This window comes from Mytilus edulis, chromosome 10 (assembly GCF_963676685.1).
Source record: "Mytilus edulis chromosome 10, xbMytEdul2.2, whole genome shotgun sequence".
NCBI lineage: Eukaryota > Metazoa > Mollusca > Bivalvia > Mytilida > Mytilidae > Mytilus > Mytilus edulis.
The window spans coordinates 81746344-81890522 of NC_092353.1; the positions used below are offsets into that span (position 1 = coordinate 81746344).

The 144179-nt window shown below is 31.7% G+C and overlaps 2 protein-coding genes across 2 annotated transcripts; both read left to right on the plus strand.

The window, feature by feature from the left end:
* The first annotated feature begins 1895 nt into the window (after nt 1-1895).
* LOC139493041 (uncharacterized) lies at nt 1896-90297 on the plus strand. The gene is made up of 4 exons (XM_071281181.1): nt 1896-1983; nt 86716-86790; nt 87645-87719; nt 88388-90297. The coding sequence occupies exons 1-4, from the start codon at nt 1896-1898 to the stop codon at nt 88996-88998; spliced, it is 849 nt and encodes a 282-aa protein (XP_071137282.1). The 3' UTR covers nt 88999-90297.
* Nucleotides 90298-140481: 50184 nt separating this feature from the next.
* LOC139493042 (involucrin-like) lies at nt 140482-140937 on the plus strand. The gene has a single exon (XM_071281182.1). The coding sequence runs from the start codon at nt 140482-140484 to the stop codon at nt 140935-140937; it is 456 nt and encodes a 151-aa protein (XP_071137283.1).
* Nucleotides 140938-144179: the final 3242 nt, after the last annotated feature.

A 144179-nucleotide genomic window follows, 5' to 3' on the forward strand; every position in this document is an offset into this window, starting at 1 on the left:
TTTTCTTTAATGATAGCATGATTATCAATCCCCTTTTTGTTTCTTTTAGAAATTCAATACTCTTGTGAAATAGAAAACGTGGACTTACATATACAGATAATAAATTGCATTCAGAGCATAATGTTGAAAGTGTGTTAAATCTGTTTGAAACAGTGGTTACATTGGCATTCTCTTCTTTGCCATTTTTTCATGCTGTACAAAATTTCAGTTTGTGGCCATACATGTTACATTTTACATTTATAACATTTGATTTTCTTTCCAAATCTACACGAGGAGGTTTTATTGTTAAGTTCACCACAATTAGCACATACATCAGACTGACCTTTATGTCATGGTTTTTCTGTTGCCTTAACATTCGACCAGAGACATGTCTCTGAACAATCTGATGTGCCTCTTCCATGTGTTCTTGTAATTCCCATGCCCACTGATTCTGAGGTATTGCCTTAACTTGGGATATTATTTATTGTTTTAATGTATCTGGATGTTAGTCTGGAGTTGAAATGAATATAGACACCTTTATTCTGGCAGAAACTGTCAATCATATAGTAATTACATCTCATACTGTCGTATAAAAACCAATCCAAAATGTTGACACAGTTTTTGTAGGATTACATTTGCCCTGTACACATTTACATCATTTCCTGGGGGAGTCCTGAGACTATGATGTTACAATCCTTATTGCTACACGAATGAGGTGTCCATATCAGACTTTTATGGTCGTCTACATCTTTTGGGGTTTTTTCCAGCACTTACATCATTTCGACCAACTTGAAGAATAATATTCTCATATGTTCTTAAGTTCATTTTCATAATTTCACTAGTGATCTTATAAATGTTGGCACATCTGAATGTTCAAAAATCTGTCTTAGATAGGCCAGAAGTTCAGATTTCTTTTAGAATGGATGAACCGATAATTATGTTTTTATCACTGGATTTAGATTGTTCAAAATTTCGGGTTTTGGTAGATTTTAGGTGTTGAATTTGGTTTTCAGGCTGGGATTTATTTTTGGTGATAGTTTGGTATGGTTCCTTATGAAGTTTCAATTTTGAGAGCCTAGGAGCTGGAATTAGCACTGTTTGTATTTACACATCACGTGTGTTGACAAATGTTGATGTTTGATAATCAATAGATATAGCTAAACTTTCAGTTTGTATGGAATCATCAATGCATTTTTTCACCAATTTTGATTCAAGACCATTAATAATCTGAATTATGTCCTCCCTACTTTTCCCATCATATTTGAAATCAGTTTTTGATTTGGAAAGTTCAGTTATTGAGTTTAATGAGAGGTTAAGTTTTTGAGCTTGATCATTAATTCTCTTCGGACATTTGTCAGTTCTCTTTGGAAAATTCAATGGAACTTTTTAACATTTCTTCTATAAATTCAACTGGTGTGGATGATCTTGGTTGGGATGAAGTGATTTCTTTTTCAGGGGATTCACAGGTTCCAAAAAAGTGTCAATCCAAGTATAAACAATACAACCTTGAATATTAATTAGATAATTAACCAGTACTTACATCTAATGCCACTATTACTGAGTTACTGACAGTTTTGTATATATTTCCATACTGAAAATGACTTTTTATAAAGTTAAGATCGTTATCGAAAATTCTCTGTACATCTTGTAACATATGTTGTGCGACTATGCTATGTTACACTGTGCTTCTTTGGAGATAATTGTAAAATGTCTGGCACATTTTCAGCTGATAAATCCAGTGAAATACTTTCATTTTCTGAATTTTGTTCACTTGACTTACTATTTCCATTAAAAAGTATAGTTGCTTTGAAAAAATGAAACAGTGATTTCACAGCAGTAAAACTGTTTAGTAAAGACATGGTGTTTAGACATAATCCACTTATCAGGAGCACTCAGAAACACATCCAGAATAGAACATGACGGTGAACGAACCTATATTACGTAGGGTTGTAATGAATACATGGTGTGGTCCTTCACTTAATGATACAAACAAGAATGAATCAAGTCAGTTCATAAGGACACATATTTATTCTTCCTACTCACTTGTTTTTCCATGCAAAACCCGAAAAAAGATTTCTTTTTCTTTTTAAAACCTGACATTTTAAATGAAGTCACAAAATTACCCTTCACAATGTAATATATAGTTTTATGTGAAGTAGGAGCAAATAATGTGTCGTTGCGTTTATAACGTCAATTAATGGAAAAAAACTCGACTTAAAAGCGTAAATCTATTAAACCGACTGTAATCGTACTCGAAATAAAAATTGTTTTTAACTTGATTACTTATTGCATAAAAAACAATTAAATCCAGTCAATTGATGAGGGCAATAACCTTGTGGTTGTTACTTGGGAAATGATTGAGGAAATTACGTCATTCATTACCCTGTTCATTATACATCTTATAGTTTTACATTTAAATTTGGTATTAACATAGGTTCAAGCGACTTTGTACTTTAACAATGAGTGCATTTCAAAACATAATACATGTTAACACAGAACCAAATACGTATCAAAGTTTATTTGTTGTTAGATTTTAATTAATAGCATCTGATAGTTGGTTTAGGCCACTATTTTCTACGTAAGCAAATGCCTGTACCAAGTCAGGACTATGACAGTTTTTTAATGTGTTTGAGCTTTTGATTTTGCCATTTGATTAGAGACTTTCCGTTTTGAATTTTTCTCGGAGTTTGGTATTTTTGTTTCTTTACTTTGATTAGTTTAACCGTTCTGTGATTCATGACTCCAAAATATTGATATAAAATTTTCTGATTAGTGCCTTGGTTTACATTTTTTGTCGTTGTTAACAGAGGAACTTATTTTAATAGATAGTTCTTTGCTTCTCTCTATTTAATATTTCCCATCATCAATTATATACTTTCTTTTGAATTTAGACTTTGAAATGTTTCAATTAATTGGGATAAAGTTTTTAAATACCATTTTAACATTGTGTGCACCACAAATAACCGAAACTTTACAAATGCGGGTTAAATGTTTACCCATTCACTTCCAATTCACTTCCAAACCTCATAATATCATTAGAAATCTGTTTGATATTGTTGTTTTATAAAGGTTATAAGAAGTTCAGATACAAAAAAGGCTTATTAAGAAATATCTTATCTTGTATATGGCTTCCGATCTGGATTGCTGCTCTTAGTAATATTGAAACTGACTGTTATAGTTCGTAATACCAAAAACAATTGCTTTTTTATGAATAATTTAAAAGAAAAACAGAAAAAAAACTGTAGCTATATTTACCAATATGAAACAGTGTTGAGTGTGCGTTATAATTATCTTAGTCATTGTTGAACGATTAGATAGAATGGTATCCCATGGTTTCCTGAAATCGGCCGTTAATGATACTTTGAGTTACCGCTATTGTGACCATTCTTTGAAATAGCATATAATTGTCAACTTTCCTAAAATAACTCCGTTAAATTCAAAATAAAGACAGGGTGATGTGGTGCATGTAAAATTACCAATGACATACCATCTATAGTCCAAAAACGAAAGATAAAAAGAAAGATTGTCGTACTATTTCCACAATTTGTAAGCTTAAACAATCCACATACAACAACATGTAAAACATTACGATATTGAAAACCAACTACCGTATCAGTATTACACACTTAAACCAAACAATCCAATGTAAAAGACAATAACAAACGACAGACGACGTGACTAAGTTGAATACTTGTGTTTAATTCTTTGTTCTTTTGATCAATAAAAACTGTTAATACAAACCAATATGTTTCAACCAACCATCGAAAACCACCAGATTACAATTATATAGCTTTGAATGATACATGCATATAGTGGCGGGATTAAACATTTTGTAAGAGTTCAATTTTCTACTAACCTTGGCCAGCAACAACACTACAATAAGCACAAACTGTACATATGATTTTGAAAGGGATTACCCATACTCATTCTGGGGGTTTATATACCTTCAGTTGATATAAACATTTTCAGAACAACCAAAAACATTATACTTTGGACTTTTTCCACGAAACGTTGTTCTATTTTGTTTTTTCGGCTACTTAAAAAAATGAAGTCAATTTAATTAAGTATAAACGAATGTAGTTATACAACGATAAAATACTGATTTCATCCAGTGCGAAACTAATGAGGTCAGACGATCTGTTGTAAATTCGACCATGTGTATTTAAATTCAATTTTGTTTATGCAGTAAGCCTGTTTGAAGACCACATTTTCTTTAAAGTTTGAACAGCAGACATTGAATATGTTATATTTTACGATTTTAAGATCCATTATTTCAAAAAAGTTATTTTTGAAAGTTTTTAATTTCGTGTCAATTGATTTGGTTTAACATGTAACGTACGTGACACTTTAAAGAAATAAAAAATAGGGACGTTAAGATTTATGTTATTCAATTGATCATATATCTTATGATGATTGTGTCAGTAGTGATGTTACCCTGTATCAGTGCTAGACACGAAACTTTTCTGAGAATGTAATAATTCGTTTCATCATTGAAATCAAACCTTGCTAATGCGGAATACCATTATCGAGTTAGTGCTATACATTTGTACAATTTTGAATAGTAGAACATATTTAAGAATTATGAAATTTTTGCACTTTATTGTATTCATTTCCAAGGCTAATTTGAGAATAACAGTTAAGTACGCCCAACATGTGAACCTATAGGTAATCACTATAAATTATAACTTCATTATGCAATCTATTTTGTAAGTTAATCTTTTCGAAACATGTACAAAAGTTAATGTTCTACCTTTTCAGCTTTTGACTTTAAAATATTGTAAAATAAATGTATTACTTAGAGACAAGGTATGGTAAGGGGTGTGTTTGGCCCCTTCCTGAATAAGTTTATATATAGATCATTGATAGCCTTTGTATAGAAACTATTTAAAACTAAGATTTTTTTGTGTTCCGGTCAAAGGAAGGTTGACTAGCAACGGCTTTTTTAAATAGCCAAATTATCACTAATGCATCGCTTTCTCGTTCCAAAAAAAGAATAATTCAAAATAGTGTGGTTTGTTTAACAATAACCTGAAGTTGCAAATGAATAGTCTCTTCAATTTCAGTTTTATAAATGCTTAGCAACAACCAAGCAACAAACATTTTCACTAGCAAGGGTTTGAAAATTTGTAATTTCTACCATATGAGGTATAAATATAGCCAGCATGTTTGAAGATGTAGCTACCGTAAATGATTTTTCCTTCATTTTATGATGCCCATGTCATCATTGTTTTTAAGAAGTTCATATTGACCATAGCAACCCAAAAATTGCTTAGCAACAGCCAAAAAAGATTAAATTAAATTTAACTACAAAATACCTTTGTTCTTTTACTGTACAAATTAAAGTAAAATCAGCTAAGTATGGTTTATACATGCAAGACTAACTAGCAGCAAGAAATGAAAGTAAGTCCATTTTACATATTCTTCTCCCGTCAAGTTAAAAGCCAAAATTGGTACTTTCGACGTAACGATACAATCTGCAATATATCATGCTAATAAAAAAAAAATGAGCAACCAAAATAGTGCCTTAAGTGGGATATTGGCATTATTATTTTATTTTGATGAAGAATATTAACTCGTATTATGTTACCCAAAACAGAACAAAACAGTATTTGATAAAAGACAGCTACCAAAGAATTGGTCAGATTATTTGACAAAATGCATCAATAAAAATTATATTCTCAAAGAGGGGCAAAAAATACGAGAGGGACAGTCAAACTCATAGATTGAAAATAAACTGGTAACGTCATGACTAAAAAATAAAAAGACAAACAGACAAATTATAGTACACAAGACACAAGATAGAAAACTATAGACTAAGCAACACAAACCCCCACCAAAAACTGGGGGTGATCTGAAGTGCTCCGGAAGTGTGAGCAGATCATACTCAAAGGGGCAAATAATAATAGACTAAGAATGAACAGTCTTACGTTAACAAGTTAGGTAAAATAAAAAAAATAAAAGCTTTATATAATAAGTGGCACAATTATAATTCATAAATAAAAGTCAAAGTTATGAATATAGCATTTTATATTTACATAATGATTACATTAACAAAAAAACAAGTAGGTTAAAAATGCTATTGGAAATTCAGTATCCGATTAATACGGTTTAATAAAATTGAGAATGGAAATGGGGAATGTGTCAAAGAGACAACAACCCGACCAAATAAAAAACAACAGCAGAGGGTCACCAACAGGTCTTCAATGTAGCGAGAAATTCCCGCACCCGGAGGCGTCCTTCAGCTGGCCCCTAAACAAATATATACTAGTCCAGTGATAATGAACGCCATACTAATTTCCAAATTGTACACAAGAAACTAAAATTAAAATAATACAAGACTAACAAAGGCCAGAGGCTCCTGACTTGGGACAGGCGCATAAATGCGGCGGGGTTAAACATGTTTGTGAGATCTCAACCCTCCCCCTATACCTCTAACCAATGTAGAAAAGTAAACGCATAACAATACGCACATTAAAATTCAGTTCAAGAGAAGTCCGAGTCTGATGTCAGAAGATGTAACCAAAGAAAATAAACAAAATGACAATAATACATAAATAACAACAGACTACTAGCAGTTAACTGACATGCCAGCTCCAGACTTCAATTAAACTGACTGAAAGATTATGATTTCATCATATGAACATCAGGCACAATCCTTCCCGTTAGGGAAGTATTTATAGCAAATACGCATTGCTGGTGCAATGCCATTGTTTGTCAGTTTAAGTATCCTACAGTGTAACTATTCTAACACTTAATTAAAGCAATATTTGAAAGAAAGTAATACTGAACGCAAAGTTCAAAGTTTTTGTCGAGGTCAGGGTTCAGAAGTAAAATAGACACTTACGAAGATGTGTAGACGAAGAAGGCACCCTTCATGAACATTTTCAATTTTCTCTGAAAATTCATTATTTCTACGATAGGTTTCCTGAATTCAACACGTTGATCGTCAGTGTATAGTACCATTTGCAATTCCCCAGCATATCCTTATTTCATTATTTAAATATGATGCTTATCTTTATTGAAACATATACATACAAGTATGCACTTGGTAAGACATATTTCATGAAACACCAAAATATTTGAATTTGATTAGAAACGTACACATACTTCATTAACACATTAATGTTGCGGCTAATAAGTATTAGTGAAAATGGACATAGTAACAGAACACAGTTTGAAACACAACCGTATAAGCACTAGAAAAAAAATTAAAAGGTGCTGTATACGTTTAACCAAATGTTCGAAGCCGAGCATTTGAGCGCTACTTCACAGAGTCTTACCCAGGCATATTTTTTCTTACTCAGAGACGACAAGCCTTTGCTATGACAGATAAATAGAACCACTTATTTGGGCCGTTTAAACTGGGTTGAAATATTCTTTCGAACAATACAAACAAAAAACAAACTAGATAGTGACGATGCCACAATTTTTGCTCTGTCATATGCATGAGTATAGTTACACATACTTTAATTAAGGATTTGACAAACAGTGATGTTGAAGTACAACTCACTGGAAATTGTTGCGCTGTAAGCAAGACACATGTATGCTCCCGACTTATCATAAGACATTATAAATGTAAAATTATGTTGACCTATTTTTTTTTAAATTTTTATTCTTAATGTATTCACCTGCAGGACTGAATGTTCAGTCAAAATGTTTAAACTTTCAAGGTGTAGTAGTCATCAAGTTCAACTTCCTATATCCAGTGATCACCAAGTTCAACTTTCTGGTATTGAATAAATATTTGAAGTTCTAAAAATCTTATTTATTGCGTTAGAGACATTATAATGTCAATTAAATTTATCAATTGTACCAAAAAATATTAACTAGGTTCAAATATGTCATTTTGAGAATATTTGAAAAAGAAATCACGTAGCAATGCACACATCCCATATGTGTATAATAACTTATTAGATAGTAAGGTTGTCGCTAAAAAAATGTAGGAGGTTAACCGACAAAAACATGTCCAAGTACATGGCATTCAAAAAAATAAAAAAGCCTGTCGAAATTCCCACCTTTATTATGTATAAACACATCTTACAAAATATTAAAACTGTAGCTCAAAAAAATGTAGGAGGAGAAAGCCAGACATATATATCCGGACGGACAAACAAATGGATGGTCGGACTGATCTAAATTAATATTCCCACTCGAAATTTTGTCACGGGGGAGGGGTATGGGGGCATATTAATATGAAATTGAAATCAGAGGCACATTTTAACTGAACATGTACATTGAACAGGTTAGAAGAACCAGTGAACTCTGGGATAAGGTATAGATTTGGCATTAATGATTGTCACTTAGACAGAACTTTAGACAAAATAGCTATAAATGTTTGAAATTGCAAAAAAAAAATACATTAAACATGTTTCTTTACGCATACTTTATTAATCTGTTTCCAATGGGCCTTATCCAATTTGTATTTATGCAAGTAGAATATGTTGAAACTAAATTTGTTGTAGTATGTTTTAATTAGAAATCAAAACAAGAGCTGAGTAAATGAAATGCTACTTTTATTTTGTAATTACAGCTTGTCAAAAGATTGTTCACATATATAAGAAAAATGTATCTATACATAAATAGGGTGTCAATACATAAATTACTGTATGATGTTCCTGTATATCTTAAGTATTATGAACTTACTTTCAGTATCTGCTATCAATGTTAAGTTATATATAATACTTTGGTTTTTGACAAATTTTCGTGCATAGCGCATTAGTGTAGTTTTGTAAACATATCTTCGTCTTCCTATAAATATTTTCTTTAAATTTTTTCCACTTTGCACGCCACGTAAAGTAACGACAATGACATGCCTGATGGAATTTTTTAACGACCTTGACTGGCACACCATCCCGTGCAGGGTCGGCCTATTGATAATGTAAAACGACTGAATAAATATAAACAAAACATATTTTTCTGTAGACGGTGAAATAGAAAATTTTCAAGTGCAAAATATGTTAATTTTTAGGAAAAAAACATCTTACTTCAGAATTATAAAAAGATTTTAATATATCTAGACCTGATAATTAAATTCATTTTAATGTTTTTTTGAATATTTGAAAATTTTGACGAATGGAAATATATTCACCATATTTCAAGAGACACCCCTCTGCATTTGTCTGCATGGACAGGTTTAGACTGTTTTGAATTAATAAATAACACGTACAAAATATGACATGTCCATGACTGGATACGACGTGAAAGCTAGTCGTAAGTGATAGTCTGATCAATTGTGGACCCCGGAATAATTGTGTAACCAGCGCCGTTTCGTTTGACGTATCATAATGACTTCAATCCGAAATTGTAAGCAATCGGATTATTTTTTGAATTTTAGACATGAGCGCCAACGTAGACCACCATAATATGTTATTAAATGAAAGATATATAAGAGTACAGTTGATGGTCGTAAACTTCATGATGGTCTACGTTGGCGCTGATGTAAATTTGTCTCCAAACATAGATTTTTAACTCTTTTTGTCGTTCATAGCTTTTTAAGGTCTGAGTTTGCACACATTTGAGCACCTAAAACCTTAAAATAAGGTTCCACTGTTGCAATTACTGCTCGGTTAAAGCACACAAATGACTTCCAATATATTGACATAACTGTCTCACACATCCTTGTCTACACCCTTACTACGGTACCATTTCTAAGAAATAAGAAATGAGGATTTAGATTTATGTTACTGAAAATAACAGACACCTGACTGTTTCTAAGTTCTGTCTTTCTATTAGTTTATCATATTTAAGTATCATGGACAAGATATAAGTTAGTATAGAAAACATATCAACAATGATTGCTGTTGATATTTCTAGAGATTTCATACCAATAATATTTACCCATTGGTACAAGAAGTATATGAATTTGATAAGTCCTTGTATAAAGACAAAATTCGTAGTTAATATAGTTTTGCTCTAAATTTATTACAAAATGAAAGATAAGTTGCTGCAGATTTTGAAGCTCATGATCAACCACATTGAATATTCCATAGAGATGAAAGTTTACTTTAAGACATGAAGTTCAAACAAATCAGGTTTGCAGTAAACTTTCTTTTGTAACAGACATTTCAAAATTATTTCGAAATAACCCAATAGAATACGACATCAAACTAAATGATATCTTATGAAAGAGTCAAACAATAAATCTCTTAATTTTTTTGGAGTGACATTAGCCTGCAAGTAAAACAGAAAGATATAAAAATGTACCTAGAAAACAAAGGTAATGTACATTTTGTATTAACGTTGATCATGAGTAGCATTTTTTCTAGCTTGCAAAATTAAGTCAACATTAAGAGATCTGTTGTTTTAAAAATGATAATATAAAACCTCTTTAAACGAATTCTCGACCACTTTTCAAGCTAAAATAGGTTTCAAATCCTGAGTCTGAATCTTTGACAGCAGTTGATGACTTTGTAAAGCGTACTTGCAAAAATGAGATAAAAGTTCATCGAAAGTTACACTATAATATCTGTTTGTTTTCTTGTTTTTTTTTTTGTTTTTTTTTTGTTTTTTTTTGTATGCTTATACTTGTAAGTATTGACTATTATTAATTGCTATATATTTTGTTTTTGCTTGACCCATATATGTGTAATTTTCAAATAAACGTATTTATGTATACTGATCGAGTTAAACAGACATTATAAAACTAAAACCATATTGTTTTTATTCAAGCTCTAAAATGGTATCTACATTTGAAGAAGTTGTTAATTACTGAATGAGAAAGACAAACTATTTTTAAACCATTATTTATTTAAGTAGTTTAATCAAAACATTGCGCGATATGAAATAAGTGTTTCGTTATAGTGTTTAGAAGATCCGAAATAAAATATACAAACACTGATATCGACCCTGCATGTTAGTATCATATTTATAATAATTTGTAATCATACAGTAGAGCTCTTTGAATACCAGAATTTGGAAAATTTTATTGAAGACCTTTAATATGTAATTTTTGCATAAACCATTGATTTTCTTTTTTTAAGTCAATGTGTTTGCATTAATGAAATTATATATCTTATGCACATCTACAATTCAAAAATGTTATTTTGAAGGTACCTGTACAACGATCAAATTACAAAAGAAAATCTTTCATTGTTTCACGGTTCCATGATTTTATAAAACTAATGTTGCCTCATGTATTGCTAGTTTGCTGTCGCAATGATTTAGTTTTGTTCTATTGAGTTTTTTTTCTTTGAAAAGTTTCTACCTAGATTTATAAATTTGGTATTACATGTAAAGTGTACCATTTTCAAGAATTTAAAAATCTAGACGTTGCGATCTATTTTATTGATTTGTTAGAATAACTTTCGGTAATATGGGTTGTTTCAATGGTAAGGTTATTCTGTATCCGTTATCTAATAAGGATAAGATATTTAAGTACTGCAGATCTTCTTGAAATATGTACCACACCTTGCTTTTAGGAATAGAATTATTGATCTGAGGCTACACATTTGCACTATTTTATAAGTAGTACATTTTTTTCATTACAATAAAGATTTGATTCTCTGACAACATTGTTAAATTATTGATCGTCCTGTGTTACTGGTTGGCTTTTGCAATGATTTTAATGATCTTTTTCAATAACAGTTGCAATTTTCTCCAAAAGATCTATAAATTTGTCATGTTTGTGTCAATTTTATTTGGTATTGCATATACTAGTTATCAAAGTCACCAGTATTATAGTCTAATACGCCAGACGCGCGTTTCGTCTACAAAAAACTCATCAGTGACGCTCAGATCAAAACAGTTATAAAGCCAAACAAGTACAAAGTTAAAGAGCATTGAAGACCCGAAATTCCAAAAAAGTTGTGCTAAATACGGCTACGGTAATCTATTCCTGGGATAAGAAAATCCTTAGTTTTTTTCGAAAAATTTAAAGTTTTGTCAACATGAAATTTATTAAAATGACCATATAATTGATATTCATGTCAACGCTGAAGTGCTGACAACTGGGCTGGTGATACCATCGGGGACGAAACGTCCATCATCAGTGGCATATCAAGTGTACAACTAAAAAAAATGTAAATATGAACATTCATTTTTTTGTTATTGGAGTACTGATATAACTTAAAGGGATTTTGGCAGTGGAGAGGTTGCTCGGTATTCTTTTAGGACAAGCTAGTTTACATAAGCAGTGATGACGAAATTCTTAACAAATACGGAATATTATTATTATCGGTTTGATGCTATCCATTTGTGCATTTTATTAGCATGACATATTTTCAGACCAGAAAATCTTTGAATTTTGGACTACTTTAAATTGAATTGCTTGTATTTAGTCCAAAAATAAAAACAAAGATCAATAAAGCAACAGAATATTTATAGTTATTTATAATTTTCTTTTTGCACTTTTTCTAAACATAAGTAAATTTTGATTTAACTTTTTACTGTATTTAATATTAAAATTTTAAATATTCAATAAGACATTTATTAGTAATGTCATTCACACTCTGACTTTTAAAATGCCCATTTAATTAGGTGTGTGAATTTCTTCTTAATGAAAATGTGAGGTAATGTGGTATATAGGGTAGAAAAATCAAAACTTTGAACCGATTCAAAATCACCAATATAAGCATGCAATTTATCAAGTACTTCCAAAGAGTTCTTGACACTCCAAAAGTAATTAATTCCGCTATTTTCGAAGGCCTTATTTGAACAATTTATTATCAGATTTTTAATTGTACAGAGTGTGCTGGTAAGAAGAATAGACAATTTAGTAGTGGAACAATGGCTTGAAGACGAAATAAATTTATATTTGTAAGGTGTTTTGTGTAGCTTCGGAAGCCAGCACATAGTTGGGACTTTCATTGTATTTGGCTCTGCTTGTAAAGAAACTCTGCTTGTAAAGAAACTATTTCGACTAATATAACTTATGCAGCGAAAGTTGCATTCATTAAATAATAAGATAAAGGGACATTCAAGACAGTGAATTAAATTCTGATGTATGAGGCTAGATATCTGTATAATTATGTAATAAGGACTCCAAATCATTAAATTGACAGGAGTTGGATATAACCAAAACTAAACACCAACATTATTTAAACCTTAACTATGCACCTCCTCATCTCTTAATCTTTACAATAAGAATTTTGTTTTTTACTTTTTATATTGGTTCCGATTAGAAAATAAATAGATTTCAATTAGTTAAGAAGATTTCGAATGAAAACTTGCCTTCTCGCAATTATCAGAGAAATACTTCTTGATAAATGTTCGAAGAAACAGAAACCACTCACTTGTATGTCAATAAGTAAACTCACAAAAATACTAACTCCGAGGTAAATTCAAAAACGGAAGGTCCCTAATCAAATGGAAAATGAAAGGCTAAAACACATCAAACGAATGGACAACAATTGTCATATTCCTGACTTTGTACAGGCATTTTCTAATATAGAAAATGGTGGATTAAACATAGCTTTCAAGCTAGCTTAAGTTCTCACGTGTATGACAGTCGCATAAAAATCTATTATATATTGATAAAAGGGCATATATTCAAAGCCTATTGGCAAAGTTCAAGGACACGAATAAAAAAACTATCATTGAACAATAACAAAATGACGAGATGTATCAATACAGAGCCACGTCAAAAACAGACTAAACAGTAAAAGCGATGTTTGAAAGACAAATGAGTGAATAATAATATAACACGTTATTTAGACGATAAACACTGTCAGTACCAAGAATCTATTCTTTAAAACCATCGTGTATAATTTGTGAAGTTCATACAGAATGTTTTTCAACAAGCTCATGGTGCCTTCCTATGAACTTTTTTAGAAAAGAGGACGAGACGTTCATTGATATACCCCTAGTTCATCAACTTTCTGCTCTGACACTGGTGACATTTTACAAAGTCTGAGTAGTTGCTGCATGCACTTGAATACCGAATTCGTTGGGAAATGTATATGCGATATGCACGTGAAGTTGGTATATTGCTACAAAGGTGGGGGAAATTGATAATTTCAAAATTTAAATCGTCTCATCTGTCATAGTTTCTGGCACTGAGATGACCGTGTATGTCATATTCGAGGTATACGTCTACAAATGAGGCGGAAGAAGCCGTGTCTGTGGTTTCTTTAATTTCTAGTTTGGGGGATATATTAATGGAACCCAATCAGAAAAGCTAGGATTGTTAATGGAAAGAACATCATCAATATATCTGAAAATGAAAGTAAATGAGGTGCTTTTTTATTCTCTTGTTTTTGACATTTGTCTTAAAGAACTACGATTCATATGAAAATAAAAAGAGGTCGACAAGGAGAGGCACACAGTTTGTTCCCATAGGAATGCCGACAACTTGTTGAAAAATTCTACCTCCAAATTCAACAAATATGTTGTCAATTAGAAACTCCAGCATACGGATCACTTGTTCCTCTGTGTAGCATAATTTACCTTTTTGTTCACTTTTTAATATATACGCCGTTTGGTATTCCAAAGTAATAAATTTATTTGACCCTTAACAATGACCAAAACCGACATCGATTAGCAAGACATAAAAGGTCATGAAATGGAAATGTACTATAGTTGGTAAAAAAAAAACAGAAATGCAAAATACCATCACTGCATTAATGATTTTTTTGGGTTCATTTGAAAAAAAAATCTTAACGGAATTGAAAAAAATGACCGATTGTCTTTGCCAATATCCTTTTTGACATGCTTTTGTTTTAATTCAAACTAGCCAAAACATATTGCCATTTTTATTTTGACATGATTAAATATGGGTATCCCTCCTTGTTGTCAGAAGATCCCACATAAAGTCTACCAACACAAGTTTCGCGATAGCTGTTGTGAAATATGGCCAATAAGACATGTAAGATAATTATCTAAGTTCATATATGCATAAGTACTATTTATTGTATCACAAACTTCTGTGAGTATGTATGCAATGTATTAACAATTTTCAAGCATTTCTACATCTGCCCAGTTGACTTATATTTTGACTTCAAGATGTTTGTATTTCTGAATAAGGAAAATAATAGGAGAAATAAATTTCAAAAAATTTCCACATTGGCTGGCAATCTTTTTCGGGAATTAACGGCTCTTCAATACTTGTAAGTAAACAGATATATGAAATAAAGATTTGTCGCCATATGTTGTTGGTTTACTGTTTTAGTATATCACAAATATCTTTTTATACATTTGTTCGGGTAAAATAAGATTTTATGATTGTAATTAGTAACGGCATTTGTCTTTTTTTTGAAACCATTTCACAGCAATAATATAATATCATTACATTCGGTATTTCCTTAACGGTTTACCATTTTTAAGATATCAGAACGTTTAGATATTTGTAAATGAATTGATCAGGTAACTACACTTTTTTCATATTACCGACTTATTGAGGAGTTCATATATTTTCGACAGGTTACCTACTCTGTGGTAGGACATCCTGGTACCAAGTCAAGTTAGAGCAACAGTAATCAGTAAAATCAAGCTTTCAATTGCAACAATTTTTTGGTTGAAATTAACTGCTTCATATTTTCTTTACACGACAAAATCATCGGAAAACTGTATATTTCCCCCCAAATTACACCGATTATGTGTTTGATTTTACTTATTTTGGTAGCTCCTACTTGACAGGGTACCAGGATGTCTTACAACAGAAAAGGTAACCTGTCGAAAAATTATATAATCTGGAGTAAAACGTCGGTAATATAAAAATAGTATATTGAGTGGTTTGAATTGTTTTATTTATTCTGTCCTGTATCTTCCAACTGGAATAAGGAGGACCAAATTGTTATAAAATTGAGACTAGTCATACCATAATAGACGCCACCTACGATTTGGCAATTTGCAATATTGATAAGGACCAAATATTTTACTTTGGACTTTCTTCTATTTTGTTTTTTTTTGGGGGTGGTGGTGGGGGGGGGGGGGGGGGGGGGCGGTCGGGTTTATGAACTTGATTCGATGATAATATATGTATCAACCTATATTGATTTACTAGTATAACGATCAATTATATTTTTAAACAGTACACAGTTTGATAAAAAATTGTAGATTAATACTCTAGAATGAGGAGAGAAAATCATTTTATACCAATATTACTTCCCCAAAATGAAATGTAGGTCTGCCAAACTGGAATCGATTTAACTACTGTAAAGCAACGATTTGATTAATAAGACTACTGCTTTTGTATTCAAATTCATCATTAGAAAAAAAATGTAATTTCATATTTTGATTTTTTAGAGCCGAGTTTAAAGTTTAAATATCCCTTTAATTTAGTCATTAAACATGTTAAAGCTATATCATAACTATATGTAGTTATTTAAATCAAACCATATATTAGTATATACATGTATGCAACTAAGATTTCATTTTAATGATGTCAAGAGTCATTCCAAAAAACTTCTCAGTAAATAGTTTAATTTTTTAAAGTATTTCATGTATGATAGTTAATGTTCTGACTTTTCAGCTTTTGATTTTTTTTCTTTTAAAAACAATGCATTACATTATTTGCATTCTCAATATAGCCTAACTTGTCCGATTTTCTTAGATGGTCCTGTATCATTCTCATAACCGATTGTTAACAACATTAATGTTGATCGTTGTTTCAATCACTGCTAGATTAAAACGAACAAAGAACTTCCAATACATTTGTCATTCTTGTCTCCTATAACATTGCTCTACCCCCTTACTTCGTTATCATTTCCAAACAAAAAAGAAAAAAAAAACGAACTAGATTTATATTTTTGAAGTGATCAGACATTTGAAAGTTTTCTGAATTCTGTTTATCTTTTAGTAGATCAGAATTTAGTATTATCGACAAGATATAAGTTGATATATAAAACATATCAACAAATATTGCTATCCATATTTCTGGATATTTCATACCAACGATATTAACCCTATGATACAAGAAATTCATGCATTTGAAAAGTCCTTGTATGTTTACAAAGTTCATAATTGGTATCGTTTTGCTCTAAATATACCACAAAAAGCAGGATTAGATGCTGCAGATTTTAAAACTTATGATCAACCATATAGCAAAATTGAATATTCCATAAAGATGAAGTTTAAACAGATAACACATGAAATTTACACAAATCAGGTCTTCTGTAAACTTTATTTTATTATAGACAGTTCAAAGTTATTTCGTAATAGCCCCAAAAAATACGAGATAAAACTACATGATAACTTATGAAAGAGTTGCACAATAAATCTCTAAATTTCGATTGAGTGACGTTAGCCTAGAAGTAAAACAGAAAGATATCAACATATACCTAGAAACCAAAGGTAATATAAATTTTGTATTAACCTTGATCATGAGGACCATTTTTTCTAGCTGGCAAAATAAAGTCAACATCTTAATTTGTTGTTTTAAAAATGATAATATAAAACCTGCTTAAACGAATTCTCGACCACTTTTTAACCTAAACTAGATTTCAAATTCTGAGTCTGAATCTTTGACAGCAGTTGATGACTTTGTAAAGCATACTTGTAAAAACGAGATAAAAGTTTATCGAACGTTACACTATAATATCTATGTTTTTTTTTGGTTTTTTTTTTGGGTTTTTTTTTGTGTATGCTTTATTTTGTAATTATTGAATGTTGTGGTGTTATTAAGTGCTATATATTGTGTTTTTGCTTGACCCATATATGTGTTATTTTCAAATAAACGTATTAATGTATACCGATAAAATTATGATTCTGATCGAGTTAAACAGACATTATAAAACTAAAATCCTATTGTTTTCATTCAAGCTTTAAAATAGTATACCAGTGGCGGATCCAGAGGGAGGGTTCCGGTGGTCGGCACCCCCCTTTTTTTTAGACGATCAATGCATTTGAATGGGGACATATAGTTGGACCCCCTCCTTTGTCCTGGGTTGGGAACTCCCCTTTTTCATATGGCTGGATCTGCCACTGTATACACATTTGAAGAAGTTGTTAATTACTGAATGAAAAAGACAAACTATTTTTAAATAATTATTATTTCAGGTAGTTTAATCAAAGCATTGCACGATATGAAATAGGTGATTCCTTATCGTGTTTAGAAGATCCGAAATAAAATATACAAACACTGATTTCGACGCAGCTGTTATTATCATATTTAGAAATAATTTAATTTTGGATGTAACGCGTCTTCTGATTGGCTGACGTTATTTTGTTATGAGCCCATATACATAATTTAGTCATGTGACCGTGACGTCATCAACGTTTTTCATGGTTTTCTAGGGTTTAAAATGGAATTTAGAATTAAATTATAAGAAATGACTGTAATATTTTGTCTGTCTATTCAAAATAACATAAAAAATGTGGTGCACACTGTTAATAACCCGCTACGCGCGTTATACAGTGTGCACCAAATTTTTTATGTTATGTCTTCATAGAAAAAATATTACAGTCATTCCTTAAATAATTTGTAACCATTGAAGTATTTCATGTATGATAGTTAATGTTCTACCTTTTCAGCTTTTGTTATTTTTTTATCTTGTAAAAACAATGCATTACATTATTTGCATTCTTGGTAAAGTCTAACTTGTCCGATTTTCGTAGATGGTCCTGTATCATTCTCATACATGTAACCGATTGTAAACAACATTAATGTTGATCGTTGTTTCAATTACTGCTAGATTAAAACGGACAAAGAACTTCCAATACAAAAGTTATACTTATCTCCTATACCCTTACTCTACCCCTTACTTCATTATCATTTCCAAGCAAAAAAGAAATACGAACTAGATTTATGTTTTTGAAGTGATCAGACATCTGAAAGTTTTCTAAATTCTGTCTATCTTTTAGTTTATCAGTTTTTAGTATTATCGACAAAATACACGTTAATATATAAAACATATCAAAAATTATTGCTATTTATATTTCTGGAGATGTCATACCAATGAAATTAACCCTATGTTACAAGAAGCCTATGAATTTAATAAATTGTTGTATGAAGACAAAGTTCATAGTTGGTATTGTTTTGCTCTTAATAAATAACAAAAAGCAGGATAAGATGCTTCAGATTTTGAAACTTATAATCAACTATATTGCAAAATTAAATATTTCATAAGGATGAAGTTTAAACAGATAACACATGACGTTTTCACAAATCAGGTCTTCAGTAAATTTTCTTTTTGGAATAGCAAAATAAAAAAAAAGAGATAAACCTAGAGGATAACTTATTAGGGAGCAACTTTCTAAAACCAGACAATTGATCACTAAAATTCGGTTAAGTGAAATTAGCTAAGAAGTAAAACAGAAAGATATAGAAATATACATAGAAACCAAAGTTATGTATATTTTATAATTACCTTGATCATGCATACCATGTTTTCTAGATTACAAACTTAAATCAACTTAAGGAGATCATCTGTTTTAGAAATAATAATATAAAAGCTGCATATACAAATTTTCAACCATTTTTCAAGCTACAACAAATTTCAAATACTGATGTCGAACCTTTGATGGTGGCAGTTGGTGACTTTATAATGCAATCTTCATACGTGCAAAAATAAGATCAAAGTCTACAGAAAGTTTCACTATCATATATATGTTTGGTATTTTGTATGCTTTTACTTGTAATTGTTTACTATTGTGTTACTAAATGTTATAGTGTGTGTGTTTTCTTGACCCATTTGTATGTTTTTTTGTAAATACACTAAAGACTTATTTATCTAAACCTATGCAATTATGATTCTTATCGAGTGACATTGTAAAACTAAAATCATACTGTTTTCATTCAAGCTCTAAAATGGTATTTAAATTTGCAGACGTTGTTGTTAATGAATGAATGAAAAAAAGGCAATCCATTGATAGTCCATTATTATTCCATGTAGTTCAATCAAATCTCCGAGTGATATCAAATGAGGGGTTTAATATCGTGTTCAGAAGATCCGACACTGATATCAACGTAGCTGTTTTTAGCTTGTTCACAAAGAAATTTGTGGTTGTATACATAGAAATCATTGATTATACAGTATTACTCTTTGAACACAAGGATTTAAAAACCAATTTTGTATAACATTAATATGTACTTGATTCAAGAAATCAATTACAAGGACGTTAAGTTTATGATATTGAATTGATAAAATAGCTTAATATGATATGCAATGTTCTTAGTGGTGATGTTACCTTGTATCTGCTTAGGACAAGATACTTCACTTGAGTAGATCTGAAAACAATCGAATCACATCTCTAGAAGTAAATCTCTTTCGAGGTTTGACGGCTCTCACAACATTATAAGTAACTTGATTCTAAATAAAAATCTCTTCCTGTGTTGCTGGTTTGCTCTCGCATTGATAACATTTATCTCTTTAACAATCAAATACCAAACAAAAAGACTTTAAAGTTTGACGGTTACATGTTTTTGCAGAAATCAATTTCCTTGGTGTGTTCCTGGTTTGCTTTCGCAATTATCCAGCTTTTCTTTTTAAAACCATTTTGAAATTTTTCAACTTGGATTTGTTAATGTGTTTCAATCTATTTCAGTATTACATGCAAAGTGTACAGTTTTCTAGAAATCAAATATAAGGACGTTTAGATCGATGTGTGATGTGTATGAGCTTTTGATTATGTTATTTGATAAGGGAATTTTCGTTCTGAATTTTTCTTTTGAATTTTTTAATTAAATGACAAGACTGCCAAAAGTCGTCTTAATTCGGCCACTCTTGTATTTTGCATTATCTAAAGGTAATCAAGAGGATTTCATTTTATAAAAAAGGTATTAACTAATACGTATATATTACAAGGAAATTCTGCGCAACAATTGAAATAAAACGCTGGACATACATTAAAAGGTTTGACCGCTCTTACAAAACTGTAAGTAACGTGTTTCCCTTAAACATAATTTGCATTCGCTAGATGCTGGTTTGCTGTTGCAATGATTTAATGAATCGTTTTAAAAACATTTTATTCATAAATGTAATGCAGACATAAGGACTTATTATTTTGTAGATACAATGTACCTAAAGTCCAACATATTTACAAACGTCCTTATATGTTGCTGGTTTACAGTCTTATTATATCACCCTTATTCAAAGTAAAATAAGTTTTTGTAAAAGCAATATTTATAGTCGGTGTTTTTATTTTATACATATACCAGTTTAAAGAAGTAAAAAAAGTTATTTAAATTGATGTAATTGAATAGATAAGATAGCTTTAGTCCATATAATTATTGTCAAAGAATAGGTTACCCTGCATCTTACAGTACATGCACATTATTGAACTTTAAGAAGTTTTTGTGTATTTAAATTCGTCTTTTTAGAAATAAAGCTACAAAAAGACCAGATTAGTGAAGATTTTATCGGAGATGTACAACATGCTATATTAAACATAAAATACAAAAGTCAAACCTGAATTAGGCTATTCCTTGTACAAAACATTTGTCAGTATGTGAGCAATATTTTATCAAGTTTTTGACAAATGTATTTCACTACCATTGGTCTTCTTTTTTAAATGTTAGTATGTTTCCATTTATGAATATGACAGAATTGATGCAGAAATTCGTTTCAATTTTTTTTTACAGGTACTTGGGAAACAACCGAATAACAATGATGGATGTCAATATCTTTAAATATTTGACAGCTCTGGAAATACTGTAAGTAATTGGATTCCACAAAACATAATTTGCCTTCATGTGTTGCTGGTTTGCCTTTTGAAAAATCTAATTCATCTCTTTGAAAACATTTTTAATTTTCTACAAAGGTTTTCAAATATGATTTGGTATTACATCTTAAGTGTACCATTTTCAAGAAATAAAATGTAAGGAAGTTGAGATTAATGATAATGAATTAACAAGATAGCTACAGATGATATGAAATGTTCTAAATGCTGATATTACCCTGTACCTTTTTAGAATAAAACGTTTAATTGAGAAGAGATGACAGAATTTGTATTGATATTGATAGAAAATTTTGCAAAAAAAAGTTAAAGCATTAGCAATCTGGTGCTATGAATAAGTATTTTTTTTTTTATCTGAAATCCACATTATCGGAACAGTAAAATCTTTGCTTTTTAAACAGATATACTGCACTTCTGTTAACCCATTATTGTCAACGTTGTTTTGTGTACATTGAGGTTTTGTAGTTACCGACAGACAAATCGAATTATAATTACCCATATGTTGCTGCTGAGCTATTGCATTAAATCACCTGCTCCTTTTATTTCTTTTAAGTCACATACCTTTTTTATGAAAGCAAAAATTCAGTTTTATATCATTTTGAGAACTTTTAGCATTTTTTCCAAAGATGGTTAAATATCGTTTAAATTTTTTTTGATTAATTTCACACATAATGTCGTTAGTTTTCTCGTTTGAATTGTTTTACATTCATCATAGTTTTCCATTTGTATGATATGTTTGAGATTTTCATTTTGTCATTTGAGACGTTCCGATTTGACTTTTCCTTGGAGTTTTTTTTTTGTTATTTTACTGTTTGTTTCATTGGCAATCATATCACGTCTTTTTATTTTTGTTATTTAAAAAAAGATATAAAAGATGGCCGTTTAAATTAATGCAATTGCATAGATCAGATCGTTTAAGCTCATCTAAATGTTGTCTATGGAAAGGTTGACCAGTATGATTTTATGATACAATAGTTAACTGGGCCAGGAATGACAAACTTTTTGATCATTACTGAAACTAAATCTTCTAAAAGAGGAGTGCCTTTATTAATCCGGTGATAACGATTAGTATTTCACATTTTCAGAACAACATAAACATTGTACTGTTTTCAACTGACTGATTTATATTTTGCCCCAAAACTAGCATATATATTGTATGAAGCTACTTAATGTCTTAGGTTATTTCTATTTTGTCCTACTGTAGGGTTTTTAATAAGATATATGCACAAGTTTTAGAGAAGTGCATACATTTCTTTTTAATTCTAGTTGGTACCATTTGTAAAAAGTAAATATTAAAAACATTAAGATGTATGTAATTGATTAGATAATAGAACCTAGGTGATATACATTTGGTCGATGGAGATATTTCCTCATTTCTTTTTGTGACAAGATAGTTAATTGGAGCAAAGATGAAAAGAATATCCTGATAAATTTGTGACTAATTTAATAGTTGGAACTTTTAGATCACTATACGGTCTTCAACAATGAGCAAATCCAATACCGCAAAGTAAACTATAAAAGACCCCGACATGATGAATGTAAAACAATTCAAACGAGAAACTATGGCCTGAATTAGCAATAAATGACAACCTTTGAATTGTGTGCTAACATTCGACTAGAAGGATTAACTTCCTGGGGAGGTCTTTAAAGCATTAAAGGCAGAGAGGACAGAAAATTACGGTAAACCTACCTATATCATGTAGACCTTTAAGGAATACATGGCTTGATCCTTCACGTAATGATACAAAAAATAATAAATCATGTTAGTTCATTAGGGACAGATACATTCTTTCTTCTCCATTTTGTACAATGCAAAGTCGGAAACAGAATTTCTTTTTCTTGTTTGCACACAACATTTTAACTGAGGTCACGAAATCACCCTTGACCATGTAAAATATAGTTTTAAGTGAAGTAGGATACATTCGTGCTTCTCCATTTTGTCCCATGTAAAACCGGAAACAAAATTTCTTCTTTTTCGCACTAGACATTTTAACTGAAGGCACGAAATCACCCTTGACCATGTAAAATACAGTTTTAAGTGAAGGAGGAGTAAAACATGTGTCGTTGTCCTTATAGCGTCAATTATGGGTATCCGATACAGTTTCTCGATATATAATGTCATTTTTATAATTTTGAAATATGTTGTAGGCCTTGACGAGTTATAAAATAAAACACAACATTAAACATCCGTCACCGTGCTCGTTTTCGAGAAAGTTGAGGCTGAAAATTGGGGATTTGTGCAATGTTGTAAAAAAAATTGGGCGATCTAATAAAAATTTTGGAACAAAATATTCTTCGTCGCAAATTATTAATATCGGGTTCAATTTGCAGCTGTGATAAGTGACAATAAGGGAAAAAATAAATCCCTACACGAATGACTATACAATTATTCAAGCTTTGCTTGAAATTACGGACCAGATGCTCAAAGTGGTATTTTTTTAATCCCAAAAATATGGAAATAAAGTGTTTCTGAAAATGTAATTTTTATCATTTTTCTGCATAAACTGCATTTTGTCATGCTTTCTCTAAATCTCAAATAAAAAATATATGTCACCGTCCTGAATTCTATGCTAAACGCGTTTTATCCTTAAAATTGCGTCCACGCTTTTGTAACCTCACAAGTAGGTTAAAGTGCACGACGTCGCTGGCAGACTTTTACGCCGTTATCGCTGCAAATTACCGGCGACATTTTTTAGATGTTTAAATATTGCTTGTAAAGAGCTACCTAACATGCAAAAAATTGATAACATTTTTTTTGGAAATAAAACTACGTAAATAGTTATCAAAGGTACCAGGATTATAATTTAGTACGCCAGACGCGCGTTTCGTCTACATAAGACTCATCAGTGACGCTCATATCAAAATATTTATAAAGCCAAACAAGTACAAAGTTGAAGAGCATTGAGGATCCAAAATTCCAAAAAGTGGTGCCAAATACGGCTAAGGTACTCTTTGCCTGGAATAAGAAAATCCTTAGTTTTTCGAAAAATTCAAACTTTTGTAAACAGGAAATTTATAAAATGACCACATTATTGATATTCATGTCAACACCAAAGTGTTGACTACTAGGCTGGTAATACCCTCGGGGACGAAACGTCCACCAGCAGTGGCATCGACCCAGTGGTGTAAATATTTATCAAAGGTACCAGGATTATAATTTAGTACGCCAGACGCGCGTTTCGTCTACATAAGACTCATCAGTGACGCTCATATCAAAATATTTATAAAGCCAAACAAGTACAAAGTTGAAGAGCATTGAGGATCCAAAATTCCAAAAAGTTGTGCCAAATACGGCTAAGGTAAATCATGAATACATCTCTTTGTTTGTGGTCTAAGTGAGAAATATCTCAAGAAAAATGATTACGAACTGTTGATAATTTTTACGGCTTTTAAAATTAAAGACTCGGCAATTGAGAACTTGACATACAGGTACATGTACTGTACACACTCGTGTATTAACTTATGTATTGAAAAAGAGGAACGAAAGATACCAAAGCGACAGTCAAACTCATAAATCTAAAACAAACTGACAACGCCATGGCTAAAAATGAAAAAGACAAACAAACAGCAGCACACACGACACAACATAGAAAACTAAAGAATAAACAACAAGATTTATACCAAAGGTTGACCTCTAGATGTTTTTTTTTGTCTTGTTTTGTTTGGTGGGCTGCTGTTTCACCACAATACTCCTTTAAATCTCTCTATTCACGTTTTAATCACTTTTTAGAATTTCACATTAACTCATAACATTAAACTTTTATTCGGGTCAATTATAACAATTGAATAAACTTTTGAAGCTCCTAAACAAATTGTATAGCTGACTATGGGGTATGGGCTTTGCTCATTGTCGAAGACCGTACGGTGTTCTATTGTAGTTGTTAATTTCTGTGTGATGTTTGTCTCTTTTGGAGAGTTGTCTCATTGGCAATTATACCACATCTTCTTTTTTGTGTTGTAAGAAAACAAAAACAAAATATTATAAAGGAGAATCTTTAAAAGGATGCTTTTGACCAGACAGAGAAACTATACCATAGTTTTGAAATTTTGATTTGACAAAAACGATTGAATTAATAGCGAGAGGAGTGGACATAATTATTACCTATGCGTAATTTCATTGGTAATATATTTATTTTTTTTACCACAGCACGACGCGTTCATTACTCTGTCTGTGCATCCGGTCCTTATGGTTAATTAGATTTTTCAAGTGTACAATTCTTGCAGTCTGTAAAACTGATAATGTATGGACACGTTCGTAAATCAGTGCATATCAACTATTCTTCAAAAGAGTTATGCCATTCGGAAGTATTAATTATGTTGAAAATTGCATTCCATCATTTCTCTAATATATTTGTAAAACAGCTGCGCTACGAGCATGATATGCCCGTCGTTTCATGAAAAAATAATACATGTTTTTAAAATAACATAGGGGTTGTACAGGAAGTTATTCGAAGTATATTCTGACTTGTTCTTGCTCAAAAGGAAGTTGTATATCACAACATGTTTCTTTGATACCAAATTGAAGCTCAATAAAAAATCAATGAGAACTTAAAAATAAATAAAAGAATCATCACGAAAGAATATACAGATCTTAAGAATAATTTAACTAACAAGCATGTGATTTTTTTATGCAATACTTATCAATATAGTTTCTGGGATACATGTGAAAACCCCTCTTTTTTTACATAAACTCAATAACTCTAAAAACAAAATTTGAATCATGCAATAATAATAATCGTTTAAGAGATACAGCGCGGACTGTGAAAAAACACCCCTGTTTTAGTTTACGACGGACAGACGGACGCCGGACATTTTTATACCATAATACGTCCCGTCAAAATTTTTGCATGAAATATTTGCCACTGGACGTTAATAAACCAACAATCAATCAATGCATAGGGCATAGTATTGGTATTTAGCTGGCATTTATGGTAGCGCCTTCCTCATATCAAGCAATTGACTTGCATTATATAAGTAACACCAAAAGGGTCAGTCATCTTGAGATTGATAAGTATACGATATTTTGTTGAAGATCTCACAAAAACAGTAATGTGTTTTATTTCTTATGATTTTATTAGACTGTTATCCTGTTAGAATCAAAAGCAAAAATTAAAAACAGAAAATGGAGTATCAAAAAATCCACAATACGTTTCTTATTACGGAAAATTACACGCATTACGTCCCGCTAAAAGTTACGTATTGTGGGAATTCAAACGCTTAACGTCGCGAAAAGAGTTAACTCTCTTGAAACTGTATCGGATGTTCTTAATTGAAAATAACTCGTAGATTTACAGGATGTAATCGTACTCGTACTCGTAAACTGGATTAATGTATGCACAAAAAAAAATCAAAACTTTTTAACAATGAGTGGATTTTAAAAACATTACAAATTTTAATGTAAAACCAAATTCATCTCAACTTTTATTTGTTATTAGATTTTTAGCAATAGTATCTGATAGGTGATTATTGCAATTAATGACTTCTAAATATTTATATGAAATTTTCTGAATAGCACTATTATTAACATTTTGTTTTTGTTTTAACATTAGGACCTTAACATCAATTCTCTGTAATAATAGACCAAATATGAAAAATTTTGGCCAGATTATATTTTTCGATTACTTTTTTTTAAGTTGAAATGGTCCAAACTAACATTCAAATTAAAAAAAATCAATAAAAAAAATCTGAAAAGTCTGGTTGCCATGGAAACCATGTGACATCATATGTTTATATTATTATAGCAAGGAGAAATGGCTAAAATGTATTTTGTGGTAAAAATGAGCTAAAGCATATCATTTTTTGCTATTTTCATGGGTATAAGTGATGATTTCAATCATTTAAACTGCTAACTGACAAATGTTTCTAAAAAAAACAGTTTTTTGGTACATAAGGTGGTCCACTTGACACAAAATTCGGCATGATTTTTGCCGATTTGTGTCATTTTTTACATCTGATTTTACCGAAAACGCAGAAATCCTCACATAAAAGACTATAAAATATAAAATTGTGGATATTTTGTCAACAAAATGCTGCAAAAAAATTCTTGGGTAAATGTTGCAGAAAGTTGCCAATAGAGGAATATTAGTCATTGTAATTTTCCCTGAAATTCCCCCCTTTTAAGGTTCTATTTGTAAATAAATATTTCATATGAATATTTTCATGATAAAATAGTCCTATCTTATGAAAATTACTATTTTGTTATGTATTGAGGGGTAATTATATCATATAACATGTTCCAGCAATTCAAAATTCATGCTCAAACTAATCTGGATGTAATTTCGAAAAATGAGTTATTTCCCTTTTTTAAAAACCTTTGTTCAAGAGATAGAAAAACTAAAGGCTCTCAAGAGCCTGTGTCGCTCACCTTGGTCTGTGTGCATACTAAACAATGGACACAGATAAATTCATGACCTAATTGTGTTTTGGTGATGGTGATGTGTTTCAAGATCTTTCCTTACTGGAAATTCTTGTTGCTACAATTATCTCCATCTATAATGAACTTGGCCCAGTAATAACAGTTGAAAATATTTTTCTAAAAATTTACAAAAATTTATGAAAATTGTTAAAAATTGACTATCAAGGGCAATAACTCCTTTAGGGGTCAATTGACAATTTCGGTCATGAGACTTATTTGTAGATCGTATTTTGCTGAACATTATTGCTGTTTACACTATATCCCTATCTATAATAACATTCGAGATAATAACCAAAATCTCCAAAATTTCCTTAAAATTACTAATTCGGGAGCAGCAACCCTACAACTGGTTGCCCGATTTGTCTGAGGTAGTTTTTCTATCACATTTTTTTTTTTATGTGGCCAGCTGTTGGTTGATGCATACAGAGAATTGATGTTAACATTTGTTTATTCTTTTTGTGTAAATCTTAAATGCATAGTTCTTCACTTCTTCCTATGTTATATCTTTCGTCATCAATTATATATTTTATCTACATTTTAAAACTTTAAGATATTTCAATTAATCGGGATAGAGTGTACCTTTTTCAATACCATGTTATTATTGTATGTACAACATATAACAGACACTATGTTAAAACGGGTCAAAGGTTCACATATTCACTTCAAAACATTCTAGTTTTATTAAAAAATCTGTTTGATATTGTTGTGATATATAGGTTATGAGGAGTTTAGATATAGGAAAAGTTTTACTAAAAATATATTACCTTGGGCTACACCAATTTAATTTCTTGTTCTACGGATGTTTCCACTCCAGAAATAGGGCAAAGCGAGCGATTTGAAAGTTTTAATAAAATAAATTAACATGCAAGTTTTTGAGGCGAAGCTTGAAAAGTAAACATATAAAGGCGAGGGACAATATTTTTTTTAAAAACAAAATCATAGGTTCTAACAATATTTATCAAAACTTGATTTACCACTTGAACTTTGACATTTCTTTAATTTATCAACTGATGAAGTGTTTATTTCCCTGTTGACCAAGACATATTATGCTCAATTTTGATTGCAGCATATTTATGAAGTCTTTTATTACTGTTACTTTCTTTAGGACATTAGAGTTTGAACTGAATAATTCAATACTTATTAAATGCCAAAAAATGATTTCCATTGCATTGTCATAGATGTCTTTCCTCACTCACTAGTCATGACTTATAACTAGCAACACAGCGGGTGTCTTGCAAGAAGCAAGAACTGCTCATTTTTTCGGAACACCTGAGTTCATCCACATTTTTTTAGGGGTTCGTGATGTTCGTTGATGTGTGCACTTTTTAGTTTCTTGTGTTATATGTTGGTTGTCTGTGTCTCCATCGTTTTGTTGTTTTCATTTTTGTTCATTGTCCATTTGGCAACTTGTATATAAATAAGATGTGGTATGAGTGCCAATGAGACAACTCTCCATCCAGGTAACAATGTATTTAAAGTTAACAATTACAGGTCAAAGTACTGCCTTCAACACGAAGCCTTGGCTCACACCGCACTTCAAGCTACAAAGGGCCCAAAAATGAATAGTTTATAAAAAAAATGTAAGCAGGAAAACCAACGGACAACAATTGCTTGTTTTATGAACAATATCAAGGAAAAACAGAAAAACAGCAGCAACATTTACTAATATGAAACAGTGCTGAATTTTCATAATAATCATCTTGGTCGTCCCACAGATTAGACAAGATGGCATCCTTGGATTTAAGCTGCTTATTATACTTTGAGTTTGCTTACCGCTATTTTGACCATTCTTTGAAATAGCTTAGAAGTTGCATGACGTAACATGTGATGCATGTATGAATACTAATGACGCATCATTTATAGACCAAAAAAAGAAACACTTCCGTACTATTTCCGCAATTTGCAAAACTTATGTTAAGCTTTTAAACGCCCCATGCAGCAACCTGTTCAATATTAACAAAAAAATCAGAAAGGAACAAACGACAGACATTGGGGAAACATGAATAATTTGAATTCATTTGTTCTCTTGTTATTATTATTTTTTTTTGCCTTTAATGTTATTTTTTTTTCATTTTTGTATGTTTTTTTTTTCATTAGATTTTTGGTTCTTATTCTTTTAATTTCTTCTTGGTATGAATCTTGAGTAGAAATGGCAAAAAATCAAAGATAAAGTTATTGACAAGCATTTTGGATAAACACAATTTTAATTATTGTTTTTTTAAGTAAAAGGTTAATGTACATGATGTACATTGTATTCAATTGTTTGTTTGCATTATTAAATGAATTTTTACTATTAATAATAACTAATAATCATGCAAATGACATTTAAAAAAAATGAAAGTAATTAAACAATAAAATTGAGAAAGGAAGTCAAATTCTTAACAAAATAAGATGATCAATATCAAACCTTTTAGAATAAATTTTGATAACATCTAATACATGTAATCTTATTCTGGAAAACTACAAGTAGCATTATATTGTTTACACGGTTTAGGAAAAAACTAATTTTGTTTATCAAAATTTGTTTCAAATCTCAAAACAAGAGTTGTGCGCACACAATCACTGAAAAAGACTTAAAGTGCATTTGTTTCTAACCCGAAATTTTGTCATCGATGACTATCGTTTAGTAAACGTTCAGCTGCTAGAAACAAATACACCTTATGATAAACTTAATCGACCCCACGTTGTCAGACAGACATAGATTACACTCACGCACTGTAAACAAACAGGTAAAAGTGCGGGAAATAAATAACCAGGACTTTGCAAAAACAACACGTGCTCGTAATTATTTAAACAACATGACGGTGAACGAACCTATATTAAGTAGGTTTGTAATGAATACATGGTGTGGTCCATCACTTATTGATATAAACAAGAATGAATCAAGTCATTTCATAAGGACACACATACTACTCAATTGTTATTCCATGAAAACCCGGAAAAAGATTTCTTTTTCTTTTTAACACCTGACATTTCAAATGAAGTCACAAAATTACTCTTCACAATGTTATATATAGTTTTAAGTGAAGTAGAAGCAAACAATGTGTCGTTGCGTTTATAACGTCAATTAATTGAAAGAAACTCGACTTAAAAGTGTAAATTTATTTAACCGAATGTAATCGTACTCGAAATAAACATTGATTCAACTGGATTACTTATTGCATAAAAAACAATTCAATCCGGTCAATTAATGACTTTGTATTGAAAATGGACACAGGGCAACAACCTTGTGGTTGTTAATTGGCAAATGATTGAGAAAATTATGTCATTCATTACCCTGTGCATTATACATCTTATAGTTTAACAATTTAAATTTGCTATTAACATAGGTTCAAGAGACTTTGTACTTTAACAATGAGTGCATTTCAAAACATAATACATGTTAACACAGAACCAAATACGTATCAAATTTTATTTGTTGTTAGATTTTAATTAATAGCACCTGATAGTTGGTTTAATTCACCATTTTCTACATAAGCAAATGCCTGTACCAAGTCAGGACTATGAAAGTTCTTTTGATGTGTTTGATCTTTTGATTTTGTCATTTGATTAGGCACTTTCCGTTTTTAATTTTCCTCGGAGTTGGGTATTTTTTTTATTTTACTTTTGATCAGTTTAATGCTTAACCGTTCTGTGATTCATGACTTCAAAATATTAATATAACGTTTTCTGATTTGTGCCTTGGTTTACATTTTTTGTCGTTGTTAACAGAGGATCTTATTTTTTCTTTTTATTCATTTCTGTATATTTAAAATGAATAGTTCTTTTCTTCTCTCTATTTAATATCTCCCATCATCAATTTATTACTTTCTCTTAAATTTAGACTTTGAAGTATTTCAATTACTCTGGATAAAGATTTTATTTTTTTCAATACCATTTTAACATTATGTGCACAACAAATAATCGAAACTATGCAAATGCGGGTCAAATGTTCACCCATTCACTTTCAAACCTCATAATTTCATTAGAAATCTGTCTGATATTGTTGGTTTAGAAAGGTTATAAGAAGTTCAGATACAAAAAAAAAGGTTTATTAAAAAATATGTTATCTTGTATATGGGTTCCAAACTGGATTGCTTTTAGTTTTTATCACATAACAAGCTATGAAAGGCCCCGATATAACGAACGTAAAACAATTCAAACGAGAGAACTAAGGCCTGAAGTATTTAAACAGAAAACGAAAAACAAGTATGATATATGTATATAGCAATACATGAAAACCTTTGAATAATGTGCTAACATTGGACTAAAAGGATAAAATTCTTGTTTAAGTCGTTAACATCCTTAAGGTGAACAAGGTCGATATGATAGAAAATTACGGAAAACAAACCTATATTTTACAGGTCTTAAATGAATACATGGTGTGGTCCGTCACTTAATGATACAATCAAGAATGAATCAAGTCGGTTCATTTGGACACAGATACATTCTTCCTTCTCCATTTTGTCAATACAAAACCCAGAAAAGATGTACTTTTTCTTTTTTACCCCAGACATTTGAACTGAAGTCATGAAATTACCCTTGACAATGTTATATATAGTGTTAAGTGAAGTAAGAGCAAATATTATGTCGTTGTGCTTATAACGTGAATTAATTAAAAAAAAAACTCGAATTAAAAGCGTAAATTAATTTAACCGAATGTAAACATACTCGAAATAAACATTGTCTCACCTCGTAAACTGGATTAATTTATGCCAAAAAAAAACTACAAAAAAAACCAATTCAATCCGGTCCATTGATGAACTATTATAATGTTTTACTTGAAATACAAGGCAACATCGATTAGACAGGATGGAATCCTATGATTTCCGAAAAACAGCTGCTTTTTTTACGTTGAGTTTGCTTACCGCTATTTTGAACATTCTTTGAAATAGCTTAGAATTGTCAAGTTGCCTGAAATAACTCCGTTAAATTCAGCGATGTGCTGCATGATGACACATCAATTATAGAAAAAAAAACGAAAGATCAGAAGAAAGACTACCGTACTATTTTTTCACGATTTGCAAAACTTATGGTATGCTTGAAAAAGCCATATGCAGCAACATGTTCAACATTAAAAGATTGAAAAAAACTACCGGATCAGTATTACTAACATTAACAAAAAAATCTAACATGACAGACAGGAAAAATCGACAGACTTTCAGGAAACGTGACCAAGTTGAACACTTGTGTTTGATTCATTTGTTCTTATGAACAATAAACTATGTTTCACTTAACTAACGACAACCACCAAATTACAATGATATAGCTTTTTTAACAATACATGCATATAGGGGCGTGATTTAACATTTGTATGAGTTCAATTTTGTACCAACCTTGGCTAGTCAAGTTTGAATCCTAAAATTCTAATGAACACAATCTGTACATATGTTTTTGAAAGGGATTACCCATACTCATTCTGGGGGTTATCTACCTTCAGTTGAAATTAATATTTTCAGAACAACCAAACCTATTATACTTTGGACTTTTTCCACGAAACTTTCTTCTATTTTGTCTTTTAAGGCAATTAAAAAAAAAGAATTTAATATAATTATGTATAAACAAATGTAGCTATATAACGATTGAATTCTGATTTTTAATCCAGTGCGAAATGCTCGAGGTCAGACGATCCGAATTAAGATATGTGAACATTGGTTTCAACATAGCTGTTTTAAATTTGGTCACTAAGATAAATGTATATAGGTATTCAAATTTTATTTTGATTATGTAGTAAAACTGTTTGAAGACCAAGTTTTTATAGCAGACATTGAACATGTTATATTTTTATACGCCCGTCAAAATTTTGACGGGACGTATGATGGTATACAAATGTCCGGTGTCCGTCCGTCTGTCCGTCTGTCTGTCCGGCGTAAACATGTCGCACCGTAACTTGAGAACGACTTATCCAAATTTCATGAAACTTAATATAGTTGTTTCTTATGATATTCAAATGATCTGTATACTTTTTGGTGAAAATAAGATTAAAACTTTTTGAGTTACGGCACTTTGTAACTTAAACAGGGGTGTGTTTTTTTCACATCGTATCTCAAAAACGATTATTGATTATGGCTGAAAACTTTAAACACTTCTTAGTTATGTTAATCCTAATATCTGTATCCTTTTTGGTGATGATTCAAAATTTTATTTTTGAGTTATTGAGTATTTTGTAAAAAAGGGGGAGGAGTTTTTTACATGTCGCACCATATCTCATAAACGATTTATGATTATTGCTTAAAACTTTACACATGTCTTTGTTATATTAATCTAAAGATCTGTATACTTTTTGGTGATGATTCAAAATTTCATTTTTGAGTTATTGAGTATTTTGTAAAAAAGGGGGAGGTTTTTTTTTACATGTTGTGCCGTATCTCAAAAACAATTTATGATTATTGCTTAAAACTTTACACACTTTTTTGTTATATTAATCTAAAGATCTGTATACTTTTTGTTGATGATTCAAAACTTTATTTTTGAGTTATTGAGTATTTTGTTAAACAGGGGAGGGTTTTTTTACATGTTGCGCCGTATCTCAAAAATGATTTATGATCCTTGCTTTAAACTTTACACACTTCTTTGTTATATTAATCTAAAGATCTGTATACTTTTTGGTTTTGATTCAAAATTTTATTTTAGTGATATTTAGTTTTCTGTAAAAAAAAAACAGGGTTGGGGGTTTCACATGTCCCGCCGTGTCTCAAAAACATTATATAATTATTGCTTAAAACTTTCTCAGAAACTATTTATGATTATTGCATAAAACTTCAACACAAGACGTCGGGCGTATCATTCGCTCACGGCGCAGCTGTTTATTGGATTTTAAGATACATACTTTTTCAAAAATATTATTTTGCAGGTGGCTGAACAATAACCAAATTTCAACAGTAGAGGTAAATCTCTTTCGGGGTTTAACGGCTCTAAAAGTATTGTAAGTAATTTGATTATACTAAAACTAATTTGCCTTCGTGTGTTGCTTGTTTGCTCTCGCATTGATTTAGTCTATCTTTTTTTTAATAATTTTAAGATGTCCAACAAAAGTTTTTCAATTTCTATCAATTAATTTGGTATTACATGTAACATGTAAGACTTTTAAGAAATAAAAAATACCAACGTAAAGATTTGTGCTATTCAATTGGTCGTATATCTTAGAATGACTGTGTTAGTGGTGATGTTACCATGAATCCGTTTAAGAAACGATACTATACTATAGCAGAAATGAAATAAATCTTATCAACATTGAAATCAAACCTTACTAATGCGGAATACCATTATCGATTTAATGCTATACATTTGTACAATTTTGATTAGTAGGACATATTTTCAGAATAACAAATTTTTGCAGTTTGGACTACTTTAATTCGTATTTATTGTATTCTCTTCTAACTAATATAACAATCATACTTAAGTACTATCAGCCTATCAACCTTTAGTTAATCACTAAAAATTATAACTTCATTATGCAATCCTTTTAGTTCCAATTCAATTTTTTCTAAAAACTCCAAGAATTTTTTTTAATTTAAAACACCTCAATCAATAGTTTTGTTTTAATTGTATCTCATGTATGAAAGTTAATGTTCTGCCTTTTTTAGCTTTTGATTTTTGAATCTTGTAAAAACAACGCATTAACTAATTAGCACTCTTGGTGTAGCCTAACTTGTCCGATTTTCTTTGATCGTCCTGCATCATTCTCAAAACAAATTCTATACAATATAAAAGTTTCATCACTGTTTGAATTACTGCTAGGTAAGAATGCTCTAATGACTTCCAATACACTTGTCAGAGTTGTCCCCCATACCCCTGGTCTCCCCACTGACTTCATTTCTAAGAAATAAGGAAATAAAGATTTAGATTTATGTTATTGAAGTGATCAGACAACTGAAAACCTTCTGAATTTTGTCTTTCTTTCAGTTTGTCAGATTTTAGTATTATCGACAAGATATATGTTAATATAGAAAACATATCAATAATTATTGCTTTTTATATTTCTGGAGATTTCATACCTATGATATTAACCCAATGGTACAAAAAGTCTATGAATTTGAATAATGACATAATTCATAGTTGCTTTAGTTTTTGCAGTAAATATATAACAAAAATCAGGATAAGATGCTGCAGATTTTGAAACTTATGATTAACCAAAGTTGAATATTCCATAAAGATGAAGTTCAAACAGATAATACATGTAGTTTACACAAATCAGGTTTCAATAAACTTTCTTTTATTACTGACAGTTCAAAATTGTTTCGTAATATCCCAATAAAATATGAGATTAAACTAGATGATTACTTATTAAAGAGCCCCCTTTAAAACCAGACAGTTAATATCTAAATTTCGGTTGAGTGACATTAGCCTAGAAGTAAAACAGAAAAATAGAAATATACCTAGAAACTAAAAGTTATGTAAATTTTATATTAATCTTGATCATGAGTACCTTTTTTTCTAAATAGCAAACTTTGCTCAACTTTGAGAGATCTGTTGTTTAAAAAAATGATAATATAAAACCTGCTCAGACAAATTCTTAACCTTTTTTAAGCTAAAATAGATTTTAAATCCTAAGTCCAAATTTGTAGACAGCAGTTGGTGACCTTGTAAAACAATCTTCATACTTGCAAAAATGAGAACAAAGTCGAACGTTACACTATAATATCTATGTTTGTTTCTTTTTATACTTATACTTGTCATTCTTGACTACTGTGTTAATAAGTGTTATATTTTGTGTGTTTGCTTGACCCATATAGGTGTATTTTTCAAATAAACTTATTTATGTATACCGTTAAAGTTCTGATTGTGTTAAAAAGACATTATAAAACTGAAATCGTTGTCTTCATTCAAGCTCTAAAATGGTTTCCACATTTGCAGGAATTGTCGTTAATTACTGAATGAGAGATATAAACTATTTTTAAACCATAATTACTTCATGTATTTTAATAAAATGTCCTCGCGATATAAAATTAGGGTCTGATTATCATGTTCACAAGATCCGAATTGAAATAGAAAAACATTGATATCGACGTAGCTGTTGTTAGCATTTTCACAAAGATACTTAAGATTGTATTCATAGTAATCATTGATAATGCAACAAAAATAACAGAATTTTGAAATAGCTGACCTTGAACATGTATTATTTTACATAAAAGTTTGGTTTTCTTTTTTTTTAAATCAATGTGTTTGCATTGATGAAATTATATTATGTTATGCAGAACTACGTTAAAAAAATATATTTTGAAGGTATCAGGAAAATCTTTCGATGTTTCACGGTTCCATAATCCTATAAAACTTGTTTTACCTTATGTGTTGTTTGCTGTAGTATTGATTTATTTGTTGTTTTACTGAACACATTTTCCTACTAAGATTGATGAATTTGGGTGAATTTAATTTGTTATTACTTGAAAAGTGTAGCTTTAGGACGTTTAGCTTTATCTTATAGATTTGTTAAAATAACTTCAGGTAAAATGAATTAAGTCATTGCTGAGGGTACCCTCTATCGGTATAGGATAATAGGATAAGATTTTCAAGTATACCAGATAAACAGAATTCTTTTTAGAAATATAGACCAAACCTTGTGTTAGAGGAATACCATTATCGATCTGAGGCTACACATTGGCACATGTTTTATTTGTAGTACATATTTCCATAGCAGTAAAGGTTTGACGGCTCTAACTACATTGTTAAAATCTTGATTCTTCAAAGTGATAATTGTCTTCCTGTGTTGTTAGTTTGCATTTGCACTGATCTAATTCATCTTTTTGCAAAATGGTTGCATTTGTCGTCCAAAAACCTATTTATTTTTCATTTGGTATAACATGTAAAGTTTACAATTCTGAAGAAAAGACAAATAAGGACCTTTGAATTTTTGTATTGGAGTGCTGATATATTTATAGTCAGTGTTTTTATCTTAGCTTGCTACTTTCTCACAGATGTTCAAATATCGTTTGAATTGAGACGCAATAACGTTTAACAAAGAAAAGTTTTATGAAATTGACGATGAAGTGTTTAGACGGCATCTTTCGAAACATACACAACATTATACTTTACTTTAGGAACATATACATCATTCGATAAAGCCATCTGAAATTTTACTTTTTTTCTATTTTGTCCTATTTTAGGGTCATTAACAAGATATAATTTAAGATAGAATAAGTAAAAGGATTTATATTAATATAACATGATACAATTCTTATTCTGATAGATTGCAACAGTTATAATTGTTCCATTGTTGCTGCTTTGCTATTGAATCATATAACCCTCTCCTTTTATTTTTGTCAGTAAAATACTTAATTGGTAAAAGCTTTTAGTCTGTATTCTTTCATTTTGAGAATGTTTTGCAATTTTTCCAAAGACGATTAAATATTGTTTGAAATTATTTTGCACAACTTCTTTAGTGTACCATTGCACAATATCATGGTTTTCTCGGAGTGTTAATGATGTCTTTATGTATATTCATTGGATGGTGGATGTGTATTAAATGATTGTGTAGTGTTAGATACATAATTTTGTATTAGTTGTTATTGGTTTTGAACTACATGTATGTAGCCTTTTGTAAATGTCAGGTACTCTCATATCTGTACTGTCTTTTGTATTATTTTGTTATACTTTTATGTGTGCTTTGTATCGATCATATGAGTAAACTGATTGTTATAGTTTGGTATTATAATGTTCTGCTACATCAGCTTTGGTACAAGCAAACATGTTTTAAAATGCTTAAACACTCCATATTCTATTCGTGTCTGTCTAAAATCAAGAGCCTGTAATTTAGTGGTATGGTTTGTTGCTATTTATCATATCTGTTTTTCGATGATTGTTTTGTACATAAATCAGGTTGTTAGTTTGCTCGTTTGAATTGTTTTACATTCGTCATTTTGTGGCTTCTTATAACTTACTATGCGGTATGGGTTTTGCTTATAGATTTTATTAATTTGTTATTAACTTCTACATCATTCGATCTCTGGTGGAACGTTGTCTCATTAGCAATCATACCCCGTCTTCTTGTATTTGTTATTTAAAAAAAAGAGGCCGTTTAAACTGATGCATATGCAGAGATCAGATACTAAAGCTCGTCTTAATGTTGCAATGGAGATTTGTCCTATATCATTTAATGATACAAGGGTTAACTGGACCAGGGATGACAACCTTTTTTTAATACTTCAGACTTAACTTTTCTAAAAAGGAGTGCCCTTATCAATCCGGTGATAAACGCCTAAGATTAGTACTTCACCCTTTCAAAACAGCATACACATTGTTTACTTTACTACGTTTTACAATTGACTGTTTTATAATTTGCCCAAAACATAGAATAGAAATTGTATGAAGCTACTTAATGTCTATATGTATTTCTTGTTTGTCCTTGTGTAGGGTTATTCACACGATATAAATAAACGTTTTAGAGAAGTGTATACATATCGTTTTAATTTAGGTTTGTACCATTTGTAAGAAGTGAATAGTAAGAACTTATAGATGTATTTAATTGATTTGATAATATTAACATAGGTGAAGAATTTGGTCGATGTTGAAATTTCTTCATTTCTTTTTGTGACAATAAACTTAACTGGAGCACAGATGACAGAAATATCCTATTACAATTGAAATTAATTTAAAAGTTGGAACGTTAAGATCTCCATACGGCCTTTTACAATAACCCATACCGCATAATAAGCTATAAAAGACCCCGACATTACAAATGTAAAACATTTCATATGAGAAACAACGGCCTAAAAGAGGGACGAAAGACACCAAAGGGACATTCAAACTCATAAATCTATAACAAACTGACAAAGCCATGGCTAAAAATGAAAAAGACAAACAGACAAACAATAGTACACATGACACAACATAGAAAACTAAAGAATAAACAACACGAACACCTAAATTATGTAAAAAGAAACAATAAACGAAAAACAAGTATAACATCTGTATATAGCAACCTTTGAATTATGTGCTGACATTCCACTGAATGATTTAATTCCTGTCTAAGTCGTTAACACCCTAAAGGTAGATAGGATAGAACATGACGGTAAACGAACCTATAGTATGCATGTTTTAACGAATACATGGTGTGATCCTTCATTTAATGATACAAATAAGAATGAATCAAGTCAGTTCATAAGGACACATATACATTCTTCCTACTCAATTTTGTTCCATGCAAAGCCCGGAAAAAGATATTATTTTTCTTTTTTACACCAGACATTTTAAATGAAGTCATAAACTTACCCTTGACAATGTAATATACAGTTTTAAGTGAAGTAGGAGCAACTTATGTGTCGTTGCAATTAAAACGTGAATTAATTAAAAATAACTCGACTTACAAGCGTAAATTTATTCAACCGAATGTAATCGTCCTCGAAATAATAAAATTGAGAACGGAAATGGGGAATATGTCAAAGAGAGAACCCGACCAAAGAGCAGACAACAGCCGAAGGCCACCAATAGGTCTTCACCGCAGCGAGAAAATCCCGCACCCGGAGTTGGTCCTCAGCTGGCCCCTAAAAAAAATTGTGTACTAGTTCAGTGAAAATGGACGTCACAATAAACTCCAAACCTTATAAATGAACTAAAATTAAAAAAAAACATACAAGAATAACAAAGGCCAGAGGCTCCTGACTTGAGACAGACGCAAAAATGCGGCGGGGTTAAACATATTTTGTGAGATCTCAACTCTCCCCCTATACCTCTAGCCAATGTAGAATAAAGAAACACATAGGAATACGCACAGTAAAACTCAGTTCAAAAGAAGTCAGAGTCCGATGTCAGAATAGGTAACAAAAGAAACTAAGCAAAATGACAATGATACATAAATGAACAAAGGACTACTAGCAGTTATTAATATGCCAGCCTCAGACCTCAATTAAAATGATTGAAAGATTATGTCTTCATCATATGAAAATCAAGTACAATCCCTCCCGTTAGGGATTTAGTATCATACCATCATTAAATATATGAAAATATCATAACCCGTATCATGCCAATAACCGTTTTTAGTATACATGTGTTTATTTCCGATGCAAATAGCCTATGAGTGAATCAATATTAATACCAACATATGCAATCCTTAATGACTTGACAACAGTGTCGTAACTATATCCTTTCCGAATAAGTCTGTTTAAAGGTTTGGTTAGCTTTTGAGGTGAATGTCGACATTTTTGTGCTTTGTAAAGAATATTACCATACAATATTGGATGTGAAATACCCGAACGTATAATATGTCTGCACGTTGATTTATATTTACGAATGATGTCCTTGTACCGATGTTAAAATTTAGTAAATGTTTTGACTAGTTTGTGATATCGAAAACCCTGGTGTAATTATTTTTCAGTAATACAGAGATTTCATTCGTTGAAATCAAATACGTTGTAACACACACGAGCGAATCAAACAAGTTGAGATATATAAAAACCATAACATGGTTACAAATGAACGTCACCATCTAAAAATGGATAATTAACAATAGGAAATGAAAAAGCATCTCATTAATCATAAATTTTGGTATTAAGCTTAAAGATATAGCTATCAAGATCCAGGAAAGGGCAGTGTTCATTGTTAGTATTAGCTTTATTTAAAGTCAGTTCGGCAGGATAAATCTCTTTAGTGTAAATCCTGAAGTCGTCATTATTGAGAGCCAATATATCATCTAAATATCTAAAAGTGTTATTAAATTTTTGAATCAGATGTTGTTTCGATGGGTCTTTGCTGATTTTAGTCATAAATAGTAACTCATAACAATACAGAAACAAGTCCACAATAAGTGGTGGACAGTTAGTTCCCATGGGAATTCCGATACCCTGACGATATACGTAATCTCCATAGCGAACACAAATGTTATCTAGTAAAAATTCAAGGGCAGTTATAGTAGAAAAGCAGGTCCAATTGACATATTTCTTTTGTTTGTTGTTACTAAAAAAAAATGACCTAAAAAAACATATATATTCGCATTCCGACTTTTTAAATGCCCATTTAATCAGGTGTGAGATTTTTGTCTTAATCAGATTATGAGGCAAAGTTGTATATAGGGTTGAAAAATCAAAACTTTGAACAGATTCTAAATCACCAATATAAGCATGCAATTTATTAAGTACTTCCAGCGAATTTTTGACTCTCCAAAAGTAATTAATACCACTATTTTTAAAGGCCTTATTTGAATAATTTATTACCAGGTTTTTGATTGTACCAAGTGTATTAGTTAGTATAATATATAGTTTAGTAGTGGAACAATGGCTTGAAGACGAAATAAATCTATTTTTGTAAGAAGTTTTGTGCAGCTTCGGAAACCAGTACATAGTTGGAACTTTCATTGTATTTGGTTCTGCTTGTAAAGAGGTAGCTAACATTTTATGTTTGTTTACAGATGTCATTTTCCGAAAATGGAGTCAGTTGGAATGTTGGTGAATTGGTGATTTCCTTTTGTAGAACTTCAATGTAAATTTTTCGTCAACCAATAATGATATTGTTAGCAGCCTTATCAGCCGGGACAAAAACATATTCCTTGGCGAGTCTTTTTTGCTTATGTTTGATACGAGAAATTTGGCTATTATGGTTGTTGTTAGGAGTAAAATGATATATAAAATGTTGAATACAAATATCAACTTTGTTCATTACCGAATTAAAAAAAGAATCTAATGACTTCTTATCAGCTTTTTCTCGTTTTATCCATTTAGAGCAGTAAGTACGGAGAGAGTCGTGAATGATGTTACGACACTCATGCCAATTAATAATTGACGGGGGACGATATTTATGTCCTTTACTGAGGAATGATTTCAACTCTCGGTCACAAACAATGTTAAGGTCTCCTGTTATAAAATGGGAACTGGGGCCATAAATGTATTCGGAATTACTGCAATTTCATAAGGTAGGTGTATTGTCACTGATATTAACATCTTTACACACTTCGCTGTAATTAAACACATATAGTATTGGGTAGGTTTTTTGTAAACTTAACAAATAAGAGGGAGATCAGTATTATCAAAATAACCAGGATTTTTTTTTTAACAGAATGATCATTAAAAATACGGAGATATTTACCAAATAAAAACCTTTATTGATATATTTACTTTTTTGTGAACTTCAAGGTGATCAATTTTGGGAAAACAATTTAGAATAACAATATGCAATTATAATTTGGACAATTTTATACTTAGGACTGCAATATGGAATTGTGATGCATTCCTCCCAAATTTGATGTAATTTTTTAACAGGCAAAAAACAGAGCTTGGTTAATAGATAATGTCTACCGTTGTTTTTTTAAATAGGAATTAGGTCCGAAATATTTGTATTGATATTACGAAATGTTATTTGATTGCGATTTATTCTACGCCCATGAGAACGGTTTTTACGAACTGTTTTAGAAACTATATCCAAAATGTTAACATAATCTGTTCTAGATATATTACCAATTCCCATGATTTTGTCATTAAGACCGAGAGGATAGACTGTCTGTAATTTTTTTTATCCAATTTAGTTCAATTATTTTTCGTGATCGTACAAATTTTAAATTAGATTCCCCAGGCTGCTTATTAACTACTTCTAAAGGTTGAACTATTAATTATTTAAAAGGATGATTGTGTTGATAAATGATACTTTTGAATTGATTGGGTCTTTTAAAACGATAAAGGTGTTCTCGTGTGTGTTTAGATAAATATCGTCCAGTGTCACGTACGTACTGAATACCGCATCCCGGTTTGTTTCATGTGAGTAAATATATAATACTGTTAGTTTTTCAATATATGATATCAGTTTCAAAATTTAAGGAAAATGTGCGACCATTAAACGTGGACCTTACCGTAGTGTTGGTTGAAAGACGGAATAAACATTATTTCACCTCGTAAACTGGATTAATAAATGCATGAAAAACAATTCAATCCGGTCAATTGATGAACTGTTATATATGTTGTATTAGAAATAGAGACAGGGCAACAACTTTGTGGTTGGTGATTGATCCTAGGAAATTACGTCATTCATTACCCTGTGCATTATACATCTTATAGTTTAACCATTTATACTTGGTTAATAATAAAATAGGTTCAAGCGACTTTGTATTTTAACAATGAGTGCATTTCAAAACATAATCAATGTTAATACAGAACCAAATACGTATCAAATTTTATTTGTTATTATATTTTCATTAGTAGCATCTGATAGTTGGTTCTATCCACGATTTTCTATTCAAGAAAATGCCTGTACCAAGTCAGGAGTATGACAATTGTTATCCATTAGTTTGATGTGTTTGAGCTTTTGATTTTGCCAGTTGATTTTCGTTTTTTTTTTGTTATCTTACTTTTGATCAGATCAATTCTTAACCGTTCTGTGATTCATGATTTCAAAATATTGTTATAACATTTTCTGATTAGTGCCATGATTTACATTGTTTTTTGTCGTTGTTAAAAGAGGACCTTATTTTTTTTTTTTATTAATTTCTGTATATTTAAAATTGGGAGTTCTTTGCTTCTCTCTCTTTAATATCTTCCATCATCAATTATATACTTTCTCTAAAATTTGAGACTTTAAAATATTTCAATTAATCGGGATACAGTTTTTTTTTCAATAGATATAAGAAGATGTGGTATTAGTGCCAATGAGACAACTCTCCATCCAAGTCACAATTTGTAAAAGTAAAACATTATAGGTAAAGGTACGATCTTCAACACGAAGCCTTGGCTCACTTCACTTCACTGCGGGTAAAAAATTCACCGATTTACTTCCAAACCTCCTAATTTCATTAAAGATTTGTTTGATATTGTTTTGTTAAAAAGGTTATAAGAAGTTCAGATAAAAAAAAAAAAGGTTTATTAAGAAATATTTATCTTGTATAAGGATTCCGAACTGGATTGCTCTTAGTATATTTGGAATGACTTTTATAGTTCGTAAAACCAAAACAATTGCTTTTTTATGAACAATTCAATGTGAAAACAGAAAAACAGTAGCCATATTTACAAACATGAAACCGTGTTGAGTGTGCATTATAATTATGTTGATCGATGAACAGAATGGCATCCCATGATTTCCTGAAATAGGCTGTAAATGATACTTTGAGTTTGCTTATAGCTATTGTGACCATTCTTTGAAATAACGTAGAATTGACAAGTTGCATGAAACAACTCCGTTAAATTAAAAAAAAAGGACATTGCGATGTGATACATGTATGATTACCTATGACACACCATCTATAGACCAAAAACGAAAGATAAAAAGAAAGACTTCCGTCCTCTTTCCACAATTTGAAAGCTTAAAAAATCCCCATAAAGCAACATGTTAAACATCGAAATATTTGAAACCAACTACCGGATCAGTATTACACACATAAACCAAACAATCCAATATAAAAGACAGCAACAAACGACAGACGTTGGGAAAACGTGACTAAGTTGAACACATACTGTAAACCAACTTATTTTTGCGGATACTTTATTTCGCGTTTTACCCTTTCTATTCAACTTCGCGACTATTTAATTTCGCGATTTTCAAATTTATATGATTGAGTTTAATAAGGAAAGATCCAAGTTTTACATTTTCGCGACGATTTAAATTCGCGTTATTTTTCTACTCGCGAAAGTCGCGAAAATAAATCGCTCGCGAAAATAAGTTGGTGTACAGTAAACATTTGTTTATAGAAACCAATATGTTTCAACTAACCAACGACAACCACCAGATTACAATTATATAGCTTTGAACTATACATGCATATAGTGGCAAAAATAAACACTTTGTAAGAGTTCAATTGTCTACTAACCTTCTCACTAAAGAGTATTGTTTTAAAAGAATTTCATGTATGAAAGTTAATGTTTTACCTTTTCAGCTTTTGTCAGCTTTTGATGATTTTTGAATTTTATAACAAAAAACCAATGCATTACTTAATTTGCATTTTTGGGGTAGTCTCTCTTGTCCGAATTTCTTAGATGGTCCTTTGTAATTCTCATGACTAAATGGTAAACAACATAAATGTTTGATCACTGTTTCAATAACCGCTGGGTTAAAACGCACAAAGGACTTCCAATACATTTATCATAATTGTCTCCTATACCCCAGGTACCATATCTAAGAAATAAGGCAATATGGTTTAGATTTATGTTATTGAAGTAATGAGACAACTGAAAGTCTTCTGAATTCTGTCTTTCTTTTAGTTTGTCAGATTTTAGTATTAATGACAATATATACATTAATATAGAAAACATATGAACAATTATTGCTATTTATATTTCTGGAGATTTCATATCAATGATATTTACCCAATGTTACAAGAAGACTATGAATTTAATAAGTCCTTGTATAATGACAAAATATATAGTTGGTATAGTTTTGCTCTAAATATATATTACAAAAAGCAGGATCAGATGCTGCAGATTTTGAAACTTATGATCAACCATATAGCAAAATTGAATATTCCATAAAGATGAAGTTTAAACAGATAACACACGAAGTTTACACAAATCAGTTCTGCAGTAATTTTCTTTTATTACACACAGTTCAAAATTATTTCGTAATATCCCAATAAAATATGAGATTAAACTAGAGAATTACTTATTATAGAGCCCCATTTTAAAACCAAACAGTTAATCTATAAATTTCGGTTGAGTGACATTAGCCTAGAAGTAAAACAGAAAGATATAGAAATATACCTAGAACAAAAAGTTTTGTAAATTTTGTAATAATCTTGATCATGAATACCATTTTTTTCTAAATAGCAAACTTTACTCAACTTTGAGAGATCTGTTGTTTTAAAAAATGATAATATAAAACCTGCTCATACAAATTCACAACCACTTTTCAAGCTAAAATAGATTTCAAATCCTGAGTCTGAATGTTTGACTGCAGTTGGTGACCTTGCAAAGCAATCTCCATACTTGCAAAAATGAGATCAAAGTCGAACGTTACACTATCATATCTATGTTTTTTTAAAGAAAAAATGTGTATGCTTATACTTATAATATTTGACTATTGTGTTAATAAGTGCTATATTTTGTGTTTTTGCCTGACCCATATAGGTGTAATTTTCAAATAAACTTATTTATCTGTACCGATAAAATTCTGATCGAGTTGAAAACACATAAAAAACTTAAATCACTGTTTTTATTTAAGCTCTAAAATGTCATCCACATTTGTAGAAGTTGTCTTTAATTACTGAATGAGAGATATAAACTATTTTTAAACCATAATTACTTCATGTAGTTTAATCAAATGTCCTCGCGATATGAAATTAGTGTTTCACTATCATTTATTGTTCAGATGATCCGAATTCAAATATACCAAATTTGATATCGACGTAGCTGTTGTTAGCTTGTTCAGAAACAAATTTGTTGTTGTATTCATATTAATCATTGATAATGCAACAAAAATAACAGAATTTTTAAAATTTTAAAGCCGACCTTGAACATGTAATATTTTACATAAACGTTTAGTTTTCTTTTTTTATTAAGTCAATGTGTTTGCATTGATGAAATTACATAATTTATGCAGAACTACGTTAAAAAAATGTTTTGAAGGTATCAGGAAAACAATAAGAAAAAACACAAAAGAAAATCTCGATGTTTCACGGTTCCATAATTCTATAAAACTAATTTTGCCTTATGTGTATCTAGTTTGCTGTCGTAATAATTAAGTTTTTGTTCTACTGATCCGATTTTCTTACTAAGATTGATGAATATTTGGGTACATTTATTTTGATATTACTTGTAAAGTGTACCATTTTGAAGACTTAAAAAATCAGACGTTTAGTTTTATCTTATAGATTTGATAAAATAACTTCAGGTAAAATTAATTGTGTCGATGTTGAGGGTATCCTCTATCGCTTTAGGATAATTAGGATAAGATGTTCAAGTATAGCAGGCTTACAGAATTCTTTTTAAAAATATAGACCAAACCTTGTGTTAGAGGAATACCATTATTGATCTGAGGCTACACATTGGCACATTTTTTATTTGTAGTACACATTTCCATTACAGTAAAGGCTTGACGGCTCTAACTACATTGTTAAAAACTTGATTCTTCAAAATGATAATTGTCTTCCTCTGTTGCTGGTTTGCTTTTGCACTGATTTAATTTAACTTTTTAAAAAACAGTTGCAATTTTCTTCCAAAAATCTATTTATTTGTGTCAATTTCTTTTGGTATTTTTCATTTGGTAATACATGTAAAGTTTACAATTGTAAAGAAATGTAATTTTTTTATTGGAGTGCTGATAAATATGTAACACTCAGAAACGTGTCCTTCCCCAAAACGTGTCTGATTCCCCCAAACGTGTCCACATTACGTCACTAAACTGCAAAACATGTCTATAGTTGTAAAAGAGCACAAAAGCCTGTCATTTGTATTAATGCACAAACGTGTCCAATCCCCCAAACGTGTCCATATCCAGTTTTTTTTCTTTTACTGGAACTATCATTAGCGTCCATATTATAAATACGTAGTTTATTTTGATTTTGCTTCTTCATTAACGTATACTATTTTTACTATTTCATCAACATATAAAAATGATAAATTACTTTAGGTCTTTTTTAAACCGGCAGTATAACCTGGGTAGAAGTGTCCGTTAGGCTATGTTGGATATAGATATTAGCAGCTATGTTCAGGCAATTCAAACTTTTATGGTGCCATCAGTTGTACTTTGGAAAGGCAACATTTTATTTTTAAAACGGCCTCTATTACATAACAGAGATAGAAGCAGTTTTTTACTGAAGTCATAATTAAATCGGTCTTTACTCGCTCTTAAATTTTTAAGATTAAAATCCCAACTAGTGCTAATCCCGTATACTGTTACCGTAAAAATGAAGGCAAAATCCTAAATTCCAGTTGTGATCATAGAACGTATCTACAGTAACATGATTTCGTTCAAATAATGCATGAAATATTTGGCACTGGACGTTATGTTTCTTGTTTGTGCGTCTTTAGTGATACTCCGAACATAAAAATATTTTAAAAACCGGATAACCAGTTTATGATTTAAAGAGCTTTTAAAATACCAAATCTGTCTTAAAAGTAAAGCCAATTCTGCTGAAAGCCCGCCATGCAATATTCGGATTAATGTTAAAGGCATCATCGGAGTTTGTTAGCACAAAATAATTCAAAGAAGTAAACAATCAATTCAGCTGTACTAAATGTATTTGTATGTTCGCTCTAAATGATCACATGCAACTTGACAACTGTTACAGATTACATTTACAGTTATGATAGGCTAGACGGAATCTTTCGGAATATGCACAACATTGTACTTTACTTTCGGAACATGCACAACATTGGACTTTACTTTCCGAAAATACACAACATTGTACTTTACTTTCGGAACATGCACAAACTTGTACTTTACTTTTGGAACATACGCAACATTGTACTTTCGGAAAATGCACAACATTGTAATTTACTTTCGTAGCATGCACAACATTGTACTTTACTTTCGGAACATACACAACATTGTATTTTACTTTCGGAACATGCACAACATTGTACTTTACTTTCGGAACATACACAACATTGTACTTTACTGTCGAAAATTGCACAACTTTGAACTTTACTATCGGAACATACACAATATTGTACTTTACTAATTGTTGTTATGTTCAAATTCGATAACATTTGGTTATGCAGTAAAACTGTCTAAAGACCAGATTTTTAAAATTGTATACCAGAGCTAGTGCATGATATATTTTAACATATACAATTTAATACGGACGCCATCACAAGCTTGTTGGCCTTTATTGAATATTCGTTTCACAGATGGCAGCGGCTACGTTCCAATAGTCGTAACTATAATCCGGTCCCCTTTTTACCGAATGTGACCTACCGAATAAGACTTATAACCGGGTTTGTACTAACATGAGCAACTGGACGTATGTGCCATATGTGGAGCAGGATCTCTGTCCACTTTCGTAGCAGTTACGATCAACCCTAGTTTTTATGGGTTCGTGTTGTTCAGTCTTTCGTTTACTATTTTGAATTTTAAAAACTGTTGTTTGTCTGTTGGTATTTTCCTTTTTTTGCCATGGCATTGTCGGATTATTTTAGACCTATGAGTTTTGGATGTCCCTTCGGTATATTTTGTCTCTCTTAAGTCAAAAATGAGTTAATGATGTGCATTTTTACAAACAGTTATCAAACAGATTTATTACACTTCCATTGATCTTCTTTTTTCAATGTAAATATGTTTGTATTGATGAACATGACAGATTTTATTCAGAAATTCGTTTCATAAATGTTATTTTGCCAGCACCTGGACAACAATCGAATTATATCACTAAAAGTAATTTCTTTCCGTAATTTCACAGCTCTGTCAATATTATAAAAAAAATGTCTTCTGGAAGCAATTGTTGCCGTTCCTGTGTTGCTAGTTTGCTCTTGCATTGATTAATTTTGTCTTTTTTAAATAAAGTCATAAATCGATTTTCAAATTATACTATCCAGATTTATAAATGTGTGTCAATTGTATTTTGTATAATTAATATTAATATTTTCAAAAAATCAATGATAAGGATATTGAATTGATAAAATAACTACCCATTATATGAAATGTTCTCAGTCGTGATGTTACCCTGTATCTGCTTAGGACAAGATATTTTATTGAAGAAGATATGAAAACATCCGAATTGAGATTTAACGGTTGCATGATTCTGCCAAAATAAGTTTCCGTCGTGTGTTGCTGGTTTCCTGTTGCAATGGTTTAGTTTTGTTCTTAAAAATATTTAGAAACTTGACTACTTAGATTTAAAAACATGAAACATGTGTTTCAATTTAATTTGGTATTACAGGTCAAGTGTACAATTTTCAAGAAATAAAAAAAAACGTTTAAATCCACGATGTTTAATGTGTTTGAGCTTTTGATTCGTTTGATAAGGGACTTTCCGTTTTAAATTTTCTTAGGAGTGCGGTATTTTTTTATTTTACTTTTTTCTGCTTATAATTGGTAAGGCTGCTTTAAAATAAAGTTTTTGAGACTGACTTTTATAGTTCGTTATACCAAAACAATTGCTTTTTTAGGAACAATTTAAAGGGAAAACCGAAAAACCAGTAGCTATATTTACCAACATGAAACATTGTTGAGTGTGCATTCTAATCATTTTAGTGGTTGATGATCGATTAGACAGGATGATTTCATAAAAACAGCTGCTTATTATACTTTGAGTTTGCTTACCGCTATTGTGACCATTCTTAAAATAAATTAGAGTTGTCAAGTTGCCTGAAATAAGTCCGTCAAATCTAAAATAAAGACAGGGTGATGTGATGCATGTATGATTACCAAGACACATCATCTATAATTAACAATTAAAGATAAAAAGAAAGACTTCCATCGAAACAACATCTGATACAAAAATTTAATAACACTTTAAGATATTTGGATGATATATTGGGTCTAAATAATGGCGACTTTACTATATACACTAAAGAGATATATCCTGCTGAACTTACTTTAAATCAAGCTAATACTAACAATGAACACTGCCCTTTCCTGGATCTTGATATCTATATCTGTAACGGAAGCTTAATACCAAAATGTATGAAGAAAGCGATGATTTTTCGTTTCCTAATATTAATTATCCATTTTTAGATGGTGAAGTGCCCTTGTCACCATCTTATGGTGTTTATATACCTCAACTTATTCGATTCGCTCGTGTATGTAACAAAATATTCGATTGTAACGAAAGAAATCTCTGTATTACTGAAAAATTATTACACCAGGGTTTTCGATATCACAGACTAGTCAAAACATTTACTAAATTTTATCATCCGTACAAGAACATCATTCATAAATATAAATCAACATGCAGACACCGTATACGTTCAAGTAATTTACATCCATTTTTTTATAGTAATATTCTATACATAGAACACAAATATCGACATTCACCTCAAAAGCTAACCAAACATTTAAAAAGACTTATATTTATGATAGTGTTGTCAGATCATTAAAGATGGCATATATAAAACCAGTTGTTGGCATGATACGGCTTATGTTCTTTTCATATATTTTATGATAGTATGATACTAAACCCCTAACGGGAGGGATTGTGCTTGATTTTCATATGATGAAGACATAATCTTTTAGTGAGTTTAATCGAGGTCTGGAGCTGGCATGTCAGTAACTGCTAGTAGTCCCTTGTTAATTGATGTATCATATTTTTTTGCTTAGTTTCTTACAAGAGGGACGAAAGATACCAAAGGGACAGTCAAACTCATAAATCTAAAACAAACTGACAACGCCATGGCTAAAAATGAAAAAGACAAACAAACAACAGCACACACGACACAACATAGAAAACTAAAGAATAAACAACACGAACCCCACCAAAAAACTAGGGGTGATCTCAGGTGCTCCGGAAGGGTAAGCAGATCCTGCTCCACATGCGGCACCCGTCGTGTTGCTTATGTGATAACAAATCCGGTAAATAGTCTAATTCGGTAGGTCACATTCAGGAAAGGGAAGGGGATTGTAGTTACGACGTAAGGAACATATCCGATATCATTTGTGATACGGTTATTCCATAACGGTCAACCAACTCGTGATGGCGTCCGTAAAATTTACGAAGGGATGATTTCAACTTCACCATTTGGAACTCTTGGTTTAATAGTTACCTCTTAAGTTACCTTTTCTGACATCGGACTCACACTTCTTTTTAACTGAGTTTTACTGTGCGTATTACTATGTGTGTGTTTATTCTACATTGGCTAGAGGTATAGGGGGAGGGTTGAGATCTCACAAAACATGTTTAATTCCGCCGCACTTTTGCGCCTGTCATAAGTCAGGAGCCTCTGTCCTTTGTTAGTCTTGTATGTTTTTTAATTTTAGTTCATTTATATATTTTGGAGTTTAGTGTGACGTCCATTTTCATTGAACTAGTTCATATTTTGTTTAGGAGCCAGCTGAAGCCCGCCTCCGGATGCGGAATTTTCTTGCTGTTTTGAAGGCCCATCGGTGGCCGTCGGCTGTTTTTCTCCTGTTTGGTCGGATTGTTGTCTCTCTGACACATTCACCATTCCATTCTCAATTTTATTCCGTACTATTATCATAATTTGAAAAACTTACGGTAAGCTTTAAACAGTCCAATACAGCAACATGTTAAACATTGAAAACCAACGACTGCATCAGTATAACAAACATAAATAAAAAAATATAAAATGAAAGACAGCTACAAACGACAGACGTAGGAGAAACGTGACTAAGTTGAACACTTGTGCCTGATTCATTTGTTCTTTTGAACAATAACACAGCTTTTAACTAACCAACGACAACCACAAGATTACAATTGTACAGCTTTGCATGATAAATACATATAACGGCGGGATTTAACATTCTGTTACATTTCAATTTTCTACCCACCGTGGCTAGTTAAGTTTGTATAACAATATTACAATAAGCACACACTGTACATACGTTTTGAAAGAGATTACCCATACTCATTCTGGGGGTTCTATATCTGTAGTTAATAAAACTATGTTCAGAACAACCAAAAACATTATACCCAGGGTTTTTCCGCGAAACTTTCGTATATTTTGTCTCTTAAGATAATTTAAAAAATTGTCAACAAAATAAATGTTTGATTACTGTTCCAATTACTGCTAGCTTAAAATGCGTAAAAGACTACCAATAAATTTGTCTAGTTTGCAAACTTTACTCAATTTAAACAAATATGTTGTTTTAAAAAAATTATAATATTACAATCCTGTCTGCTTTTCACGGAATGTGACCTACCGATTTAGACCTATCACCGTTTTAACTAACATTAGCAACACGAAGGATGTGCCACATGTGAATCAGGATCTGCTTACTCTGCCATTGCATCTGAGATTACCACCAGTTTTTGGTGCAGTTCGTGTTGTTCAGTCTTTAGTTTTCTATGTTGTGTGTATGTACTGTTGTTTTTCTGTAAGTCAATTCTTGTTTTTGCCATGGCGTTGTCAGTTTATTTTAGACCTATGAGTTTGAATGTACCTTCAGTATCTTTCGCCTCTCTTCAGTTAAACATGAATCATGCTATTTACTGATTTATAAACATCTGTCAGTATATGTGTATTATTACAATCAGCTATCAAACAGATATATTACACTTCCATTGGTCTTCCTAAGTAAATATTTTGCATTGATGAATATGACATATTTATTCAGAAATTCGTTTCAAAATTGTTTATGCCGGCGCTTGGACTACAATCGAATTAAATCACTAAAAGTAAATCTCTGCCGTATTTTGACAGCTGTTGCAACATAACAAATAATTGGTTCTAAAAAAATAGTTTCCTTTCCTGTGTTGATAGTTTGCTCTCACATTGATTAAATATACCTTTTCGAATACATTTTCCAATTGTCCTAGATTTATAAATGCTGTTAATTGCATTTTGTAAAACATCAATATGTATTATATTCTAGATATTTATGACAAGGACGTTATGCTTATGATATTGAATTAATAAAATAACTTAATATGATATGCAATGTTCTCAGTGGTGATGCTATCCTGTATCTGCTCAGAACAAGATACTTCACTGGAGAAGATATGAAAACAATCGAATCCCATCACTGGTAGTAAATCTCTTTCGAGGTTTGACGGCTCTCACAACATCATAAGTAACTTGATTCTGAAAAATAAATATTGTCTTCCTGTGTTGCTGGTTTGATCAGGCAAGGATTACATTCATTTCTTCAACAAACAAAGTACATGATTCTGTAGAAATAAGTGTCCTTGATGTGTTGCTGGTTTGCTTTCGTAATGATTAGTTTTTCTTCTTAAAACCATTTTGAAATTTTCCAACTTAGATTTATAAATGTGTGTCAATTTATTTTGGTATTACATGTGAAATGTACAATTTTCTAGAAATCAAATATAAGGACGTTTATATCGACATTTAATGTGTTTGCACTTTTGATTTTGCCGTTTGATAAGGAATTTTCCGTTTTGAATTTTCTTTAAGTTCAGATTTTTTTTGTTATTTTACTATTTATATTGAGGTTAATGAATTGAGAAGACTCGTCTGAATTCGGCCACACTTGTATTTTGCCCTATTTTAAGGTAATCAAGTGGATTTAATTTTATAAAACATGTATAAACTAATATGTATACAATAAAATTCTGCTTGTGGTACCTACATAACAATCGAATTACAACGCTGGACATAGATCTCTTTAAAGGTTTGACGGCTCTTACAAAACTGTAAGTAACTTATTTCCACTAAACATAATTTGCATTCGTAAGTTGCTGGTTTGCTCTTGCAATGATTTAATAAATCGTTTTGAAAACATTTTATTTGCAAAATGTAATGAATCATAACAATTGATTATTTTGTAAGTACCTAGAGACCAATCAATTTAGAATGGTCCCCATGTGTTGATGGTTTACAGTCGTATTGTATCATCCTTTGTTTTTCTCATTTTTTTTCAAAGTAAAATAAGTTTTTGTGTCAGCAATATTTATAGCCAGCGTTTTTATCATTTGTTTGCAGTTTCCCTGAAGATGTTTAAATATCGTTTATAATTTATTTGCTATAACGTTTAAAATATGCCAGTTTCAAGAAATGAAAAGATCATTTACATTGATGTAATTGAATAGATAAGATAGCTTAAGTTCATATAACTATGGCCAACGAAGAGGTTACCCTGCACCATTCAGTACATGCACAATATTGTACTTTCAGATTGTCTGTGTATTTAAATTCGTCATTTTGGTAAGGAGTAAAGCTGCCAAAAGTCATAATTTTTGTCTGTACAAACATCTGTCAGTATGTATGCAATATTTTATCAAGTGTTTAAACAGATGTATTACACTTCCATTGCTCTTCTTTTTCCTAGGTAAATATGTTTCCATTGATGAATATGACAGAATTTATGCTGAAATTCGTTTCAAAAATATTATTTTGCAGGTACCTCCAAAACAACAGAATAACATCGCTGGACATCAATCTCTTTAAGAATTTGACAGCTCTGACAAAACTTAAGTAACCTGATTCCGCAAAATATAATTTGACAGCTCTGACAACACTTTAAGTAACCTGATGCCACAAAGTATGTATGCAAGCTCTGACAAAACTGTAAGTAACCTGATGCCCCAGAGTATAATTTGACAGCTCTTACAACACTGTAAGTAACCTGATGCCACAAAAAGTATAATTTGACAGATCTGACAACACTGTAAGTAACCTGATGCCTCAATGTATAATTTGACAGCTCTGACAACATTGTAAGTAACCTGATGCCACAAAGTATAATTTGACAGCTCTGACAACACTGTAAGTAACCTGATTCCACAAAGTATAATTTGACAGCTCTGACAACACTGTAAGTAACCTGTTGCCCCAAAGTGTAATTTGACAGCTCTGACAACACTGTAAGTAACCTGATGCCACAAAGTATAATTTGACAGCTCTGATAACACTGTAAGTAACCTGATTCCACAAAGTATAATTTGACAGCTCTGACAACACTGTAAGTAACCTGATTCCACAAAGTATAATTTGACAGCTCTGACAACACTGTAAGTAACCTGTTGCCCCAAAGTATAATTTGACAGCTCTGACAACACTGTAAGTAACCTGATTCCACAAAGTATAATTTGACAGCTCTGACAACACTGTAAGTAACCTGTTGCCCCAAAGTATAATTTGACAGCTCTGACAACACTGTAAGTAACCTGATTCCACAAAGTATAAGTTGACAACTCTGACAACACTGTAAGTAACCTGATGCCACAAAGTATAATTTGACAACTCTGACTACACTGTAAGTAACCTGATGCCACAAAGTATAATTTGACAGCTCTGACAACACTGTAAGTAACCATTTGACAGCTCTGACAACACTGCAAGTAACCTAATGCCACAAAGTATAATTTGACAAGTCTGACACCACTGTAAGTAACCTGATTCCACAAAGTATAATTTGACAACTCTGACTACACTGTAAGTAACCTGATGCCACAAAGTATAATTTGACAGCTCTGACAACACTGTAAGTAACCATTTGACAGCTCTGACAACACTGTAAGTAACCTAATGCCACAAAGTATAATTTGACAGCTCCGACAACACTGTAAGTAACCTGATGCCCCAGAGTATAAATTGACAGCTCTGACAACACTGTAAGTAACCTGATTCCACAAAGTATAATTTGACAGCTCTGACAACACTGCAAGTAACCGAATGCCACAAAGTATAATTTGACAACGCTGACACCACTGTAAGTAACCTGATTCCACAAGGTATAATTTGACAACTCTGACTACACTGTAAGTAACCTGATGCCACAAAGTATAATTTGACAGCTCTGACAACACTGTAAGTAACCATTTGACAGCTCTGACCGCACTGCAAGTAACCTAATGCCACAAAGTATAATTTGACAACTCTGACAACAGTGTAAGTAACCTGTTGCCCCAAAGTATAATTTGATAGCTCTGACAACACTGTAAGTAACCTGATGCCACAAAGTATAATTTGACAGCTCTGACAACACTGTAAGTAACCATTTGACAGCTCTGACAACACTGCAAGTAACCAAATGCCACAAAGTATAATTTGACAACTCTGACACCACTGTAAGTAACCTGATTCGACAAAGTATAATTTGACAACTCTGACTACACTGTAAGTAACCTGATGCCACAAAGTATAATTTGACAGCTCTGACAACACTGTAAGTAACCATTTATCAGCTCTGACAACACTGTAAGTAACCTAATGCCACAAAGTATAATTTGACAGCTCCGACAACACTGTAAGTAACCTGATGCCCCAGAGTATAAATTGACAGCTCTGACAACACTGTAAGTAACCTGAGTCCACAAAGTATAATTTGACAGCTCTGACAACACTGCAAGTAACCGAATGCCACAAAGTATAATTTGACAACTCTGACACCACTGTAAGTAACCTGATTCCACAAGGTATAATTTGACAACTCTGACTACACTGTAAGTAACCTGATGCCACAAAGTATAATTTGACAGCTCTGACAACACTGTAAGTAACCATTTGACAGCTCTGACAACACTGCAAGTAACCTAATGCCACAAAGTATAATTTGACAACACTGACAACAGTGTAAGTAACCTGTTGCCCCAAAGTATAATTTGACAGCTCTGACAACACTGTAAGTAACCTGATGCCACAAAGTATAATTTGACAGCTCTGACAACACTGTAAGTAACCTGATTCCACAAAGTATAATTTGACAGCTCTGACAACACTGTAAGTAACCTGATTCCACAAAGTATAATTTGACAGCTCTGACAACGCTGTAAGTAACCTGATTTCACAAAGTATAATTTGACAGCTCTGACAACACTGTAAGTAACCTGATTCCACAAAGTATAATTTGACAACTCTGACTACACTGTAAGTAACCTGATTCCACAAAGTATAATTTGACAGCTCTGACAACACTGTAAGTAACCTGATTCCACAAAAAATAATTTGACAACTCTGACTACACTGTAAGTAACCTGATTCTACAAAGTATAATTTGACAGCTCTGACAACACTGCAAGTAACCTAATGCCACAAAGTATAATTTGACAACTCTGACTACACTGTAAGTAACCTGATGCCACAAAGTATAATTTGACAGCTCTGACAACACTGTAAGTAACCATTTGACAGCTCTGACAACACTGCAAGTAACCTAATGCCACAAAGTATAATTTGACAACTCTGACAACAGTGTAAGTAACCTGTTGCCACAAAGTATAATTTGACAGCTCTGACAACACTGTAAGTAACCTGATGCCACAAAGTATAATTTGACAGCTCTGACAACACTGTAAGTAACCTGATTCCACAAAGTATAATTTGACAGCTCTGACAACACTGTAAGTAACCTGATTCCACAAAGTATAATTTGACAGCTCTGACAACACTGTAAGTAACCTGATTCCACAAAGTATAATTTGACAGCTCTGACAACACTGTAAGTAACCTGATTCCACAAAGTATAATTTGACAGCTCTGACAACACTGTAAGTAACCTGATTCCACAAAGTATAATTTGACAACTCTGACTACACTGTAAGTAACCTGATTCCACAAAGTATAATTTGACAACTCTGACTACACTGTAAGTAACCTGATTTCACAAAGTATAATTTGACAGCTCTGACAACACTGTAAGTAACCTGATTCCACAAAGTATAATTTGACAACTCTGACTACACTGTAAGTAACCTGATTCCACAAAGTATAATTTGACAACTCTGACTACACTGTAAGTAACCTGATTTCACAAAGTATAATTTGACAGCTCTGACAACACTGTAAGTAACCTGATGCCACAAAGTATAATTTGACAGCTCTGACAACACTGCAAGTAACCTAATGCCACAAAGTATAATTTGACAACTCTGACTACACTGTAAGTAACCTGATGCCACAAAGTATAATTTGACAGCTCTCACAACACTGTAAGTAACCATTTGACAGCTCTGACAACACTGCAAGTAACTAATGCCACAAAGTATAATTTGACAACTCTGACACCACTGTAAGTAACCTGATTCCACAAAGTATAATTTGACAACTCTGACTACACTGTAAGTAACCTGATGCCACAAAGTATAATTTGACAGCTCTGACAACACTGTAAGTAACCATTTGACAGCTCTGACAACACTGCAAGTAACCTAATGCCACAAAGTATAATTTGACAACTCTGACAACAGTGTAAGTAACCTGTTGCCCCAAAGTATAATTTGACAGCTCTGACAACACTGTAAGTAACCTGATGCCACAAAGTATAATTTGACAGCTCTGACAACACTGTAAGTAACCTGATTCCACAAAGTATAATTTGACAGCTCTGACAACACTGTAAGTAACCTGATTCCACAAAGTATAATTTGACAGCTCTGACAACACTGTAAGTAACCTGATTCCACAAAGTATAATTTGACAACTCTGACTACACTGTAAGTAACCTGATTCCACAAAGTATAATTTGACAACTCTGACTACACTGTAAGTAACCTGATTCCACAAAGTATAATTTGACAACTCTGACTACACTGTAAGTAACCTAATGCCACAAAGTATAATTTGACAGCTGTAAGTAACCTGATTCCACAAAGTATAATTTGACAACTCTGACTACACTGTAAGTAACCTGATTCCACAAAGTATAATTTGACAGCTCCGACAACACTGTAAGTAACCTGATGCCCCAGAGTATAAATTGACAGCTCTGACAATACTGTAAGTAACCTGATTCCACAAAGTATAATTTGACAGCTCTGACAATACTGTAAATAACCTAATGCTACAAAGTATAATTTGACAGCTCTTACAACACTGTAAGTAACCTGATGCCACAAAAAGTATAATTTGACAGATCTGACAACACTGTAAGTAACCTGATTCCACAAAGTATAATTTGACAACTCTGACAACACTGTAAGTAACCTGATTCCACAAAGTATAATTTGACAGCCCTGACAACACTGTAAGTAACATGATTCCACAAAGTATAATTTGACAGCTCTGACAACACTGTAAGTAACCTGATGCCACAAAGTATAATTTGACAGATCTGACAACACTGTAAGTAACCTGATTCCACAAAGTATAATTTGACAGCTCTGACAACACTGTAAGTAACCTGATTCCACAAAGTATAATTTGACAGCTCTGACAACACTGTAAGTAACCTGATTCCACAAAGTATAATTTGACAGCTCTGACAACACTGTAAGTAACCTGATTCCACAAAGTATAATTTGACAGCTCTGACAACACTGTAAGTAACCTGATTCCACAAAGTATAATTTGACAGCTCTGACAACACTGTAAGTAACCTGATTCCACAAAGTATAATTTGACAGCTCTGACAACACTGTAAGTAACCTGATGCCACAAAGTATAATTTGACAGCTCTGACAAAACTGTAAGTAACCTGATTCCACAAAGTATAATTTGACAGCTCTGACAACACTGTAAGTAACCTGATTCCACAAAGTATAATTTGACAACTCTGACAACACTGTAAGTAACCTAATGCCACAAAGTATAATTTGACAGCTCTTACAACACTGTAAGTAACCTGATGCCACAAAAAGTATAATTTGACAGCTCTGACTACACTGTAAGTAACCTGATTCCACAAAGTATAATTTGACAACTCTGACTACACTGTAAGTAACCTGATTCCACAAAGTATAATTTGACAGCTCTGACAACACTGTAAGTAACCTGATTCCACAAAGTATAATTTGACAACTCTGACTACACTGTAAGTAACCTGATTCTACAAAGTATAATTTGACAGCTCTGACAACACTGCAAGTAACCTAATGCCACAAAGTATAATTTGACAACTCTGACTACACTGTAAGTAACCTGATGCCACAAAGTATAATTTGACAGCTCTGACAACACTGTAAGTAACCATTTGACAGCTCTGACAACACTGCAAGTAACCTAATGCCACAAAGTATAATTTGACAACTCTGACAACAGTGTAAGTAACCTGTTGCCCCAAAGTATAATTTGACAGCTCTGACAACACTGTAAGTAACCTGATTCCACAAAGTATAATTTGACAGCTCTGACAACACTGTAAGTAACCTGATTCCACAAAGTATAATTTGAGAGCTCTGACAACACTGTAAGTAACCTGATTCCACAAAGTATAATTTGACAACTCTGACTACACTGTAAGTAACCTGATTCCACAAAGTATAATTTGACAACTCTGACTACACTGTAAGTAACCTGATGCCACAAAGTATAATTTGACAGCTCTGACAACACTGTAAGTAACCATTTGACAGCTCTGACAACACTGCAAGTAACCTAATGCCACAAAGTATAATTTGACAACTCTGACAACAGTGTAAGTAACCTGTTGCCCCAAAGTATAATTTGACAGCTCTGACAACACTGTAAGTAACCTGATGCCACAAAGTATAATTTGACAGCTCTGACAACACTGTAAGTAACCTGATTCCACAAAGTATATTTGACAGCTCTGACAACACTGTAAGTAACCTGATTCCACAAAGTATAATTTGACAGCTCTGACAACACTGTAAGTAACCTGATTCCACAAAGTATAATTTGACAGCTCTGACAACACTGTAAGTAACCTGATTCCACAAAGTATAATTTGACAGCTCTGACAACACTGTAAGTAACCTGATTCCACAAAGTATAATTTGACAACTCTGACTACACTGTAAGTAACCTGATTCCACAAAGTATAATTTGACAACTCTGACTACACTGTAAGTAACCTGATTTCACAAAGTATAATTTGACAGCTCTGACAACACTGTAAGTAACCTGATTCCACAAAGTATAATTTGACAACTCTGACTACACTGTAAGTAACCTGATTCCACAAAGTATAATTTGACAACTCTGACTACACTGTAAGTAACCTGATTTCACAAAGTATAATTTGACAGCTCTGACAACACTGTAAGTAACCTGATGCCACAAAGTATAATTTGACAGCTCTGACAACACTGCAAGTAACCTAATGCCACAAAGTATAATTTGACAACTCTGACTACACTGTAAGTAACCTGATGCCACAAAGTATAATTTGACAGCTCTCACAACACTGTAAGTAACCATTTGACAGCTCTGACAACACTGCAAGTAACTAATGCCACAAAGTATAATTTGACAACTGTGACAACACTGTAAGTAACCTGATTCCACAAAGTATAATTTGACACATCTGACAACACTGTAAGTAACCTGATTCCACAAAGTATAATTTGACAGCTCTGACAACACTGTAAGTAACCTGATTCCACAAAGTATAATTTGACAGCTCTGACTACACTGTAAGTAACCTGATTTCACAAAGTATAATTTGACAACTCTGACTACACTGTAAGTAATTTGATTCCACAAAGTATAATTTGACAGCTCTGACTACACTGTAAGTAACCTGATTTCACAAAGTATAATTTGACAACTCTGACAACACTGTAAGTAACCTGATTTCACAAAGTATAATTTGACAACTCTGACTACACTGTAAGTAACCTGATTTCACAAAGTATAATTTGACAACTCTGACAACACTGTAAGTAACCTGATTCCACAAAGTATAATTTGACAGCTCTGACAACACTGTAAGTAACCTGATGCCACAAAGTATAATTTGACAGCTCTGACTACACTGTAAGTAACCTGATTCCACAAAGTATAATTTGACAACTCTGACTACACTGTAAGTAGCCTGATTCCACAAAGTATAATTTGACAGCTCTGACAACACTGTAAGTAACCTGATTTCACAAAGTATAATTTGACAGCTCTGACTACACTGTAAGTAACCTGATTTCACAAAGTATAATTTGACAACTCTGACTACACTGTAAGTAATTTGATTCCACAAAGTATAATTTGACAGCTCTGACTACACTGTAAGTAACCTGATTTCACAAAGTATAATTTGACAACTCTGACAACACTGTAAGTAACCTGATTTCACAAAGTATAATTTGACAACTCTGACTACACTGTAAGTAACCTGATTTCACAAAGTATAATTTGACAACTCTGACAACACTGTAAGTAACCTGATTCCACAAAGTATAATTTGACAGCTCTGACAACACTGTAAGTAACCTGATGCCACAAAGTATAATTTGACAGCTCTGACAACACTGTAAGTAACCTGATGCCACAAAGTATAATTTGACAACTCTGACAACACTGTAAGTAGCCTGATTCCACAAAGTATAATTTGACAACTCTGACAACACTGTAAGTAACCTGATTTCACAAAGTATAATTTGACAACTCTGACTACACTGTAAGTAACCTGATTTCACAAAGTATAATTTGACAACTCTGACAACACTGTAAGTAACCTGATTCCACAAAGTATAATTTGACAGCTCTGACAACACTGTAAGTAACCTGATTCCACAAAGTATAATTTGACAACTCTGACAACACTGTAAGTAACCTGATTCCACAAAGTATAATTTGACAGCTCTGACAACACTGTAAGTAACCTGATTCCACAAAGTATAATTTGACAGCTCTGACAACACTGTAAGTAACCTGATTTCACAAAGTATAATTTGACAACTCTGACTAAACTGTAAGTAACCTGATGCCACAAAGTATAATTTGACAACTCTGACAACACTGCAAGTAACCTAATGCCACAAAGTATAATTTGACAGCTCTCACAACACTGCAAGTAACCTAATGCCACAAAGTATAATTTGACAGATCTGACTACACTGTAAGTAACCTGATGCCCCAAAGTATAATTTGACAGCTCTGACAACACTGTAAGTAACCTGATTCCACAAAGTATAATTTGACAGCTCTGACAACACTGTAAGTAACCTGATTCCACAAAGTATAATTTGACAACTCTGACTACACTGTAAGTAACCTGATGCCACGAGTAAAATTTGACAACTCTGACTACACTGTAAGTAACCTGATTCCATAAAGTATAATTTGACAACTGTGACAACACTGTAAGTAACCTGATTCCACAAAGTATAATTTGACAACTGTGACAACACTGTAAGTAACCTGATTCCACAAAGTATAATTTGACAACTCTGACTAAACTGTAAGTAACCTGATTCCACAAAGTATAATTTGACAGCTCTGACAACACTGTAAGTAACCTGATTCCACAAAGTATAATTTGACAACTCTGACTAAACTGTAAGTAACCTGATGCCACAAAGTATAATTTGACAGCTCTGACAACACTGTAAGTAACTTGTTTCCCCAAAGTATAATTTGACAGCTCTGACAACACTGTAAGTAACCTGATTCCACAAAGTATAATTTGACAGCTCTGACTACACTGTAAGTAACCTGATTCTACAAAGTATAATTTGACAGCTCTGACAACACTGTAAGTAACCTGATTCCACAAAGTATAATTTGACAACTCTGACTACACTGTAAGTAACCTGATTTCACAAAGTATAATTTGACAACTCTGACAACACTGTAAGTAACCTGATTCCACAAAGTATAATTTGACAACTCTGACTACACTGTAAGTAACCTGATTTCACAAAGTATAATTTGACAACTCTGACAACACTGTAAGTAACCTGATTCCACAAAGTATAATTTGACAGCTCTGACAACACTGTAAGTAACCTGATTCCACAAAGTATAATTTGACAACTCTGACAACACTGTAAGTAACCTGATTCCACAAAGTATAATTTGACAGCTCTGACAACACTGTAAGTAACCTGATTCCACAAAGTATAATTTGACAGCTCTGACAACACTGTAAGTAACCTGATTTCACAAAGTATAATTTGACAACTCTGACTAAACTGTAAGTAACCTGATGCCACAAAGTATAATTTGACAACTCTGACAACACTGCAAGTAACCTAATGCCACAAAGTATAATTTGACAGCTCTCACAACACTGCAAGTAACCTAATGCCACAAAGTATAATTTGACAGATCTGACTACACTGTAAGTAACCTGATGCCCCAAAGTATAATTTGACAGCTCTGACAACACTGTAAGTAACCTGATTCCACAAAGTATAATTTGACAGCTCTGACAACACTGTAAGTAACCTGATTCCACAAAGTATAATTTGACAACTCTGACTACACTGTAAGTAACCTGATGCCACGAGTAAAATTTGACAACTCTGACTACACTGTAAGTAACCTGATTCCATAAAGTATAATTTGACAACTGTGACAACACTGTAAGTAACCTGATTCCACAAAGTATAATTTGACAACTGTGACAACACTGTAAGTAACCTGATTCCACAAAGTATAATTTGACAGCTCTGACAACACTGTAAGTAACCTGATTCCAAAAGTATAATTTGACAGCTCTGACAACACTGTAAGTAACCTGATTCCACAAAGTATAATTTGACAACTCTGACAATACTGTAAGTAACCTGATTCCACAAAGTATAATTTGACAACTCTGACTACACTGTAAGTAACCTGATTCCACAAAGTATAATTTGACAACTCTGACAACACTGCAAGTAACCTAATGCCACAAAGTATAATTTGACAACTCTGACTACACTGTAAGTAACCTGATTCCACAAAGTATAATTTGACAACTCTGACAAAACTGTAAGTAACCTGATTCCACAAAGTATAATTTGACAACTCTGACTACACTGTAAGTAACCTGATTCCACAAAGTATAATTTGACAACTCTGACAACACTGTAAGTAACCTGATGCCACAAAGTATAATTTGACAACTCTGACAACACTGTATGTACCCTGATTCCACAAAGTATAATTTGACAACTCTGACTACACTGTAAGTAACCTGATGCCAAAAAGTATAATTTGACAACTCTGACTACACTGTAAGTAACCTGATTCCACAAAGTATAATTTGACAGCTCTGACAACACTGTAAGTAACCTGATTCCACAAAGTATAATTTGACAGCTTTGACAACACTGTAAGTAACCATTTGACAGCTCTGACAACACTGTAAGTAACCTAATGCCACAAAGTATAATTTGACAGCTCTGACTACACTGTAAGTAACCTGATGCCACAAAGTATAATTTGACAACTCTGACAACACTGTAAGTAACCTGATTCCACAAAGTATAATTTGACAGCTCTGACAACACTGTAAGTAACCTGATTCCACAAAGTATAATTTGACAGCTTTGACAACACTGTAAGTAACCTGATGCCACGAGTAAAATTTGACAACTCTGACTACACTGTAAGTAACCTGATTCCACAAAGTATAATTTGACAACTGTGACAACACTGTAAGTAACCTGATTCCACAAAGTATAATTTGACAACTCTGACTAAACTGTAAGTAACCTGATTCCACAAAGTATAATTTGACAGCTCTGACAACACTGTAAGTAACCTGATGTCACAAAGTATAATTTGACAGCTCTGACAACACTGTAAGTAACATGATGCCCCAAAGTATAATTTGACAGCTCTGACAACACTGCAAGTAACCTAATGCCACAAAGTATAATTTAACAGCTCTGACAACACTGTAAATAACCTGATTCCACAAAGTATAATTTGACAGCTCTGACAACATTGTAAGTAACCTGATTCCACAAAGTATAATTTGACAACTCTGACTAAACTGTAAGTAACCTGATTCCACAAAGTATAATTTGACAGCTCTGACAACACTGTAAGTAACCTGATGTCACAAAGTATAATTTGACAGCTCTGACTACACTGTAAGTAACCTGATTCCACAAAGTATAATTTGACAGCTCTGACAACACTGTAAGTAACCTGATTCCACAAAGTATAATTTGACAGCTCTGACTACACTGTAAGTAACCTGATTCCACAAAGTATAATTTGACAACTCTGACAACACTGTAAGTAACCTGATTCCACAAAGTATAATTTGACAGCTCTGACAACACTGTAAGTAACCTGATTCCACAAAGTATAATTTGACAGCTCTGACTACACTGTAAGTAACCTGATTCCACAAAGTATAATTTGACAACTCTGACAACACTGTAAGTAACCTAATGCCACAAAGTATAATTTGACAGCTCCGACAACACTGTAAGTAACCTGATGCCCCAGAGTATAAATTGACAGCTCTGACAACACTGTAAGTAACCTGATTCCACAAAGTATAATTTGACAGCTCTGACTACACTGTAAGTAACCTGATTCCACAAAGTATAATTTGACAGCTCTGACTACACTGTAAGTAACCTGATTCCACAAAGTATAATTTGACAACTCTGACAACACTGTAAGTAACCATTTGACAGCTCTGACAACACTGCAAGTAACCTAATGCCACAAAGTATAATTTGACAGCTCTGACAACACTGTAAGTAACCTGATTCCACAAAGTATAATTTGACAACTCTGACAACACTGTAAGTAACCTGATTCCACAAAGTATAATTTGACAGCTCTGACTTCACTGTAAGTAACCTGATTCCACAAAGTATAATTTGACAGCTCTGACAACACTGTAAGTAACCTGATTCCACAAAGTATAATTTGACAACTCTGACAACACTGTAAGTAACCTGATGCCCCAAAGTATAATGTGACAGCTCTGACTACACTGTAAGTAACATGATTCCACAAATTATAATTTGACAGCTCTGACAACACTGTAAGTAACCTGATTCCACAAAGTATAATTTGACAACTCTGACTAAACTGTAAGTAACCTGATGCCACAAAGTATAATTTGACAGCTCTGACAACACTGTAAGTAACCTGATGCCACGAGTAAAATTTGACAACTCTGACTACACTGTAAGTAACCTGATTCCACAAAGTATAATTTGACAGCTCTGACAACACTGTAAGTAACCTGATGCCACGAGTAAAATTTGACAACTCTGACTACACTGTAAGTAACCTGATTCCACAAAGTATAATTTGACAACTCTGACAACACTGTAAGTAACCTAATGCCACAAAGTATAATGTGACAACTCTGACAACACTGTAAGTAACATGATTCCACAAAGTATAATTTGACAGCTCTGACTACACTGTAAGTAACCTGATTCAACAAAGTATAATTTGACAGCTCTGACTACACTGTAAGTAACCTGATGCCACGAGTAAAATTTGACAACTCTGACTACACTGTAAGTAACCTGATTCCACAAAGTATAATTTGACAACTCTGACTACACTGTAAGTAACCTGATGCCACGAGTATAATGTGACAACTCTGACAACACTGTAAGTAACATGATTCCACAAAGTATAATTTGACAACTCTGACTAAACTGTAAGTAACCTGATGCCACGAGTAAAATTTGACAACTCTGACTACACTGTAAGTAACCTGATTCCACGAGTAAAATTTGACAACTCTGACAACACTGTAAGTAACATGATTCCACAAAGTATAATTTGACAACTCTGACTAAACTGTAAGTAACCTGATGCCACGAGTATAATTTGACAACTCTGACAACACTGTAAGTAACCTGATTCCACAAAGTATAATTTGACAGCTCTGACTACACTGTAAGTAACCTGATTCCACAAAGTATAATTTGACAGCTCTGACTACACTGTAAGTAACCTGATGCCACAAAGTATAATTTGACAACTCTGACTACACTGTAAGTAACCTGATTCCACAAAGTATAATTTGACAGCTCTGACTACACTGTAAGTAACCTGATGCCACGAGTAAAATTTGACAACTCTGACTACACTGTAAGTAACCTGATTCCACGAGTAAAATTTGACAACTCTGACTACACTGTAAGTAACCTGATTCCACAAAGTATAATTTGACAACTGTGACAACACTGTAAGTAACCTGATTCCACAAAGTATAATTTGACAGCTCTGACTACACTGTAAGTAACCTGATTCCATAAAGTATAATTTGACAGCTCTGACTACACTGTAAGTAACCTGATTCCATAAAGTATAATTTGACAGCTCTGACTACACAAAGTAAGTAACCTGATTCCACAAAGTATAATTTGACAACTCTGACAACACTGTAAGTAACCTGATGCCCCAAAGTATAATGTGACAACTCTGACTAAACTGTAAGTAACATGATTCCACAAAGTATAATTTGACAACTCTGACAACACTGTAAGTAACCTGATGCCACAAATTATAATTTGACAGCTCTGACAACACTGTAAGTAACCTGATTCCACAAAGTATAATTTGACAACTCTGACTACACTGTAAGTAACCTGATGCCACGAGTAAAATTTGACAACTCTGACTACACTGTAAGTAACCTGATTCCACAAAGTATAATTTGACAACTCTGACAACACTGTAAGTAACCTGATTCCACAAAGTATAATTTGACAGCTCTGACAACACTGCAAGTAACCTAATGCCACAAAGTATAATTTGACAACTCTGACAACACTGTAAGTAACCTGATGCCACAAAGTATAATTTGACAGCTCTGACAACACTGTAAGTAACCTGATGCCACTAAGTATAATTTGACAACTCTGACACCACTGTAAGTAACCTGATTCCACAAGGTATAATTTGACAACTCTGACTACACTGTAAGTAACCTGATTCAACAAAGTATAATTTGACAACTCTGACAACACTGTAAGTAACCTGATTCCACAAAGTATAATTTGACAACTCTGACAACACTGTAAGTAACCTGATGCCACTAAGTATAATTTGACAGCTCTGACTACACTGTAAGTAACCTAATGCCACAAAGTATAATTTGACAACTCTGACAACACTGTAAGTAACCTGATGCCACAAAGTATAATTTGACAGCTCTGACAACACTGTAAGTAACCTAATGCCACAAAGTATAATTTGACAGCTCTGACTACACTGCAAGTAACCTAATGCCACAAAGTATAATTTGACAGCTCTGACAACACTGTAAGTAACCTGATGCCACAAAGTATAATTTGACAGCTCTGACAACACTGTAAGTAACCTAATGCCACAAAGTATAATTTGACAGCTCTGACAACACTGCAAGTAACCTAATGCCACAAAGTATAATTTGACAGCTCTGACAACACTGTAAGTAACCTGATGCCACAAAGTATAATTTGACAGCTCTGACTACACTGTAAGTAACCTGATTCCACAAAGTATAATGTGACAACTCTGACTACACTGTAAGTAACCTGATTCCACAAAGTATAATTTGACAGCTCTGACTACACTGTAAGTAACCTGATGCCACGAGTAAAATTTGACAACTCTGACTACACTGTAAGTAACCTGATTCCACAAAGTATAATGTGACAACTCTGACTACACTGTAAGTAACCTGATTCCACAAAGTATAATGTGACAGCTCTGACAACACTGTAAGTAACCTAATGCCACAAAGTATAATTTGACAGCTCTGACAACACTGCAAGTAACCTAATGCCACAAAGTATAATTTGACAGCTCTGACAACACTGTAAGTAACCTGATGCCACAAAGTATAATTTGACAGCTCTGACTACACTGTAAGTAACCTGATTCCACAAAGTATAATGTGACAACTCTGACTACACTGTAAGTAACCTGATTCCACAAAGTATAATTTGACAGCTCTGACAACACTGTAAGTAACCTAATGCCACAAAGTATAATTTGACAGCTCTGATAACACTGTAAGTAACCTGATGCCACAAAGTATAATTTGACAACTCTGACAACACTGTAAGTAACCTGATGCCACAAAGTATAATTTGACAGCTCTGACAACACTGTAAGTAACCTAATGCCACAAAGTATAATTTGACAGCTCTGACTACACTGCAAGTAACCTAATGCCACAAAGTATAATTTGACAGCTCTGACAACACTGTAAGTAACCTGATGCCACAAAGTATAATTTGACAGCTCTGACAACACTTTAAGTAACCTAATGCCACAAAGTATAATTTGACAGCTCTGACAACACTGCAAGTAACCTAATGCCACAAAGTATAATTTGACAGCTCTGACAACACTGTAAGTAACCTGATGCCACAAAGTATAATTTGACAGCTCTGACTACACTGTAAGTAACCTGATTCCACAAAGTATAATGTGACAACTCTGACAACACTGTAAGTAACCTGATTCCACAAAGTATAATTTGACAGCTCTGACTACACTGTAAGTAACCTGATGCCACGAGTAAAATTTGACAACTCTGACTACACTGTAAGTAACCTGATTCCACGAGTAAAATTTGACAACTCTGACTACACTGTAAGTAACCTGATTCCACAAAGTATAATTTGACAACTGTGACAACACTGTAAGTAACCTGATTCCACAAAGTATAATTTGACAGCTCTGACTACACTGTAAGTAACCTGATTCCATAAAGTATAATTTGACAGCTCTGACTACCCTGTAAGTAACCTGATTCCACAAAGTATAATTTGACAGCTCTGACTACACTGTAAGTAACCTGATTCCACAAAGTATAATTTGACAGCTCTGACAACACTGTAAGTAACCTGATTCCACAAAGTATAATTTGACAGCTCTGACAACACTGTAAGTAACCTGATTCCACAAAGTATAATTTGACAACTCTGACAACACTGTAAGTAACCTGATTCCACAAAGTATAATTTGACAGCTCTGACAACACTGTAAGTAACCTGATGCCACAAAGTATAATTTGACAACTCTGACAACACTGTAAGTAACCTGATGCCACAAAGTATAATTTGACAGCTCTGACAACACTGCAAGTAACCTTATGCCACAAAGTATAATTTAACAGCTCTGACAACACTGTAAGTAACCTGATTCCACAAAGTATAATTTGACAGCTCTGACAACATTGTAAGGAACCTGATTCCGCAAAGTATAATATGACAACTCTGACAACACTGTAAGTAACCTGATTCTACAAAGTATAATTTGCCTTCATGTGTTGCTAGTTTGCTTTTTGTAAAATCTTATTCATCTTTTTGAAAACATTTTAAATTTTCTACAAATGTTTTCAAATTGGTGACAATGAATTTGGTGTTGCATGTAAAGCGTACTATTTTCAAGAAATAAATGATAAGGAAGTTGAGATTAAATATCTTGAATAAGATAACTTAAGATGATATGTAACGTTCTAATTTGTGATATTACCTTGATCATTTTAGAATAAAACGTTTAATTTAGAAGAGATGACAGAATTTTTATTGATATTGAGAGTAAACCTTGCACAAAAGTGATAGCATTATGAATCTGGTGATATAAATAAGTACATCTTTAATCAAAAATCAACATTATCGGAACTGTTAAATATATTTTTATACTGGACTACTTTAAATTGACTTTCTTATTTTTTGTTCCAAAATTAAGTCATTGTTGAAGGCCGTACGGCTGTCTATAATTGCTTACATCCACTTCATTTTAACTTTGGTGGATAGATGTTTCATTGGCGATGATACCACATCTCCTTATTTTTAAAAAACTGAACTTTATATTACCCTATCATTTGATAAAGCCATTTGAAATCTGACTTTCAATTATTATGTCCTATGTTATGGTCATTAACAAGATATAATTTGATATATAGTATTTAAAAGGAAATATCGCTACATCACGATACTATTCTGATTCTGATAAAGCGCTACATTAGTATAAGTCGAAGAATTTATAGATTCTTTTTAACTGCAACTCCATTAGCTATGGACCTGATTAAATGAGGTCATAATTCTAACATGTCATTATACCTTTCTTAAAATCTGTCACCTCTGGTATTGACCTACCTGATGTAGAGCAGACCTAAAAGATGATCTTAGCCGTTGATGAAAACAAAACTATATATTATATGATGAAATCTTTCAGTACGAATAGAAAAAAATAACCAGTGTTTAAACAGATATAAAGCACTTCCATTGACCCATTATTTTCATGGTCGAATGATCAAACGATTAACGGTCATCAAAAGTGTTATTTGGGCCATACACATGTCACTTAACGAAAACGGTTTTATACAGGATAAAATTGAGAATGGAAATGGGGAATGTGCCAAAGAGACAACAACCCGACCATAGAAAAAAACAACAGCAGAAGGTCACCAACAGGTCTTTAATGTAGCGAGAAATTCATGCACCCGGAGGCGTCCTTCAACTGGCCCCTAAACAAATATATACTAGTTCATTGATAATGAAAATACTACAGATGTACTTTGAATTGTAGAATTAATCATTATGAAAAGAAAAAGCAAGCCCAAAATGAAATCATTATTTTTTGTCGTATGAGAATTATGAGAAAAAAATGAACACTTCATTATCGTATATCATCAAGGGAAATCTGACTTTCATCGATCAAAACTTATTTCTCGTGATAATTAAAAAAGGTTAAACGTCGTACATTTTAGATTTTTATAAGATTGAATGCGTAAAATCCAGTCTATTATTGTACAAGAGAAATATATATTTATTTCATAGTGCGTTGTTATATATGACAGTATCCATGTAGTCAAACCTACAAGGGGATCTTTACATGTCTAGAATTGGACACCAGTTGTTATATTTCATTTGACACTTACATTCGTGGAAACAGTTATCCATAAAAACCTCAAAAATTGGTACCCTACGAGAAAAGTGTTTTCACAGTAATTGAAAAGGTCAGATAACTTGAGCTCATCTAAATGTTGACCTGTATCATTTTATGTTACAAGAGTTACCTGTACCAAGGATGACAAACTTTTTATTATTATTGAGACAAAACCTTCCTAAAGAAGAGTAACCTTGTCAATTCGTTGATAAAGGTGTCAGACCACCAATTCAAAATCCCTTTCTATTCAACCAAATTTGGCAATTGTCACAGCCTCCTTAAAAATGTACTGTAAGTTTAACTTAATAGAAACCAGGTATGTCCTGAATTGTACATGTATCACCTTTCTACATGCCAGTGTTCAACCCATGTTTAAAGTCGTATAAGATATAACTGCCTTACGGAAGACAAGTAGTACAAAAAGTGACCCCTGGTTTTCTGGAAATCTTAAATTAGTATACAAGGAGCGCATTAACCCTCAATTTTTAGTGCAAACTCATAGACAAGTAAATTTTGGCTCAAAATGATCTAAATATATTTCACTTTCACCAAAAGTGTCATTTTTGCAAATTTGTTGGTTAGTTTAAGTAAACAATGACATACATGTAAAAAGCACTATTTTGTGTCAGAGTAGGGTTACTTTTATTACATGCGTTCTAAATTGGAATGACTGAATTGTTGGTCTGACACCTAAACGTCTCCGATTAGTAATTTGTTACATTTTTCATTTGACTGTTTTGTAATTTGCCCGAAAACTTTTTTGTTCTTGTGTAGGGTTATTAACAATATATATGCACAAGATTTAAATAAGTGTATAAATTTCGTTTTAATTTGAGTTGGTAAGATTTCTGAGAAGAACTTTTAAATGTATGGAATTGATATGATAATAAATTAAGTGATATGAATTTTGTCAATGGAGATATTTCGTCATTTCTTTTTATGACAAGAAGTTAACAGAAGCAAAGATGACAAGAATATGCTGATAAAATTGAATTAAACTTAAAAGTTGGAACTTTTAGATCATCATACGGAGTTCAACAATGAGCAAAATGCACAATATGCTATAAAAGACCCCGACATGACGAATGTAAAACAATTCAATTGAATTATGTAAACATTAAATGAAAAACAATTATGATATTTAGAAATAAATGACAATCTTGAATTATGTGCTAACATTCGACTAAAAGGATTAAATTCCAGCGTCGGTCGTTAACACCATATAGATAGATAGGAAAAATACAATAAACGAACCTATATTGTTTAGGTCTTAAAAACATACATGGTGTGTGATGTTATTAATACAAACAAATATTGATAATGCATAAACTAAGGATTTTCTTATTCCAGGCATAGATTTCCTTAGCCGTATTTGGCACAACTTTTTTGAATTTTGGATCCTCAATGCTCTTCAAGTTTGTAATTGTTTGGCTTTATAAATATTTTGATATGAGCGTCACTGATGAGTCTTATGCAGACGAAACGCGCGTCCGGCGTACTAAATTATAATCCTGGTACCTTTGATAACTATTTACACCACTGGGTCGATGCCACTGCTGGTGGACGTTTCGTCCCCGAGGGTATCACCAGCCCAGTAGTCAACACTTCGGTGTTGACATGAATATCAATAATGTGGTCATTTTTTTTTTTTATAAATTTCCTGTTAACAAAAGTTTAAATTTTTCGAAAAACTAAGGATTTTCTTATTCCAGGCATAGATTTCCTTAGCCGCATTTGGCACAACTTTTTGGAATTTTGGATCCTCAATGCTCTTCAAGTTTGTAATTGTTTGGCTTTATAAATATTTTGATATGAGCGTCACTGATGAGTCTTATGTAGACGAAACGCGCGTCTGGCGTACTAAATTATAATCCTGGTACCTTTGATAACTATTTACACCACTGGGTCGATGCCACTGCTGGTGGACGTTTCGTCCCCGAGGGTATCACTAGCCCAGTAGTCAACGCTTCGGTGTTGACATGAATATCAATAATGTGATCATTTTTTTTTTTTATAAATTTCCTGTTAACAAAAGTTTAAATTTTTCGAAAAACTAAGGATTTTCTTATTCCAGGCATAGATTTCCTTAGCCGTATTTGGCACAACTTTTTGGAATTTTGGATCCTCAATGCTCTTCAAGTTTGTAATTGTTTGGCTTTATAAATATTTTGATATGAGCGTCACTGATGAGTCTTATGTAGACGAAACGCGCGTCTGGCGTACTAAATTATAATCCTGGTACCTTTGATAACTATTTACACCACTGGGTCGATGCCACTGCTGGTGGACGTTTCGTCCCCGAGGGTATCACCAGCCCAGTAGTCAACACTTCGGTGTTGACATGAATATCAATAATGTGGTCATTTTTTTTTTATAAATTTCCTGTTAACAAAAGTTTAAATTTTTCGAAAAACTAAGGATTTTCTTATTCCAGGCATAGATTTCCTTAGCCGCATTTGGCACAACTTTTTGGAATTTTGGATCCTCAATGCTCTTCAAGTTTGTAATTGTTTGGCTTTATAAATATTTTGATATGAGCGTCACTGATGAGTCTTATGTAGACGAAACGCGCGTCTGGCGTACTAAATTATAATCATGGTACCTTTGATAACTATTTACACCACTGGGTCGATGCCACTGCTGGTGGACGTTTCGTCCCCGAGGGTATCACCAGCCCAGTAGTCAACGCTTCGGTGTTGACATGAATATCAATAATGTGATCATTTTTTTTTTTATAAATTTCCTGTTAACAAAAGTTTAATTTTTTCGAAAAACTAAGGATTTTCTTATTCCAGGCATAGATTTCCTTAGCCGTATTTGGCACAACTTTTTGGAATTTTGGATCCTCAATGCTCTTCAAGTTTGTAATTGTTTGGCTTTATAAATATTTTGATATGAGCGTCACTGATGAGTCTTATGTAGACGAAACGCGCGTCTGGCGTACTAAATTATAATCCTGGTACCTTTGATAACTATTTACACCACTGGGTCGATGCCACTCTGGTGGACGTTTCGTCCCCGAGGGTATCACCAGCCCAGTAGTCAACACTTCGGTGTTGACATGAATATCAATAATGTGGTCATTTTTTTTTTTTTTTATAAATTTCCTGTTAACAAAAGTTTAAATTTTTCGAAAAACTAAGGATTTTCTTATTCCAGGCATAGATTTCCTTAGCCGTATTTGGCACAACTTTTTGGAATTTTGGATCCTCAATGCTCTTCAAGTTTGTAATTGTTTGGCTTTATAAATATTTTGATATGAGCGTCACTGATGAGTCTTATGTAGACGAAACGCGCGTCTGGCGTACTAAATTATAATCCTGGTACCTTTGATAACTATTATGTACAAAAAATGAACGAAAAACAAATATGTAACACATAAACAAACGACAACCACTGAATAACAGGCTCCTGATTTGGGACAGGCACATACATACAGAATGTTGCGGTGTTAAACATAGGTAACCTTTTAGAATAAGTTTATTTAAAGTCCGAAAGGCACAGATACATTCTTTCTTGTCGATTTTTTCCGATGAAATCCCCGGACCAGTTTAATGTTTGTTTGTTGTTAGTTTATTTGTGTTTTTTGTGTTTTTTGTTTGTTTAACCAAATGATTTAACTGTAGTCTAAAACAAACCTTAGCAATGTAAATTGTAATAAAATATGAATTCTATTGTGACGTGCTTCTTTCGCTTTGTAAACAACACCGCGATAGAATTCTCGATATATCTATACTTAGCGCAGACTCAGAGATATACATAATAATGGATGTTACAATATACCTCCCACGTAAAGCCACTTGTATGGGAACCTATTTGCAAACGCTATGTCGATTTTACTGTTTTGAAAATTGCAATTGAAAAATAACTACCGAGCTTTTATTCTTATTTGGATGCATGTCTAAAAGACACAAGAGCTCGGACAAATAAAACAAAATTCCACGAAAGTCCATTAATGCTTTTGGCGCGTTTAAGTCGTTTCAAAACATGACGTCATACAAATGAAAACGCTGAAGTTGAAGGTTTTTATGTTATACGAACTATCGAAGTTCGTATAATATTATATTAAAAGGGATTTTTATGTGTTGTTTATTTTTTCTATTCTAATGCATTTTTCGCATATTTACTGATTTCAGCAAGTCAGTCAACATTACGGCTCCTTAGTTAAGAAATTTCAGCTTTGGATTTGACGGTAGCTTACGAGAAAAACATGTAAATTAGAAACATGTCAAATATTGGGTTTGAGAATTAAAAGAATTTAGCACATTGTTTCTAGCGGTTATGTACAACATGATTCATGCAAGCTACAGATGTATTAGAATGTTTTAGCTTTATTTAAAAGGGAGTAACAAAAAACAGCCCAATACACCGCATACCCACTCTTGCTTAATTTTTTTAATGACCGTATTTGTCCTATTAGAATCGAAATAATTTAAGGAAGCCATAGATTTGTTGTAAATTTACGCATAGCCTGGGCCATGATATTTGTTAATGTTATCCCTCGCTAATGCTCAGGACACAATTCGAATATCACGGCCAGTCCATGTGTAAATGTCCAATAAATCTATGGCTTCCATGAATTATTCTTAATTAGATTTTCATGAATAGTGATTTTAAGGTGTTGTGTGCAATAATCTGACAGCTCTTTTGCGAAAAATGACTTCAAAAATATTGACGTTCAATTTTCTGGTTTCGCTATAATAAACATGTTTTGTCATTGCAAACAGGGGACAAACGTATTATTGACCTTCGAAAAAAATATATATTTCAGTATATTCAAACTGTATAATTCTGTACTTATTTCTATGAATAATCTCCAGCCATCAATCATATACTTCCTTTAAAATTTGGGACTTCCTGATAATTTAGTTAATCGGAATAGAGTGTTTACTGTTTTTCAATGTACAACAAAAAGCCGAAACTATTCCCAATGCGGCTCAAATATGTGTGTATAAATCATAATCATTACAACCTGCAGATTGGTTTATGATTAAAATTTCATTATCAGTTTTAATCATATGAAGTCAATTTTAACTTTAAAATAACTTCGTTAGTTGTTTTTTTTTTTTTTTTTTTGCAATGGCGTTTTCAGATTACTGCAGACTTCTGAGTTGGAATGTTCCTTTGTTATCTTCCGCTTGGCTTATTAATCAAAAGTTATGGTTTATTAACTTATAGAGATACCGTATTAACTAAATAAACTATCTCATATATCAAATAACATATCTTTTTAACTATGAGATTATTATCATATTAAGACATACTATAAATAAACCATTAGAAATATATTGTATAACTTAAAAGATATTTTATAAAGTTAATACTATATCTTATCAAGTTAATAATAATCATAGAAAGGATATAATTAAGATATGTTCCTTTTATAAATGAAGGTCATCTGACCTTTCTTAAAATCTTTCATCACTGGTATTGACCTACCTGTTGTAAAATATGGTCCATCTGAGATTTGTTTTTGGTAACTCATCATTAATGCACGGTCCAACAGTATGAAAACAATTTGAATTTTCCAGACTTTAGAGCAGACATCAAAGATGGTATGAATAATATCTACTTATTGTATTGTGAAATCTTTCTGTACGAATACAATACATTAACCAGTGCTTTAACAGATATAATGAACTTCTGTTGACCCATTATTGTCAACGTTTTGTTATTTATATTGAGGATTTCGACAAACACAATGCTGAAGTACGTTATGTTATTTTGTGGTTACCGACAGACTAATCGAATTATGAATCCCCATATGTTGCTGCTTTGCTATTGCATTGTATCACCCTTTTCTTTAATTTCTTTAAAGTAAAATATGTTTTTTTGTGAAAACATAAGGTCAGTATTTTATCAGTTTGGGAACTTTTTGCAATTTTTCCAAAGATAATTAAATATCGCCTTAAATTATTTTAGCATAACGTGTAAAGTGTACATTGCATAATGTTGCGGTTTTCTCTTACTGTTAATGACGTATTTACGTATATCATTGGATGGTGGATGTGTACTGACTGGGTTTTTTTTTAGTGTTAGAAACATGATGTTTTATTAGTTGTTATTGGCCTTTAACTAGTATTCAGTGATTGCAAGGTACACTCATATCAGTACTGTGTGTCTTTTGTATTTATTAGGTCTTTCCACTTTTCTGTGGAAAAACCTATTGGTTTTCTTCTTCTGATTATTATTTTTTTTTCTTCTTCCGCCACTTTTTTTCTGACGTTGCTTTTTCGTTTCGCAAGATTTTTTGCATATGATATCGAACAGTTATTGCGACTTTGAAACTGACCTGTTTAACCGAATAATAGTTATCTCCCCAAACACTATTTTCTTGTGTACGCATCTCCTTCGCAACCGTAAAAGATTATGACAAATTTATGTCACCAATTTGTTCGATATATCCTCAGGATCTTTAGAATAATTTTGACCGAGGCGGTCCGGAAACTCCATATGAGAGTTATTTCCCACTCTGAATTTTAAATAAGTAAAATGTAATTGTAATTGGTAAACCATAAGTGATAGAGGGTCTTTTAATTTGAGGTCCTTGGTCCAAAAAAAAAAAGAGTCAAGGTCAAAGGTCAAGTTCATTTCTAAATTTGGATCTTGGCTTATTTTCACCTCTTTTCAAACGCGACATAAGATATTGACAACATATTTTTACTTAACTGTTAGTTGCGATATGTCGTAACACATACATATTGGTTTATAGGGTACGCTTACATCAAATTAGAGTTTTCTCCCCTCTTTTATTTAAAAATATGCATATGGTGATATTACTCATAAACCAAATATAATTAAGACCTAGGGCCTTTGATTTGAGGTCCTTGGTTGGCATGGTTGGTGACCTTGAAATTGAACTCAAGGTCATGGGTTGAAATGACGTTCTAGATTTTGACCTTCGCTTTTACCTGATATACATGATAAAGCCATGGGACTTTTTGCACTAGGTTTCAAGCCATTTAACCTTGGAAAAGCCAACCAGAAGAGTCCTTGTGTAGGTAGCTTTTTTTGTACTTTATTAATAAAAAAGTTTATAGAATCAAATATTTTTGGTATCAGTGTTAATTAAACGTTTGAATAATACTGGAAGTAACATGTTATAAACCGGAAGTAACAAATTATCTCCCTTATTTAAAAAATATTGTATAGAAACCATATTTTGGGAATCAGCTTACAATAAGCTATCATTTGACGTTGGAAATGACATTTTAAACCAATTTTTACTATTTTCATATTAAAATACATGTTTTTTTTGTGGAAAGACCGTCAATTGTTCTCTGAACAATTGGTTTTCAAATTGTTATACTTTTGTGTGTGCTTTGTGTCGATCACATGTGTTAAGCGTTTATAAACTGGTTGTTATAGTTTGCTCTTATAATGTTCTGCAACACCAGTTTTGGCGCAAGCAAACGTGTTTTTATATGTTTAACCCCTCTATATTCTGTTTGTGTCCCAAGCCAGGAGCCTGTAATTTAGTGGTTGTCGGTTGTTGTTGTATATCATATATGTTTTTTCGCTTAATGTTTTGAACACAAATCAAGTTCATACGTATAAATTGTTACATTTTTCATTTCGGGGCTATTTGTAACTTACATTGAGGTATCTGTTTTGCTCATTGATGAAGGCGCTATGATAACATATAGTTATCAACTTTACCTCAGTTGGTCTCTGGTAGAAAAATGTCGCATTGGTAATTATATCCTATCTTTGTTATTTTTGTTATTTTCCTTAAATAAAAAGGGTTGTTTAAATGAATGTTATTGAAAAGATCAGATAACGTAAGTTCATCTAAATGGTGTCAATGGAGAGGTTGCCCTGTATAGTTTCATGATACAACAATTAACCGAACTAGGGATTACTTTTTATCCTATTCCAGACCAAACCTTTCTAAAAAGGAGTGTACTTATAAATCCAGTGATAATTGTCTAGACTTCGTAATTCACCTTTTCAGAATAACATAAGTGTTGTACTTTGCTACGTTTTACATTTGACTGTTTTATATTTTGCCCAAACACTAGAATAGAAATTGTATAAAGCTACTTAATGTCTAATGTAACTTCTATTTTGTCATTGTGTAGGGTTATTATTAAGATGTATGCAATAGTTTTAAGAGAAGTGTATACATTTTGATTCGATTTGAGTTGGTACCAATTGTAAGAAGTAAATAGAAAGAAGATTTAGATGTATATGATTGATTTGATGATATAATCAAGGAGATATGAATGTGGTCGATGGAGAGATTTCCTCATTTTTTAGGACAAGATAGTTAATAAGAGATGACAAGAATATCCTGATAAAATTGAAAATAATCTAAAAGTTTAAACTTTAAGATCAGCATACAGCCTTCAACAATAAGCAAAACCCATACCGCATAATAAGCTATACAAGACCCCTATATGACAAATGTAAAATAATTCAAACGAAAAAACTATGGCCTGAATTATGTAAATAAAAACCCAGTAAACGAAAATCAAGTACTATATATGTATATAGCATTTAATGACAACCTTTTAGTTATGTGCTAATATTCGACTAAAAGGATTAAATTCCTGTGTAGGTCTTTAACACCCTACAGGTAGATACGATAGAAATTGACAGAAAACGAACCTATATTATTCGGGTTTTGAATGAATACATGGTGTGATCCTTCACTTAGTCATACAAACAAGGATAAGTCATGTCAGTCTTAAGGTCGCAGATACACTCTTTCTTGTCCATTTTTTTCCATGAAAAAAACGAGACCAGTGTGTAGCTTTATTTAACCAGAACTTTTAACTGTAGTCACGACAAAAACCGTAGCAATGTAAACTGTTATAATTTTACGTGAAATACGAGGAAGTATGCGTTGTTATGAAAATAAGCATAACTAAAAAAAGTAAATCAATTGATCGAATGTAATCTATCTCGAACAAACTTTCATCATAAATTGGAATGATTTACGCGAAAAAAAACCACAAATATTGTCCGGTTAATTGATAAGCTGTAATACATGTGTCATTAAAGGTTGCACTTTGTAAATACAGCTGTTTCACAATACACAACCTCCATGGGGAGATATATAATATCGTATATACATAAGTTGGAAATGTTACCAGTATAAAAAAAAACATGGTAACGGCGAAAATTGAATTCTGAGGAAAACCCAAAGTGGATGGAGATGTTAAAAATATGCCGCACATCCCTATGGTTTGACCTTCGAATAAAATAGTAGTGCATATCAACTTTCCATACTAGAATATATTTTTTTACGAAACTTCCTAGTAAATGTGACACTGTTTAGACTCAAAGGGAGTTCCTATGGGCAATTGCATTGTCTATATTTACAGAAGTACAACCTACAAATGGATAAATATCAACAACATTATGGCTGTTATTGGTTAAAGATCGAGAAAATGACGTCATTCATTACCCTGCACATAAGATAAATGGCTGAACAATGTAACTTTTTGAATTGAATGTGTGCAAGTGACCTCGTATATCAACAATTAGTGAATCAAAGAACATAATTTTAGTATAATACTCAACATCATACATTTACTATTTGTTATTAGATGTTCACGAATAGTTATTTTAAGGTGTAGTGTGTATTAATCTTACTGTTCTTTTCCGAATGATAACTTCCAACATATTGACGTACAGTTTTCTTCTTTATTTGTTCTTTTGAACAGCAAAACAATATTTCAACTGACTAACGACAACCACTTTATTTCAAGTATATATCGTTGAATAATAAATGTATATATAGTGGCAGAATTTAACATCTAGTCGGTGTTATATTCCCACCTAACCTTGAACAATTGTATAACAACATAATCATAAGAACATCATTTTAAAACTAACTCATCCGATTGACACGACACAAAAATACCGAGTTCTCGCAGTTACCAACAGTTTATTCAAAACCCATTACAATTTATTACAATTTAACACATCAGAATATATTAAACACAAGGACCAATCAAAATCAATAGGACAAACTACACAAAACACCGATATAACAGTCCATCAATAATTGAAACCGACATAGTTTTAATCTGTTTATATGGTATAAGAGGAACTAAGTTTTGTTTTGGCTTCAAATAGATTCAAGTTACATTACATTTTTATTGTTGGTATCAACAGGTTCTTAGGCGGAAATCCACTGGACTGCTCAAAATGTGAACTAAAAAAGTTAAAGGAATTTCTGCGAAATTTGGATGAATTCACTGCTTCGTGTGACAACAAACCGCTCATTGATCATGACTTCACCAACTGCAAAGGTAGTATATCTAATACAGCTTAAATATGAAATAAAAACAAAGAAAAAATGTCACTATATAATGAAAACAAAGATATGCAGCATGCAGCTATGTTTGTCAAACAAATAAATATGGAAACCCTGAAAGGCCCCACGTGAAGCCGCTTCAGCAAATGAAAAGTCCTTATATCCACACAGGTAAATTCTCTTTATTTCACAGTCTTCTGCTCTACAAAAAACACACATGGTTAACCTCAGTAAATTACAAATGTACTGAAAATAGCATCATGTCAAATTTTATTGCATACAGTTGTTTTTCTATCTATAGTTGAGTTCCTCACTTAAGTGCATTCTTGATATTGACCCATTTGTACGCATTCTGTGAGATCTTTGAATATACCAAGTCTTATACATGTTATACGTGTATTTGTATCGCTCTTACATCATTTAGACTGTTCTATTTATTTTGTATTGCACTTCTGATTAAAACTTAATAGTAGACTTAAATGAGGGTTGTTTTTTTTTCTCTTTTAAAAAAAAAAATTGTGTTTATTAACGATAACAACAGAACATAGAAAAGAAACTTCAACTGTCCCCAGCAGCAAACAAGTCTTATTATAACTAGTACAGGTAAGACTAAATTTCTCTTTGATAATGAGTTTAAACCTTTTTTATTTTTAGCATGTTTAGGATTAAAAATAAAAACTAACCATACGAAATATACTACCATTAAGCGTCAATTAACAGAAATGCTCAGTTCAGTGTTGTTGTTTTGAACACCATTGTAATATTCCTAAGTTAGGATTCGCTCATTCAGACAACACTGAAACCTGTGTTGAATTTGACAGGTTAATATAGTTTGCTCCAGAAATGATTTTTTCTGTTCTAAGCTGTTTTACTTTACAAAAAGAGAGGTCAAACTAACAAACATATGTTAAATACAGTAACCTGTACTTTGATACCTTTATCTGTTTTTGCGATTTGTCTACTTTTCTCCTCACTTATGTATTCGAAAATACGTCTTCAATTAGTTGTTTTATACTAAAATTTGATTTTATCTCTCTATGAATTTATTTATATTCCTAAGTAAATGTATCACTAATTTTCTGTAACCAAATTCTGGTAAACTTCTTTTTAAATATAAATTAGCTTGCCGTATCACAATTTTACCATTTTATTCTCTATCATCTTTTTTCACCAATATCAATCATGTCAGGAGAAGCATTACCCATTCAATCATTGAAACATGATTTAGTACTGGTATAGTTTTAAAACACTTTGATTTCTAGTGAAAATAATTGTCGACAATTGCATTACTTCTTACTTTGCTGCTGTCTGTTTGTTGAATAGTCAATATATACAGACTAATTCTGGATAAAAAAAACTTAATATGTTATTGTGCTCATTGAAACAACTGGGGAAAAAAAGTTCACTGCTGACTAATTATTAAATGACTGGTTTAAACACATAATTCTCGGTTATAATTTAGAAATCAAGTTGTCAGCTCGGGGCAAGATATAAAGTAACCATAATTAGTATATATGTCTTTTTAAACAGTAACTTTAAATCAGTAATCCGATTTAATTTTACGATTTAGTTCATTATTTTATTTTTGATCAAATATTGCGTAGACCAACATCTGAATGTGCAACCTCAATCGTGCAAGGCTTTACTTTAAACGAAATGCCAACTCAAAAATTGTGAAATGCAAATCAACGTGAATGTAATTAATGTATACCTGATGTTACGAGTAACAGGCTAAATCATTTCAAATTGAAACACTCAACATTATTTTCTGAGACACCAAGAAAAAGTGAAAGTATCATCGGTTTCAGACATTTAAGAATAAAGAAGTTTTTTTCCAATCTGAAGTTATTACAAGCGCCATAGTAGATACGGTGTTTTGGATTATTAAAAGTCAAACTTCGCCAGGAATCCTCACATACAAGCCTTATAAGGTCAAAGGACAAACTTCAATTCATCGTATTATAAAAACGTACATTTACAGGGTACTATAGATAAAGTTAACCGGTTAATCGGTCGAACGATTATCCGAGTAACCGGTTAGTCAAAACACTACAAATCATATATCTTGTAAAGTACACTATATTTTGAAACATTTATTAGATATTTAATGTTGTTTGAAATTAACAAGATATGTTATATAATTCATGAGACTGTTATGCGACTGTCATACAAGTGAGAGGTTAGGCTAGCTATAAAACCATGTTGAATCCACCATTTTCCACAAAAAAAGGAAAAAAACTGTACCAAGTCAGTAATATGACAGTTGTTTTCAATTTGTTTAATGTGTTTGAGCTGCTGATTATGCCATTTGATATAGGCCATTCCGTTTTGAATTCTCCTTGAAGTTCGGTATTTTTGTTATTTTACTTTTTATGAACTAGTACATGTAACAATGAAAATGTATCTAAACTTTATTGACTGTGCATGTGTGCGCATATTGTTAGATTTCTGAATAAACTGAGTCTAATTACAAGTATTTGTCTCGTTCTAACATCATATATGGACTGTTCGCTTTATTTGTAAATTGCACTTCTGATTAAAATGCATTCATTGAATCAAATACGAAACTTCGTTGTAGACTTAAATGCTTTTTTTTCTTTTTGAAACATTTTGCTAATCAGAGTTAACAACAGAACATAGAGAAGAAACTTCAACTGTTTCCCAGAAGCAAACAACACTTATAATCACTATTGCAGGTACTCCCAAATTTCTTTTTGATAATGAGATTAACATTGCATGTTTAGTCTTGTATTATTTTAATTTTAGTTTCTTGTGTACAATTTTGAGTTTAGTATGGCGTTCATTATCACTGTACTAGTATATATTTGTTAGCTGAAGGACGCCTCCTGGGACGGGAATTTTTTTTCCGCTACATTAAAGACCTGTTGGTGACCTTCTGCTGTTGTTTATTCTATGGTCGGGTTGTTGTCTCTTTGACACATTCCCCATTTCCATACTCAATTTTATAAGAATTAAAAATTACCAATACGCAATATACTAACATTAAAAGTCAATTAACATAAATGTCCATATTTATTGATTTTATTTTAGGGGGCAACATAGTACAGTGTTCTTGCTTTGAACAACATTGTAATATTCCTTTCTTAGGATACGTACATTCATACAACACTAATACCTGTGTTGAATTTTCAAAATATCTTTCTCCGGATATGAATTAGCCTGTTATTAGTTGATATACTTTACAAAACGAGAGGTCAAACTAACTTCTGGTAAACTTGTTTTTAATATAAATTAGCTTGTCGTATCACAATTTTATATTTTTATTCTCTACCATCTATTTGTCACCAATAACAATCATGTAAAGAGAAGCATTACCCATTCAATCATTGAAACATGATTTAGTACTGGTATAGTTAACACTTTGATTTCTAGTGAAAATAATTGTCGACAATTGCATTACTTCTTACTTTGCTGATGACTGTTTGTTGAATAGTTATTTTCTCCAAAAGACATGTCCTTCCTCGTTTTATTGAATGATTGATTGATTCTTGCCTGTTTAAATAATTTTGTTTCACATTTTTATTGTCAGAATCAGAAACAACAGAATCATTTCAATCTTCTGCTGGAACAGATACTCCAGCAAGTACATCAGAAAGTACTTCAGGTAAGATCAGATCTCGTTTCATTTACGAAAGAGAAAATTAAATGTTCATTAAAAAATGAAACACATAATAAAAAATACTTAAACTTAACGTTTATAAAAAATATATTCAATATATACACACTAATTTGGGAGAAAAAAACAACATATTCAATTATGCTTCTTGGATGTGCATTTGAAAGTTATCAACAATAAATCAGGGATTATATTTAGATTTGGGATGCGAATTTGTCAATTATCAATTCTAGTGATTGTTTGGTCTTTAAATTCAAAATGTTACCCGAGAGCGTAGACTGCCAGAATAGATTCATCATTTTACCTTTATATTGATTGAATCGACTAACAATTTAGAACAAATTCAACATTTGAACTGTAATTCTTTCCCATTTTGAGGAACGCTTACAGTAATGCCAGACAATTGAATGGTAAGAACATAGACTTGCTGGACTATATTCATATACATATTCATCAGATTACCCATCAATGTTTGCAATAGTTCATAATACGCATACTGACATTTCTAAGTAACATGTTTGATTGGATCCGGAACATGAACCTTCAAGGAATGATTTAAGACCGTTGACAACGTTAATGTTAATTTGAACGTAGCTAACTAAACTATTGATTTTAATCAGATTGTATAGCATCATATTATTGTTACTGTTTTGCAGGTATCATAAATACTGACGTAATCATTTATTTATCGTGTGGAGTTGGTTTTATTCTTCTTCTTAGCTTCAGTATGGCTTGCTTTTACGTAGGCAAAAAATATCAAAATAACCAAAATCTAGGAATTAATCAAATTGTCGATACAAATAACCGCGGAGCTGAGTTAGACAGTGTCGCTCAAAGAAGCCCCACTGTTTCAACAGGAGGGGGAAGTGGTTACGGATATGCTGAAATAGACGAACTTGAGTTGTCTGAATTCATTTTGACACCACCTGAACAACTACATATAGAACAAGACGACACCTCAAGTGATTCGTATGATCGAATCAGTCCCCAAAGCAATGACTACTTAAACCCATATCAATCATTGTTGCCTTCCTTGCAGCAGTCGGGAAACGACCATAATAATTCTGATGAATATAGCCATCCTGATGAAGAAAACAGCGCGTACACCAATCTTTACCAACCCATACGATTCAATCGATTGGACGAGTTCAGACAATATGCTAGTTGTTCAAGTGTACACTATTTCGAAGTCCTGGACGATCCCATTGGAAACACAAATGATGTAAATATGCAGGAAGACAGCCAACGGCGTAGGAAAACTTGGTAGAAAACACATTACAAAAGACAGCTTGACAACTGTTAAATATATGCATTTATAAATATTGAATTTGAATAATGCTATTTAGTATTTTTCTACTTATTGTAAATTGTGAATATAGATGTTCAATGTATGTGTGTGAAAAGTTTTAAGTTTAAAAGAAGAAACAGCTGTCAGTGAAAGTCTAATTGTAAATAGCCATATATTTTCCCAGCAGCTTAGAATAAAATAGGTTTTTGATGTACTTTTTCATTGGTGTGAAATCATAAGACAAACATTACAAAAGTCATATTGTGTTGATAAATATACTTATTTTTGTCCATCTGATGAGTTAAGCCTTATTTAACTGATTTGTATAGTTCATTCTTATGTTGTACTGCTATATCACTGTCCCGGGTTAAGCGGAGGTTTGGGATCCAGCTACCATGTTTAACCCCGCCACATTATGTATGTTTGTGCCTGTCCTAAGGCAGGACCCTGAAATTCAGTGGTTGTCGTTTGTTTATGTGTTACATAATAAAATTGAGAATGTAAATGGGGAATGTGTCAAAGAGACAACAACCCGACCATAGAAAAAACAACAGCAGAAGGTCACCAACAGGTCTTCAATGTAGCGAGAAATTCCCGCACCCGGAAGCATCCTTCAGCTGGTCCCTAAACAAATATATACTAGTTCAGTGATAATGAACGCCATACTAATTTCCAAATTGTACACAAGAAACTAAAATTAAAATAATACAAGAACAATAATACATGTTTGTTTTTCGTTCATGTTTTGTACAATAATAAAGCCGTTAGTTTTCTCTGATGAATTGTTTTACATTGTAATTTTGGAGCCTTTTATAACTGACTATGCGGTGTGGGGTTTGTTCATTGTTGAAGGCAGTACGGTGAATTATAGTTGTTAATTTATGTGTCATTTTGGTCTCTTGTGGAGAGTTGTCTCATTGGCAATCATGCAACATCTTCTATTTTTATCTTAAGCCCTTATATTTCGCATGTTTCCCTTAATCTGAAGATAGCAGCGCAGCAATAAAAAGCCAATTCGCTTAATGACACACATCACGTGTGCAATATCATGACCAGTATTTGTATCAACTTAAGATGTCAACGCAATTTTTCAATACTCTTTGTTGTTCATAACTCATGATATATTTACTGTTATTAGTTTTTTATGTGGTCTTAAAAATACATGTTGTGAGTGTTACTGTTGGGTGTCTGCATACAAGTATATTGCTTGTTTCTGTTAATTTTTAATTTGGTACATTGTATTCTAACACCATTCTAGATGATGTGTTCAATATATATGTAAATAAAAAAGCAAATGTAGTCCATTTTCTTTTTAAAGTAGTAGTATATGTCTACTTTGTACATTATTTGTGCTATTTATAATGATAATGTTTATATATAACTTTTGGATTATTAATAAATATTACTACTTGATATTGTATTTACGAATACTGCACTCTTACGACTGTTCTTTCATAATGGGTTCATGCTGTCTGTGTAGGATGAAAACATTTACTTTAAATGTACTACATATACTGTTTACGAACCAAAATGTTTAAGTGATGTTACATTCAAAACAATATTTGTTTTCCATGGGAATAACAAGTTATGCCCCATTCAATCCATGAGACCACTGACCCCATGATACCCAGTTGCAGTAAAAAGACTCGTCAGAAACCATGCTCTTTTACTTTCGATTAATTCGAAACTAAAAGCTAAACAAAAAATGGTCAAAGTTCCGTTTTCTTTTTCATTGTTAAGTAAAGTAATGCACACATACGTTGCGATTAATTGGTGTATTGGGATATTGAAACAAGTTATTGTAGTCTTTGCACAAAGTTTAACATTGTTGTAACATTAAGGGGCTTTGTAAACAACTATTATAGTTAAATAAAGTATCTGAAGTTGAAAAAAAAGTGTCGTCGGATAGAGATTTGAGAACTTTTGAAATATGAGCTGATTCTCAATCTTTTTTTGAAAATGGCTGTGTTCAAAATGAACGTCATTCACCTGTTTTTGTAAGTCCTGTGTGGACAACGTAAAAACGTCATTCACCTGTTTTTGTAAGTCCTGTGTGGACAAGTCAGGAAGATGGCCATTGTTATATTATTGTTCGTTTCTGTGTGTGTTGCATATTAACGTTGAGTCGTTTGTGTTTTCTCTTATTTTTGAGATATTGAGATCAGACGTGGCACGGTACTTGTCTATCCCAAATTCATGTATTTGGTTTTCTTGTTATATTTGTTATTCTCGTGGTGTTTTGTCTGATGCTTGGTCCGTTTCTGTGTGTGTTACGTTTCGGTGTTATGTCGTTGTTCTCCTCTTATATTTAATGCGTTTCCCTCGGTTTTAGTTTGTTACCCCGATTTTGTTTTTTGTCCCTGGATTTATGAGTTTTGAACAGCGGTATACTACTGTTGCCTTTATTTATATACCGACAATGTATTGTAGTTTTTATACAAGTGAGAGGCTTCGCTAGCTATAAAACGAGGTTTTATCCACCATTTTCTACACAAGGAAATGCCAGTACCAAGTCAGAAACATAACAGTTGTTTTTCATATATTTGATGTGTTTGAGATTTTGATTCTGCTATTTGAAAGGAAACTTTCGTTTTAATTTTTTTTTTACTTTGTATAAGCTCAGATGTTGCATAATAGTAAGTTTGTAACAATATATGTAAGAAAATCAGAGGCAAAAAATACCAAGGGAATCTAAAAGGGCAATACGTCAACAAAAAGCTGACCACGGTATGGCAATAAACAAAACAAAAAACGAAAAAAAACTGCATCATACAATAGCTAAGTACTAAAAAACATAAACAAGATGAACCCCACCATGAACCGGGAGGGGGGAAATTCATTTGCACCGGAAGGGAAAGAAACCCCTACGGAAATTCAGGATACATTTTACTGCTTGATCTTCATCTGTACATGTAGCCCCAAAAGTCAATAATTCGTTACAATGACCTACTCCTCATATGATGATAATTATGAACTCAATCTGTTGAATCAGAATCAGAAGGAAGTTTGATATATTGTTTGTAGTTGCCCCGAAAATGTACTTACCTATGAATGAAATGTTTTAAGGGTGTCAATCATTAATGCCTTTTTTGACACACTATCAGTATCAACCCTCATAGATAATTTCTAGATTATAGAAGTTAGGCATAAGCTGTATAGTACATACAATAATGTAATTAGGTGATTCAAAACTTCCTGGAATCGATGCCATAAACATATTCAACAAAGTGTAAATTGTTCATTGGAAATCACACTATATAGCGAACCTTAAAGTCAACAGTTTACTATGGACTCCGTATGACATTATAGTGTTGCATTTGCAAATTAAACAGACACCTATCCATCGTTGAACACAACTACACAACGGACAATGGTGTTAATTACTAAAGCTAAGCCTAGAAGAATGGGCAACATCAACACCATCATCGACAGGATAAAATACAAAAAATCCTGATTGATCCACTCAATTACCAGGATATTGTTCATCATTTGCTAAATCAAATATAAATTACGTTAAAAGCATGTGTAATAATTTCTGTTTTCAATATATGAAATTCAAGTTATCGTTTAAAGGGCCACTAGCTGTCAAATTCATGTTCACCGATTTGAATCAAATTCTCATATTAGATTAATACCAATGTAAAACATTTATCCAAATTTTTAAAAAGGTCTAAAATAAACAATTTACAAGGCATGGGCTCGATAATATGTAGCTTTATGTCTTAAGTATTTTAGTCTAGACGTCATTCAATTAACTATCGAGATGACCCGAAAAAAACCGACGGTCACATAACACGATATAAACATTAACATAAATATGAATAGATATATAAACCTCGTGAAAATTGATTTGTCTATGTCTGTTTGATTTCAGTTTTAAGGTTAAAAACAAAAGTTAATTTTCGATTTTACTTGTATAACAATGATGTTTTGTGGATCAAATCAGCCATTTAAATGAGTTACATGTGTTTCACTTTCAATGTTGACATTCTTTTCTTTTTATAGCCTAACACGTATTAATCATGCATAATCCATATCTAGATAAGGGGTAAAATTGAAGTTCACATGAATACGGATTCAATGAGGTCGAATTAATAACTTGTAAGTGACTAATTCATCATCGATGTTTCTTAGCTTATTTTGATAAAATTGAACCATACTGGCTGCGAATAGCGAATTATCATTTCACTATTTCATTTTCATTAATGATTGAACAAAATAAAATCATTACTTAAGTTTTTATGTATCTCGTAGCTAGTGCCCCTATAAATACAGTAATTGAAAAATTTATTAAATATATAAATACATAGCTGAAGCTGTCTTAACTGTTAAAGGGATATGTCAGGCAATGTTTATATATAAATAATCAGATTAAAAGTGTAATAAGTAGATTCACTTTTAGAGCTTCCGATAACCTAGGAAAAAAGACTTTAAAAGGCTAATTTAAACAGACATTTTATCTATTCAGCATGCTTTGTAATTTATATAATTTTTATCAAGTACAAGTAGCTTATCCTATCGTGATTTATAACAGTGTAAGTGAGCTAGATTTTCGTTGTACTAGTAATCCATATTGAAATCAAAACAATTACTAAGTAAAATTATTTATGTTTTACATGAATGTATGTAGATCTTTTATTCAATTTTGTATAACAAAATATATCATTATTTATATGAAATAATACTTCAGTAGAGTAGGAAAATGGATCTTATTTTTCCGTATGTATTAGCAAACATATTGGAGTTAAATACTTGGATAATACAGTGGTTATAAATTTCCCTTATGGATTGTCATTATACGCGACTTTACCTGACATTGAACAATCTGTTATATCAATAACTATGTGGTTAAGTATCATCATTGATATGTTGGCACATTCTATCTTCAGGTAAAAACGATATCTATAGGTAAATTGTTAAAGCTATAAGTATTATTGATAATTTTTAAGGAAAATATATTCTATAGTTAAAATAAGAAATTAATTAAGAAACTTAATAAAGAATAAGAAAATAAATACAATGAATTAAATAAATCCTTAAAAAATTTAAAAACAATTTTAAAAATTCTAAGTTAATAATTGAATATATATTTGATAGCTATATAAATAGATATTTCAAATGTTTTACTTTTTGTTTAATTCGGCTTTCTCCTATAGTTTTATTAGTTATTTTTGATAATTTCTACTAAATTAATTCACATTCTTTGGACCTCGAGAATATGCTCAGAGAAAGATTAATCAAACAGGTATTCGGAAAGACAACAGAAAAAAAAAACTTTCGTTTTGCCATTTAACAACTATACCAACCCCTATCTAAGTTTTCAACTGTATTTGGCTATTGTTTTTGAATACATGCCGCAATTAAACATAAAGATTTTGCCTATGTCATGTGTTAATCCGTATTAATGCTTGTGACATAAATTAAGTGTTATCAGTTATTAATTAGAGTGTACTCAAATGTATCAAAGTACTTAAATTTGATAAAGGTTATGTTAAGTGCTAAGACTTTGAATTCTGCTGGTAATTGAATTGTTAACTTACTGTTAAAGCAAATTATTAAAGAACACCACATTTCATGTATACTGTCATTATGATTTATATGATTGTTGACATTAAGAAACTGATAAAAAAAATATACAAGTGGTATACTGTTATAATATGAATGCATATGAAAAAAAAATTAGATTTACCATGTAACAACTTACTAATAATGTTAACGGTTGCACTCGAATTGGATGAATTCATTTTAGGAAAGAATACATTTCCGAAATTAAATATTTACATGCAAAAAAAGAAACAACAACAGATATTCAAATATACAGAGATATTTCAAACTTTTCCTGACAGCTTTGCAATAGTAACTAAGTGTTTAAGTATTATTATTGAAATGTTGATAGGTGATCTATGAGCAATAATAGTTTACTGATTTGACGTAATGACTGTATAAGGATATGGTTTAGGAACGGAGACAATTAGAGGCTGAATCCTAATATGGTCAAGAAGTCAGTACACTTTTATTGTTTTATGTCATGTGACAACATTTCAATAATAATAGTAGTCGTTATACTTTAAATAATAATTCATCATGTTTTATCATTTTCCTTTTAAAAAATATACTTAAAACGGCTGTTATCGGTTCACCTTAGAAAGGGTCTTGGACAAATGCGGATTTTAATTGTTACGTTTAAAATGTGATTTTAAAAATCATGCAGTTGAACGATTGCAGCAGGTTTTATAATATAATATCAACATTAAGAACTGAATACCAGACACTATGAAAACTTATCAAATGATAAGAACAAGATCATTAATATTGATACAATTTTTTTTGTTCAGTGACTGTCTCGTCGGAGTGTGTACATTTTAATACAAAGTGGTGAGCGTGGCCTCATTCTTGGACTGAATATCATATACAAATATACAAAACACATCATATAGATTACAGGATAGAAATGTTGTGTACGACAGACTCGCCTGTCGTCTACAAAAGCCTCATTAGTAATGCTCAATTCGAAAAAGTTTAAAAACCCAAGTAATGTTTGAAGTTCAAGTCAATGCATGTTTATTGCTCAAATAAAACGATTGATTACAGGTAACAACAATTTACATTGATATTGTGTTTGAAATAATATAGTCTATTTTAAAAGAAAAACGAACGATGCATAGAATAGAAAATGGATAAATACTAGTGGACTACATCTAAGAAATTTATTTTAATTATTACAATAAAATATCAGTTTTAGTAAAAAGCGAAAAAACAAAAAAATCCGAACTAAACGGAAAGTTCCAAAGCAAATGGCGAAATCCAAAGCTCAAACACATCAAACGAATGGATAACAACTGTCATATTCCTGACTTGGTAAAAGCCTTTTCTTATGTAGTAAATGGTGGATTGAACCTGGTTTTATAGATAGCTAAACCTCTCTTGTGTGACAGTGGCATAAAATTCCATTATCGACAACGATGTGTGAATGATACGTAAAAATGTCAAAAATAGGGTACAGCAGTCAACATTGTATACTAAAAAAAATCATAAAAAAAGAAATATATTTCAAATTTGATTACACAGTGATCTTTTTTTTATGGGATTGGATTCAGGAAGTGTGACCGTCATTACACAATTGTTTGTAATAATACATTGGTGGGTAAAAACACAGTAATTTTGATCACTGAAATAACTTAAATTAATTATTTAATCAAAATTAAAAAAAGAAAGGAAGAAAGAAAGGAAAAACAAATTAAATTCTACATTATTTAAAATATATTATACTACTTGATTGAACTGTTAGAATCTGTTTAAATGATACATGTTTACTATCTCGTATCATACATTTGTAAAAGTTATCATTTTTTAAACATATAAAACATTTTGAGAAGTGCTTGCCAAAATAGCCACTATGCACAAAAAAACAGGACAGACGACACATATCTAGCTATCTATATTTCTAAAAACGTTTGGTAAATATCTTCTTTTAGTGTGTATTGCATATTTATAAAAGTATTATTTAAAAGTAATGCATAAGATATATACATTTAGGTTCAATTACACCTTATGATGATCACAATATTTAGGCACACGTTGCAATTTCAAATAGCGCGTGTATTCAATCAACATTTTAATCCAATCAAATAGGATGCTACCGTTTTAAAATCATACGCCAGTTCGGCGCTTGTCTTTAGTTACGCGTGTCATCCGTATAAATCTTCCATGAGGTACGGAATGGTATACATTAAAATCTTCCTTAAGGTACGAAATGGTGTACATCAATGAGACAGTTTTTACCAAGAAATGAGACACATATAAATCTTCCATGGGGTACGAAATGGCATACATATAAACTTCTATGAAATACGAAATGGTATATATATAAATCTTCTATCAGGCACGAAATGGTATACATGTAAATAGTCCACGATGTACGGAATGTTCAAGATACGAAATGGCCAGGGTACGAAATGGTTTTTGCCAGGGTACGAAATGGGGACACGAAATGATTAGGGTACGAAATGACCATAATTCATATCATTTGAGTGTTTCCAGTACTTGAGAAGCTATAATTATTACAGAAAAGTGCAAATCGATTTAGTCTTTTTTTAATTCATACATGTATAGATTTACAAGTAAAATAACTGTTCTAAAATTTCGACGGTAGTTTACGAATAGAAATATTCTATTTAAATAAAACACGTATGCCAACAAAACATACAGGCAAATTACCTCACCATGTAAAAGAAAAATATCTTCAAATAAATCAGATTGTACCTTATACATTTTCAATCATCAATCTTCTATGATAATACTATGATTGTTGGGTCTATTTTGTTTTGGAAATGTTGCCTCGTGAAAGCTACAGAAAACAACGATACCTGTGCATATTTTGTTTGCCATAATATGAAACAATTATATAAAATAGACACTTTGCTAAAAAGATAAATACATAAATACACACAAAAAAAATGTTTTATAAATTTAACCAATGCATATTGTGTTCTCTGTATTTAAAAGTACATATGCATCCTTTAGTTTTATGTTTTTGTTTTTGATATCAGCGTTTCTTATGAAAGCCAATCTAGAAGTGCTTCTGACGCATCAACAATAAAGGGATACATTATTTTTCTATTCATTTGATGTGTTTGAGCTTTGATTTTGCCATTTGAGATGGGCCTTTCTGTTTTTAATTTTCCTTGGAGTTCGGTATTTTTGTATTATACTTTTTAGGAAAATTTACCGTATAGGATATCTCAAGTTTATCAGCTTTGTTTTTTTTAATTTAATACCAAAAAACGCGATTTTCAAATATTTCTAGTTCTAACCTACGATGATGTAATCTGTTATCCTTGTTTGCAATCTAAATTTGATTAAATTTCATTTAACCCCATCATTAATGAGATTTACTTTTTATGTTATACATACCAATATGTGTAGTTTAAAGCAAATTTATTTGAGGTAATACTCAATTTTATATAAAACCGTTTTTTAACGTTTGATCAAAGCTTTTTTTGTGAAGCACAATAGTTTTATCGCAAGTTAAAAAAAAATATAGCATTAATTGTGTACTCCGGATATTAGGTTCATTTATATCAATTATACAATTATAAAGAAATTTACTCTGACATTCATGATGTTTAATAGATAGTTGATTAGTCTGATCTGAGACTATTGTGTAATGGTAATCTCATGTTTGGTATATCGGTTAATGAAGCATTTATCAAAGATAACGATGTTATGTTCTAATTTCAAGAAGATGATAATTATTTCTACACCCTTTTCCATCCTAATACACAAATTATAATACCTTCCAACTCCTACTTTCCTCGTTGATAATCTAACAACATCAAAGGTATCAAGAACATATAAAATATGCACTATTATACTATTAAACTGTTCAATCAGGTATTTATCATTCGTACATTCGTGTGTATTTCTTTGATAGAGGTTATGCTAAGTAGTTACACTTTGAGTGCTTCCGATAACTGAGTAGATATAATACTGTTAAGGCAAATTATATTAGAAATCTGCATATTAGTTTGCATCATTTATCTAATAGTTAAAATTAAAAATCTGAACGAAAGTTACAAGTAATATATTTATTGAATATGATTATATATATAAACAAAAACTTATCATTTATCTAAAAATTAGAATTAAAAAAACTGAACGAAAGTTACAAGTAATATATTTATTGAATATGAATATATATATAAACAAATACTTATCATTTATCTAAAAATTAGAATTAAAAAAACTGAACGAAAGTTACAAGTAATATATTTATTGAATATGAATGTATATAAACAAATCAAACTATTATTTACTATAAAATTAACGTTTTCATGCGAATTCGAATAATGCATTGTAGGAAACAATACATTTGCAAAAAAAAATTAAGTATAGGCAAATGAAGAAAAAGCAACATATATTCAAAAATACAGTCTTTGCTATCATTGTTTTTTATAAAACCTAAGGTTATGTAGATCATTCTTTGCGTTTTGTGACGAATCCTTTTATCGTCAATATGTCAAGTTAGTCCTCCTATAATTTTTATATATCATGTGTCAATCTTTCAATAATAATAGGAATCTTTATTCTCTGATCTGAAACAATTTGATACCCAGCTTTTTATAAATATTCTTCAAAAGGGCTTTTAAGGTTCACCTTAGAAAAGTATCTGACTTTGACGGATATAAATTGCTACATTTAAACTGTGATACAGACAATCATAAAATGCATGCAGATGGGTGAACGAGTGTGGCAGAATAAAATATCAAGAATAAGACATGAATGTAAGACACTATAAACATTTACCAATTAACAATAGCAGGAACATATTTTTTTGTGCAATTTTTGTAGGATAAATATTGGATTTGTGTCGGTGACTACCTCGCTGAAGTGTGTACATTTCAATATGAATTTTAAAGTGGTAGGCGTGGCCTATCTCTATTTACGATATGTGACTTTATATCACATAGAAATATAAAATAAACTTATCATGAATACTAGGATGAAAATATGTTTTCGCCAGAAGCGTATTTGGTCCATGAAATTAGAACAGTCTGTGATAGCTGGATTTTCTTGTAAGTCATATGATAAATACAAAGTATTAATTTGAAAGTCATATTTTTTTTATTGATAGTTCTGCTATTAATCTATATTTTAAATCATTGTAAGCCGAAAATATTGTATATGTATGTTATAAGGCTTTAGTAGAGAAAGGAGATGCTTCTAAGGTTTCCACAATTACTAACAAAAAGTACAAGTTCTATGTTTTCTTGAAAAACTTAGAAGAGATAAATATTTAAAATTATATTACACAGTCATCGTTACATTTTCATTGGGATTGTCTCTTTATACCAGTTTACCAGGCTTTATATAATATTTTGTATTATGAAATTAAAGTATAATAAGTATATACACTTTAAATGCTTCCGGTACTTGCGTATCAATCAGACTTTTAAAGGCAAATTATTATAAAAAAACTGCGTTACAGTTTACCTCTATATCCATTAATCTTTATCTGTAATGCTTATTATTGTTGTCATTTATTCAGAAATTAAAGGCACTTACACGTTGTATATCCATCAAATGTTCATATAAAGACATGTTCTTGATTTACTAGGAAACTTCGAGTTACTATAATATCAACGTATGTCACGAATTGGATCAGGATAGAGTACATTTGCAAACACAAATATAAGTGTAGATAAAGTTCATTAACAGCAAACAAGTTCTATAACAAGACAGAAATACACCAGACTTCACCTGATATCGTTAAATCACAAGTATAAATACGTATGTCTTTTGTTTAATGATGGACATGTTTGAACATGCTATATACTAGTTATAAATATATCCATAAATATTTTTGCTTTAAATGATGTGGATCATTTTGAAAGAATATAGATATATATTATCATTGGCTATTATTCAGACATTTTATATATATAAAACAAGAAATAAATAAACAAAAATACTGAGTAAACCAAATAAGGTAATTCAGATAAATGTATAATGTTCAGAAAAGAAAGAAAGAAAACAAATAATTACAATGAACTACATAATTAGATAGAACTATCCAAGACGGTTGTAAATATAGAACCCTTTCGACTAGCTCTAAGGAAGAACTATCAGGATTCGTTCAAGAGAAGATCTATCAAGATAAGTTCTCGAGGGTAGACTTATTACAATCGGATCTAGTATAAAAACAGTAGTCAACAGTTATGCAAATTTTAACTTGACAACTAAAGAAACAAAATCAAAGTTAGAAACAAAAAAAAAACGATAGAATTGCAGAAGCTTCAGAATAAACTAGATTGGTGCGTCGAAATGGTAAGCATGTCTATCCCTGCTACGAATGCACCATCTGTATAAGATTTTAACAGTTTGTTCAGACTTCATGTAGAGCAGTAATACTATCGTGATTTTGGACATTGGCGGTTATCTGCATTTTTCCAGTAAATCATATTTTGAATACAAAGCACCAATTAATATATGGCAGTTATCAAGCAGTCCGTTTCTATGTATGTTGGCGTTTGTTTTTGTTGCAGTTCATTGTTTCTTTTGTTCTGTTGTTTTCCTTTTATAGTTAATGTGTTCCCTTCAGTTTTAGTTTGTAACCCGAATTGGTTTTCGCTTAATCGATATTCTGTTTGATATAATATTGATACATTTAAAAGAAACTAGATATGTATAGAATAGACAAAAAAAGAATAAAAACACAGTAATTAAGATCACTGAAATAACTTAAATTAAGAAATTAATCTCAAATTAAAAAAGAAATGGAAGAAAGAAATTAAAAACAAATTAAAAAGTACATTACTTAAAATATATCATATTACGTTATGGAACTGTCAAAAATTGTTCAAGTGATTTATCAGGAAATACTAATATAGAACAACTTCCACCTCTTCAAGTATTTTAAGTAAATACATTCTGAGTACTTCTAGCACCTGAGTAGTAATACAACGTTTAAAGACAAATTAGTATCGATTTATGCTTATCTTCGATTTATCTTATGGTTTTCATTAAAACACCGAATCACATTTACCAGCAGTATACCCATCTAATGTGAATGTATATAAGGACATGTTTTAGACATGCGTGAACTCTACTAGTTACTTTAACACCAACGTGTGTTTAGGAGTTGTAATATTTCAATGAATGAAAGAAAACCCACACAAAACAAATATATTGGCAAATAAAGTTAAAGCATAGTATCTTCAAATATGCAGCGAACTACCAAAGATAAAATCACTTCATAACATGTTCTCTACCAATACCTTTGTGTTTTAGTATGAACATGGAAACGGTGGAATATCATGAATATGCTAAAAAGTAAAATTAAAAAAAAATACCGAACTACAAGGAAAACTGAAATCGGAAAGTCCCTTATCAAATGGTAAAATCAAAAGCTCAGACATATAAAACGAATGGATAACAATTGTCATATTCCGAACTTGGTACAGGCATTTTCTTAAGCAGAAAATTGGGGATTAAACCTGGTTTTATAGCTTGTTAAATCTCTCAATTGTATGACAGTCGTATACAAAATTTTAATTATATTGACAACACCGTGTGAACAAAACAAACAGACATAATAGTTAAATTATAGTTAAATAGGGTTCATAAACACAGGTAACATAGATATTCATGAATATTTTATGTGAAAAAATTTGAATGAATTTAAAACAAATTAGATAATAGAGAGAATAAGTAATACATGAAAATAATAAACAAATGTAATCAAATAAATGAAAAGAAGTTAAAAGATATATCTGAGAAAGAAAGAATGAATGAAAAAAAATAATACTTTAATGTACATGTATTAGAAAACTAAATACAAATAATAAGTTTCTCAGAAAAGGTTCTCGGGATAGATCTCCAGGATATGTTATAAGATAGAACTGTTAAACATGTACTAGGTTAAAACTGCCCATTAACACAAACGGTACCGATTCTTCTGCACCAGATGCAAAGTTTGACAACCAATCAGAATCTTTTTAGTCATGCTCCAGACCAAACTATTTAAAAATCTAAAGCTTATTTAAACGATGAAGAACTACACACAAAAAACAATTATGACAAAAACCGGCCAAGGAAACAGAGCTTTGCATGAGGAGGATACATTCCTTAATCTAAAATATTTTGATATAATTTTGTAACAGCAAATTTTAATAGCACAACATCCGTATTTTAATGCGTATGGCTACTGGGATGGTGACTATAAGTCCATCGACAGAGGCATCGACGCAGTGGTAGTAATAGCATTAACGGTAACAACTTCTCTGCACCAGATGCGCATTTCAACACTCAATGTCTCTTCAGTGATGATCGAGAACAAAATGTTTGAAAATCTCAAGCTGTATAGGGAAAAGAAAATCCAAAGAGGTTAATGATCGAACTTCAGAATTTGTTATTAAAGTGACAGGATAACTATTACTTCAACAGTTTTGGAACAGTTCTGCTGACAGTTCCTGACAGTTTTTCCTGGCAATTCCTGACAGATATTAAGATTGCCTGAAAATAGTTCCAACTGAAACTCATTACATATACAATATTGGTTCTAACATGATATGATAATAATAATAGTATTTGTAATAGTAGTATTTGTAGTAGTAGTAATAGTTGTAGTAGTTGTAGTAGTAGTAATAGTTGTAGTAGTTGTAGTAGTTGTAGCTGTAGTTGAAGTTGTAGTAGTAGTAGTATAAGTAGTAGTAGTAGTACTAGTAGTATTATTATTATTATTAGTAGTAGTAGTAGTAGTAGTAGTAGTCTTAGTATTAGTTGTTGTAGCTGTTGTTGAAGTAGTAGTAGTAGTAGTAGTAGTAGTAGTAGTAGTAGTAGTAGTAGTAGTTGTAGCTGTAGTTGAAGAAGTAGTAGTAGTAGTAGTAGGAGGAGGAGCAGAAGTAGTAGTAGTAGAATTTTTAAGCCACTTTCTATAACTACTTCAATACTGGTACTACTAATTATACTTCTTCTACTACCTGTACTTTTTATTTCTACCACATCTATTCTACTATTAAATCTACTACATCTGCTCACAGTTGATTTATTGTCCTACTTTTTCTACAACTGGTACTAATGTTTTACAACTGCTACCAATTTTTCTACTACAGGTACTACTTCTATTATTTCAAGTAACTACTACTACTTCTGCTACAACTACTACTGTTTCTACTTCTATTACTTCTTGTTCTACTTCTGCTAATACATCATATACTTCTTCTGATTCTTTTCCTATTACTGCTATTTTTTTTTCTTACAATGGGACTATGTCTTCTACAAAAACTGCAAACAAAAAAATGTATGTCCCATTCCTGGTTTTTCTACTAGTACTACTGATAATACTTCTGCTACAACTGTTTTAACTGTTCCTTGTAGAATTATTATTACTTATACAACTACTTCAACTTCGTATTATACTTCGTCTACTTACTGTTATTACTACATTTACTACTTCTACTACAGCTGCTTCCATATTTTCTTCTTCTATTACTACTGCTACTGCTTTTATTACTAGTTCTGTAAATACTATTTCAATTATTTGTTCTTAATACTGCAGCAACTTATTAAGGAACTTTTACGACTAAAACTACTTCTACTACTTTTGCGATTCATATTACTTGAGGAATAACAGTACTGTAGTTGAAGAGTTGCCACCGTCAATTGTAGATTTGACGGTCACAAATGCAGTTTTACTGGCAACTCTTCAACTACAGTACTGTTATTCCGATTCTAATGCATTACAAAAAGAAATAATACGATCAAACTTGATAAAATGTCTAAATTTGACAAATAATAAAAAAAACGCGAAACATTACATATGATTTTGGCGCAAAGACGTCATGGACAAACGTGACGTCATACAAATGAAAACTTACAAACTGGAGGATATTACGTTACCTGTACGATTCAAATTCGGATAAAATTACATTAAAACGGCGAATTCGAGGTAGGTGTTGTTATAATTTCTATTATATAGCAGTATTCGAACATTTGTTGATTCAATCAATTCAAAATGGCGGGTCCCTCCTTAGTTACGTCTGGTCAACTGTGGATATGACGTCAACTTTTAGCCAATGAAAAAAAATGGTTACATAAAAATTGAATTAGAATACTACTTCTTCTATTTCTGTTACTACTTTTAGTATTGCTACTAATTTTTAGAAATGGAAATAATAGAAATAGAAGTAAAAGTAATAGTAGCAGTAATATAATTCGAAGCAATAGTTATTCAATAAGTTATAGCAGTAGTGATACAAATAATAGAAATAGTATTAGAAGTACTAGTAATAGTGATAAGAGTAGTTGTAATGTGTGCAACATTTCCTGAGACGGTCAATATATTTACCTTCATAAAAAACACTCAGAGCCAATTATTTGAAACCCAAGGATGTATAAGAACAAAAACAGTTGAAAGATCATGAATATATCTTGCTCATTTGATGAGATAATATTAACGATTACATAAAAAAAACAAAAACCTTTTCAAGTTTAATACTTTACCACGCATATACGCTTTTTACGCTTACCCCCTTACACTGCGCATACGCTTTTTACGTTTATCCCCTTCCCCCGCAACTACGCTTTCCTACGCTTTTCATGCATCTTGTCTTCAAAACGTTAATGTAAAAATTTAACGTACAAATAAATGTTGTGACATTTAAAAATCAATAAATGAGACAAGTGCCAGTGCTTATCGTAGGAAATGGGCGGTCATTATACACTTAATCGATGAATATTCATGATATTCTCACATGTACACAAATGTATTAATAACAGACGACAATAACAAATACGGCGGCCTCCGGCAGGTCGAGTGTATGGGATGTTTAGGAACAAATTGTGTCTGGACCAGCCCTTCAAAATATATCAGACGACGAAAGTATTGAAGGTGAGGATAACGGGAATGTATCTGATATAGATGAACCGTTGGTTGGCGAGGAGGAAGATGATATTGATGATGAATTCGTGTAGGATCAGGAGGATGGAAATGATGATACTGACATGCTGACATGAATCAGATAATATGGAGCGAGGCTAATCAAGATATAAGTGTTCGACAGTTTAACGAACGTACCGGACCTAAAGTATTATTGAATGATGATGTTAGTGAACTGGCACAAACATGATTAGTAAACATGCCCAAGAGACCAATCTAAATGCAACACGCAAACAGCAGCTAGCCGGACGAAATGACACAAACTGGACGGAGACAGATTTTGCTGAAATGTCTGCATATTTATGTAAGTGAAAACAATATCTGTACAAACTAACAATGGTTATACGTGTACGATTTGTAAGCTTGGTTGATAGTAAGAAAATTAAATTGAAATGCATAGTAAATTCCCTTTATTAAACTGATATACATTTGTATATACATGTACATGTGATGTATGCATTTGTATGCACTGTTTATGTACAGGCCTGTTATTCAGTGGTTGTCGTTTGTTGATGCCGTTCATAGGTGTTTCTCCTTTCTCATGTTGTAGATAAGACTTTTGTTTTTTACATTTTTGGTTCCTTTAAATAGCTTGCTGTTTTGTGTACAAAATGTAAGCCTTGGCTCTATGTTGAAGGCTGTATGTTGACCTATAATTGTTTATTTTTTTTATTCATTGTGACTTGGATTGAGAGTTGTTTCATTGGCAATCAAACCACATGCTTTTATTTAAAATATTTATTGGTTTGTACATGCCTTTATACATGTCTGATATTTTAAAATTGTGTTTGCTTGTTACATGTATTTTTATAATTCTCAAAAGTAGAAGTAGGTTTAACACAGAAATTTTACATGTCAAGATATGTATGTACAGCCTATATCCACATGTACATGATGTATATTTAAAAGTGATATTAAAAGTAACATTTTTATGACAAAAAGTAAAAAGTGTATATTTTATCTTTTCTAGGAATCCTAATTCTAATAGGGATTATACAAGTTCCGGACTACAAGTTGTTATGGTCGACAAATAAATTCCTTGCAAATGGAGGTGTAAAAGAGGTCATGCCTGTAAAAAGATATGAAAAGCTGACACAGTATATGTGAATGAGCCGGAGGCGGATTCTACTGACAAACTTGCCAGAATTAGGCCTCTATTAGACTCTGTTTTTGAAAGATGTCGAGTAGCTAAAAAAACGTTTACTCTTCCTTATAATCCATGTCATGATGATGTATTCGTGACTGGACATTAAGCAGCAAACAATCAATCAACTATGTTTTAATACGATTATTTTAGTTTAAATTAAAAATGTGTTATCCTTGCTATTGATCCTTTATAAATCAAAACATTTACTTAATATATACAGAATATATGTATAAATGAGATACCTTTAGCACATAAAACATATGTACTCACAGAATATATTACTTGTTGTATACCAATTATTTTAGAGTGATATTACTGAAAGGAGGCAAAAAGATGGTACTGTTAAACAAATCACAAGACCACGGATCATTTAATGAATGGCTGTTATTTATTTTGAATTTATTGAACCATAAAATTAATTTTTGACTCTTCACATTGAATAATCCGCGAAGCGTATTATGTTAAATGTGAAGAGTCAAAAATTAGTTTTATGGTTCAATAAATTTAAAATAAATTATTGCCATTCATTATAAATAAATTTCTATCAAAAATAAGGCTCAAAGATATATATAAATACGAATAACAACGTACACAGATGTTTGCGTATGATTATTTTAACCAATCAGAAGACAATAAATTCACCAAATTTATTTATTACTAATTACCAGGCAAACTTTCATGGTGTTGATATTAATATTTGTGACCAACTTCGGTCAAAATATCCTGTTGGAAGAAGCTTCTTTTCTTCCTTTTCACTAATTTGTGTGTAATAAATGGCTTTGTATTGTATGACCATTTCAACCAAGTAAAAAAAAAAAGAAAAAAAAGATACACCCAACTTGATTTAAGGATTAATTTGGTGGCACATTTAATCAATGGCTACTCTTTCACTAAAAGGAGAGCCCCTCTCCCTATACCTCTAGCTAATGTAGAAAAGTAAACGCATAACAATACGCACATTAAAATTCAGTTCAAGAGAAGTCCGAGTATGATGTCAGAAGATGTAACCAAAGAAAATAAACAAAATGACAATAATACATAAATAACAACAGACTACTACAAATGTAGCAGTTAACTGACATGCCAGCTCCAGACTTCAATTAAACTGACTGAAAGATTATGATTTCATCATATGAACATCAGGCACAATCCTTCCCGTTAGGGGTTTAGTATCATACCATTTGTATATTTACTGTTAAATATTTGTGGTTTGTTTGGCACAGTAATCAATCAGTTTGAACTTTATAAATCTCAAAGGATTTTTTTTTTATTTTATATCTTTGTATTAATATTAAATCTAGTAGACAAAAATATTCTATTCCATTCTATTCTATATAAATTTAATGACTATAATTGTTTGTCCACTTTTGATGATATACATGTGTAATTGATTTTTCTGTGAAGCAGATAAAAAATTATAACTGCATTAAATACATGTATCAATCGCAGTAATCTTATTTCTTTTATACAATTGTCTTCAGTTTATCTTTGGAGAAAAAACTTTAACTGACATAAACAGTAACCATGATTTAACTGCTTGGTTAAATTTGCAATTGATTTAGGTTTTTTCAATGTGCTGGTAATATTTCATTGCATATGAAGTTCTTTTGATTATTCCCCTTTGTTCACTATGACAACGGCATTTTCAAGACGTTATCAAAAATCTGATTTCTTTTTAAATTAGCCGTAGAACACGTATAGTTATTTGATCAATTGACATAAAGTACGATTTTATATCAGAAGTTTTCAATTAAGATATCCATGTTGTCTAATAAATTCGGTAACATACATTTCCAAACAAAACACCGACGCAATCGACATTCGTCAAAATTGACAAAAAAATGATACAGAAAACAACTTTACACCACGAATATTCGCCGTATTTAAGCCCACAAGGTATAAAAATATAGTTTAAATAAATGTTATTCGTATCTCTATGCATGGAACTTATTTTTTCTGTCCATAATGAGGTTTTTCTAGTCAAGGCAGATGCCAAGACATGGGGATCAATTAGTTGAAAGTGGCCGACGTCAAAACGTGCCAATTAAATATAGCGTGCGGAAATGCGACGTTTTCAACCAAAATGCTCGAGGAGACGGTTAAATTAAACAAAATGGAAGAAAGGGGGAAAGTGTTAAAAATTTACCCTCTCATACCAGACGAATAAGTTAAGAGGAATTGCATAAAACTTTTGATCAAATTTTTCATTTATGTTTTTGTTTTAAGACTATTTGTTTCCACTGTATATAGTCTTGGGGAAAAGTACATAGCACCTTAAGTGCTATGCAAATAGTATCATTTTTTCTGTGCTAAAGTTTTAATCTGGTTCAAGATTTAAAATGGTGCGTATGACTATTAAACTCGTGCACAGGACCTTCAAAATGTAGCACACAACTTCAAACCCGCATAGAGTAAGTCAAAATGTTTTTGAAAGTTATGCGCAATAAAGGCAAATATTCATAATTCATAAATCATACTCAGGAGTTTCATAGTCGTGCACATGAGTTTTAAGTTATCGCGCATGAGTTTCAAAGTCGTGCGCACGATATTTCAAACTGGTGCACACAAGATAAGATCTCCATCAAACGAAAATATTTATATGTACATGGCGCATAAAGGTCTCGCTCTGTAATAATGCATTCAAGGGCAATACGAAATTTCATAAATTCGTTGGCAAGAAATTGTACACGTGCGAGCACTAACAATTCAATTTTCTATATAATTTGTATCTCCAGCAGACACATCTCTTATAAAAATAGTTGATAAACATTGACACTTTTGATATACACCTTTGATATACATTTTATAAAGATCTTGCATTTGTACATACAGGTAAAGAAAAATAATATGAAGTTTTGTGAATGATTGTGTAAAGGGTGCAAGAATATTTAAATCACCTCCGTGGCTTCAATAAATAGCAGAATCTGTTCCGTAAAAAATGTTTCATATCTTTTATGGTCACTTTGAACCAATTGCATCTAGCAGTCTTTGCATGTTTGTTTCTTAGTTTATTTTTTTTCTTTCTTTTTTTTTTTGGAAAAAGGGGGGTTGTTATTGTAGCTTCGCTTCAAGATTTACAGGATCATCAATATATAGTATCTGCAGTTCAGGCTGTAGCATTATTTGTAGCAATTTCTTTCGTAGTAAAATCGTCTGCTCTTATATTTCCATTGTCAGGCAACAAAGCACTAAAACTAACTGTCAAATTAATTGAATGTTTTAGGAAACTTTATATTTCCATTGTCAGGCAACAACGCACTTTAACTATCAAATGAATTGAATGTTTAAGTAAACTATATATTGCATTTTAATCAGGAAAAAATGATGACCTTACAGGTCATTATAGTATGCCTTGAAGCAAATTTCATTGAAACCTTATATCGTCCAGGTTGATTCTTCAAAACAAAGAGCTATCGTTGTGAAAGAAAATAAAACTTACTGTCATTCACGAAGAACTGCACAGTGAACTTTCAACGAAGGACAGACGAACTCATTCAATGTATGATAAGACTGAACCTCACCAACGTGAATCTGTAGACCATCTCATGTATGATAAGACTGACTCTCATCAAAGTGAATCTGTAGACCATCTCATGTATGATCAGACTGAACCTCACCAAAGTGAATCTGAAGACCAGCTCATGTATGATAAGACTGAACCTCATCAACGTGAATCTGAAGACCATCTCATGTATGATCAGACTAAACCTCACCAAAGTGATTCTGTAGACCATCTCATGTATGATAAGACTGACTCTCATCAAAGTGAATCTGTAGACCATCTCATGTATGATCAGACTGAACATCACCAAAGTGAATATGTAGGCAATCTCATGTATGATAAGACTTAACCTCACCAACGTGAATCTGTAGACCATCTCATGTATGATCAGACTAAACCTCACCAAAGTGATTCTGTAGACCATCTCATGTATGATAGTACTGAACCTCACCAACGTGAATCTGTCGGCCATTACACTTATGATTAGACTGAACCTCACCATCGTGAATCTGTAGACCATCTCATGTATGATTAGACTGAACCTCACCAATGTGAATCTCTCGGCTATCTCATGTATGATAAGACTAAACCTCACCAACGTGAATCTTTAGACCATCTCATATATGATAAGACGAAACCTCACCAACGTGAATCTGTAGACCATCTCATGTATGATAAGACTGAACCGTACCAACGTGAATCTGTAGACCATCTCATGTATGATAAGACTGAACCTCACCAACGTAAATCTGTAGACCATCTTATGTATGATTAGACCAAATTTCCCAACGTGAATCTGTAGACCATCTCATGAATGATAAGACTGAACCTCACCAAAGTGGATCTCACCTCGTGTATGATTTCTGTTATGAATTTCTGCACTTGGTTTATACTGCATTGCTATAGAATTTACTTTTGTCGCTGAACGGTGGGCTGGTTGTGATTCTATTCTATACCATCACATAGATGAAAAATACCATATTGCGAAAGAGCACTTTGTTGTCACAATGAACCATACATAAACAAATGATTGGTTAATGGCATGGATTTTAGCTGAAAGACGTGATTTGATCGATGCAAGTATTAAGAAAATGACAATGACGTGATGTTAAAAAAATACAGAAATAAACATAAATTATTTCATAATAATTATGCTTTTATAAGTACTTTGTATTTTAACATGTTAAATGTAAAACATACTTGATGCATATTATCAATTAACAACAAGTGTTAAAAGATGATGTAAGTGATATTTTTTTCATCTGAAATTTGTCCATCAATACATTTTTTTATTTGATTTGTCTCCCCTTAAACATGTTAAGTATTTAAATTTCATTTCAATGTAGATGCAGCTTCTTTGTGTTTTCAACCTGTATTTGATTAGAAATGTAATGTAAAGTAAATTATAAATGACAGTTTATGTTTAATGTCATTGTTACTGAGAAGTATATATTTGATTACAAACTTGTTAGATGTTTATACTACACTATTACAGATTTGACTTTTGTTGCTAAATGGTGGTCCGGCTGTGATTGTATACTGTACATGAAACACTTTGTTACGGAACACCTTGTTGTCACAATGAGGAGTGCATCTTGAATTAACACAATTATTAATACAACAAATCATCTATGCCCCATGATGTCTTCGTATGGCAACATCAATACTAACATAACAGTTTTTAACAGTACACGTTAACATAACTATTCAGGTTTTTGTGCCTAGTCAGGAGCTTGTTTTAAATACATAAGAAGATGTTGTAGCATTGCCAATGAGACAACTATAAATGGAAACACAACTGAGAGCGATTTTCACAAATGTTAGTATACAAGCAAATTACCTCACCAAGTAAAAGAAAAAATATCTGCAAAAAAATCAGATTGTACCTTATACCTTTCATATACTACAATCTTTCATGATAATACTATGATTGTTTGGTCTACTTTGTTTTAGAAATATTGCCTTGTGCAATCTACAGAAAACAACGCTACCCGTGCATATTTTGTTTGCCATTATATAAAACAATTATATAAAATAGACACATTGCTAAAAAGATAAATACATGAATACACACAAAAAAAATATTTCATAAATTGAACCAATGCATATTGATTTGGCATAATATTAATCAATATCATATGTCATAGATACATTTTTAAAATAAAATAAATTTATAAATAGAATAATAAGCTTTATAAACTTAATTAAATTAATTGAATAAATTGTTTTATGAAAGCAAGAAAAGGTATGTTCAAAATAACCTAATTGAAAATATTGCATTTGCTTCAAATTACTATATATATAGATAAGACTGCCAAGTACGGATCTAGGATAGATCTCTCAAGATCTGTTATCATATAGAACTGTCTGAATCTGTCATATTTTAGAATTATCATGATATGTTATCTTCAAGAACAGTTTGTGACTATTCATAGTCGGAACAATCCAAAACAGTTCTAGGGTAAAACTGGTATTGTCAGAAACTGTTCCAAAGGGGTTCTAATCGACTGACATTTCTAGAGCAGTTTTTTTTTGACCGTTTCTGATAAATTTTGAGATTGATTATAACTAATCACAATTGTTTCTCTGTATTTAAAAGTACATACACAACCTTTGGTTTATTGTTTTTTTGTTTTTGGTATCAGCGTTTCTTATGAAAGTCAATTTGGAAGTGCTTCTTACGCATCAACAATAAAGGGATAAATTATGTGTATATTCATTTGATGTGTTTGAGCTTTGATTTTGACATTTGAGAAGGGGCTTTCTGTTTTAAATTTTCCTTGAAGTTCGGTATTTTTGTATTATACCTTTTAGGTGAATTTACCGTATAGGATATCTCAAGTTTATCAGATTTGTTATTTTAATTTAATAACGAAACACGTGAATTTAAAATATGTTCTATTTCTAACTTACGATAATGTATTCTGTTATGTTTATTGGCAATCTCAATTTGATTACATTTCATTTAACCCAATCTTTAATGAGACTTACTTTTTATGTTATACATACCAATATGTGTAGTTTAAAGCAAATGTATTTGAGGTAATACTCAATTTTATATAAAACCGGTTTTTAACGTTTGAACAAAGATTTTTTGAGAAAGCACAATATTTTTATCGCAAGTCAAACAAAAATATATAGTTTTAATTGTGTTCCCCAGATATTAGGTTCATTTATATCAATTATACAATTATGAGAAAATTCACTATGCCATTCATGATGTTTAATAGATAGTTGATTAGTTTGATCTGAGACTACTGCGTAATAGTAATCTTATGTTTTGTATATCGGTTAATGAAGCATTTATCAAAGATAACGATGTTATGTTCTAATTTCAAGAAGATGATAATTACTTGTACATCCGTTTCCCTCCTGTTACACAATTCTAATACCTTCCAACTCCTACTTTCCTCGTAGATAATCTAACACTCTCAAAGGTTATCAAGAACATATCAAATATGACCTATTATGCTATTAAACTGTTCAATCAGATATTTATCATTCGTACATTCGTTATTATATGTTTTCTTGTATGTAGGTTATGATAAGTAGTTGCACATTGAGTGCTTCCGATACTTGAGAAGAGATAATACTATTATGGTAAATTATATTAGACATCTGCATATAATTTTACATCTAATTATCATTTATCTAAAAGTTAAAATTAAAAACTGAACGAAAATTACAAGTAATGTATTTATTGAATATGAATATATACTAGTATGAACAAATGCTTCAGATACATTATAATCAAACTATTATTTATTATAAAAGTATCGTTTGCATGCGTATTCGAATAATTGTAGGATACAATACATTTGCAAAAAAAAAAAAAAAAATTCAGTATAGGCAAATAAAGAAAAAGAAACATATATTAAAAAATACAGTCTTTGCTATGATTGTTTTTTATAAAACCTAAGGTTATGTAGAGCATTCCTTGCGTTTTGTGACGAATCCTTGTATCGTCAATGTGTCAAGTTAGTCCACCTTTAATTTTTATATATCATGAGTCAATATGTCAATAATAATAGGAATCTTTATCAATTAACAATAGCAATTACATATTTATTGTGCAGTTTTGTATGGTAAATATGGGATTTGTGTCGGTGATTACCTCGCTCAAGTGTGTACATTTCAATATGAATTTAAAAGTGGTAGGCGTGACCTAACCCTATTCACGGTCAGTGACTTTATATCACATAGAAATATAGAATAAACTATAAAATTAGAACAGTCTGTGATAGCTGGATTTTCTTGAAAGTCATATGATAAATACAAAGTATCAATTTGAAAGCCATATTTTTTTTTTAATTAATAGTTCTGCTATGAATCTATATTTTAAATCATTGTTAGGCGAAAATATTATATATGTATGTTATAAGGCTTTAGTAGAGAAAAGATATGCTTCTAAGATTTTCACAATTAATAGCAAAAAGTACAAGTTCTGTGTTTTCCTTAAAAGCATTAGAAAAGATAAATATCTAAAATTAGATTACACAGTCATCGTTACATTTTCATTGGGATTGTCTCTTTATACCAGTTTACAAGGCTTTATAGACTTATATAAGTAGATACACTTAAAATGCTTCCGGTACTTGCGTATCAATCAGACTTTTAAAGGCAAATTATTATAAAAAACTGCGTTACAGTTTACCTCTATATCCATTAATCTTTATCTGTGATGCATATTGCTGTTATCATTTAGGCATTATATATATATATATAAAACAAGAAATAAATAAACAAAAGTACTGAGTTTTATCAAATAAGGTAACTCAAATACATGTATAATATTCAGAAAAGAAAGAAAGAAAACAAATGAGTAACATGAACTAAATCAATGTTTTAGATAACTACATAATTAGATAGAACGGTGGAAATATAGAACCCTTTCGACTAGCTCTACGGAAGAACTATCAGGATTCGTTCAAGAGAAGATCTATTAAGATAAGTTCTCTAGGGTAGACCTATTACAATCGGATCTAGGATAGATTAACAGTAGTCAACAGTTATTCAAATTTTTACTCGACAAAAAAAAACACGACAGAATCGAATCAGCTCCAGAAAAAAATTAGATCGGTGCGTCAAAATGGTAAGCATATATATCCCTGCTACGAATACACCATCTGTATAAGATTTTAACAGTTCGTTCAGACTTCATGTAGAACAGTAATACTATCGTGATTTTGGACATTGGCGGTTATCTGCATTTTTCCAGTAAATCATATTTTGAATCAAGGCATCAATTAATATATGGCAGTTATCAAGCTGTCCGTTTCTATGTATGTTGGCGTTTGTTTTTGTTGCAGTTCATTGTTTCTGTTGTTCTGTTGTTTTCCTTTTATAGTTAATGTGTTCCCTTCAGTTTTAGTTTGTAACCCGAATTGGTTTTCGCTTAATCGATACTCTGTTTGATATAATATTGATACATTTAACAGAAAATAGATATGTATAGAATAGACAAAAAAAGAATAAAAACACAGTAATTAAGATCACTGAAATAACTTAAATTAAGAAATTAACTCAAATTAAAAAAGAAATGGAAGAAAGAAATTAAAAACAAATTAAAAAGTACATTACTTAAAATATATTATATTACGTTATGGAACTGTCAAAAATTGTTCAAGTGATTTATCAGAAAATACTGATATAGAACAACTTCCACCTCTTCAAGTATTTTAAGTAAATACATTCTGAGTACTTCTAGCACTTGAGTAGTAATACAACGTTCAAAGACAAATTAGTATCGATTTATGCTTATCTTCGATTTATCTTATTGTTTTCATTAAAACACGGAATCACATTTACCAGCAGTATACCCATCTAATGTGAATGTATATAAGGACATGTTTTAGACATGCGTGAACTCTACTAGTTACTTTAATATCAACGTGTGTTCAGGAATTGTAATATTTCAATGAATGAAAGAAACCCCACACAAAACAAATATATTGGCAAATAAAGTTAAAGCATAGTATCTTCAAATATGCAGCGAACTACCAAAGATAAAATCACTTCATAACATGTTCTCTACCAATACCTTTGTGTTTTAGTATGAACATGGAAACGGTGGAATATCATGAATATGCTAAAAAGTAAAATTAAAAAAAAATACCGAACTACAAGGAAAACTGAAATCGGAAAGTCCCTTACCAAATGGTTAAATCAAAAGCTTAGACATATAAAACGAAGGGATAACAATTGTCATATTCCGAACTTGGTACAGGCATTTTCTTAAGCAGAAAATTGGGGATTAAACCTGGTTTTATAGCTTGTTAAATCTCTCAATTGTATGACAGTGGTATACACAATTTTAATTATATTGACAACAACGTGTGAACAAAACAAACAGACATAATAGTTAAATTATAGTTAAATAGGGTTCATAAACACAAGTAACATAGATATTCATGAATATTTTATGTGAAAAAATTTGAATGAATTTAAAACAAATTAGATCATAGAGAGAATAAGTAATACATGAAAATAATTAACAAATGTAATCAAAAAAATGAAAAGAAGATAAAAGATATATCTGAGAAAGAAAGAATAAATGAAAAAAAATAATACTTTAATGTACATGTATTAGAAAACTAAATACAAATAATAAGTTTCTCAGAAAAGGTTCTCGAGATAGATCTCCAGGATATGTTATAAGATAGAACTGTTAAACATGTACTAGGTTAAAACTGCCCATTAACACAAACGGTACCAATTCTTCTGCACCAGATGCAAAGTTTGACAACCGATCAGAATCTTTTTAGTCATGCTCCAGACCAAACTATTTGAAAATCCAAAGCTTATTTAAACGATGAAGAACTACACACAAAAAACATTATGACCAAAACCGGCCAAGGAAACAGAGCTTTGCATCAGGAGGATACATTCCTTAATCTAAAATATTTTGATACAATTTTGTAACAGCAAATTTTAATAGCACAACATCCGTATATTAATGCGTATGGCTACTGGGCTGGTGACTATAAGTCCATCGACAGAGGCATCGACGCAGTGGTAGTAATAGCATTAACGGTAACAATTTCTCTGCACCAGATGCGCATTTCAACACTCAATGTCTCTTCAGTGATGATCGAGAACAAAATGTTTGAAAATCTCAAGCTGTATAGGGAAAAGAAAATCCAAAGAGGTTAATGATCGAACTTCAGAATTTGTTATTAAAGTGACAGGATAACTATTACTTCAACAGTTTTGGAATAGTTTTGCTGACAGTTCCTGACAGTTTTTTCCTGGCAATTCCTGACAGATGTAAAGATTGCCTGAAAATAGTTCCAACTGAAACTCATTACATATACAATATTGGTTCTAACATGATATGATAATAATAGTAGTATTTGTAATAGCAGTATTTGTAGTGGTAGTAATAGTTGTAGTAGTTGTAGTAGTTGTAGCTGTAGTTGAAGTTGTAGTAGTAGTAGTATAAGTAGTAGTAGTAGTACGTAGTAGTAGTAGTAGTAGTAGTAGTCTTAGTAGTAGTTGTTGTAGCTGTAGTTGAAGTAGTAGTAGTAGTAGTAGTAGTAGTAGTAGTAGTAGTAGTAGTCTTAGTAGTAGTAGTAGTTGTAGATGTAGTTGAAGAAGTAGCAGTAGTAGTAGTAGGAGGAGGAGCAGAAGTAGTAGTAGTAGAATGTTTAAGTAACTTTCTATAACTACTTCAATACTGGTACTACTAGTTATACTTCTTCTACTACGTGTACTTTTTATTTCTACCACATCTATTCTACTGTTAAATCTACTACATCTGCTAACAGTTGATTTATTGTCCTACTTTTTCTACAACTGGTACTAATGTTTTACAACTTCTACCAATTTTTCTACTACAGCTACTACTTCTATTATTTCAAGTAACTACTACTACTTCTGCTACAACTCCTACTGTTTCTACTTCTTCTACTTCTTCTTCTACTTCTGCTAATACTTCATATACTTCTTCTACTTCTTTTCCTACTACTGCTATTTTTTTTTCTGACAATGGGACTATGTCTTCTACAAAAACTGAAAACAAAAAAATGTATGTCCCATTCCTGGTTTTTCTACTAGTACTACTGATAATACTTCTGCTACAACTGTTTTAACTGTTCCTTGTAGAATTATTATTACTTATACAACTACTTCAACTTCGTATTATACTTCGTCTACTTACTGTTATTACTACATTTACTACTTCTACTACAGCTGCTTCCATATTTTCTTCTTCTATTACTACTGCTACTGCTTTTATTACTAGTTCTTTAAATACTATTTCAATTATTTGTTCTTAATACTGCAGCAACTTATTTAGGAACTTTTACGACTAAAACTACTTCTACTACTTTTGCGATTCATATTACTTGAGGAATAACAGTACTGTAGTTGAAGAGTTGCCACCGTCAATTGTAGATTTGACGGTCACAAATGCAGTTTTACTGGCAACTCTTCAACTACAGTACTGTTATTCCGATTCTAATGCATTACAAAAAGAAGTGATACGATTAAACTTGATAAAATGTCTAAATTTGACAAATAATAAAAAAAAACGCGAGACATTATATATGATTTTGGCGCAAAGACGTCATGGACAAACGTGACGTCATACAAATGAAAACTTACAAACTGGAGGATATTACGTTACCTGTACTATTCAAATTCGGATAAAATTACATTAAAACGGCGAATTCGAGGTAGGTGTTGTTATATTTTCTATTATCGGTAATTTGTTCATTTTTCCTTTGATGTGTACTCGCTGATAATGTCAGTATCAGTGGACTGGCCGTGATATAAAAATTATTGGGTTAGTACGCAAATGACATGTGCGAATGCAACGCGTAAGGATCTACTTTCCCCTTTCATTCACAAAATTGCGCGTGATTTTTTTCGCAGAAACTCACGAGTTTTTTGGCGAATGAAACATTTGACATTGTTTGAAACTTTCAAAAAGAGCCGATAGACTTTAAAAAAAAGAGCGTTATCTATAATTGATATATGAAGTACAACTAACATATTGTCCATGATGTTCCAATCCTAGTTTTTATTCTTACTTCATACCATGAATACCAATACATGGTTCTGTTCCAAGTAGTTTTCTTTTTCTGTTTCTTGAGAAGTATTTGTTTTACCTGTTCAGTCACTATAAAGTGGTACAATTTAAATTTAAACACAACACACAAAAAGTGACCAAAAAGGTACCGCTACCGCATGAGAGAAGCCAGAAAAAAAATGAAATTTACGCATTTTCGACATTTTTGTGGGACCATCATATACAATTTAAAAAAAATGTGGTTTCATTGTCAATTTTAAGACAGATATTAATTGAACAAAGAACAAAAATAAAAAGTGAGCTTATTCATATGCGGATCTAGGATAAATTTTAAAAAGGGGGGGTAAGCGGGGGCACCAAACTACATGTATAAAGGTATGACCAGAATTGTACCCTTTATAAGGAGGTGACTGTGACAAGACATGTCAGGAGGCATTGTAAGCTGATGTGTGTAATTTGTAAATTATCTGAAAAGGCTCATTTCTTGTTTACTTCATAATTACTTCAAACATTTTAATAGACATCATTTAACTTTTAACTTATAATTTTTGCTTTTGTCAAAGTCTTGTTCATCTATTTTCAACACGGACCAGAAAAATGAAACTTGGGAGTTTAAAGTCCCTGTGGTATTAACCTTTAATTTCATAAGCGAATTTAGGGGGGATAGGAACTCTATCGGGACTCCGGGATCGGAAGTTTTTAAGCTCGGGATTTCGGGATGTCGGGATTTACTTTATTTAAATTCGGAACCTCGTGATTTCGTGTTTTTAAACCCGGGATCAGGACCCCTCCTATCCCCCTCTATATTGATGCTTTGTGAAAAAAAAGAAATTTGACTTACCGGTATGGTACCATTATATTTGCAATTGTTAGAGTCATGTCCAAAGCAGAATATTTATGAAACACATACAATAATTCCTTTTCAATACTTTGTGCAAGAGAACGCCATGTTTACTGCACTGTGACAAAATTTCAAATGACGTAATGCAGCCTGTGACGTCAAGTGTGATTCGCCGTGATTCGACGCGAAAAAGAAGTTCGTTTGTTATTTTCTCTATTATTGTAGTGATTATTATTTTTTTTTAACTTACCGATAAACAGAATAAAGGACTTTTTTGTTTTTGATACTGACTTTATCACAGAAAATATCAGGTCAGTATCAAAAACAAAAAGTCCTTTATTCTATATTTATATAGCAGTATTCGAACATTTGTTGATTCAATCAATTCAAAATGGCGGGTCCCTCCTTAGTTACGTCTGGTCAACTGTGGATATGACGGCAACTTTTAGCCAATGAAAAAAAATGGTTACATAAAAATTGCATTAGAATACTACTTCTTCTTTTTATGTTACTACTTTTAGTATTGCTACTAATTTTTAGAAATGGAAATAGTAGAAACAGAAGTAAAAGTAATAGTAGCAGTAATATAATTCGAAGCAGTAGTTATTCAATAAGTTATAGCAGTAGTAATACAAATAATAGAAATACTATTAGAAGTACTAGTAATAGTAATAAAAGTAGAAGTAGTTGTAATATGTGCAACATTTCCTGAGACGGTCAATATATTCATAAAAAACACTCAGAGCCAACTATTTGAAACCCAAGGATGTATAAGAACAAAAACAGTTGAAGAGTGGTTAAAAATATTGAACAACAAAGATCATGAACATATCTTGCTCCATTTATAAGATAATATTAACGATTACATAAAAAAAGCAAAAACCTTTTCAAGTTTAAAAAATGACCCTCTCATACCAGACGAATAAGTTAAGAGGAATTGCATAAAACTTTTGATCAAATTTTTCATTTATGTTTTTGTTTTAAGACTATTTGTTTCCACTGTATATAGTCTTGGGGAAAAGTACATAGCACCTTAAGTGCTATGCAAATAGTATCATTTTTTCTGTGCTAAAGTTTTAATCTGGTTCAAGATTTAAAATGGTGCGTATGACTATTAAACTCGTGCACAGGACCTTCAAAATGTAGCACACAACTTCAAACCCGTATAGAGTAAGTCAAAATGTCTTTGAAAGTTATGCGCAATAAAGGCAAATATTCATAATTCATAAATCATACTCAGGAGTTTCCTAGTCGTGCACATTAGTTTAAGTTATTGCGCATGAGTTTCAAAGTCGTGCGCACGATATTTCAAACTGGTGCACACAAGATAAGATCTCCATCAAACGAAAATATTTATATGTACAAGGCGCATAAAGGTCTCGCTCTGTAATAATGCATTCAAGGGCAATACGAAATTTCATAAATTCGTTGGCAAGAAATTGTACACGTGAGAGCACTAACAATGCAATTTTCTATATAATTTGTATCTCCAGCAGACACATCTCTTATAAAAATAGTTGATAAACATTGACACTTTTGATATACACCTTTGATATACATTTTATAAAGATCATGCATTTGTACATACAGGTAAAGAAAAATAATATGAAGTTTTGTGAATGATTGTGTAAAGGGTGCAAGAATATTTAAATCACCTCCGTGGCTTCAATAAATAGCAGAATCTGTTCCGTAAAAAATGTTTCATATATTTTATGGTCACTTTGAACCAATTGCATCTAGCATCTTTGCTTGTTTGTTTGTTAGTTTATTTTTTTTCTTTCTTTTTTTTTTGGAAAAAGGGGGGGGAGGTGTAATTGTAGCTTCGCTTCAAGATTTACAGGATCATCAATATATAGTATCTGCAGTTGAGGCTGTAGCATTATTTGTAGCAATTTCTTTCGTAGTAAAATCGTCTGCTCTTATATTTCCATTGTCAGGCAACAAAGCACTAAAACTAACTATCAAATGAATTGAATGTTTTAGGAAACTTTATATTTCCATTGTCAGGCAACAACGCACTTTAACTATCAAATGAATTGAATGTTTAAGTAAACTATATATTGCATTTTAATCAGGAAAAAATGATGACCTTACACAGGTCATTAAAGTATGCCTTGAAGCAAATTTCATTGAAACTTGATATCGTCCAGGTTGATTCTTCAAAACAAAGAGCTATCGTTCTGAAAGAAAATAAAACTTACTGTCATTCACGAAGAACTGCACAGTGAACTTTCAATGAAGGACAGACGAACTCATTCAATGTATGATAAGACTGAACCTCACCAACGTGAATCTGTAGACCATCTCATGTATGATAAGACTGACTCTCATCAAAGTGAATCTGTAGACCATCTCATGTATGATCAGACTGAACCTCACCAAAGTTAATCTGTAGACCATCTCATGTATGATAAGACTGAACCTCATCAACGTGAATCTGTAGACCATCTCATGTATGATAAGACTGAACATCACCAAAGTGAATATGTAGGCAATCTCATGTATGATAAGACTTAAGCTCACCAACGTGAATCTGTAGACCATCTCATGTATGATAAGACTAAACCTCACCAAAGTGAATCTGTAGACCATCTCATGTATGATAATACTGAACCTCACCAACGTGAATCTGTCGGCCATCACACTTATGATTAGACTGAACCTCACCATCGTGAATCTGTAGACCATCTCATGTATGATTAGACTGAACTTCACCAACGTGAATCTCTCGGCCATCTCATGTATGATAAGACTAAACCTCACCAACGTGAATCTCTAGACCATCTCATATATGATAAGACGAAACCTCACCAACGTGAATCTGTAGACCATCTCATGTATGATCAGACTGAACCGTACCAACGTGAATCTGTAGACCATCTCATGTATGATAAGACTGAACCTCACCAACGTAAATCTGTAGACCATCTCATGTATGATTAGACTAAATTCCCCAACGTGAATCTGTAGACCATCTCATGAATGATAAGACTGAACCTCACCAAAGTGGATCTCACCTCGTGTATGATTTCTGTTATGAATTTCTGCACTTGGTTTATACTGCATTGCTATAGAATTTACTTTTGTCGCTGAACGGTGGGCTGGTTGTGATTCTATACATATACCATTACATAGATGAAAAATACCATATTGCGAAAGAGCACTTTGTTGTCACAATGAACCATACATAAACAAATGATTGGTTAATGGCATGGATTTTAGCTGAAAGACGTGATTTGATCGATGCAAGTATTAAGGAAATGACAATGACGTGATGTTAAAAAATTACAGAAATAAACATAAATTATTTCATAATAATTATGCTTTTATAAGTACTTTGTATTTAAACATGTTAAATGTAAGACAGACGTGATGCATATTATCAATTAACAACATGTGTTAAAAGATGATGTAAGTGATTTTTTTTTTCATCTGAAATGTGTCCATCAATACATTTTTTTATTTGATTTGTCTCCCCGTAAGCATGTTAAGTATTTAAATTTCATTTCAATGTAGAACCAGCTTCTTTGTGTTTTCAACCTGTATTTGATTAGAAATGTAATGTAAAGTAAATTATAAATGACAGTTTATGTTTAATGTCATTGTTACTGAGAAGTATATATTTGATTACGAACTTGTTAGATGTTTATACTACATTAATTATTATTACAGATTTGACTTTTGTTGCTAAATGGTGGTCCGGCTGTGATTGTATACTGTACATGAAACACTTTGTTACGGAACACCTTGTTGTCACAATGAGGTGTGCATATTGAATTAACACAATTATTAATACAACAAATCATCTATGCCCCATGTTGTACTCTGAAATAATAATTTTCATGAACGTTCTTCTGTGTGCATTTAGTTATTCACTGATAAAGATTGGGGTTGCTTTATATGTCAAATATATACTTTATATCTCTGTTTTTTAAGATATGATTAAGAAATTCACATCACTTTTGGACAAAAGTCTTTTGTAGAGCAGATACCTTTAGCCATCTTATGAGAGAATTGATGAATCAAATTATATATCTTTACTTTTGAAAATAAATGTTTTTTTCTAAAAACACTCTTGATGATTTGCACATTACAAACATGATGTCTTCGTATGGCAACATCAATACTAACATAACAGTTTTTATCAGTACACGTTAACATAACTATTCAGGTTTTTGTGCCTAGTCAGGAGCCTGTTTTAAATACAAAAGAAGATGTTGTAGCATTGCCAATGAGACAACTATAAATGGAAACACAACTGAGAGCGATTTTCACAAATGTTAGTATACAAGCAAATTACCTCACCAAGTAAAAGAAAAAATATCTGCAAAAAAATCAGATAGTACCTTATACCTTTCATATACTACAATCTTCTATGATAATACTATGATTGTTTGGTCTATTTTTTTTTTTAGAAATATTGCCTTGTGCAATCTACAGAAAACAACGCTACCCGTGCATATTTTGTTTGCCATTATATGAAACAATTATATAAAATAGACACATTGCTAAAAAGATAAATACATGAATACACACAAAAATAATATTTCATAAATTTAACCAATGCATATTGATTTGGCATAATATTAATCAATATCATATGTCATAGATACGTAGTTAAAATAAAATAAATGTATAAATAGAATAATAAGCTTTATAAACTTAATTAAATTAATTGAATAAATTGTTTTATGAAAGCAAGAAAAGGTATGTTCAAAATAAACTAATTGAAAATATTGCATTTGCATTAAATTACTATATAAATAGATAAGACTGCCAAGTACAGATCTAGGATAGATCTCTCAAGATCTGTTATCATATAGAACTGTCTGAATCTGTCATATTTTAGAATTATCATGATATGTTATCTTCAAGAACAGTTTGTGACTATTCATAGTCGGAACAATCCACAACAGTTCTAGGGTAAAACTGGTATAGTCAGAAACTGTTCTAAAGGGGTTCTAATCGACTGATATTTCCAGAGCAGTTATTTTTTTTTTATCGTTTCTGATAAATTTTGAGATTGATTAGAACTAATCACAATCTGTATTTAAAAGTACATACACAACCTTTGGTTTTATGTTTTTTGTTTTTGGTATCACCGTTTCTTATGAAAGTCAATCTGGAAGTGCTTCTTACGCATCAACAATAAAGGGATAAATTATGTGTATATTCATTTGATGTGTTTGAGCTTTGATTTTGACATTTGAGAAGGGGCTTTCTGTTTTAAATTTTCCTTGGAGTTCGGTATTTTTGTATTATACCTTTTAGGTGAATTTACCGTATAGGATATCTCAAGTTTATCAGATTTGTTATTTTAATTTAATAACGAAACACGTGAATTTAAAATATGTTCTATTTCTAACTTACGATAATGTATTCTGTTATGTTTATTTGCAATCTCAATTTGATTACATTTCATTCAACCCCACCTTTAATGAGACTTACTTTTTATGTTATACATACCAATATGTGTAGTTTAAAGCAAATGTATTTGAGGTAATACTCAATTGTATATAAAACCGGTTATTAACGTTTGAACAAAGCTTTTTTGAGAAAGCACAATATTTTTATCGCAAGTCAAAAAAAATATATAGTATTAATTGTGTTCTCCAGATATTAGGTTCATTTATATCAATTATACAATTATGAGGAAATTCACTATGACATTCATGATGTTTAATAGATAGTTGATTAGTTTGATCTGAGACTACTGCGTAATAGTAATTTCAGGTTTGGTATATCGGTTAATGAAGCATTTATCAAAGATAACGATGTTATGTTCTAATTTCAAGAAGATGATAATTACTTGTACATCCTTTTCCCTCCTGTTATACAATTCTAATACCTTCCAACTCCTACTTTCCTCGTAGATAATCTAACACTCTCAAAGGTTATCAAGAACATATCAAATATGACCTATTATGCTATTAAACTGTTCAATCAGATATTTATCATTCGTACATTCGTTATTATATGTTGTCTTGTATGTAAGTTATGATAAGTAGTTACACATTGAGTGCCTCCGATACTTGAGAAGAGATAATACTATTATGGTAAATTATATTAGGTATCTGCATATAATTTTACATCTAATTATCATTTATCTAAAAGTTAAAATTAAAAACTGAACGAAAATTACATGTAATATATTTATTGAATATGAATATATACTAGTATAAACAAATGCTTCAGATACATTATCAAATTATTATTTACTATAACATTAACGTTTGCATGCGAATTTGAAAAATGCATGAAGTTAAGAAACAATACATTTGCAAAAAAATAAAAAAATAAGTATAGGCAAATGAAGAAAAAGCAACATATATTAAAAATACAGTTGTTACTATTATTTTACTTTCATATAAAACCTAAGGTTATGTAGAGCATTCTTTGCGTATGTCAAGTTAATCCACCTTTAATTTTTATATATCATGTGTCAATATGTCAAGTTAGTCCACCTTTAATTTTTATGTATCATGTGTCAAAATGTCAAGTAAGTCCACCTTTAATTTTTATATATCATGTGTCAAAATGTCAAGTTTGTCCACTTTTAATTTTTATGTATCATGTGTCAAAATGTCAAGTAAGTCCACCCTTAATTTTTATATATGATGTGTCAAAATTTCAATGATGATAGGAATCTTTATTCTCCGATCTGAAACAATTTAATACGCATCTTGTGTTATCATTTTGCTTTTTTTAAATATTCTTCAAAATGCTTTTAAAGGTTAACTCTAGAAAAGTATCTTACTTTGACGGATATAAATTGCTACATTTAAACTGTGATAAAGAAATCATAAAATTCATGAAGATTGATGAACGAGTGTGGCAGAATAAAATATCACGAATAAGAAATGAATGTTAGAAACTATCAACATTTATCAATTAACAATAGCAGGAACATATTTTTTTGTGCAATGTCTGTAGGATAAATATGGGATTTTGTGTCGGTGACTACCTCGCTGAAGTGTGTACATTTCAATATGAATTTCAAAGTGGTAGGCGTGGTCTAACTCTATTTACGATCAGTGACTTTATATCACATAGAAATATAAAATAAACTTATCATAAATACTAGAATGAAAATATGTTTTCGCAAGAAATTATAACTGTCTGTGATAGCTGGATTTTCTTGTAAGTCATATGATCAATACAAAGTATCAATTTGAAAGACATATTTTTTGTTATTGCTAATTCTGCTATTAATCTATATTTCAATTCATTGTAAGCCGAAAATAGTTTATATGTATGCTATAAGGCTTTAGTAGAGAAATGAGATGCTTCTAAGATTTCCACAATTAATAGCAAAATTTAAAAACTTAGAAGAGATAGATATTTAAAAAAAAAAGATACACAGTCATCGTTACATTTTCATTGGGATTGTCTTTTTATACCAGTTTACAAGGCTTTATATAATATTGTGCATTATGAAATTATAGTATGATAAGTAGATGCACTTTAAATGCTTCTGGTACTTGCGTATCACTCAGACTTTTAAAGGCAAATTATTATAAAAAAAAAAAAGGCATTACAGTTACCCTCTATATCCATTAATCTTTATCTGTGATGCATATTATTGTTATCATTTATTCAAAAATTAAAGACACTTACACGTTGTATATCCATCAAATGTACATATACAAACATGTTCTTGATTTACTAGGAAACTTCGAGTTACTATAATATCAACGTATGTCACGAATTGGATCAGGAGCAATCACAAATATAACTGTATGTAAAGTTCATTCACAGCAAACAAGTTCTATAAAAAAGACAGAAATACACCAGACTTCACCTGATTTAGTTAAATCACAAGTAATAATACGTATGTCTTTTGTTTAATGTTGGATATGTTTGAACATGCTATATACTAGTTGCAAATATATCCATAAATATTTTGCTTTAAATGATGTGGATCATTTTGGAAACAATGTAGATATATGTAATCGTTGGCTATTATTTACACATTTTAAATATATAAAACAAAAAATAATTAAACAAAAATAATGAGTTAAATCAAATAAGGTAATTCAGATAAATATATAATGATCAGAAAAGAAAGAAAGACAAAAAATAATTAACATGCACTAAATTAATGTATTAGATGAACTACATAATTAGGTAGAACTGTCCAAAATGGTTGTAAATATAGAACCCTTTCGACTAGCTCTAAGGGAGAACTATCCGGATTTGTTCAAGAGAAGGTCTACCAAGATAAGTTCTCGAGGGTAAACTTATTAAAATCGGATCTAGGATAGATAAACAGTAGTCAACAGTTATGCAAATTTTAACTCAACAACTACAGAAACAAAATCATATTTAGAAACAAACAAAACATAGAATTGCATAAGCTCCAGAATAAACTAGATCGGTGCGTCGAAATGGTAAACATATCTATACGTGCTACGAATGAACCATCTGTATAAGATTTGAACAGTTCGTTCGGACTTCATGTATAGCAGTAATGCTATCGTGATTTTGGACATTGGCGGTTATCTGCATTTTACCGGTTAATCATATCCTGAATACAAAGCATCAATTAATATATGGCAGTTGTCATAAAATATTCCGTTTCTATGTATGTTGGCATTTGTTTTTGATGCAGTTCATTGTTTCTGTTGTTCTGTTGTTTTCCTTTTATAGTTAATGTGTTCCCTTCAGTTTTAGTTTGTAACCCGTTGATTTAATACTACAGTTGCCTTTATTTAGACACATTTACTATGTTTTATATGTACGTAGTTATGTTAATTCTCTATCTTTATAATCAATGTGGAATCAACAACATTGTATTTATATGTAGTATTGCTTCAGTCGTGAGGAAATATGCTTCTAATATTTCCATAATTATTGTTAATTCTCTATCTTTATAATTAATGTGGAATCAACAACATTGTATTTGTATGTAGTATTGCTTCAGTCGTGAGAAAATATGCTTCTAATATTTCCATAATTATTTGCAATAATACTAGTAATATATTTCTTTTAGAAAGAATAAATTGTTTCAAATTTGAGTACACATTGACTTAATCGTTTAGGCGGAAATTGTCTTGAAATACGATTTTACAATCTTTTGTAATACTATATTTATGTTCAAGTATTATCATGAACATTTGTGAAAATGCCATATACACATGATAAATGTAACAACGATTTCTATAGTTATTTCATTAAAAAAAGATATCGATCAAATTGAATAAGCAATTTATGTAAATTAAGTGCATTGTAGATAAAAAGATAAAATAAGAAATACATAATTAAAATTAAAATGTCAATTGTTCTTGAACAAATGAGAGGTATTTCCTTTTGTAATGTAAAATACATGTTCCAATAGACGTAGAATGTATTGAAAAGTCCTTACACACAAAAAACTTAAAATATAAAAATCTTTTAGATGACCTTGACCTTTGTGAAGATCATCAGTCCACAATGTCATTGCAAAAGGCCCCGTTGGTGTAGGACCTTTGGTTCAAGAGTTAAAGTTTATTTTACCTTTTCGGAACCATTAACAGGGATTATGCCCCTTAAGAATATGTCAAATCTCTTTGTAAAAAATGTAAACAAAGTTGTGGCTCAGTCACCTAAACATTTTTCACTGTTTAGTATTTCTGTAAGTATAATCGTTTTTGAGATATCCAGTAAAAGGTTTTAAGGTTAAAAGTCAACCTTAAAAAGCTTAAAAACACACGAAAAATCCTTTAAATAAGGTCCAAAAACACATAATTTGCTATCTGGGATATGACCTTGACCTTGTAACCTTTGTCAAGGTCATTAGTCCCCAATGTCATTGCTGAAGATCCCATGGGGCTAGGACCTTTGGTTATATAGTTAAAGCGTAAAAGTTGGTATTGTCTTTTCGGAAACCTAAAACAGGGGTTATGCCCTTTACAGAAAGGTCAAATGTCTTCGGTCAAATGTAAAAAAAGTTGCGCCTCATCCATCTCAACGTTTTTCACTATTTACTATTTCTATAAGTACAATCGTTTTTGAGATATCGACTAAAAAATTGTAAGGTCAAAGGTCAAGGTCAACCTTAAAAAGCTTTAAAACACACTGAAAATCCTTTAAATAAGGTCAAAGACACAAAATTCGCTATATGGGACATGACCTTGACCTTTGACCTTTTGACCTTTGTCGAGGTCATTAGTCCCCAATGTCATTGCTGAAGACCCCATGGGTCTAGGACCTTTGGTCATATAGTAAAAGCTGACTTTTCTTTTTCAGAAACCTAAAACAAGAGTTATGCCCCTTACAGAAAGGTCAAATCTCTTCGGTCAAAATGTAATAAAGTTGGGCATTAATGACCCAAACAATTTCCACTATACAACACTTCTGAAAGTATTAAGGTTGCTGATATTATCCCAACAAGGTGTTAGGTCAAAGGTAAGGTCAACATACACATTTGACCTTGAGGTATTTTTCAAGTCACATGAATTGATGATGAATGGTGAAGATCTTAGGTGTCTACGACTTACGTTTTTTTCTACCTATTACGGTTACGGTGTTGGAACGATAACAAGGTTTTTAGGTTTCGGAGGGATTATTCCAAACTGACAAAATATTTCGACTCACAGGGTGAGTTCCAGATAGGTATTCATGACACCGATACAAACTGTGAACATGAAAGCGACACGTCTTAGGGTTAAGGCTGCTAACTTCGTCAAAGTTTGGCGGAAAAAGAATAAGAATAATAATAATAATAATAATAATAATAATAATAATAATAATAAAACCAAATAAATACAGTAAGTTCTATCCCTTTTGAAAAAGGAAAGACCTAAATAATAATAAACAGAAGAAATACAGTAAGGTCTTTCCCTTTTGAAAAGGAAAGACCTAAGTTATGCTGTCAAAGTGTAATCCCACATTGAACATTCTGTTGTAATAATAACATTAACAATGGGGTGAAGTATTATCATTGAAATGTATTTACATGATGTATAAAGGTAGCATCAGTATCACTTCGATAATCTGTTTGAAATAATATTGATACATTTAAAAGAAAATACATAATATAGAATACACAAAAAAATAATAAAAACACAGTAATTTAGATCATAGAAAGAAACTTAAGTAAATTAATTAACGAAAATTAAAAAAAGAAAAGGTAGAAAGAAAAAAGAAAAAAAAGGTACATTAATCAAAATATATTAATTAGAATATATATTATATTGATTGAACTGTCAGAAATTGTTCAAAAGATTTGTCAGGAAACACTAATATAGAACAACTTCCACATCTTCAAGTATTTTAAGTAGATACATTATGAGTGCTTCTGGCACTTGAGTAGTAATACAACTTTTAAAAACAAATTAGTATTGATTTATGCTGATCTTCCATTTATGCTGATCTTCGATTTAGCTAATTGTTTTCATTAAAACACCGAATCACATTTACAAACAGTATACCCATCTAATGTGAATGCATATAAGAACATGTTTTAGACATGCTTGCACTATACGAGGTACTTTAATATCAACGTGTGTTCAGGAATTGTAATATTTCATTGAATAAAAGAAAACCCAGACAAAACAAGTCCCTTCTCAAATGGCACAATGAAAAGCTCAAACATATCAAACGAATGAAAAACAACTGTCATATTCCGGACTTAGTACAGACACTTTCTTATTTAGAAAATGCTAGATTAAACGTGATTTTATAGCTAGTTAAATATCATAATTGTATGACAGTCATTTGCAAAACTTCTATTATATTGACAACAATGTGTAAACAAAACAAACAGACATAAAAGTTAAATTATAGTTAAATAGGGGTATACAAACACAGGTAACATAGATATTCATGAATATTTTGTGTGGAAATATTTGAATGAATGTAAAACAAATTACATACATAGATAGAATAAGAAATACATGAATATAATTAACAAATTTAATAAAATAAATGAAAGTAAATTTATAGATAAATCTGAGAAATAAAGAATGAACGAATGAAAGAAAATAAATACCTTAATGTAGTACTACATGTATTAGCAAATTAAAAGAAAAATAGATAGATTCTCAGGAACGGTTCTCGAGATAGATCTCCAGGTTCTGTTATAATATAGAACTGTCCAAAACTGTACTCGGTTAGAACTGTCAAAAACTGTACTGGTAAAAACTGTCCAATTACACAAACGGTACCAATTCTTCTGCATCAGATACGAACTTCGACAACCAATCAATGTCTCTTCAGTCATACTCGAGGCCAAACTATTTAAATCCAAGGCTTATTTAAAAGGTGAAAAGCTACAAACCAATGAGAACAAAAACGTATAGCCAAAGCCGGGCAAAGAATCAGAGCTTCGCAGGCGGGAGATACAATCCTTAATCTAAACTGTTTTTATTAAAAGTTTTAACAGCAAATTTTCATAACAAAAATCCTTATCTTATCCTACTTTCAATAACTTATAGCAGTAGTAATACAAATACCAGAAATAGTATTAGAAATAGTAGTAATAGAAATACAAGCAGAAGTAGTTTTATTATGTGCGACCTTCAAGAGACATTCAATATATATATAGTGTTTGAAGCTTTCATAGAAAAAGAAACTACAAAAGTAGAAACGGCATGTAATGGTGAAGTAGGACAAACATTAGCAGCTGTAGTAGTAGAAGTAATTATAACAATAATAATAATAATTAAAAACCAATTGTTCAGAGAACAATTGAAGGTCTTTCCATCAAAACAATGTATTTTGATATGAAAAGGTGTGAAACTAAGTTTAAAATGTCATTTCAATCGTCAAATGATAGCTCCTAGTAAGCTGATTCCAAAAATATATTGTTTCCATACATTTTTTTGAAATAAGGGAGATAATTTGTTACTTCCGGTTTGAAAAATGTTACTTCCGATTATATTTGAATATTTACTTGACACTGATTCCAAAAATATCTGGTTCTATATACTTTTATATTAAAAAGTACAAAAAAATATAGCTATTTCCGGTTTACAAAAGGTCACTTCCGGTTGTTTTTTACAAGGTTAAATGGTTTGATATCTTTTTCTAAAAGTTGTATATCTTTATCATGTATACATATAGAATAAAAGCAAAGGTCAAAATCTAGAACGTCAACTTAAGCTATGACCTTGAGATCAGTTTCAAGGTCATAAACCAAGGACCTCAAATCAAAAGACCATAGGTCTTTATTATATTTAGTTAATGAGTTATATCACCAAACGCGTATTTTTAAATACAAGAGGGGAGAAAACTCCCTTTTACATTCAACGTACGCTTGCAATCAAAATTTACATCTTACGACATGTCGCAACTAACAATTTAGTAAAAATAATTTGTTGATATCTTATACAGTCTTTGGATATCAGTGAAAATAAGCCAAATTCAAATATTAGAATATGACCTTGACCTTTGACCTTGACCTAATTTTCATTTTTTGGGACCAAGGACCTCAAATCAAAAGATCCTAGGTCTCTATCACTTATGATTTATAAGATAGAAATTCATATCACTTATATCAGATGCATAAATGGAAATAACTCTCATATGGAGCGGTCATATCGCTTCGGTCAAAATAGGACAAATCATGCGAAGGATATAACGAGCAATTTTGTAAAATAAATTTGTCATAATCTTTTACGGTTGCGAAGGAGATGCGCTAACAAGGAAAACAGTGTTTGGGGAGATAACTCCTACAAAGAAAAGTATTCGTTTACGCAGGGTAAATTTCAAAAGTGCATAAACTGTTCAATATCATATACCAAATATCTAAGCGACATATTGCGAAACATATGTTTATCGCAAGAACAAAATTAGGCGGAAGAAAAAAAAAAAAAAAAAAATAATCAGAAGAAAAACAATAGGTCTTTCCACAGAAAAGTGGAAAGACCTAATTAAAAACCAATTGTTTAGAGAACAATTGAAGGTCTTTCCACCAGTTAATATCTATTTCGATATCAAAATATTAAAAATCAGTCTAAAATGTCAGTTCATATGGCTTTATGATGTATATATATGAATTTAAAGCAAAGGTCAAAATCTAGAACGTCAAATTAATATATGACCTTGACCTCAGTTTCAAGGTCACAAACTGAGGATCTCAAATCAAAAGACCCTAGGTCTCTAATATGTTATATCACTTTACACATAATTTTAGATATGATAGGGATAAAAACTCCCATTCAATGTCTACGCACCCTTTCAACTAAAATTATTAAGTTACGACATGTAGCAACTAACAATTAAGTCAAAATAATTTGTCGATATCTTATACAGTTTCTGGAAATGAGTGGAAATAAGCCTAAATCAAAAATTAGAATATGACCTTGACCTTTGACCTTGACATAATTTTCATTTTTTGGACCAAGCACCTCAAATCAAAAGATCCTAGGTCTCTATCATTTATGGTGTTCCAGTTTAAAATACATTTCAAAATTTCAAATACAAAAGGGGAAATAAGTCTCATATGGAGCGTTCATATTGCTTCGGTCGAAATTGGACAAATCATGCGAAGGATATAAAGAGCAATTTAAAAAAAAAAAAAATTTGTCGTAATCTTTTACGGTTGTGAAGGAGTCGTGGACACAAGGAAAACAGTGTTTGGCGAAATAACTTCTACAAAGAAAAGTATTCGGTTACGCATAAACTGTTCGATATCATATTCTAAATATCTAAGCGACACATTGCGAAACAAATATTTATCGCAAGAACAAAATTAGGCAGAAGAAAAAAAAAGAAAAGAAGAAAAACAACAGGTCTTTCCACAGAAAAGTGGAAAGACCTGATAATACTAGAAGTAGTAGTAGTAGTAGTAGTAGTAGTATAACTAGTAGTAGAGATTTACAGTTACTGTCAGAATCGGAGTCCAAGAAGGGCAGATAGTGCGCTTTTTGTGTACACTTGCAAACAGACATATTCATAAATAAAAAAAAAATCCTTTCTTATTAATTCATAAATTATTCATAAATAAACAAATTAAAACATCACGTTATAAATTTTATTCATCCGAAGTGTTTTTCTGAATTTACCCTCATTAGGAACGCTTAAAGACAAATATTTGAAACCCAAAGATGTATAAGAACAAAAACAGTTGAAGAGATGTCAAAGGCCCAATAAATATATCTTGCTCCAGTCGTATGATAATGTTTACGATTACATTAAAAACACTTTTCAAGTGTGAAAAATAGCCCTCTCATAACAGACGAATATTTTAAAAGGGAATTGGATAATATTGTTGATCAGGTTTTTATTTATGTTTTTGTTTTTAAACTATTTGTTTCCACTGTGTATAGTCTTTGAGAATAGTACATAGACCCTGAAGTGCTATGTAAATATTATCATTTTTTGTGTGCTGAAGTTTTAATCTGGTTTACGACTTTCAAACTCGTGCGCAGGACATTCAAAATGTAGCACACAACTTTCAAACCAGTATAGAGACAGTCAAACTGCGTTTGAAAATTATGCGCACCAATTTTAAAATGTAAAATTATCATAAATCATATTCACGAGTTTCGTAGTCGTGCACACGAGTTTCATAGTCGTGCACATTAGTTTTAAAGTCGTGCACTGCGGTTTTAAACGATTGCGCATGAGTTTCAAAGTCGTGCACACGATATTTCAAACCGGTGCGCACCAGATTAAATCTCTGTCAAACGAAAATATTTATATTTACATGGCACACATAGGGCTCTGTAATAATGCATTTTTCTGTTCGCATTGATTTTGATAAAAATAAAAAACAAAAGTTCCAATGTCCCTATCAATTATCATATGTTATCTGTCCAAGGGCAATACGGAATTGCATAAATGCCTGGCAAGAATTGTACACGGGAGAGCACTAACAATGTAATTTTCTATATAAAGAGGGGCGAAAGATACCATAGGGACAGTCAAACTCATACATGAATAAAAAACTGACAACGCCATGGCTAAAACATATCTATTTCGATATCAAAATATTAAAAATCAGTCTAAAATGTCAGTTCATATGGCTTTATGATGTATAGATATGAATTTAAAGCAAAGGTCAAAATCTAGAACGTCAAATTAATATATGACCTTGACCTCAGTTTCAAGGTCACAAACTGAGTATCTCAAATCAAAAGACCCTAGGTCTCTAATATGTTATATCACTTTACACATGATTTTAGATATGATAGGGGCAAAAACTCCCATTCAATGTCTACGCACCCTTTCAACTAAAATTATTAAGTTACGACATGTAGCAACTAACAATTAAGTCAAAATAATTTGTCGATATCTTATACAGTTTCTGGAAATGAGTGGAAATAAGCCTAAATCAAAAATTAGAATATGACCTTGACCTTTGACCTTGACATAATTTTCATTTTTTTTGGACCAAGCACCTCAAATCAAAAGATCCTAGGTCTCTATCATTTATGGTGTTCCAGTTTAAAATACATTTCAAAATATCAAATACAAAAGGGGAAATAAGTCTCATATGGAGCGTTCATATTGCTTCGGTCGAAATTGGACAAATCATGCGAAGGATATAAAGAGCAATTTAAAAAAAAAAAAAATTTGTCGTAATCTTTTACGGTTGCGAAGGAGTCGTGGACACAAGGAAAACAGTGTTTGGCGAAATAACTTCTACAAAGAAAAGTATTCGGTTACGCATAAACTGTTCGATATCATATTCTAAATATCTAAGCGACACATTGCGAAACAAATATTTATATTTACATGGCACACATAGGGCTCTGTAATAATGCATTTTTCTGTTCGCATTGATTTTGATAAAAATAAAAAACAAAAGTTCCAATGTCCCTATCAATTATCATATGTTATCTGTCCAAGGGCAATACGGAATTGCATAAATGCCTGGCAAGAATTGTACATGGGAGAGCACTAACAATGTAATTTTCTATATAAAGAGGGGCGAAAGATACCAAAGGGACAGTCAAACTCATACATGAATAAAAAACTGACAACGCCATGGCTAAAAAATAAAATAGTTTGTATCTCCAGCAGACACATCTATGATAAAAATAGTTGATCAACATTGATTTTTAACGTGTCTGTTACCCGTCTGATATACACCTTTGATATACATTGTATAAAAATCTGGCATTGATACATGCAGGCAAAGAAAAATAACATGAAGTTTTCTGAATGGTTGTTTAACGCGTGCAAGAATTATTTAAATCACCTCCAAGGCTTCAAACAATAACAATTTTGGAACCTGTTCTGTAATAAATGTGTCATATTTTTTATGGTCACTGGGAACCAATTGCACTTAAGATTTTTAGCTTGTGTGTTTGCTAGTTTTGTTTTCTTTCTTGTTTTTTTTTTTGGGGGGGGGGTGTTATTGTAGCTTCACGGCAAGATTTACAAGATCATCATATATAGTATCTGCAGTTCAGGCTGAATCATTAGATGTGACAATTTCTTTCGCTGTAGCATCACCTGCTCTTATATTTCCATTTCCAGGCAACAATGCACTGTAAATATCAAATGAATCGAATGTTAAAGTAAACTATATATTTCGTTTAATCAGGGAAAAATATGACCTTACACAGGTCATAATAGTATGCCTTGAAGCAAAATTAATTGAAACTTGAAATCGTCCAGGTTGATTTAACAAAAGAAGGAGCTATCTTCTGAAAGAAAATAACTCCATATAGATGTATCATTAAAACTTACTGTCGTTCATGGAATGCACAGTGAATTTCCAATGAGTGACAGAAGAACTCATTCCGAATAAGAGATAACTAATATGCTATGGAAATTTAAAAAAAAATATCACGGAGTTAAGCACACCTTTTCGAGAGATTATTGAAGTGTAAACTGCGCCGATGCACTCACACATGGAATTTCTTTAATTTTCATAATTATTATTTTACTTAAGATATCATCATCTGTGAACCCAGGAATTCCATTCGTTTCTGTTGGGTATTTACATTACAGTGAAATTGACTGAATATATAAAAAAGAAGATGTGGTATGATTGCCACTGAGACAACTATCCACAAAAGACAAAAATGACACAGTCATTAACAACTTTAGGTCACCGTACGGCCTTCAACAATAAACAAAGCCCACATCGCGTAGTCAGCTATAAAAGGCTCCGATAAGACAATGTAAAACAATTCAAACGAGAAAACTAACGGCTTTATTTATGTAAAAAAATTTAACGAAAAACACATATGTAACACATAAACAAACGACAACCACTGAATTACAGGCTCCTGACTTGGGACAGGCACATACATAAATAATGTGGCGAGGTTAAACATGTCAGCTGGATCCCAACCCGCCCCCTAACCTTGGACAGTGGTATAACAGTATAACATAAGAACGAACTATAAAAATCAGTTGAAAAAGGCTTAACTCATCAGATGGACAAAAAATACAAGTGGACGTGGCCGGGTACTTATACATCCCGACACAAAAAGACACAATGAACAGATCTGAGAGTACTCGCAGTTATCTGACAGCTAGTTCAAAGCCACTAGCAACTAATAAAAAATCATTCATCCAAGACTAAACTATGAATCCGTGCACATCCAACATCCAATGGATTTAGTGTAAAGACGTCATAAACAGCAAGAGAAAAACATAACCTTGTGCAATGCCAAGTTTCAGGTATCGACAAATGGTAGATCCGTTTATATGTATATGTATATAAAATACTAGTAATATTTAGTTGGCTTTTAATTTACTGAGAACAAAATCAAAATTTAATACCAATAAAATCAATATTCAATGATCTTATTACGGTGTTGAATAGGTCGCCTTTTAAAATAAGTTGAAGTTTACGTTGACACATTATTTCCGGCAAAACTGTCTATCAAAGTTTAATTTAATTAAAGCATGAATTACGTAAACACCATCACAAACAAGTATCTATGGATATGGAAATCATGTTTATCCTTTTTAATAGATATAGGAAGATGTGGTGTGAGTGCCAATGAGACAACTCTCCATACAAATAACAATTTAAAAAGTAAACCATTATAGGTTAAAGTACGGCCTTCAACACGGAGCCTTAGCTCACACCGAACAACAAGCTATAAAGGGCCCCAAAATTACTAGTGTAAAACCATTCAAACGGGAAAACCAACGGTCTAATCTATATAAACAAAACGAGAAACGAGAAACACGTATATATTACATAAACAAACGACATGTACATATCTTTTATGAAAGAGACATTGCGATTTCTTGAAATTGAAAATGATCTATCGTTTTGTTTATTATATGTTTTCCCCAAACATCATAACTGTCAGTGATCATTATATATAATTGCTCAATAGATGAACTTATAAAGTAATAGTTGTAATGCTGTGTTTCTGTTGTGTCCTAGTTCTCCTCTTATATTTGATGTGTTTCCCCCAGTTTTAGTTTGTAACCCGGATTTGTTTTTTGTTTTTTTCTCAATTGATTTATGAATTTCGAACAGCGGTATACTTCTGTTGCCTTTATTAAGCACTAACCTTAATTTATAAACAATCTACAGGTTGAATATCATTAAAAGATTATACATGAACATGTGTATCACGAATTCATGAATCCTGATTTTATGACAAAACATTGAACTTAAGTATTTTCTTTCCAAATATCACTGCTTCAGAATAATGTTCTAAATTAAAGTATGTTGTGCTTGGAACATTGAAACTGATGCGGGATATTCCATATTTGAGGAGAAACCTTAAATAATCTATGGTGAACCCCGATTAAAATTTTTAATAATGCTGTTATATACATGTATTGTTTTCAGAAAGAACATGACTGAATCCAATTTGTATTTGCTGTTTAATAAAACCTAACTTGTCAGTCCCCTGTTTGAAAAAAAACAATAATGCAGAATGGTCATATTGCAATTCGATAAAACTGGTTAACGAAAAGTCAACTGGTGGCTACATTTTATTGGAAGTGAAAATATATAAAAATATATATATATATATATATATATATAAATTATGAACTTTTCTGAGTGTAAATGTTGGAAAATATTACAAAATACTCAAAACTAGAATTGAAGCAAATAAGTGCTATACACAAGAAATAAGGTTGATGTTTAGCTAATACTCGAATCTTTATATTTGACTTGATTTCAATTGACTAAAAAACTTGTTCAGATTTATCATTTTTTTTTTAAATCAAAACTTTGTTTTTATTTTGATGTTTTTGTTTCAAAGCCTACCTTCGTTCATGTAGATAATATTTTGTAATACACAATGACATACTTCGGATTAAATATGTTGGCATACTTGATGAACGTTGGACCATTTAAAGTTAAACAGAAGATACTAGATGGAAACCGACACTCATACGTCGAAAATAAACAACTCCGTGGCTAAATAAAAGACTAACAGACAAACAGACAATCAATAGTATACAAAACACAACATAAACAAGTAAAGACTGAACCTCACCAAAGTGAACACGCCTCCGGGTGCGGGAATTTCTCGCTACATTGAAGACCTGTTGGTGACCCTCTGCTGTTGTTTTTTATTTGGTCGGGTTATTGTCTCTTTGACACATTCCCCATTTCCATTCTCAATTTGATGTAGACCATCTAATGTATGTCAAGACTAAATCTCACCAAAGTGAATATGTAGACCATCTCTTGTATGTCAAGACTAAACCTCACCAAAGTGAATCTGTAGACCATCTCATGTATGTCAAGACTAAACCTCACCAAAGTGAATCTGTAGACCATCTCATGTATGTCAAGACTACACCTCACCAACGTGAATCTGTAGACCTTCTCATGTATGTCAAGACTGAACCTCACCAATGTGAATCTGTAAACCAATCCATGCATGTCAAGACTGAACCTCACCGAAGTGAATCTGTAAACCAATCCATGCATGTCAAGACTGAATCTCACCAAAGTGAATCTCTATACCATCTCATTAATGACAAGACTGAACCTCACCAACGTAACATTGTATACAAAACACAACATAAATCAGTAAAGACTAAACCTCACCAAAGTGAATCTGTAGACCATCTCATGTATGTCAAGACTTAACCTCACCAAAGTGAACCTGTAGACCATCTCATGTATGACAAGGCAAAACCTCACCAAGGTGAATATGTAAACCATCTCATGTATGTCAAGACTAAACCTCATCAAAGTGAATCTGTAGACTATCTCATGTATGTCAAGACTGAACCTCAACAAAGTGAATCTATAGACCTTCTCATGTATGTCAAAACTGAACCGCACCAATGTGACTGTGTAGACATCTCATGTATGTGAAGACTGAACCGCACCAATGTGAATCTGTAGACCATCTCATTAATGACCAGACTAAATAAAGGCCACAGTAGTATACCGCTGTTCAAAACTCATAAATCTATGGACAAAAAAACAAAATCGGGGTAACAAACTAAAACTGAGAGAAACGCATCAAATGTTAGAGAACACCGACACAACATTAAAATGTAACACACACAGCAACGGACTAAGCATTAGACAAAAACCGATCAGAATAACCAATATAGCATAAATACCAAATACATGAATTTGGGATAGAAAAGTACCTTGACACGTCTAATAGTCATGTGACCTCACAAAAGTGAATCTGTAGACTAATTCATGTATGTCAAGACTAAACCTCACCAATGTCAATATGTAACCCAATTCATGCATGTCAAGACTGAACCTCACCAAAGTGAATCTCTATACCATCTCATTAATGACAAGACTGCATCTGTATATCAAGACTAAATCTTAACAAAGTGAATTTGTAGACCATCTCATGTATGTCAAGACTGAACCTCACCAATGTGAATCTGTAAACCAATCCATGCATGTCAAGACTGAACCTCACCAAAGTGAATCTCTATACTATCTCATTAAAGACAAGACTGAACCTCACCAAAGTAAAATTGTAGACCATCTCATGTATGATTAGACTGAACTTCACCAAAGTGAATATGTAGACCATTTCATGTATGACAAGACAGAACCTCACCAAAGTGAATCTGTAGACCATTTCATGTATGACAAGACTGAACATCACTAAAGTGAATCTGTAGACCATTTCATATATGTGAAGACTGAACCTCACCAAAGTGAATCTGTAGACCATCTCATGTATGTCAAGACTAAACCTCACCAAAGTGAATCTGTAGACAATTTCATGTATGTCAAGACTGACCCTCACCAATGTGAATCTGTAAACCAATCCATGCATGTCAAGACTGAACCTCACTAAAGTGAATCTGTAGACCATTTCATGTTTGTCAAGACTGAACTTCACCAACGTGAATATGTAGACCATCTCATGTATGTCAAAACTAAACCTCACCAAAGTGAATATGTAGACCATCTCATGTATGTCAAGACTGAACATCACCAATGTGAATCTGTAAACCAATCCGTGCATGTCAAGACTGAACCTTACCAAAGTGAATCTGTCAACCAATCCATGCATGTCAAGACTGAACCTCACAGAAGTGAATCTGTAAACCAATCCATGCATGTCAAGACTGAACCCGCACCGACGTAAAATTGTATACAAAACACAACATAAAACAGTAAAGACTGAACCTCCCCAAAGTGAATCTGTAGACCATCTCATGTATGCCAAGACTAAATCCCACCAAAGTGAATCTGTAGACCATCTCATGTATGTCAAGACTAAACCTCACGAAAGTGAATCTGTAAACAATCTTATATATGACAAGACAGAACCTCATCAAAGTGAATCTGTAGACCATCTCATGTATGTCAAGACTAAACCTCACCAAAGTGAATCTGTAGACCATTTCATGTATGTCAAGACTGAACCGCACCAATGTGAATCTGTAGACCATCTCATTAATGACCAGACTAAATCAAGGCAACAGTAGTATACTGCTGTTCAAAACTCATAAATCTATGGACAAAAAACAAAATCGGGGTAACAAACTAAAGCTGAGAGAAACGCATTTAATATTAGAGGAGAACAACGACACAACATTAAAATGTAACCCACACAGCAACGGACTAAGCATTAGACAAAATCCGATGAGAATAGTCAAAATAGCATAAAAACCAAATACATGAATTTGGGATAGAAAAGTACCGTGACACGTCTTATAGTCATGTGACCTCACCAAAATGAATCTGTAGACCAACCCATGTATGTCAAGACTAAATATCACCAATGTGAATCTGTAAACCAATCCTTGCATGTCAAGACTGAAACTCACCAAAGTGAAGCTCTATACCATCTCATTAATGACAAGACTGAATCTGTATGTCAAGACTAAACCTCACCAAAGTGAATCTGTAGACCATCTCATGTATGTCAAGACTGAACCTCACCAATGTGAATCTGTAAACCAGTCCATGCATGTCAAGACAACCTCACCAAAGTGAATCTCTATACCATCTCATTAATGACAAGACTGAACCTCATCAACGTAAAATTGTAGACCATCTCATGTATGATAAGACTGAACTTCACCAAAGTGAATCTGTAGACCATTTCATGTATGACAAGACTGAACATCACTAAAATGAATCTGTAGACCATTTCATATATGTCAAGACCGAACCTCACCAACGTGAATCTGTAGATCATATCATGTAGGACAAGACTGAACTTCACCAAAGTGAATCTGTACACCATCTCATGCATGATAAGACTGAACCTCACCTATGTGAATCTGTAGAAAATTTCATGAATGATACGACTGAACCTCACCAAAGGGAATATGTAGACCATCTCATTTATGCTAACACTGAACCTCACCAAAGTGAATCTGTAGACCATTTCATGTATGACAAGACTGAACCTCACTGAATTGAATCTGTAGATCATCTCATGTATGACAAGAGTGAACCTCACGAAAGTGAATATGTAGACCATCTCATGTATGAAAAGACTGAACCTCACCAAAGTAAATCTGTAAAACCATCTCATGTATGACAAGACTGAATCTCAACAAAGTGAATCTGTATACCATCTCATGTATGTTTAGACTTAACCTCACCAAAATGAATCTCTATACCATCTCATGTATGATAAGACTAAACCTCAGCAAATTGAATCTGTAGACCATCTCATGTATTGCAAGACTGAACGATCTGTAGACCATCTCATGTATGATGCGACTGAACCTCACCAACGTGAATATGTAGACCATCTCATGTATGATAAGACTGAACCGCATCAAAGTGAATCTCATCTCGTGTATGATTTCTGTTATGTATGTCTGCACTTGGTTTATACTGCATTTCTATAGAATTTATCGTTGTCGCTGAACGGTGGGCTGATT

Coding starts and splice junctions, on each gene's coding strand:
- LOC139493041 (XM_071281181.1), top strand. CDS start 1,896: ATGACGGTGAACGAACCTATATTACGTAGGGTTGTAATGAATACATGG. Junction 86,791..87,644: donor ACTTATAATCACTATTGCAG/GTACTCCCAAAT, acceptor TTTTATTGTCAG/AATCAGAAACAACAGAATCA. Junction 87,720..88,387: donor TACATCAGAAAGTACTTCAG/GTAAGATCAGAT, acceptor ACTGTTTTGCAG/GTATCATAAATACTGACGTA.
- LOC139493042 (XM_071281182.1), top strand. CDS start 140,482: ATGTATGTCAAGACTAAATCTCACCAAAGTGAATATGTAGACCATCTC.